The sequence below is a fragment of the Homarus americanus genome, unplaced genomic scaffold, assembly GCF_018991925.1.
Source record: "Homarus americanus isolate GMGI-L3 unplaced genomic scaffold, GMGI_Hamer_2.0 scaffold11150, whole genome shotgun sequence".
Lineage (NCBI taxonomy): Eukaryota > Metazoa > Arthropoda > Malacostraca > Decapoda > Nephropidae > Homarus > Homarus americanus.
This window is the reverse complement of record NW_024720555.1, coordinates 1,378,908-1,491,490: the sequence shown is the minus strand read 5'-3', so window position 1 is coordinate 1,491,490 and position 112,583 is coordinate 1,378,908. Positions and strand designations below refer to the sequence as shown.

The 112,583-nt window shown below is 38.1% G+C and overlaps 4 protein-coding genes across 20 annotated transcripts; 2 read left to right on the top strand and 2 right to left on the bottom strand.

Annotated features, from left to right (window-relative positions):
* Positions 1-2,824: 2,824 nt before the first annotated feature.
* Positions 2,825-17,097, bottom strand: LOC121860593. Of its 5 annotated transcripts, none has more exons than XM_042357779.1 (6): positions 16,459-17,097; positions 14,420-14,538; positions 13,362-13,632; positions 7,588-7,694; positions 5,115-5,765; positions 2,825-4,145 (listed from the first exon to the last, which is right to left on the bottom strand). In XM_042357779.1, the coding sequence occupies exons 2-6, from the start codon at positions 14,501-14,503 to the stop codon at positions 3,972-3,974; spliced, it is 1,287 nt and encodes a 428-aa protein (XP_042213713.1). In that variant the 5' UTR covers positions 14,504-14,538; positions 16,459-17,097; the 3' UTR covers positions 2,825-3,971. The 5 variants fall into 5 exon arrangements, with proteins under 5 accessions (XP_042213713.1, XP_042213712.1, XP_042213714.1 ...); XM_042357778.1 differs by having other exon boundaries at positions 16,464-17,096; XM_042357780.1 differs by adding an exon at positions 12,977-13,214 and having other exon boundaries at positions 13,362-13,475; positions 14,420-17,092.
* Positions 17,098-17,779: 682 nt separating this feature from the next.
* Positions 17,780-61,379, top strand: LOC121860590 (serine/threonine-protein kinase TNNI3K-like). Of its 8 annotated transcripts, XM_042357765.1 has the most exons (19): positions 17,781-17,927; positions 18,171-18,347; positions 18,800-18,964; positions 22,088-22,490; positions 24,791-25,000; positions 25,412-25,544; positions 27,177-27,321; positions 27,644-27,824; positions 28,495-28,626; positions 28,805-28,988; positions 29,940-30,055; positions 31,623-31,784; positions 32,125-32,322; positions 32,512-32,628; positions 33,546-33,670; positions 35,614-35,716; positions 36,526-36,751; positions 49,324-49,494; positions 61,115-61,379. In XM_042357765.1, exons 3-19 carry the CDS (start codon positions 18,813-18,815, stop codon positions 61,204-61,206), a joined length of 2,850 nt encoding a protein of 949 aa, XP_042213699.1. In that variant the 5' UTR covers positions 17,781-17,927; positions 18,171-18,347; positions 18,800-18,812; the 3' UTR covers positions 61,207-61,379. The 8 variants fall into 8 exon arrangements, 7 of the variants coding, with proteins under 7 accessions (XP_042213702.1, XP_042213699.1, XP_042213696.1 ...); XM_042357762.1 differs by lacking the exon at positions 18,171-18,347; XM_042357764.1 differs by lacking the exons at positions 18,171-18,347; positions 61,115-61,379 and adding an exon at positions 50,609-54,516.
* On the bottom strand, positions 53,031-86,869 carry LOC121860591 (protein lin-54 homolog). Of its 6 annotated transcripts, none has more exons than XM_042357770.1 (17): positions 86,802-86,862; positions 81,147-81,191; positions 80,625-80,785; positions 78,970-79,153; positions 78,415-78,617; positions 77,976-78,212; positions 75,667-75,861; positions 70,605-70,736; positions 69,169-69,267; positions 68,386-68,505; positions 67,110-67,286; positions 66,705-66,887; positions 65,972-66,141; positions 65,548-65,785; positions 65,034-65,233; positions 63,872-64,050; positions 53,031-56,635 (listed from the first exon to the last, which is right to left on the bottom strand). In XM_042357770.1, exons 1-17 carry the CDS (start codon positions 86,818-86,820, stop codon positions 56,619-56,621), a joined length of 2,559 nt encoding a protein of 852 aa, XP_042213704.1. In that variant the 5' UTR covers positions 86,821-86,862; the 3' UTR covers positions 53,031-56,618. The 6 variants fall into 6 exon arrangements, with proteins under 6 accessions (XP_042213704.1, XP_042213706.1, XP_042213705.1 ...); XM_042357772.1 differs by having other exon boundaries at positions 67,125-67,286; XM_042357771.1 differs by having other exon boundaries at positions 70,605-70,733.
* Positions 86,870-88,097: 1,228 nt separating this feature from the next.
* Positions 88,098-99,041, top strand: LOC121860589 (COP9 signalosome complex subunit 4-like). Its single transcript, XM_042357761.1, has 9 exons — positions 88,098-88,262; positions 90,512-90,594; positions 91,198-91,316; positions 91,613-91,749; positions 92,653-92,767; positions 93,846-94,035; positions 95,119-95,289; positions 95,564-95,739; positions 98,522-99,041. The coding sequence occupies exons 1-9, from the start codon at positions 88,186-88,188 to the stop codon at positions 98,678-98,680; spliced, it is 1,227 nt and encodes a 408-aa protein (XP_042213695.1). The 5' UTR covers positions 88,098-88,185; the 3' UTR covers positions 98,681-99,041.
* The last annotated feature ends 13,542 nt before the right edge of the window (positions 99,042-112,583 follow it).

Below are 112,583 nucleotides of genomic sequence, written 5' to 3'. Positions count from 1 at the left end.
AAAAGTACTGTATTACAGTACTGTATCTGAATACACAGAGTTCGTCAGAAACCATATTCTGTACTGTGAAGTTTGTCTGTACATATTCCATACATTGCTGACCATCTCCAAATACAGTACAGCACAGTGTTTTTAACCAACTGCAAAAACAATACAAACAAAAAGTTTATAACAATCTCTATGCAGAAAAGTTAGAAAATAAAAGGTACAAATTCTATATACTATAGAAGTTTGTGTGTACAGTATCTGCACACCGTCAAATATCAAAGTGACAGTCACTACACTCACAATGTTTGATAGAGAATTGTGCATACTAGTCAGTAGAACTACCATATGAGTGAGGTGGTTGTCACTTACACAGTATAATGCCTATCAAATTGTACATAAAGGGAGAAAATAGGTTGACTCCCTTCATGTAGGTCTTCCATGAACAACGGGTTCAACAAAGAGAGTTCAATCCCTGTATAAACACCCAAATTTATAAACAATACTGTAGTTATTTACCTCTTGTGTACCTCATTCTAAAGTAGATTCAGATAAATAGTTCTTGGTCATTGAACAATCAATCTTAGTTGCTCATAGAAGCCCAACTGTGGGAAAAATAAACAAATACAGTAATTGAAAGAAGGAAGAGATGGTTCCTCCAAATAGCCTCTGTTCTGCCTCACCTCCCATTACCAATATTTCTTTTTTAATTAATATTACACCTGCACTTCAGTGATATGCCACAAATTTCTCAAACCTCTCACTATCCCACACACATTTTTCCTCTCATTTCTTCCTTTCCTACTCTTGATGTACGAGTTACCTATCTGATAAAAACAACCATTATTTTAGTCCTCAGAGAAAGGTAGGAATTTATCAATTTTGTGTACAGTTTATATTTCTTCTCAGTAAGTTATAGTTAGATGTAGGTACTGTACAGCAAATGTCAAAAAGAGGGTCAAGATTTGTTGCATTCAATGGTGTGAAAAATAAAGCTGGCATTAATGGGTGTTTGTCAAAAGATCGACTAGTTAGGAAAGTAGTAAACATACTTGTAGGCCAGACATGGACATAGTAGACCATTCACAAAACATGCAGAAAGTTCAACAATTACAATATGAATTGTACTGAACATAAAACGTCTTGTATTCTGGTGCACATTATTACTAAAATCAGTCAAGAAATTGCAGATGCTTTCATCTTTGTAGTGACATGAAAATAACTTTCCATATACCTTTCAATATGATTCGATAGCTTTCTAAAAATACATCTTATAACGCATGGCTCTTATAAACAGGAAACTACCTTCAACTACATAATTGAGGAAAATGAGCATCACATTCTTGTCAGGTTAAAACTGTTGGGTATCTATACAAGTTCTAACACCACTTGGAAAGGATTCAATTCACATAGGTTCTCGTTTCCTTTCATATATCTATTCCTCAAATGTTGTATAGTACCAGACAGCATTCAAGTCCCGTTCAAATGTTTTTAGCACTTCTCTTGGGCATTCACTTCTTGAGTACGGGGGAATATGAGGCGACCACAGCTTTTAAGAAGAATGGTTTGCCTGGGTGATGGGAACAGATGCGTGGATAAGAGATCTGGCATAGTATTAATAAAGACATTTATACAATTGATGGAAGAATTGTTAGGACCAGAAGAGTTGGCACATACAGGGCACAATAAAAAATATCAATATACATGAAATTAACTCTGAATGATACACAAACTAACATAATTAACTAAATCAAGCTTGTATATTATTAATGATTGAGGTTTTTCATTTTACGTATGCATCGTTATTGTCCTGAATAATTGGATGATAATTATCTCTAACTTCTTTACACAGGCACCACCTGATCCAAGTGGTAAGTAGGCTGGCTTAAAAAGTACAGCACAACAACTGCTTATTATAAAAACCAATTAACAAAGTTCAAATAACATAATAAATTTGCCTTAGAGTATTTTGTATATATATATATATATATAATATGCCTTATACATAAAATTTTCAGACTTGAGAAATAGCGAGCAAGGTCCACGTCCCATGTTCCCTGTTGAAGAGTGAGATCAGTGACAAGAACAAAGTGTCTGCCTCCCAATAAGTCATCTTTTTTTCCTCTTACAAGGTATATTGTAAGGTTGGTCTGTAGACTTGTTTTGACAATGCAATAATCAAGTTCACCGGGAATAATTTGTAAAACCTAGTCATAGAAACTAAAAGTCTTGAGCAAAAAAAATTATATTGTGGACAGAAACTTCGTTAACAGATAAAAAAAAAAAAAGTAACCGGTACTCAAACCTATTCTGATGATATGTAGAAAATAATCACATCAACAGAGGATATGAGATGTTGAGCATACATGGAAAAGGGGCAGCTATCAAACAGGGAGGTACTACCGCCTGGGAAGATATTGGAAGCATAATTTGTCCTCCAATTGTAGACCCTGCTGCTACATGGCATCAAAATTTTTTTGACCAAGTCCCAGGTTGCTGACCTGACTTTAATTGCAGTTTCTCAATTGTTTCTCTTACTATTGACAACACAACATAAATATATCATTTTCCTCTTGATATATTTTGTATTTTTGTATTTATTTATGGCTCATTATTATTATTATTTATAATTTGTTTAAAATTTTTATTATTATTTTCTTTTATTATACCGTAATTGTTATTTATTTTATATACAAAATTTTTATTAATTTTATTACAGTACTACCCTGTATTATCATTACTATGATCATCATCATCATAGTAATTGTTATTATTTTATTATATTTTCGCCTCCCAGGCCTTAATGACCTGTGCCCAGGTGGGCTAATGCCCGTGGGGGAAAAAAAAAAAAAAAAACTAAAGTAGGTACTTTGTACTGGGGTATGTATACATATATAAAAACATCTCGACTACCTGCTGTGGGTGGAACAGAAAAAGAGTTTGGCTCGATATCGTTGACTATGAAGTATGAATGTGTAAGACAAAAATTAAATTATGATTGGTACTGATTTAGCCTCTTCATTATGACTACTGCCTGCCTTACCTGAGCTCAACACCAAAAAATCAATGTGACCGTAATAATGTCATATTGTACTGACACTTACATCATAATTATGATTTTCTCACCACTCTTCAACTCTGTGTTAATCTTGATAAAAGAACTACAGGCATGTGTCCGTTGCTCCAACCATTTCACGAGCAAGACTAATTAAGTAAATCATAAAGTTCTGGCTAAATATGCTAACCTAAGCACAGACTTTATCTCTCTGGCTAAACAACCCTAGAGGTCTTTCTACATGTCATGATGAAGCTACAGTAATTTTTTTTTTTTTTTTGTGGGGGGGGAGGGAGGGAGGGAGATGGGGTAAGTCCATGTGTTATATCCCTGTATGGCTGATCAATCTGGCCAACACATAAATACAGTAGAATACCATGTCTTTGTCCTCACACTATGAACAACTAACATTAACTAACACACTAGTAAACAGAGTCCTTGTTCTCATTTTCTTATAGTGACCAGACATGCAAGGCTGGCATGGTCACCACACTAGTAGTCAGGGTCAGGGGTCTAGGAGCGTGTCGCATCCTCCTATTACCACGCCGTGTTCTCATCCTCATGCCTTGTGGAGAACTGACATTGTAGACCCAAACAAACACATTAATACACACTGTCCTTGTTCTCTCCTGTGCTTTCATATCCTCTCGTTACTCGAGAATTCTTGTTCTCACGTGTTCTTTCGTATCTTCTTGTTATACGTGTCCTTGTTCTCGTGTTCTTTCACATCCTGTTGTTATTAGCGTCCTTGTTCTCTCATGTCCTTTCATATCCTCTTGTTATTAGTGTCCTTGTTCTCATGTTGTCATAACCTCATTGTTAATAGACAGTGTCCTTGTTCTAATGTTATGTCATACCTTCATTATTAGCAGACAGTGTCCTTGTTCTTCATGTTGTCATAACATCTTTGTTAGTAGACAGTGTCCTTGTTCTAATGTTGTGTCATATTCCCCTGTACCTGTGGCTGACCGTACATGTAAGCATTCATATGATGTTCTTCGTTCATTCTCTCCTGTTGAGGATAATGTATTTCTTCCATCTCTTGCTTTACAACTATTTCTTGACCCTGAACACCATGAAGTGCATCTGCATGTTGTTGTGCTTGCTGAAAATAAACACAGCGGTCATAATACATAACATGATATGTATTGAATGAGAACAAAGATATACTGTACTATCATATCTAGACAACAACTACAATGAAGTGTTTGTACAATATCACATATTAGAAACACATCAGATGGAAATAAAATTCTGACACATATGAACAGTAAACACAAGCTTCCTCAAATACATGAATTCATACAGTAGGTCAGAACAGCGACAGCAATGAAGACAAAAGATGCCATCATGTTCAGGAACAATGCATAAACCATTAAAATGTCAAGACAGTCCAGTACTAAATTCAGATTTGTTGTACTACTGGAACAGGGCGTACAAACTGCTTTAAAGTAGAGATATTTGAGAAAAATTAAAAAATATGCAACTGATTGTAATGAGTTTTCTTATTCTGTTTAAATCGGGTCTCTGAAAATAAAATTCCCCCAGGACTAATGGTAAGTGGAACTGAACATGAAAGTCGGTGAGCTGAATGACAATTATCTAATGAGGTGTGATGGTGGAGAAATAGGTGGCAGGAGACAGATGATATGAACAGCAAAGGATGTACTGTAGTGTAGTATGAGGTGGCATTAACTTTAGGAGGAATGGATATGGAGGTTTTATTGATGAAAACCAGAAATAAAGTGAAAGATCAAGATAAAGGAGAGTCTACAGTACAGTACTTGGTAGAGATGCACCAGAGAGTTAGTTTGTAGAATCCTGTTTCATGTCATGTTGAAAATGTGTATAAACAACAGTACTGCACAGTGGGTTGTTTTTGTTGTAGTTAGCATTGCCTTGGTTCATTATCTCATTGTGGCATAAGGCTTCATGCCTTCTTATCATATTCACATTTTCCTGCTCCCTAAACCACGTACAGTACTGTACAGTACTACTACATTATAAACTATGTACTACACTTTATACTTGATCCCTATGTACTGTACTACACCTCCATATCTTCACTACCTACCATCAGTAGCTGCACCATCAGATTTTCAGGAGTGGTGTCATCCCCCTGCATGTCAGAATGTTGTTGAGCATTCATGTCATATTCTTCCCTATATTGGTCCAATTCCCTTTGTGCTGAAGCTGCTGCTGCAACATATTGTTCAATATCTTCTTCTTCGTCCAACCCTTCCTCCAACTGACACAGCTGAATTTCTCTTCTTGCTTTAGCTGCCGCTCTACGATGTGAGTTCGTTTCTTTTCTTGAACTTGACTTTCGACGGTAGCGACGTAAAGCTGCTTCAACAGCACGGTGCATCTGTAATTCTTCATCGGTCATTTTCTGTCTCTGGACTTGGCGTTTTCTTCTTTGCGTTGCGGCCGCTTCTGCACGGTAAGCCTTCAGTTCTTCTTCACTCATGCTCTCCATGCGAAGACGACGACGCATACGTTGTGATTCGGCCACAGCGGCCCGATATGCTCTTCTCTGCTCATCGGTCATACTGTCTAGCTTACGTTGACGGTATTTCTTTTGTGCTACGGCTTCTTCTCTATGTTTTGCTCTTTTCTCCTCTTCGGTCATGCTTTCTAGCTGCCGACGTCGACATTCCCTTCGAGATGCAGCTGCTTTGGCGCGTCTCACTTGTTCCATTTCTGCAGCCATTGACTCGTAAATCTGAAGAAATAAAAGAAAAATTAAAGGTTTGAGATTACAAGTATTTGTTCAATTGCACAGTATTCTCAAGATACTAAAAAAGAGATCAAGTTTTCACAGACTGTGCAGATTAGTAGTGCCCAGTAGCCTGGGCATGACGGCACTAGAGGCTGGAAAAGTAATTTTTCATGATTTATTTGCCTGTTGGGTACAGGCAATTTACCTCTGCATTAAGCCTTAGTCAGTTGGTCAACTTGTCAACATTTCAAAGAAATTATCAAGCTGCTTGCTGTAGACATGATATGACAAGTTATGACCTCATGAAGACAAGTGTTACTGCCACTGACACCAAATTATAGGGGAAGATGGTGGAGAGTGGTAGTTAGGGTAGGTAATCACAGGTGCTGCCTCCACCTCCCTACACACCTTGCAGGTGTGAGGTAAGGTAACAGGAGTTATGACATTACATGACAAGGATTATTTACACGACAGTATTTGGACGGACATAATAAATTTGAACGTTTTAAGATGTGTCTTTAACTTCCCCATAAAAAAAAATCTGGGAACACAAATATTATCCAAAAATTAGTCAGGATATATATATATATATATATATATATATATATATATATATATATATATATATATATATATATATATATATATATATATATATATATATATATATATATATATATATATATATATATATACACACACACATGTATATAATTAAAAAATCCAGGCAGGTAAATTTCAAGTCACTTGCCCAAGACAAGGTATTGTTCCACATAATCTGCAAAGCCTTGGTTTTCAGCAGAAGAGATACAATCCTCGTCCTTTCTCACATATGCACCATTTATCACAGACAACCTTTCCCTTGGAAGGAAAGGTGGGTGGGCAATAATCTAAAAATGAAGGACTGATCCTGAAGCCCAATTTTATCGATAAGTTCAAAACTAAGATGGTTAATCAATTCTGTAAACCCAAGAAGGACTTACAGATCAACCTATATTGACTTGGGGGGTTACTGTCCAAGACCCGAACCCCTTCACCACAGGATGCCACTCTTAATATTTAATTTGGAAAACAACAGATTTTATTCAGCATAGAGAAACCCCTTGTCCCCAAAATGGTTTAGGCTCTCCTGGGAAGTTGCTCTGTAGTAAGAGAAATGCTTGGTGTGATGTTGATGATCAATAAGAGCGTACAGTACAGTTCAGAAGTGGATGGTGGGAGGGAAGGAGGAACACTATGTGGGAGACAGGAGCAAGTAAAATGGTGACGAGTAACTTTTGGAGAAGGAAGTACTGTACTGCTGATGGGTGATGCTAGCATGTTTAAAGTGACAGGCATTAACAAGGTTTGGGGTCTTAATGTGTATGCAGAATGTAATTTTTACAACAGTAAGAATGAAGGATTGACTACAAATGATAAGAAAATGTGTTAAATATTAACCTATTTTTAGCTACCCTACATTAACCCGTCTAGGAATAATGTCGCACTTAGCCACAGTATTTATTCTCCCTGAAATCAAATAATTTTTTCAGCCGAGAGAAACCCCGACCATTCAATGGGTTAAGAAGGAAAGACTGCACGACACAAAACTATGTAACTCACCCATTAAGGAGTGATGATGAGAAACACCTGGAGTGTACCACTTCATAACAAGTACTGTACGTAGACAATGACCAAATCACAAAACATTACACACAAGAACAGTCCAGGAAAAATGTATATGTACAACAAAACATTGAAAAACTAAATATTTAAGAATGTCTTCCCAAGTTTGAGAAGTTGAACATCATCATTTTGCTGAAGAGAATAAATAATGTTAACTTACATGACACATGCAAGATGCAAAGTCGTTATTTTCACTGGAAGAGAGGTGCTCCTCGATGGGTGGTGGCACTTCCCCATTAACACCTGGGATAGTTACGTCGTGTGGTTCTGGAAGAGGTTGTAAATATATAATTATCACCACCTGCTCAGTCTGGGATGTAGCTGGTAATGTAATCCCAGCTTCTTGTATTTCAGTTACTGTACTAATAAGAAAAAAAGCAAAGAAGATGGGTATTTGAATATACATAGGTGCAGTCAGGATCATAAATGAAGATAACAGAAATCCCATTTCATGACCGAGGGGTAAAATGACTGACCTACAAAACCCATACCACCAAAACACTTCTGGCAGAGCCTCACTATACCACACACCTTGATATTATTAAGGACAGGACAAACTATCCAGGCAGATGATGCATTATACTGCAAGCTTGAATCAGAGGTAAAGTTTCTATCCCATTTAACTCGGAGATTGTCTCAGGACCAGCAAGGCTTCAGATGAACGGTCAAAACATTCATTTTGACCCAGGTCATTTGACTGACCTTTGGCTTTGATAAGAAATTCAAACTCCTGACCTCTGTTTCTGTAGACTTAAAATCCCATCCAAGGGAGGAGGGAGGGAGGGCACTTACTTCCTTCATAGATATATTTCACTTTGAATCACTTTATACAACAAGTGATCTTCATAATACTACAGTACAGTTAGGAACAGGAGGGAGAAGATTATGTATCAACAAAGTCTACTAAAACATGCAGTGCTGTACTGTACCGCCAAGAAGGAAGTACAGTACTCACCTCTATACCTCCTAAAGCCACTCAGCCAGGTTTATATATTTATTCAGTTATTTAAATTTGTATTTTTTTATACCAGTTATGATTTATATAGCTAATTATTGACGAATAACCCTGATCTATGGCCGGGCACATCCACATCCTTCACATAAGCTAAACACCCTTATAAAAATACATTCAGAAACACAACCTAAAAGATTTCACATAATAAAGCAAATGGTCTTCCTTCTGGGACAATGGAGGGAAGACGGAGTCCTGAACAAGCAAGAGACATCATAATTATCAACTAGCATGCACCTGTCATTCTGTGTAAGTCAGCCATAATAATTTTAGTAAGTGTTAATTCCCTTTTATTTACAGCAAACTTAATTTTGGGCTCATGGGAGAAGAGAATTTCCAAGCCCCCTTAATTCTAAGTACATGGGAGGAGGGAATTTCCAAGCCCTATAATTCTGAGCTCAGTCATAGAATGGGATTTCAGGATCAGTGTTTCATCGACGGTCACAGCTGCCCTTCACCAGGCAGCTTAAGTACGGTACATGAAGCCAGCTAAAAATGGGACGAGGCATGAAATGAGGAGCAAAGAACCAAAGTAGGAACAAGCGCCGGTAAGCCTGAAAACAACATGTATGACGTCTTTCACTACTATTAATTAAACCTGCACAAACAATGCTACAACCTGCTACTACAATCACTTCAATATCTTCACTGGTTATGATAATTTGAAGGTTTGTAACCGTTAACTGCATTTTCCTCTGTTTTTTATTTACGGTGTTTGTCCTACTTCGGTTCTGTGTGCTTCAAAAGTTACCTCTCTTACTGTGCCTTTGTTCACCCTATTTTTACACAATTTACAGCTGGGTATAAACTTCCCAATGCCATACAGTCCATCAGTGTCCTCGTCTAACAGCTTATATTACAAAGCACTTCTCTGTAGTATAGGAAGACTTGATATTACCCCTCCCACTCATCCCAATTAAATTCATACAATAAATTCTATTTCATGTTACTTGTATCCTTAGCAGACCAACACAGACCAGTGGATGATCAAGAAAAAATTTATGGTACAGTGGAAGTTTTGTTCACCAGTATGAGCACAATATACTCAAATGAAAGGTTTCTCTTATTTACTTTCAAGAAATGCCTTTTATACAAACATAAAATATAAAGCTTTGTGAAATACATCAGGTACTGTACAGTCACCCACAAAAGTCCTGTCGCCTCTCCTCCTGAACCACGAATCCCGAAAATCAAATTCATGAATCCAAAGCCTCTATGAAGAGAATAATGCATCAGTGTCTACTGCTTTGGGTTCATGAGTCCTAATCTTTGGGTTTGTGGTTCAGGAGGAGAAGTGATAGGACGTATGTGAGTGAAAGTAACTGAGATATTGTATAAAGAACATTTTCTCTAAATTTGCATAACACTGTACAGTAAAACATACATTATACAGATTTTCATCACCACCCAAGTCAATAGTAAAAGTGGGTCCCATAGGCTTGACGGCCCGTTAGGGACAGTGCGGATGCAGCATGCTGTATAATAAGCCCTGGGTACACAAGGAGGCAGCATGGCCGGTGCTACACTCAACCGCATTCACTTCCCCAAGTTACAAACTTAGGTACCCATTTACAGCTGGATAAACTGGGAGCGCCCGGGAATCAAACTACTGACCACTGGAACAGGAGGCGAGTGCTGTATCCACTCGACCGCTGCACACCTTTCAGGCAATAGTAAGTAGCCCAAAAAAATAGTAACAATAAAATAGATTTAATATTTCCAACAGCAATACATACAGTTGAGAATAATAAAGTAATGAGTAGGAAATCCTGTTTTATGACCAATGGCACAAGCCTGAGACCTGTGAAATGTAATATAAATAAAAACTTCACAGGCAGAGTCTGTCCTTGCCTGTCAGTGCAATGCTTGATAGTGGGGTAGATTATCCTAATGGACAATGTATTCCTGCAATTAATGAATGTAGTATTGTAACTTTCCTTTTGATTTGAACGAGTAGATAAAACAAAATATTGGGGTTTGAGAGGCTTCCAACCAAAGAAAAATCATCCTCCCAAAAAAGGAGTTTGAAAACCTTGAGTGGGACAGGAAGACTGTACACAATGGTGCCATCTTCTGGAGTCTGACCAAAAAATTTCTGAATACTGTTTGATCACTTTCACTAAACCCAGAGATCACATTCCAGACTTAAACCATCCCTCAATTGTAGCAACAGTAACCGAGATGCAATATCCTGATCCAAATAAGGCTACACAATTTCATTCCATTTATGAGTACTATTCTTACAATATCTTCTCTCTCTCATGCAGAACAGATCTCAAGAAATTACGGTAATCCTTATAAATTCAATCTTAGACCATTAGCTCCACACTGTCTGAAATGAACATCAAAAGGTCAACCCTCTGAAGAGATTTGAATAGTCTTACAAAAGTCTGAACTCAAGAAAACTATCATGAGTTTATCCTGGGAAGAGAGGCAGCAGCAGATTCCTTATCCTGTCGTTCATCATGTAACAAGCTCACCACAAACCACGCACATTAAGAAAGAAATAAAGATATTCTATGGGTAAAAATCGAGGCTGGTAAAAAATCTGACCCTTTCTCAAAAATCTCATAAATTACTTGTACGAATGACAAGTTGCTGAAGTACACTTGAAATATAACACTTGTTGTAAAAAGAGATGTTAGTATCTGTACAAGTAACAACCCCAGAGTGATCAAGAAGAATGTAACAACCAACATACAGAACAGCACAACACTTCTCAGGCTATCTATCTATTCACCGTGTAGCCAAACGAGTCGTAAAACTATCGGCAATTATTGAGTGTGAAGAGCTGGCTTAATGTAGGATCATCTAATGTAAATCCTGACCATTATACTGCACTGGACTGGCTCTATTCTACCCATCAGGTGCATGATACCAACAGCTAGCTAACACCATATTTTGGACATACTGGTTTCAAGGAGTTATGACATAAATAATCAGACTTTATGAGAAGAATGCATGGTACTGTACAGCCATCTGGTCTGGCATTCTTTTGATAACACCAAATAATGACAGTGATAAAATCCTATATTTGCTATCCACAAGTTTCATTTCCCAAACCACAGGAAGCAAATAAAATCTTCCCTATAAATCAGATTTTCTATAAATGATTTTAAAATACAGTACTGTACTAATAAATTAAGGTATTGTATTCCTGTAATGACTAGTCAGATCATTAAAAGTGTAATTCTTCTCTCAGAGGGGTAACAGAGCCTACATGCCAAACTTACAATCATTTATTTCACATCAGGAGAGTCAACTACAGTACTAGATTTGAAGGAATTTCAACAAGATCCATTATGCAATGGGAATATATGTCAGTCCTATCTTCAAGTACTGTATATGCAAAGAAAATTGTGCAGTATATGAAAGCTTCACTAATATAAAACAGCATTATGAAGTTGGGGAGTCCAGGCGGTGAACGTAAACAAACTCATCTCTAGAAAATCAAACAACAAACATAAAAATAATGAAAGCCAGAACAGTGCAATAACAATCAACACACAAAAAATGTGAGAAAAACACATTTTACCATTCTCGTTTTGGCAACACAACACATCAGCTGTAACACCAAGTCAAAAAACACAGCAAACACTTCAAAACACCAGAGATAAAAAAATCTTGTGAATATCATGTCAAACACAACCCATTCACTGTGACCTTTAGTGAGCACAGGGACCCAGTTTATCATAAGAAAACCCTACAACCACCAACAAAGCTTTGCACAAGATATGACTGAGTACCAACACCGCATACCAGTAACTAAATTACAGTACTGGTTTGAAAGCATCGTAAGGGTTGGTATAGTCAGATCTAAAGGGAAAACCAAGACCAGTTCCTTGATACTACAGGGTTCAATACACCCTAGTATGTAATCACTGTGGTAAAGTCTTCACTACGAGTCCCTAAATCTAATTTCTTAAAATAAAGTATGCAAAAAATCTCGCACAGACGGCATATTTTATAAACTGTACAGGACTTTAAATCTTGCACAAAAGAAGCTCATGTATTGCCTTAACAGTTGGTGAGAGCATTAATAGTACGCACTCCACACAGGGGACGTGGCAGAGCTTCTTTTCAGTGCTGACTTCCTCCATTAACACAAACCACCAGGCTGTGTGGAAATCACCAAGAACTTTACCACCAGGAATGTTTTGTTATTCCACATTACTGTACTTGGCTAAAATCAGCAAACCTCTAAAGTTATATGTAAAGGAAAGCATAATTTATACTTTCACAATGCTGGAAGACAGTATGAACCAATGGGTCACATAACTGATGTAAATAACCTTCATGTTGGTTAGTCAAACACTAAGTGTAAGCAAAAGGTGCATGGCAAAAGCCAGAACTGATACAATAAAGTATCAGAAAATAAAAATGTCTCAAAATGCATTAAATCTTCTATGCCTGTCTGTTGGACCAGCTGTAAGGTCTTCACAGTCTGGCTAGTGGTAGAGAATGGAAAGGTGAGGTACAAACTCCCAGGGGGTGACTGGGTGATACAGTATGTGTTCTCAACAGTCTTGACTCCAACCTGGATTCCCCATGGCTCTATGAGACATATACTGGATTCCTGTGGACCCACTCGAAGTTTGTAAGGGTTCACCGGGTGGGTAAGCTGGGTAAGCTGAAGTGTATTCTTCAGTTGCAGTAATAAAGTGTCCATCTGGGTAATGTTCCCCTGCCATCAAGCTTTGCATGCCTCCAGGGCAATGGCAGGCTCTGTCTAGGGGTGATAGGTCGACCATCTTGTGCAGGTCGCTCATGAGGCTCTGCAAGCCACAAAAAATTTTAATTAGTTGCATTATTAATTTTCAACTGCACAATGCTCATACAAATAATGATTCCAACACAACTTTCTATTCAAGTGCATTTCTGAGCTATTTACAACGTAAATGAAAGGTAGACGAAATACTTACCCTCTTTTATTTCTACAAAAGATAAAAAGCTCGTTACAGGAGGGTCTTCATCTGTCAGTGGATCTTCATCAGCCAGTTGGTCTACTTCTCCAGAATTTGTATATCCATCTTCTACTGCAATGCAAGGTGTTTCAGATTCATCTTCTGTTTTTATTCTAATCTTATGCTTTTCATCTTGTACATGCATGAGGCGTTTTTGATCATTTTTCTGAGATTTATCCTCCTTATTGTTAAAACACAAGTTGTGATATGGACACATGGCATAAAATGCCTGAAAGTAAGAAAAAATATTTAAATCCTACATGTAGCCTCTTTGAACATTATTGGACGATGGGTTAAGGGATTTTGTCAGGAGTCTAAAGCTGGCATGATACTGGTACTGTATTGTAATGTGTGTGTGCATGTGTGTGTGTGTATAGGAATTAAGGATGTATCAATGGGCTTAAAAATCAGTTTCATGCCAACTTTGAACCTCTGAACTTAAAAGTGAACAAGTGGACACAGCACAAAGTAATCTAAACTTTCTTTTTTATAAAAGGAGGCATTGTGGCCAGCAGTGCACTTAATCATGTCTATTTCCCCAAACTCTAAAATTATGTACCCATTCATAGTTGGGTGAACTGTGAGTACTCCAGGAGACAACCAGAGATGAGCACTGTCTCCTCTCAGCTGCTGCACATGTCCCCTGAACTGGTACAAAAATTCAGTTGTGTTAAGGAGATACATTACTGTACTGTATAGTATACTGCACTATATGTCCCATGCACATCTGATTTTTTTATTATACACATCTAAGAAGGCATTATACTGATTTAGGGCCCAAGAACACACTATGCAGTAGATGTCTTCTTTACACACATTCACAGCCAACAACATCAACCCATGACTCTGAACTCCTGATTCCACCCCTTAAGACAACAGACCATTAACAAGACAATATATACAATATGTGTATGTGTTTTTAATATTAAATGACAGCAACTGATTCACAGATATCTATATGTTTCAAATAAATACCTTTTATGTAAAAAATTGTACACGTGTAATACTGTACCTACCTGTTTTGCCATTCTCTTCAGTCGTCGCTGTTTCTTGGTATAGCGGGGAGTGTGTCTCTGATACTTCCACCTCAGTCTCGGCATGTTTGAGGTGATCTGTACTCTAAGATTTTGAAGATCTGAATAGGAAAAACTTGATGAAGGAAATGTGAAAATTTTAATAATGACAATAATACACTGCACTTACTATGAGGTAAATATTAATACACCGCATGTCTTAATTTATGGCCTACACTTCACAAGGCAACTCATGAATTTTAGCCACACCAACTCCCAGGTTTGACTTACTTACTGTTCACTGCATCATATACTGGGACCAATTCATGAATTTGTTGCACTTCCCCTTCACAATAAAGTCCCAAAAGGGACGTTTAGATACAACAGTCTACCATTCACAGTAGGAAGCAACAGGTTGTGAATGCCATGTCAGCAGAAATGCAAATTGGCCTCTGTCGAGCTCAGGCACGGTGAGGTTATCTGCCATGAAACAGTGTAGCACCAGCCTAGACTTGACCCTGTCCAGATGTCTCCCACTTAACTGACTCTCACCCCACAATTAGGACATAGGCAGAAGAGCTATGCCACACTCACAACAACTGCCTCCCAATTTCAAACTGGCTTCAGAATTCATGAGTCACCTGGTCAAAGGCACTGGCCATAAAGAGAAAACTGATCCTGAAATCCCTTTTCTGGCAAAGTCAAAAGCCAGTGAGCTTTAAGTAGTGCACAGACTCATGACTAGGAAATTCAAATCGGTCCTTAGACAATCCCCCAATCAAATGTCAGGGATAGTCACTGCCTGCCTCCCTGTCACCTTCAACCCAAAATTTTAAGGGAAAATAAAGACTGAGCATTAATAACAATATACCATAAAGCTTGGTGGCAGTTAAGACTTTTTTTTTCACAGTCAAAACAAGGTACTACTTTACGCATGATATGTTGGCTTAACCCTAACCTTCCCAACAGAACTCACATGCTGGTACAGTAGTTAGGGTAGGTTAGAGTAGTGGTATTTACCTTGTCTTGGAGATTGAGAAAACTAAAATACATAAGATGATCAATTAAGCAATACAAAACCTTATAGCCGTTGTGCGAAACAGCTTCACCGTGCATGAAAATTATGCTAAAATGGTTCCACAGCCATCTTGACAAATGACAGTTTTGGTCTAAATAATACATTACACATTAAATATATGAGCTACATTTCATAGTTATTACAATAAAAGCAAAAGTTTGTAATTTTTGCAGAAACATAAGTTGTATTTTATGGTTCAACTGGAATATTATCCCAACTTAGCGACACACACACACACACACCAAGGTTCCCTCTAATTTCTTACATCACAATGCAGAACGAATTTTATTATTTGCACCAATATCAAGACAATACTGTACTGTATGTGGACATGCATCACCACAAGATACAAAATACCTTTATAATATACTGTACAGTCTATGATAATATTACTTGTTTTAAAGTTACTAAAGGAATACAAGAAGTAGAGAGAATAATAATACAGGACAAATAGCAAGATGCATTACTTAAGACTTTATCTGTCACTGATGATATGTGTTGCCAGAATAATTAAATGCATGAAACTTGATTGACTCTTGTGCAGCCCCAGATTAAATATATAATGGAAATACAAAAAATATGGATTTTTTTCTACCTGAAAATGATCCACACAGAAGATGGGTCTTGGGTTTTTAATATGCATAAGTAAGAGTTAAAATTTATGAAACTTATGGTACCAAGTAGGTTTCATTGTTCAGTAAAGCACTTCCAAAAATGACTTATTTAAATAAAGGTTTTAAGTAACTGAGGTTCTATGATAATGATACTCATGTCTAACCAACCATACATCAATATGACCAACACCTAAGATAAATTAACACAGTTGTGGTCAATAAGGCCCAAAAAACACCACAGACTCCCTCCACCCGCCTTATTAACATAGTGTAAAGCTGTCTTATGGAGACCGATGAAGACAAATAAATCTAAAATATAAAGAACAAGAAGAAAAAACATCTATATTTACACTACCCTGTTATACACAAGTCTTTCAGTTGTCTAGTGAAGATGATAATAAACACTGTATAATAAAATCCACGGGTTATATCTGGTTTTAAATGGTGTGGCGAGAGGGAGGCAGAGGTCGGCGTCCAGCCCCAGCAGATATGTAAACAAACAGCAGCACAGCAGTAGTGAAGCTGTACACTCCAGCTGTCTCACACCACTCCTGTTAACAGCTGCCATCTATAACTAGGGCAGCTTTTCTTTATTTTTATTTATTAATTTATCTTATTTTATATGGTTTGTTAGGGGAAGGTTGCCAGAGTTTGTTTAATTCCTCCCATTTTCCCTGATGGGTTTGTCCTTGGTGGGTCCTGAGGTGAGTGTATGACCCACCTGGACGCCTATTTTACCTGTTTATTGCTACGGCTCTTCTATCTTAATACAGTACCTACATTATTTTTTTATTTGATCCACCTGATCTTTATTCATTAACTAGAAATACCAAGAACTGGGGAAACGGTGATGGAGTGTTTAAGTGCCCGTAAATAACTTGACGTTTTCTCATAAAGGTTTTCTAGTTCTCTTTCACTAACTGGCTGCCGGACTGTAAATTGATTGAGGACGGCCAAAGGAGGGCCCCCTAACAGGTGCCTCCATTCACACACCTCCCTCATCTTTTGTGTTTCTGTTAACCTACCACTACCAGTAAAGATGTAAACAAGAAATATTGATATTTTTTATTTTTGTACACCTAACTATACAGATATAACATTGTTGTAGGGCTATGGTGGTGAGTCCTTCAGGTGGGGAGGCCTGGGGTGGAGACTTTTTCCAAGTGATTCAAGAAAGTTATATTTTTAAGAATGGTAATTATATTTTTCCTGTACTTCACGATTATTATGTTAACGCTTGTGCAGTGTAAATAAGGTAAATCATAACTAATGAAATATAAAAAAGCGATTAAAACCGTATTTTATGATGTATAAAATATTAATTTGTGAGTTCCGATTCTGTAAGCGATTCCCATTTTTCTGAATTGTCATATATCCGTATTATACAAAGTCAATAATGAAGTAAAGCAAAAATTTTTGCTTAACTAGAATTACAAAAATATAATCAATGTTTACTGGTTTTAAATATCATGGTGAAAGTTATTTAGGTTTGCATATAAGAAAATAAATTCAGTAGATAAAAATGCATTTATACAACACTAAAATTATACAAACAGTTGCAAGTGCACACCTGTACGCAACATTCTGTCTGTGTTTAATTATGGAAGAAACTTTTTGTAACCTCTAATATTTATTAATTTACTTAGATTATTTACAGTGTAGGGATCATTTAAAAGTTCGTAGAGATTTTCACATTCTTAAGTTTATTTTGGGATGAGGGAGTGAGGGAGGGAGTGCCAACCCAGTGCCAGGTTGGTTGCTGGCACTGGGTGTGTTGTGCTCGATACATGATTATTCATTTGTGAATCTTAAATTAATTGTAAGTTCAAGTACTTTACAATACGTACATGCATTCTGGTGTGCAAGACAGAATATAAATATTATTGATCACTCGTTTACAGCCAAATCAAGTGAGAATAATGTAAAAATTAATGTAAAATTTTGGAGTTTAGTTCAGAATTTACCAAGGTGAAGGTTAATGATTGGGTCACTACTAGTTTTTGGTTATATTTTGATGAAAGCTTTATTGATATATACGTGTGTTAATGCTCTGTGTGTACAGGTGTTGAGGGAGTGAAGAAAATGAGGGTAAAGTTGAGAAAACCTTTGAAATCTTTATGTGAAGTGATAACATTGTTTACAAAATCACTGGAGGAAGATGTGATGCTAAACCATTAATTACGAGTCGGATTATGACTAATGTTATTATGTGAACCTTCAAGTAAGCCAATACTTTTAGGTTAGTATCAGTTAATTAGGCTTTTTGATTCATGTCTTAATTCATAACGGTAGAGAACTGTGGTGATTTAAGCTATTTGCATGAATAAATATCTATCTTATTTATCATATCCTGAAAGGGGTTTTGGCATAAAATAAAATTGGTCTGCTTACAATGGACAGATGAACATAACCAAAAAAAAAAAGTTAAAGCATTAGATTTGGTTGGTTTGTATTATAGGCCATGATGAATAATTTACATCAGAATCTCTTGAACTCTAAACCACGTAACTCATGACCAACAAACACCCACTACTATTATTTTTGTCTTCTAATGATTCACGGTAGAATCAACAAAGATTCCCCCCCAAAAAATTCTATACTGTACCAAAATGGCATCAGGAGTTTTATAATTATACAGTATAGTATTTATATTCAGAACATTATAAAATATTTGGATATTTTCATTTACAGTATCTTCATAACAATGGGGAATTACAAGTCTAGACCCAAATCTTGCTGTTCTCAAGAACTTCTGAAGAAGATCTTAGAAAATTATGCTATTTTAGAAGAGAAGCTGCATGAAGACCTGCACGTGGGACATGTTTATGACTTCACAGACTTAGAGAAAATCATATGGTAAGTATGAGTCCGTATTTTATAGTGATTTTAGACCACGAGGATAATTTTGTTTTTAATTTCTCATTACCTGAACAACCTTGTTTTACTGTACCAACCCAAAGAATGTTATGGCTGTTAGGAAATTTGACGGTTTTTGACCCCTCAAGATCACATTATAGCAGAGCTCATTTATATAACGCCTTCACTATGGGGATGTCACTTTTATATTTTATTTGGATAATGACAGACAATTTTATTCAGCTCAGAGGGGACCCCACACACAAGGGGTTAATAGACTATCTCCACTAACCCTTTCACTCCTAGGATACCACTTTTGATATTTTATTTGGCAAACGACAACAGAGGGGAACAAACACAAGAGGTTAAATGCTATATTCATTCTTGAGGCAGGGTCATTGTGTATGGACCATTGTAAATGCTGAATAATCGGCTACTTTTCTAACTGAACCATGGTAGTAAAGGAAACTCCAAATCACCTTCCCCGGCTGTTTCAAAAGTCCAGTAAACCAATCAATAGGTAATGTGGGATTGATCCTGAACTAATTCCCGTGACACAAGCACTTCAGTCATGCATTTGGAAAGCAGATAATATACTGTACCGCACATTTTACTTGTCTCTGGCTTACTGACAATACTTGTTGCCTACACTGTCAGGCAAACATTGTGTATATTCCAAGGACAAGTAAAATTTTCTCCATTGTGTTTCATGTACAGGCAGTGTGGGGTTTTATAAAACCTTACTTTGCTTACAAACAAGGAAACCAGCACTAATTCAGACTATACTGTATAGGCATAAGTATGTCTTGAATTATCAAATTACTCAAATTCAAAGAATAGAATTTACACCTGGCTTTCAGAGAATCAACATATAAAAGTTGGTGTTAACAAAACTGGCTAAGCATGGTGGGCAGCCAGGGCAGGGATGGGTAGTGAGGAGTAATGGGTAAGGCAGGGAGGAGTGGTGGTGGGCAGAACAGGAGGTGGGCTGGGTTGAGGATGGACTAGGTTGGAGGTGAGGGATAAGGACTAGTGACCAATGCAGGAGATTAGTACTGTATTAAGGGTTAGGATAGGAATGGCAGGAACTGGGGAATGAGGAGAGGTCAGCAATACCTATATGGGGTATTTCAGACCGAAAGGTGAATGGTGTACACTGTATCCTCCTCTGGATTTAACTATGCAGTTTATACTGTTTGAACATTATTAAATATGTTCAAATGTGGTAATTAACCGGTGGTCTAAACACAAAGTGCACATGTCAACCATGAGGCATGAACAGGCCCTGAACCAATCACAATCAGGTAGGTTCCAGATTATCAAAAACTTGTATGATGACTATTCCTTATACTATAACTGAGGGTGTGTATGACTGCCCCTAACTGATTAACTTTACTCCCTGTGTTCCTATCCTGTAGGTTTTGACTGATATATTACATGAGTTGCTCTTTTCTCGGCTCAAGCATAAAATGGGATTTCAGTATCAATCCTCCATAAAAGTTGCCATGGCATTGACTATCATGTAGTTCAGATACATTCAGGAGCCAGTGCATACCCAGTACGTACAGTACTTGCCAACAGTATGTAACAAAGATGTGACCAACCGCCCAAGCGGCTAATGAGCCAATTAGTGGCGAAGAGGATAAAAGTAAAAGTAACACTAGCCCTTATCATAGCCTCACTTTTCCTAATCATACGAATCAAGTACTTGTTAACCCCCCCATGGCACCATGTGCTAATCTATAGAGCTCTTCAACTTTCTTTTCTATAGTCATTACGTTCCTCGTCCTGTTCACTTTCTTCCCACCTTTATCACTAACATTCAATACATGCTTATGGGCCATAGTTAAAGGCAAAATCAATGTTATTACTGTAGAAAATATGTAATAAAGATCTAGTATACGGAACAGTAAAATATATTGTTCTTCTACTTACTCTATTCAGCCGGGGTTTGGCACTGGAGTTAATTAAAGATGGGTCACTTGACTCTATATGCTCAGGTAACCATCCATCTGATGCTGGGGGACCCCTTTGTTTAGGTTAATGTATTAGTTATGAAGGGAAATGGAAAGAGATATCTTTCAAGTTAAATTTATTCAGCAGAGATGTGGTATGAAGTCATATGTGTTCATCCTATTTCTAACTGGAGATACTGTGTGGGGGGGGGGGGACTCACCACACACCCATACGACTACAGAAAAAAGCATTAAATACACATTACCACGCCTCAGTACATCGCAGGCCCGTCCAGAAACCTCCACACTACTGTATATCACACCCAATGCTAAACTGCTTGTATTTCCAACACTGCTCACCAGCTGCCGAGAACACATTCTGAGTGTCCAATCAGAGCCCGTTTTTTTCCAGATTCTTCTGGTCTTTTTCTCTTATTGGATAGTTCACAATATGGGCATAGTCACGTTAGTTGCTGGGCGGAGCTATCCTCATGAAACCTGAAACAGGCCTACATCTGTTTTTCCTTGAGAGGTTGACAAATTGGGTCATCTGGTCTGAAGGATGCTATAAACCTTCTGGTCAGTTTTTCCTAATGGTTGCCTACGTAGGCGTATGGGTGTAGGCATGTGTGGGTGTGGGTGTGGGTGTGTGTGGACGTTCCTGTTTATTACAACGGAGCAACAAAATATGTCTGCACAGTACGAGATCACAACGTTGAGAGAGCGTGGCGGGAGGCTGGACGTTGTGCGGATGAACACATTTGAACACGAAGGGAAAATGACGCTGCGCTAAACTGTAGATACTTGAAATTCAATGTCATGGTTTGTGAAATGGTGTACAGTACTGTACCGAGTAAAAACAATGGATGCCTGAAATCCGTGGTTGGTGAGGGACTATTGTACTATTGTACTGTACTATAAGGGTGTTCCTTACTGTACAGTACACACCTTCCAAAAACAATATCTTACAACCTTGAACACCTGACTCCTTATGTATTAATAACTATCTGTTATGAAAAACAAAATGTATGATCTTGTTTATAATTTATATTTTTTATAGAGTTTTAGTCAGGATTTTTTTGTAGTAATTATTGTTTGTCAAGGTCCTAGTTGTTGTTGTGTCATGACATAAACATGTAAATTGAATATACTGTATTTATTTTGTCAGCAATGGAACATCAGACCAGTTGGTAAATCGTCTGGGTTCTGAAACTCTTAGTGAAAAATCAGACAATGGTGTGACTCTAATGCAGCTCTGCTGCTTATCCTCTGTAAGTTGGAAAAACGATGAAATTAAAGAGAAGAAGGAAGATAATGGAGCAGATGTTGGGTCCCAGGCACCTTGTTTCCTTCAACTCGTGAAACCTTCTCGTGAGAAAGCTAATCGGAAAGATGGAAGTCAAGAGACCAGTCAGGACAATAAAGGTGAACCAGATGTTGGTAAACACTTGGCAAAAATTCAGACAAACAAAGAGATAAAAGATCAGATCCGCCTCTTGTTACAGAAGGGAGCAGATCCTGCTATTATCAGTAAAAATGGGTTCTCAGCTCTCCACCTGGCATCTTATAAGGTTAACAAATTCGTGTGGTTACCTTATCTACCTGCTTGGAGTGACCTCACTATAATATACTTAATCTACTCAGGGATGTGTGAGTGGTGTGTATAATATAACTGTAGCATTTAGAGTATCTGATTTTGTTTTATTTACATGGACACTAATTTAAGAGATTTTTGTGATATAATTAACTAGACAACAATAGTATTACATGTACTTCATTCTTATAAATAAGACTTGTGAGTGATGAGAGTTAAACAGTCTTTCTGTTATTTTCATGAACAGTAGCAGTATTCACATACTGTACTGTAATTATGTATATCACAAAATTCTACATCTTTTGTAGATTAAGTTTTTTGATGTTTTCAGAACCTTAAAATATATACAGTACTGTACTGTACTAATTGTGAATGTGATAGACACAGTTTGAGACAATGGTTGAGACCATCCCTACTGTACACTATTTAGCACAGTGAAAGCAGAAGGGGGTCTTATAGGCCTGAGAGTCTGATAGGGACAAAGTGTATACAATACACTGTATTAAGCCTTTGGTGCACAACAAGTGTGGTTGGCACAGCCTTCACTTTCCCTTTTCTAAAATTAGATACCATCTACAGTTAGGTGGACCAGGAGAGCCCTGGACACAAACCTACAATCCTCATGTGCTCGGAGGAGGCCGCTGTATCACTCAGCTGCTGCACTTATTGTGACAGCACCGAGTGTGAGCTGTTTCAAGACCAGACTTGACCAACACTAGAGCAGGTTCAGATACATTCAGGAGCCAGTACTTGCCAACAATGCATAAACAGAGATGTGACCGGCCACCCAAGTGGCTAATGAACTGATCAATGGCGAAGATGATAAAAGTAAAAAGTAAACGTAATTATCCATTAAATGGAAGAAATGTATAAGGTATAATCTCAAAGCTGTGAAGAAAATGCAAATGTTGTTATTCATTAACAAATACAATAGCTGTGTCAAGATATACCGTGTGAAGTATTTGTTGTGAAGAACATTACCGTACTAAACTGATTTAAATGGCTGACACAACATACCAGTTGGTTGGTATCAGTCTGTAATCGTCCACCATGTACAGTAACTGGGAAAGAAATTAAACTTTCTACTGTAATTGTGTCTATATTTTTCCAATTACACCTGTAATATACTGTATCCAGGTCTTGACACCTCTTTTTGTTTCTTGGAGGTCTTGGTGTCTTTAGCTCATATGTCTTGGTCTCGGTCATCTTTGGTTTTGATTTCTACTCAAGACCTTTTGAGACTACAAATTTATTGAATAATTTTCAGGTGTGTTGGGAGGGAGTAAGTGAGATTAGATGAACAGGTTCAAATTGTATTATTGGAGAGAGTATCAATTACTAAAGTGGTGAAAGACATGAAAGAAGTGTAGTTACTGTACAGTACTGTACTGTACAGGCACACCTCTTACAGTGCTCTAGATGTGATCCTGGAAAACGGATTGCTATAGGAAACAGGTGTGTAAGAGGTCATTAGAACTAGGTCATTAATGTCATCATCATCATATCAATGTCTCATCATCATCATCAATACCAATGTCATTATCATCAACAATATCAATGTCATCATCATTTTACAGCCAATTTCCACACTTGTCTTCAAACTTATAAATAAAATGAACGATTTTTAATGGTTGTGGATATTAAAAAATACCAAATATTTTATACATATGCTCATCAGTTCATTCAGTTGGAGCTTGTGTGAGACTGTCCATTGTCCACTTTGCCATCACTCCTAACACGATCATATTTTCCACTGTGAAATACAACCAGCTCTCCATCTACCATGACATAATCCTTGAACAAGTTGATTTAGTTGCTGGGAATGAAGTGGTGGGCTGGACAAATTTTGGGACCTAGAATATAACTTGTGCTGTATTTCTTTCCCGTCAGCACCTTCAATATCAGTCCTTAATATTTACTGTAACCAGTATATATATATAGTATGGATTTAGAGTATAAAATTAGTTATCTCATATACAGTATACTGTACAGTATACACCTGTACTGTACTATACAATATATAAGTGTGTGACATGACTGACTGTGCATGTGTTTGTGGGGTTTTTTATAATGTATAATCCAGTTTTTATTGTTTGTGTTATGGACTAAACTGTTGATTATATTAGATATTTTTCAATACATAAGTTATTCAGTTGATTATATTAGATATTTTTCAACACGTGCATTTTACAATTAAAGTTTCATTGGTACAGCTCTGTATATAATAAATAGCATTAATATTTTCCTGCCCCTGAATATTTTATATAACACTTACAGGGTGACATTGACTTAGTGCGACTCTTCCTGGAGAAATGCAACCATCTGGACCACACAGGTGCAGGGAGTGTCACTGCTCTTCATATATCCTGTCTTGCCGGTCATCTACAAGTTACTCAAGCATTGGCTCAACGTGGTGCTAATATTGAAGCCCGGGATGCCGTGTCTTTCTCCCCGTTGCATATAGCCTGCTTGTTTGGAAATGAATCTGTGAGGCATCTTCCATTTTTTCTTTGAATTGTAGTAGCATATTCTTTACCCAGTGAAAAGAAATCAAAGTATGTACAGTAACTCTAAAGTAGTGCACAGTACAGTAATAATAATAATTTATATTCAGTAAATTTGACCAAGGACAGCTGACAAAGCCACGAGAGGCTTGTTTCCGGTAGAGTCCTTATGCCAGCAGCATCTGGTCACCCATCTAAGTATTGCTAACCAGACCCAACGATGCTTAACTTCGCTGATCGGACAAGAAGCGGTCTTTCCAACGTGGTACTACTGACGTGCTACCATTAACAAGACTCAGCCCAGCACAGTAAGAGAGGAGTCAGGATGCTGTGGTAGAGAGATAGGTTATTACTTACCTTGGCATCTTATGTGAGGTATTTTTTCCTTTCACAGGTCGTTGAATATTTGCTGTCTCGTGGGGTAGATGTTAATATTGCGGGATCTGTTGGTGACCGACCGCTACATCTGGCTGCTACGAGGGGGTATTATAAGATTGTACAAATGCTTCTAAGAAAAGGAGCAAGAGGTTAGTATGAATAAAGCATTATGATGTAGGAATTAGTCTACTGTACAGTATTACAAACATAACTACAGTACAGGGAGTATCTGTATTTGTCACAGGGGAATATTCAATTATACTACATACTATACTGCACATATTTTTTAACTTAACATACTGTAGCTATTTACAAATACAGGTATATATTAATCATCTATGAACAAAAGTCCACCAAATCTCATCTCTATACAAACTATGATGAAAATACTGTACTGTACAGTAATATCTCCGTTAGCCTGAATCCCTCAAACCCGGAACTCTCTGATAGCCGGAATTGAAATTTCCTCGGAAAATCATTTCCAAAGCCGGAATTTTCCGGAAAATTCCGGCTTTGGGAAAGAGTTTCCAAGAAGCACATTTTCCTGAAAATTCTGAAAAAATTTTCACGATACCCGGAAAATTCCAGAAAATTCCGGGGATGAGAGATATTTTTCCGGGTTCGAGAGATGATGTAATGGGCAATTTCTGGAACTTCTGACAAATTTTTCCATTAACTGGAAAATTCCAGAAAATTCCGGGTATGGGTGATTTTTTCCGGCTTTAAGAGAGTCGTCTCGTTACCCGGAAATCTCTCATTCCCGGAAGTGCTCTGCACCAGTTGTTCCGGCTAACGGGGATATCGCTATACAGTCATTTCTGTATCTTACATGAAGTTGTGTCATGTAATTTTACCTAGTGAAAATGAGTGGTAGTATATAGGTATGGCTGTTGGTACAAATGTTTGGTGGTACAGATACTTGACAGTCAGTATAGCTGGGGCACTACACTGTCAGCAGATTCTGTTAGCATGTGATAGACATCCTAAATCCAATTCCTAGCTGGTTTAGAGTTTAGACTCTTGTAGATCATTCTTTGATGACCTGTTGACTTTAAATGAAGGATTGATGTGTGAAACCACATTTTATGACCAATGGGGAAGGAAAGGGTGACATGGTTTTCCTTTCTGTTCCCATAACTGTTAAGAACTGAGAGACCTGGAGTATGATCTTCCTTTTGTCATTAAAGTTGGTTCAAACCTTATGGATCTATATTACAGGAGCTACAGTATTAGTTTAAACCCCTGACCTGAAACTTATTTGGTCCTAAGACAACCAACAAACCAAATGGGATTGAATATTTAACCCTGAATTGACTGGATGAGAAGGCTCCTTGTAGAAACAAATATTTTGTGTTGTGATAGTGTATGCTCCCATTAGCCCCTTTGCTATGGGGATGCCACTTTTAATATTTTATTTTGCCAGTGCCAAAAGATATAATTCAGCTCAAGATGGTACCCCATACACAAGAGGTTAAAGGTAACATAGCACTCTTTTACAGGTACATTCTTCGTAGTGTTTTGGTGGTACAGCGGTGCCAATATGTCAAGGGTTATTCTAGTGTGACCATACCAAGCATCACAAGTTTCTCGGTCCCCATTTCCTCTTATACTAACACTGGATAAACAAACCGCCTGAATGGCTAGTAAACTGATGAATGGCAAAAACTAAAAAAAAAAAAAAATCACTTGTTTCAGTAGCTTACTGTTTCACCTCCAACATGATGCGACTTTCACAGAACTAATTTTATTGAGACGGGATATGGTTTGATTCCTCCCTACAGTAAGACTCCAGGATGAGGAAGGGAACACAGCTCTCCATTGTTGTGTACAAAATGGACATTTCAGCATTCTGAATTTACTACTTCAACCTCAGTACCGCACTGATGCTCACATCTCCAATGTTTATCTTGATACTCCTCTACATGTGTACGTATAACTTATTTTATCATCATCATATTTCTAGCTACAGACAACTAATGTCATCTTGAAAATACTTATTGGTAGTACTGTACTATATTTACATTATACTTATCATAGTTAGGAATCCCTTGATCCAGTGTTGATGAATATTGTTAAAATTAAAAAGGTGAACTGCAAGATATTATAAGAGAAGGGATTTAATTCAGATTTCATTATAATAAAATGCAATAAAATCAGTACAAGTATTGAAACTTCATAAAAAATAATATGTTGTATAGAATTGGTTCTTATTGTTTGTTTTAAGTAAGCTATTTATATTTATTCATAGTGCATGTTACTATGGCTGGATTGAGTGTGCCAAGGCTCTGCTAACATATGGTGGGTCAAGTCTGCTCCTGAGAGAGAATATGTGGGGAGAAACTGCTCTACATGCAGCATGTACTGGAGGACAGTGTATAGACCTGGTGGACTATCTGTTGAGCCAAGATGCTACCTCAGTGAACTACCAGGTATGTTGTGGCAACTGCTCAGATCCAATGAGCTGTATGGTTCTCTACAACAGGCTGAGTTCTGGTCAGAAGCAAAGAATGACATGAACCTGGGAGACTTAATAGTGTTCAGTGGCATTGTTGTGAATAGGAGCTACAGATGATACAGTACATACTGTATATGAATAAGATAATAAAGTTATAAACCATCATAAAAGTTGTTGAAAGATAAAGTGGGTCCCTGAGGTTTGACAACCTGTGTGGTGCAGCATGAATACATTGTTGTATTGTAGACTAAGAGCATTTAATTTTTTGGTAAACAGGGAGGCAGTGTGGCTGGCACAGCACTCAAATAGTTTCACATCCCCAACTGTAAAGTTAGGTACCCATTCACAGCTGGGTGTATTAAGGATATTTCAAGTGTGAACTCATAATCCTGAGGATAGGAGGTGAGTTTATATCCTCTTGGCTGGAGAGAGAGAGCACAGAGAATAGTCTTGTACCAGAGAACTGTATGTAGGTACAGTACTTGACTGTTTATGGGGGAACATACATTTAGGAAAAAGGATTAAATTATACAACTTTAAATACCTGATAACAGGATAATTCCTCTGTGGATAGAAAGAAGTCAGTTACTTCACATTCATAGATAATTTAAAAATAAAAATAAGTATAATTTCATGACTTTCAGAGCCCAGATGGTCACACCCCCCTGCACTCTGCATGTTATCACGGACACACAAGAATAGTTCAGCTGCTTCTGAGTCACGGAGCGGACATCAACCTCACGGCTCATGATCGTTTTAATAATTCTGAAAAAAAGGTAATGACAGAATTAATGTATTGTGTTGTTTTCTGTTAGATGTTGGAGAATTAGATGATGATTATTCTGATATCAAGTACAGCACATTTGTACACCTTGAACAATAATTCTGAATGATATTTTGTAAAGTACTGTATTTGGCATAGTTTTATTTATACTGTACAGCATTATTCATTAGGAGGAGCAGACTCCCCTGATGTGGGCATATGACAGAGGTCATGATGATATTGCCAACTTCCTTAAACACTTCCGTCGTCCAGGGCTCTATGAGGATTATGCCAGAGGAGATTATTTATCTGGGTTGGACACTTCTTATTTTCCCATTCCATCTCCTATTGGGAAGCTGAGGACGATGGTTCAAGGTATAGTACTGTATAGAATAGTTCACCTCTTGGTTACTAGTCATTAGGCAGTTGGTCTGTTCTTGTTTCTTTGTTATGATTTTTATTGTCCGCTGTTAGTACAGGAGGAAGCCAAAGTACTCGGAGAAGACCTGCCATGTTTGGTAGTGTCTGGATAACACCCTTCTCACATCTGTCTCAGGCATAAGCATTAAAAAATTAATAGATAAGAAGCTGAACAGATGGATCTAGTAAAAAATTTGTAATAAAATAAATCTGATTTTATCTTCAACTCAGTTATTTACAAGAGAAGTGAATCACTTAAGTTCAGTATCACATGAATGTTTTATATCTCATGTTCTTGGTAAGTTGTTTTCTTAAATTATCATTGACCCCAAAATTTACTCTCTTCTATATTTAACAAATAATTTATTTTGGTTTATTTGTTTTCAACTCTTTGAGGAAAGTAATGGCAACTCATGGTCATTACCCACTGGACGGGGCAATATCGAAGAGAAAACAGACATAAAATCACTTAAATCCTACCATAAACTCCTGATTTACACCGATATAGCTCAGGGGTCGAGGAAATAAACAAAGAATCACTCCAATCCTATGTGGGAGCCTCTTGTGGAAGCTACTCCATCACTACCACCATATTCCTCATCCTTGTCACTCAAATTCTCCTAAGATTCACTACTGCTGGTAGAATCACTGGTCAAAGCTTGAGGAAAGTTGTGGGTTATGTCTGGTGGGGGATAGTGTGGCTATTGACAACCTTGTGCTTGTTGTTAAGCACATTTCATGTATATATTCTCATCATTGTCATTAGAAGCTTCATGTGTACATCTTGTTCTACTATCACTTATCTCTTCATCCATTAAACTAAGTTTTTTCTTTGTATCTAATCATTACATTATATTTCAATCTCCATAATGGGAGTCATAACACTGGTTCTCTTATACTGTACAGAGAAGATAGATGTGCTTCACCTGCGGTCAGTGTTACCACCGCATCTTCACCTTAGTCTCTCTGAGATAGAGAGCCTAGAAAACATAAGCTCTGGCTCATTTGGTAAAGTCTACAAAGTGAGTACAGTACAGTACAGTATTCACTCAGGAGAATAATTTGGTGTCATTGGTCATAATACTTTTATTTATAACTTCAAGTGTTTCTTTGTGTAATAATATCCCAGACAATTATTTTCTGCTAGTAGTGTTTATACACTTCCGCCCATACTCAAGGATGCCATTATTTGTGGATCAGAGAAACTTCACATACCCAAGTCTCAGTTTGTGACCCTGAAATTCATGTAAATCTGTTTGGAAGGGGATGGAGGGGGATAGTCCCAGCAACCATCCAAAATTGGTTAATTCGGTAAGTTTATTTATTCAGAATTATTGTTTACATACATTTCTGGAGTCACTATCATCATAATTCATTATAAGTTTCATTTGCATAAGAGCATACTGTATTTTTACTTTTATTCTCTTCGCCGCTGATTGTCTCATTAGCTGCTTGGGCAGTCAGTCACATCTCTCTTATGCACTGTTGGTAAATACTGGGCATGTACTGGCTCCAGAATGTATCTGTACCTGCTCCAGTGTTGGTCAAGTCTGGTCTTAAATGAGCTCACACTCAGTGCCATCACAATGCTCTCTGGCAGATTGTTCCAAGAGTTTAAAATTCTTACTCCAAAAAAGTTTGCTCTGACAATTTTCTAAACTTGTGGCTTCTTCAACTTTAAGCTGTGATCCCTAATGGGGTGGGCATCTGCCAGCTCCAGGTATGAACAATCGACTAAATAATGATCTCTGAGGTGTTTATAGTACGGTGCTTCCTATTACATCTTTAGATTAGTTCAAATATGAACACATGTTGGTTTTACCCCATATTAACCCTTATCAATGGTTTAGTTTCACTCAGACGGCCGGCTGTGGCACGATACCACAAGTGATGGAAATTGAAAGAAAACTTTCATATACAGTACTGTATATACAGTATATTATAATACCCTGTACAACCTACTGGTAGTCTACACTAAATCATGCAGTATAATATATTATTTTAACACTCACTTGTATATTATATCAATTTAATGGGAAGGGGCCTCTTGTGGCTCCAGTGTTGTCATCATCACTGAGGGTGGGGTGGGTACTAAGGTAGTGTATGGCTGAGTTGAGGATGATGGAGCATCTTCTAAGGAGCCTGAGGTGAAACATGGTTCAATGGTGTGGCTGCTTAGTAGGGATGGTAGGAAGGATGATGACTTTATACATTGGAAATTGTTGGTGATGAACAGCTGCTGCTGCTGCTGCTGCTGCTGCTGCTGCTTCTTCCTGTTTTCTGCAGCAGGTCTGTATAGACCTGCAGTGGACAGGTAAATTTTGTGAATACAGTACTGAGTACTTTACTGTATATAGGTCAGGGTCCTCTTCCTTTGGAGTTAGATGAATTGCTACAGACAGCTGCATCAGTTCCTATGCAGCCAGTTCTTTCACATAAATCTCCTTGTCACTGATTCAGCTATGAAATGAGATTTTGAAGATCAGTTCATCCTTTTTGTTTTCTCTGATCCCTGTACAGTATCTCCTTCCTCATTCTTTTCCTCCTGTACTGTCTCACCATTCTTATCTAATTCTTTCTAATTTCAAGGGAAAATACAATGACAAGATTGTGGCCGTCAAAAGGTACAGAGCCCACCTGTCGTACGGAAAAAGTGACGTTGAGATGTTTTGCCGTGAAGTCTCTGTTCTTGGGTCTTTGGATTCTCCGTATATTGTCAAATTTGTTGGGGCTTGTCTACATGACCCCAGTGTAAGTCATGTTTGTCCTCACAGACACTCATGTGTACCTAGTTAATAATATGCACATAAAACTGTACACACATGTCTGCTGACACCCACACCTGCACATAAATCTACACACACACACACCCACACCTGTACCCATGCCTACAGACACACCTGCACACCCACACCTACCTGTACAAATATTCAGTCTAATTGAAGAGATATAAATACTGTATATACTGTACTATACAGAGGAATTCTTTAATGTTTTAAGGGAGAAATGTATACTGTATACTGTATATATAAAATGATAAAAAATAGATATATTGAATTGTGGGACTAATATTACATTTTTATTTTTACAGCAATTTGCCATAGTTACTGAATATGTACCTGGAGGCTCTCTCTTCAGCACACTACATGAACAGAAAAGGTCGATAGATACCATAACAAGGTTTAATATTGCCATAGATGTAGCAAATGGCATGTACTACCTTCACACTCTCCCACAACCAATTATACATAGAGATTTAAACTCTCATAATATTCTTCTCAACAATGAGGTTGGTGGCCTAATCTATTAACAATTTTACTTTAATATTGTGAAGATATAGTATATAACTGATGGTCCAATAGAACTGTTATATTGTATAGGAAGGTGATCAAAGGGCCTAAAATGTGTGTTGAGGTAGGTGTTTTGGGATTTTGTTCTGGACTTTTTCTTGATGATGATTTACTACCATTATTAACAGTGTCGTGCCAGAGTTGCTGATTTTGGGGAGTCTCGATTTGTACGCAACATCTTCGAGGAGAATATGACGAAGCAGCCGGGTAACCTTCGCTGGATGGCCCCTGAAGTGTTTACTCAGGTGACTATAAACTCATCCTTTACTGTACTTGCCCCTATAGGCTCATCACCTGCCCCTATAGGCTAATCACCTTCTCCTTATAGGCTCATCGCTTGCCCCTTTAGGCTCATGACTTGCCCTTATAGACTCATGACTTGCCCCTATAGGCTCATCGCTTGCCTCTTTAGGCTCATCACTTGCCCTTATAGACTCATCACTTGCCCCTATAGGCTCATCACCTGCCCCTATAGGCTAATCACCTTCTCCTTATAGGCTCATCGCTTGCCTCTTTAGGTTCATCGCGGCATCTCTGATAATACTCTCAAGTGTTTTACGTATTATGCTGGTCAGGCTCACCGGTCATGTAGTTGTTCGTGGAGTGACGACCACCCTTCTTGAAGATTGGACTCACATAAGCCACTTTCCATTATTATTATTATTGTATGGCTTGAGTTCTGGATATGGAATTTCCTAGATGAGGAGGTTGATATTGTCTTACCAACTGACATTTATGTTTGACTATTTCTGTACCTTGATAGGTCTTCCTTCCTTTATTCTGGAGGTGCCTTGTGAAATGAAAACTGCTTGATAAGATACGGATTAAGTTCACAAAATCATCACCAGGACATTTTATCACATAAGAATTATGGATAATACTGAACAATGGAACAGTACAGAATAGGGATATTATTGTTTAAGTGAACTGAGTCTGAATGAGGAGTTTCTTGTTATTCCTGGAACTAGAGAACAGAAAAAAATAACAGAGGGAACACTATAAATTATCTTCCCACAGGAAACAGGATTAATTATGATATATCACTACAAGATAAAAGATGCCATGTTATTCTTGATATATGTACAACATTTTCTGTTATCTATATATTTATCCTACTGTACTTCTCTCAGAGGATTGTGTATTAATGTCATCATCTCTGCAGTGTACCAGATACTCCATCAAAGCAGACGTTTTCTCTTTTGGGCTGTGTTTGTGGGAACTTCTGGCTTCTGAACTTCCTTTTGCTCATCTGAAACCTGCTGCTGCTGCTGCTGACATGGCATACAGGTGAGAGTAGAACTTTCTTTTTTCTTTTGGGTGTCCTCTTATGGTAAGTGTTAAATAGTTGTTTTGTGAACCCTCGTGGACAATGTGCAACTGTTAGGTATCTGGGAGATTCTGCCATTGTCAAAGAAGCATCTAACACTTTGTGGCAAGATGACACTAACCACATAAGAGTCTTTTTCTGTAAGTTGGATTTCTAGGAGCCGTCCCACCTTGGCATTTGTCTCACAAGGCCGACCAGTGAGCTTCAGGTCAAGGGTTTTTTCTCTCAAGGTTTATCCATTTCAAAATACTGTTCAACTAAACCAGTTAGAAAATCTTACCCCAGGGGCTCTCAGTTGGGATGTGTGAGGCCTTGTGGAAGCAGGTAGAGAGTAGCCACACAAAGCAGCTTGTGCACACCCTTATTCTGTGTTGCGTTGTCCACTGTTATGTATACTGTAGACCTACACTATTATCTCACCTTATAGTACAGTATGTGGATTTGTCATTAAAGGGTGTTGGTGGTACAGCAGTAACATGCATATCTCTCACCAACATGTCAAGGGTTTGAGTCTTGTTTGGCCCTGGCACACGTGAGAAGGGTGTTATCCAGTGTGACCCTCACTACCAAACATCACAGGTTTCCTTGACTCTTTTTTCCTCCTGTACAAACACTGGCTAGATCTACCACCTGAATGGCTAGTAACCTGATAAGTGGTTAAATGATAAATTATTAAGGCAATGTCATCAGTGCAATCTTTTAGCATGTCTTAATCCTCCAACACTGTAGTTTCCACTGTTTTTTATTACTAATGTGGTGGATCAGGCGACTCATGCTGTGTTCATCAAGCTTATGGGCTGATGCTACAGGGTTCCCAGGAGTCCTTCACTTATGTGACTGTTGAGTCAGTTGGCAGAGGGCAAGAGCTAAGAGTCTGCCACCACTACACTTCCACAAATGTACAACAGTCTGCAACCAAAGGAGGCCATTAAACAGGGCCAGACTCAATCTGCCCTCAGTTCCCATGCCCACATCTTGCTGAAATCAACCCTCCATTAGAGAGGTTGTTCATCTTGGGATATCTTGATGATCCTATCTCATGTTAAACTATGACACCAGGAACCTGTATTTACCCACCTTATTTACCTAATGGTCACACACTGGAGGTGGCCATGCCGAGGGAAGGAGGCCAGTGACCTGTGTAAGAACCCTCCGTTGTTCTTGATAATTTTGTCAAGGGCTGTTTTGAAGTCCAGTGCTGTTCTTGATTTCACAGCTTGGGCTGATAGACCATTCCATAGATCTACCACCCTCTGTGTGAAAAGTATTTACTTATACAGAGGGTATTCGTTGTGTATAATAACTTGGCGAGCTTGAAGGTATGTCCTCTTGTGCTGGTGGTGCATAACATCACAAAGAAATGTCCCTCATTCAAGTTTTCCATCTCTTTCATGATTTTGAATGTGGTATACAGTACTTTACTTAGGTTCTTTATAACTACGTGTATATCAGGCAACTCAAATCCTTCTTTCTTTCCTGGGGGGTGGGGGGGGGCTGAGGTAAGCTGGAAGCTGAAGGTCACTGGAGACTGGGTTTTGTTTTATGGTCTGCTTGGATTACAAAGCATGTGTACAGACATGCAGTGGTGGTAGACTCTTAAGTCTTGTATTTTGCCAACTGCACCTTTCTTTAGGGGCAGCAGGTGAGTGGGGGAGAGATCCTTTCTTAATTTTTGTGATCCTTTGCTGTATTTCTGGTGAATCATACAGTCGCACCAGTAGAGGGTCCTGAGAACCCTGTGACATCAGCCCACAAACTTGGTGATGAAGTATACGAGTCATCTGGTTCCTGGAAGGTTATAAATTGATTGGGGTTTCAGGCTCAGTCCACCATTTCTGCCTTACTGTGTCGGTCATCGTGTTTAGAGAATCAAGATATTAACCGGCTAAATTTTCTCTCTCAGACACAGTCGACCACCGTTAGAATTGGCTTTCCCAGTGGAGGTATCAGTTCTTCTAGAAAAAGCTTGGCACAAGGTGCCTGAGGAACGGCCAAATTTTTCTCAGGTTTGTGGGTCAAGTTTTCCCGTCGCCCAGTTTTATAAATCTAATAATGTTGGTTCAGTGTTAGATTAATTTCTTAGATTTGAAATTTGTTTAATGGTTCATTTAGAGCAGGGGTTCTTAACCTGGGGTCCATGGATGGGCTTCAGGGAGTCCGTGAAGGTCAGATAAAAATTTAACATTTATATTCAAGCCAAACAACAACAACCTTCGCATTGAAATGAACTATTGAGCAGAATTAAAGTTTTGTTTTGTTTAATTTGCACAAGATGCTTGTATATTTCATCTTTGTATGGAGTGGCCATTAATTTTTGCATAAAAAAGTGTGAAACATAATTTTTTGTTAAGATTGTTTACTTTATTCATACTTTGTGTATGTCACACACTGTATGAGGCAATGAATTTTTAATAAAATAAAGTATATACATTGCATGCAAAGTTGTGTTTATGTGCATTTTTCTAGGGAGGGGGTCCATAGCTTTCACCAGATTCCCAAAGGGGTCCGTGACTCAAAAAAGGTTAAGAACCACTGATTTAGAGGGATTTTTTTTTACCCATCTGGATCCCTTTCCCCTGTTTTTCAAATTTTCTGTTACTTTATATAATCAGTGGATGGTAAATGAACAGTTGGGTTAATCACCACAAAGAACTTGCATAGCTTTACCTTGGAATGAATATGTAAATCTTATTGTTTAATTTGTTTTGTGTTTTCTTTATTATAAGTTAATGTCTTAATTTTTTCTTCTACTTTCAGACAGTTCAAATATTTTATATCAGTTACTCCTACATTTCCTTATATTTTTCTCGTGCAGATAATAGAAGAATTAGAAATTTTGTGCAAGTCTCAAAAATCGGCTCTGCAGGATGGAGGAGACCTCGTCCACCCACACCATCACCTACATGCCTGCTGTGCCACTTGTTCAGTTGGCTCACCAACAGGCAGTACCACGCCCCCTGATGCTTCTCAACACACCAATTCAGAGCTTTCTGGTAGGACCCCAGCTTCCTCCCCCCCACTGCACTCGTTCTATTGGAATGGTATGTGGTCAGTTGCACTCATCCTAGATCCTGCCTTCTGCTTACCTCTAAACTGCTTTTACAGTAGAACTGATGCCAGTTAATTGCAGGTTTATGCTTTTTTGCTAGATTATTGAATATAGGTAACTGACTAATACATATTTGCAAGAATGTGTAGCATTTTGAGCTGAAGGTATGCCTCCGGGCTATAGTGCTATGTAGTGCTGATAGTGTGTAAACGTTTTTATTACATAATGCAACCCTATAGAACACTCGTCCAGTGGGTAAAGTTCTAGTGGTAGTATATTTTCACATGTCCCAATAAGTATTGACTCGTTCTATGTTCATTAAATATGATTATTGAAACAGTGTGAATGAACAAGAACTGTTAGGCAAATTTTTTACTGAATTATGAAAGTTATATTGAACAAAGTTCTGTTGGTTATCGAACTCTAATGACAGACTGAACCATTATTACAATATGATACAGGAAACAGTTGACTGTCAAAATACTACAAAATGAAATGTTTGTTAAGCTTCTTTTATGGCCTAGGGAGCTTTGTAAGTTATCTATGAAATATGTTACTGCCAAAGACCTCCTGGGCAGAACCTTAAAGTGACCTGGTGTGCAATGCTTGACAGCAAGCAGCATCGTCCTGAAGGATGGCGTATCATATGTCCCAACGGGATGAAGAAACTGCACTATTTGAGACTGAATGTGAGAAGGACCTAGGTATGTATGTTGACAATGAGCTGAAGTTCTCGGGCCATTGTGAGAAGAAGGTAAATCAGGCAAATAAATTATTGGGTCTTATAAGAAGGTCGTTCAGATATCTAGACGGTCCGTCCCTCATAACGATCTTCAAAAGTGAAGTGCTTCCCCATCAGGAGTACTGTCACCCCGCCTGGTCCCCGAGATATGCTAGGGACTGTCAGTTGGTTGAAAATGTTCAAAGGAGGGCCACCAGACTGGTGCCTGCACTTTGGCACCTCAGCTACCCTGAGAGATTGGAGCGCCTGAACTTGCCTAGCTTATACTACAGACGGGCAAGGGGAGACCAAGTTGAGGTGTATAAGCACCTCAAGGGGCACTACTCAGTCGAGTGTCCTTACTTGGAGCTGGCGGACGCTCGCCCCACAAGGATTCACAGCTCAAGATTGAAGAAGCCTCAAGTCCAGAAATTTGTGAGGGCAAACTTTTTCGGAGTGAAGGTTGTAAACTCTTGGAACAATCTACCAGAAAGTGTTGTGACGGCACCGAGTGTGAGCTCTTTCAAGACAAGACTTGACCAACACTGGAGCGGGTTCAGGTACATTGAGGAGCCGGTGCATGCCCAGTACTTGCCAACAGTGCGTAACAGAGACGTGACCGATCGCCCAACTGGCTAACGAGCCGATCAGTGGTGAAGAGGATAAAAGTAAAAGTAAAAGTATGTCTGGCTGCAGATGATGAACACATTGCATCCTGTCCACCAAGCATATCTGTATGAATCTGGTAGTTGTCTTGGGAATCAGAGGAGAGACCAGGCAAATTTTCATCTCATCAGAGCACTTAGTAAAAACTCACTAGACCCTGTGAGAGATTCTGCCTCACTGCCACAGTCCCCTACTGTCAGGTGAACTGTCTGAGAAGGGATAAGTGTTTTACATACTTTTCTCGATCTTTCATATCTACATATTATTTTATTGTTTGGGCTTCTGACACTCAGGTTTGGTTAAGATTGATGTTTGGTAATCTGAGTTGAGTGTTTTCACATTTTACTAATTAAATTTGCTGGTTCATACAGTCTCCTATCATCATACAAGGTAAATTGTACTTTTCTTTATACAGGGTGTTAGAAAATTCCCTGTGCACCTGCAATAATTAATACAGTATAGTTGTTCCTTCTTATACCTATATTGCTGTACTGTATACAGTACTTTGTTCTACTTGCAGTAAGCATTGGGAATGGTATCCACTTCCAATATTTACTGTATGTAGAACAAGGTAATGTATACAGTATAGCACTGTAGGTACTGTATAACAAGGAACAACTACAATATAGTGTTAATTATTGCAGGTACACAGGGACTCTTCTAACACCTGGTATATAACCCAAATAAAGTAGGAATGTGAAAACATTCCTCATGTTTTATCCTCTGCAACTGATCGAGCCAATCGGTTAGCTGCTTGGGCTGTCGGTCACATCTCTGTTATGCACTATTGGCAAGTACTGGGCATGAACTGGCTCCTGAATATATTATATCGCTGTAGGACTTCTGCATATCCTTGTAAATTGAGGGAGTTAAGAATGGTACTTAGTCTCTGGCACTCCTCCTAAGTGAAGAATATATTATTAACAATCCAGAGAGTCATAATAATTATGGGAGATTTAAAACCTTCATTTAAAACTTGCCAACTAAAGTAGACTTTTAAACTTTCATTGTTTGGGAAAAAAAATTGTGATTCTTATAGAGGGATTTTGCCAAAGTAATTATCAGGGATTATTTGTTGTGCACCAAACCTGGCAGTTACAAGCCTTTTCTTTTTTCTTAATATCAGATAACCGCGGCTAACCCACTAAAGTATGGAAAGTGGCCGTAAAATGATGATGATGGTGACCACTATCCCTTATAATGTTTTGGTCAAGTGATGGCCAGAGTTGATGCAGTGTAAGGTTGTCTTACAGTAACCTAACTCTTTATTTACTTATTTGCTTGCATAATAAATGAGTTTTCTCCATTACATGGCAGTTGGATAAATATACTAATACATATTTTATTAATTCTGTTTATATAACCTTACACCTGGCTAAGTTAGTCCACTGTTTCCAGCCAAATTCTGTGGGTAGGAAATTCTAGACCCTTGAGTAAAATGCAGAGGAACTTCCCTAACTCATGCACCCTTGGCACCAGTGGGGTGGTAAACTTAATCATTTTGTGAGCTAACGAGTGACTCATATCATAGGTACAGTGGACCTTGAGACCACGAACCCCCCAAAATCAGGTGCAGTACAGTTAACCCTTGACTTACGTGTTTTCAACTTGTGTGAATTTGTCTTACCCGGTACCGTGATTTAGTTTTGAACGGCACACAAGAAAAATAGCCTAAAATTTCACATGCTTCCCCAGTTCCTGCAACCACTAACACAATGTACTGAGTACTGTAGTGAGTCTCGTGTAGCGTTGGAATGAGGGCGATGTGGGGCTCGGGAACCTTTTAGGCGGTAACCCACTCAGTTAGTCTTTGTTTCACTATTGTAAGGTATGGTACTGTGTTACATATACCCGTTGGAATGTTTTTACATCACTTTCACACTTGTTATAAAAAATGAAAAGGAAACGTTCAAGCAGTGATAAAAGTAGTTCAAGTAGCAAGAGGCAGAGAAACATTATCACTTTAGAAATCAAGTTATTAGATGTTTTGAAACATTATGAGTGTACATCTGGCATTAAATGTTGCCATCGTTGCCTTTGCTGTCTCAGACATCACGATCACCTGATATAGATGATTCCCTTCCCCAATAACTCCTCCTCTCCTCTCTCACCACCAGCCAGACACCTCAAGATTTATTTAATTTTCTGTCTTAATACTGTACATATAAAACTATTTACTTGCCAGAGAGTGTTGTGACGGCACCGAGTGTGAGCTCATTCAAGACCAGACTTGATTGACACTGACGCAGGTACAGATGCATTCTGATGCCAGTACATGTCCAGTACTGTACTGTACTTGTCAACAGTGTGTGTGTGTGGCAGACGTGACCAACCGCCCAAGCAGCTAACAAGCTGATTAGTGACAAAGAGGAAAAAGTAAAGTAAATAGAAATAAGAATTAAATTCATAAAAACATGCAAGGTTTGGTGAATATTCGGAAATGCAACTTCTAGTATTATTATAATGTACTGTATTTATATGGGACAAATCATTTCAAGTATGGATACATCCCCAAGAAAGCATTTATCATATAAGTTGATGGATATATTTTGTAGTCCTTGACACCTAATTAAGGATCTGTGGTCAAAAAGTTTAAATTTTGGTTTAGTTTTAAAATACTAATTACTCAGGACCATTGATTTTTTATGGCAATTTTTGTACCATTTTGGATTTAGTAAAGTAGATACATACACATTAGTTTCCATTTCCAATAGAATAAGAGTTTTTCAGCTAAAAGAACAACATTTTGGGCCATAAAACTTAATAACTGGTGCCGTATGCTGAAAATTCTTGCGTCCTCCTTCTTCTCTTAGGGCGGATGAAGTGAATTGGTACTAAAAGGGGTAGACTGTGTCATCTGTTTTGTTACCAAGGCAAGTGAGGGTCATGGAGCACATACGTGTTGGAGCAGCGGCAAAGACCATAATCTTTCATCCTTAGCACCAACTAATTCCACTTAATAGGTCAAAGTTGTGTTGAGAATGATCAAGTTTTTCTGATTAATTTCCGGAATTTGGAGCACTGAGTTGTCAACCCATGAGCCTGAGCCTCTCAATCAATACTCAATTTTAAAATGGGGTTTTAAAATCATTCCTAGGTACACATATGAAACCATTCATAGTACTGATTATATAAATGTTGAATTATTGAAACAATAATGTCAGTTGTACAGTTGCCTGTACTTGTGCATGGTGCATTTTGTGATATGTGGCACCTCTGTGCAATGCTTATCTAGTATCCTTAGTCTGGATACTATTGTTACTTTCCTTAGGGCCATTCCAGGAGTTTTAATATGATGTAAACAAACACAGAGGCGCCACATCTCATAAAACACACCAGCCACTGTACTAGGTATAAGTGCAGGTGACTGTACTTTGGGCATTTTGTTATATTTTTATACACAGAATATATTATATACAGGTGGAGGAAGGAGCTTCTTGGTTTTTATAGGCACTGCAGCAGGTCAGGGAAAGGATAAGTCATTCCACAGATGACTCACATAAGTTCCTACATTAAATATTCCTTATAACTGAAACTATAAGAATCCACCCGACTGGTTACTTGAGCTTTAACATAACAATAACATCCAGAAATAACATGAAAATTATACTGAGAGTCTGCTTAACTAGATAAGTTTATTTAACACCAGCTAAGAGACAAAATTAAAATGTTTACCTCATAGATGAACTCAAATTTCCATACAGGTGAAAGTTTTAAGTTCTATCAGGGGAGACAGCTCAAGGTTGAAGAAGCCACAAGTCCAGAAAACTGTGAGGGGTAACTTTTTCTGAGTGAGAGTTGTGAACTCTTGGAACAATCTGCCAGAGTGTGTTGTGACGTCACCGAGTGTGAGCTCTTTCAATACCAGACTTGACAAGCATTGGAGCAGGTTCAGATACATTCAGGAGCCAGTGCATTTCAAGTACAGTACTTGCCAACAGTGCGTAACAGAGACGTGACCGATCGCCCAAGTGGCTAATGAGCCGATCAGTGGTGAAGAGGATAAAGGTAAAAGTAAAAATTAAAAAAAGTATCAGTGTCAGAGATTTCCCTGTTTCAGATTATAACCCTGTATATGTTCCCAAAGATAATGGGCTATGAGTAATGTGGCAACAACTTGGATGCACTAATGTGATATTGTACGGATTCACTGCACAGTTTTAACGAGTTAAGTTTTTCTGGATTTCTCCCCTCACCGGGCAGTTTCTTATAATATACCTGTACTGCTGCTTATTAGGGAGGTTTTGTATCCTCAGACAGCCACTATTATGATACCAGGGATGATTTATTTGCTTATTTATGTAAACCGATCAAGTTTCCCTTCCCATCACACCCATTGCCCCCTCAAAATATGGGAAATCAGGTGTACCAGCTCTCATGTAGAGGCAGGAGGGCTTTGAATGGCATATTTACCCCATCATTACAATTTATACCAAAGCTATGGACCTGCCTTCTTTTGTTCCAGGTCTTTCCCTCAATTTGAATTAAGTTCCCAGCTGATCGCTATCGAGAGCAAACATTGTAGACCGGCTCTCCCCTGGCCTGTTTATTTACAACCAAAAGCTAAGTGCCCATCCATCCATCCCCTACATAACACATCAAGGTTTATTGACAGGATCTTCCATTGTTCTTTGAGTTAACATTGAAGTAGGATTGATACTACATCTTATATATACGTACTGTATATATGTACAAGTACTGTATATCATTTTGTGAGGTTTGTTTACATTAGTATTTAGCAATCTATCCATGTCTGAGTTTATGAATCTGTTAGGTGGTTAGTCTTTCAGCCCCTTGCCTTGTGTCATAGAATCTCACTGGCACATTATTGCTGTCCCCAGTTAGTGAGTTTTTGCAGCGCTACAGGATGGACTGAGTATTCTAAGTACCTGTACTCTACTGTAGATCTTTTTTGGGTAAATAGATAGCTTTTGCCTAGTCACCTTTTTAATATACAGTAATTACATTTTATAATGAAGCACTAAGAAAAAGTTGGTAGGCCTTTCTTATAAGAAAGTGGGTGCTTTGCATGGCAAACTCCGCTCCTTCCTTTCCAGGAGGTGTTTCCTGTAGGTACAGTGAGAGGAGATGGGGTGCAGCAGCTGAGTGGGTACAGCGCTCGCCCAATATTTCTCACTTGTCTTGGGGACTGACCACTAAAGGTATGAGGTGACATGAATGGTAAACAATGGCTGTGTTTATACTACTTGTGAAGGGTATATTCATCAGCCATAAATTGATGTAGGTTCAGGAACTACTATATGTTGTGCACCCCTGACCTTTATAGGCAGTAATTAAATTGGTCAGGTCTCCTAAGAGTAATATCTGTCTGATCACCACTTCCTCCTCGGCTGGCTGTCTTTGTTTTATATGAAGCTGCCTGGGGAAGGGTATGAGCTAGAAATGGAGGTCTAATCCTGAAATTATTTTTCTGGCTGAGACCAGAGCCCCTTTCTGGGGTTTATGGCTTAGTTAGCCATAACTGAAATTAAAATGGGGGGTTGACTTGGAACAAAAGAAAGTGGAGCCACATCTTTGGCAGACATGAATTTCAGGGACCTCCTGTTTCTAGAGGAAGACTGTTAGCTGATCTTCCCCATATAGCAGTGATGGGTGTGATTTAGAGGGAAGGGCAATTGGTTTACTCTTATGGCTGACGTACTGGGGTTTGTTAGACTTAAAACTCTCCAATTAAGTCAGGATTATGTAAAGCTAAAACTATGGTTTCCACCAAAAATTTATTTCAAGATCAATTCTACTATTTTTATGTTTAATAAGCATTGTAGTGGACATGTGATGTTATAAGAGGAGTACAGTAAGGTGTTTGGAGGGTAAAAGTTACAGTACGTATTGATACCCAAAGCCTCACTCTATTTTCCCATTATAATTATGTATTCATATTTTCTCTAACAGCAAGTTCCTCACTCTTAATACTGTACTGGGAGTCCCCGGGTTATGAGCGAGTTATGTTCTTGAACCCTGTTCATAAGTCAGAACAGTGTTAATTCCATAAGTTACCATAGGTTAGGTTAAAACACAACCCTGCCCATACAAAACAACATAAAGTAAAGTAAAAAGAAAAAATTATCATTACCTTGACCCCTTGGGATCGTGTTTGTACGTACGGGTCTTTGTAGGTCGGGCATTTGTATATTTGGGACTCCCTGTATTATCTCTGCAGCTCCTGGGGTTGTCTAGGCCACTGCACATTTAATGTTGTCACCATTTCTTTTTATTGTACTTGTGCAGACTCCCCCACCCCCACCTCATCAAATTATTTAAAATATGATTTCCAGTTTAAGTATCTTGAGTTTCTTACTTGGGGTGCACTTCTGAGGAATATTGGAAGGTCATTTGGGTGGTCCCATTATGTGTGTACAGCAATTAATGTACATGAAACACTACATGAACAAAACAAATGCATAACTGAGTAAGAAACTATTTGATGCTGTAAACACCACATGGGTATTGGGATGGCGCAGGGAACAGGAATGCATCATATATCTGGTAACTGTGCTCCTAATGATGCAGTGCACTTCCCACAATGATTTGGCTAGGCATGTGTTTTGATTTCCAGAGTGGCTAAAGGCTTGACCCTTAGTTGTTCAGTGCTTATATTTATGAAATGCCCCTTGTACAGTAAATTTTGGTTTTAAAAAGGCTAAATCATGCAAGATTCCACCTGTACAAAATGAGGGTTGTACATTTTTGGGGATTATGAACTGCTGTTGTGTATTGCTGGTCCTTGAAATTTAAGTTTGCCTTAACAAAATGTATTTACAGTGTGCATGCAAAGCAACAGTAAAAACACAATATCATCGCTTCCGCGTGTCTCACCCCAAGAGAACACCCAGGGCAATGCATGACTTAGATTCCATCACTGACTGGCTCCTGCTTTCAATAACTCCAACTCGATGGACATCACTCTTTTCTACATATTTCCTCGTCACTGAATTCCCTTTACAAATTCATAATTGCTCTCATCAGTGATATTCACCTCACATAGCCTCTTAATCTTGGACAGGGTAATCGAGGGGGGGATCCCTTACACTCGATGCTGGCATGAGACACAGAGGGTGTGCATCTGTCTAAAAACTTGGAACCTAGGCTGAGAGGGGTCCAAGTTGTCAACCAACATACAGGGGGTATTGTTCAAGATGGGATTCAAAAGCTTAGACAATCAATTGATGATATGGGCAGCTTACTGTAAACTGTTAGTTGATGAATTTAACACAGTTAGGGTTAATATCTTAATATCTTTTGTGATGGGTTTTTATTGAATATAAATATTAAATTATATGTGGAGATGTTTGCATATTTGATTATAGGACTGTATGTTAATTAAGGTAGTCAGGCAATGAGTTTATCACAACAATATTAATGCCACAGATGAGGTGTTATTAGAGATAAACTACAGCCATGTTAATAATATACTGTACAGTGGTGTGCCAAGTAATAGTGCCACAGGTTCTTAGATTCACTGGCTCTCTTCAGTATAACACCTCATTGAAAAAGATGGTGGTGAGGCTGCCCCATGCCCCTAATAATTAGAGTGTCATTATGCTTCCCTTCCCTCTTTGGTGGGGGTCATACCTGCCATCAAACACCCCTACCAAAGTTATAATAATACAGTACCCCATCGACTTCTTCCTGGTAAGTACAGTTCAGTTTTTCATGGTTTTCATTTACTTTTAGATATAGTTTGCCTCCCTACTAATGAATACATAAAATAAAGCCTTAATATGTACACTCACTAACTGAGTTCTGTCACCTCTTCTGCTGCTCCATAAATGCTTCAGATTCACGAGTCTGAATATTGGGGTTCGTGGAGCAGCAGACGAGGCGACAGGACTTACGTCAGTAACTGTACATGTACAGTAGGTTCTCACATGTCTTTTGTTTTAGTCAGTGAAGCTGGAAAAATCCAACATATACTGTAGTATGATTGTTGGTGTATTGAGTCTCTGCCAAATCTACAGAACATATGTAAAGGTAAGCAAAATATGAAAATCAAATGTGATTAGAAATAAAGGCAACAAAAGTGGTGTGAGAACTGAAAAAAATATACCTAAAATTATTTTCACTTAATTAGATGATATTCATATCAATAGTCAGGTGCTTATACTCACACCATCACTGCTGTGTATGCGAGAGAAATGTGTGTAAGGGTTAATGTACTGGTAAATATTGTGTTTCTTCTCCTTATCAATTATAAAGTACAGTATATTCTTTAATACAGTATAAAATAACACTTATAGTAATAGTTCCTAGTATAATATAGAAGGTATCAATTTTAGGATATAATTTATGAAAAAAAGTAAAGTGCAATGAAAATTCATGGAAGATTCTGTATAATGGTGTTCACTTGTGAGTACTGGACTGTATAAATACTACTCTGTGGTTACCAGACACTACTAATATGCTTTACCTTCACGAGTGAAATACCAATAATTGAATGTGGTAGGAAAGGAACATCATGGTCAATTGTAATCAGTTACGTGTGGCAGCTGTGGATCAGAAGAAATTGGGAGTTGATTCTGAAATTTCTTTTTATGATCCATGGTGAGTGGCTAACCCATCAGACACATTGTTGTGATGTGGCACAGTTGTCTGGTCATGCTTCAGGGGTAGTTAACCCTCGACTTACATGATAGCTTTGTTCTTGAAGACGTACCGGTACACACAACTCAAAATCGCGTGACTCAAAACGTTTTTCCCATATAGATAGAGCACATATTATAAGTGAAGGTCGAATTCCCAAACATTAAGGCCTTTGAGTCATCATAAGATTTCCTGGGCATTGTCCAAAGTTTCAATTACCCAGTGAAAAAATTATAATAATATTTTTATATTTGTAGTATAATTCAATAATATTAGCTAGTTTTTATTCATAGAGTATGGGAGATTGAATATATAGTGGAGGAAAACTTTTTGACGGCCTAGGCATTACTGTGACCATCACATCCAAAGGGTTAATGATTATTTCGATTTATTTTTATATGTATTAAAACAGCAAAACTTTTTAAGAGTAAACATTGCATGGTGGTGGATCTTGCTTGAGGTGCCAAGCTGGTGTGGGGAGAGGAGGAGCTACTGGCAAGAGGAATCATCAACCTATGTCAGGTGACCAAGACCGTGGTGGGAATGTAGTGCCTTACATTGGTGAAACAGAGACGTGACAGAGTGGGCTACTGTGAATCCTTCCTCAAGCTGCACATGCTCATCAATCCCTTCCCCACATTGCATGAGACGCATTACGAACGAATTTGCATTAACTGAGAAAGCGGTTGTAAGATGAGGCGGTTTTCTGGTTTAATGTTGAATACTATTGACTGTTTGTGTACTGGCTCCCCTCTGTGCTGAATAAGGGGCTAAGTTGCAGTAAGTCGAGGGTTAACCGTAGACTGGTTATGCTACATTGTATTTATCTTTCCAACCCTTTGCCAGTCCCTCAATTTCCAGAGGGTAAAAGGTCCCCGAAATTTTACAATTGTTACCATTCAAAATCAGAAAGAATCAGAGGCTCTCATATTTGGACACCGATTTAGACTGTAAAAATCTCGGTAAATTCAAATTGTCCAAATTTAAATACAAATTCCTATGGAGAAAATTAATTTGAGTCTGGTACTTTCGATGTTTGGCTAAATTTTGTCTTATTTACCCTACTTTTTTGGCAAATTACTACCTGTAATAAAGCAACATCCTAATAAACCAACAAAAATAACACATAAAGTTAAATAAAAACTAAAAACATCACAGAAAAAGATTTTATGTTCTACAGCTTCAGGTAGAGTTGAACCTGATGACTTGGCAACTTCGTCATCAGAGTAAAAACACACACAACAACATTGGCTGTCCTTATGTTTTCAACTTTACCACCACTGGTGGGTAGAATTTTTGTTTTAAATTCAGAAACATTAATCAAAATATATATGAACAGTAAATAAGTGTTGCTTTCATATTCTTATGTAGAGTAATGACGATATGTTCACACATGTGCGCACTTACATACGCGATATCACTATTTTCTTTACCATTAATGGTTAGCTACTTCTATTGTTCCATTTATTAGCATTAAATAACATAACTTAAAACAACCATATTATTTTTTTTTACATTTATTTTACTCTAGCTACAACCAGGATCTTATTTTCTTCAGTTTTATAAGTAGAATCAATCAGTCACTGGTTTTGTAAGCATTAACGAAAACAATGCCGTTTCATTTCCTCGTGTGTTTTAATATTTTACGTGTTAATGAATTGTATTGTTCATTTTGCACACAAACATTAATTCAATCAAAAAGACATTCAGTAATAAACAATAATGAATCTTTTGTACATAAAAGAAATGACGCTGTTACACGATTGTGCACGTCTGAATGTTGGCGGGCTGCTCAAACCCGCCGAAATTCGAGTTTCCGCCGTCGAAATTTGAAATTGTGAAGTGTTTTTTTTTTTGTCCAAATAAAAAATGTTGAATAAAAAACTTGTGAAATTTGAAAACCTACTGTACACTATTTGTATCGTATTTTGTTACCAAGGTGAGGTTCACTATAGACCCCATCCTCAGTCATAAAGTACAGATATTACCTTGGCCATTTTCTGTGGTTGAATAGACAGAAAATGTTGAGCTATGTGTTGAATAGATACATCCATATTATTTGGGGACCATTTTTCCCTTTAGGGACTATTGGACCGGGGTATGTTTAGAGAGAAAGCTATATTGTACCATTATGCTAAATAAGTATAAGGTGACTCATATTGAGATACCAGGTAGTGTGTCTGTCCTGGACAATACATAAAGCCTGAAGATCAAAAGTAAGCAGATGGAGTGCTTAGTCTACTTGTAGATAATGAAGATGGTAGACAAAGAGTGAAGGTTTTGAATAAGAAGGTAAACAAGCTGATAAAGAGTAGAAGAAGAGTGGATGAAAATTGTAGAAGTCTTGAAGTGTTGCAGTCAATATGGAAGTTAAAGGTTCACATTGTATAGTTTTTATACAAACTGAGGATATGAACACTTATGTTAATACTTATTTCAGCCATTTCCTCTCAATTTCTACACTTTTAATTTAGCACTGCCCCCCCCCGCCCCCCCCAACAGTGGGTGAATGTTAGAGATAACAGCTAGATAGTTGCCTGATTTTGTAAATGCCAATGTCTTTTATGTTCCCACAGGTCATGTGACAGCACTACGAACTAGGTGGGAGCAGGAAGCGAGTCGAGGTCAAACAGCATTCAAATCATCTCATCCCACAATTGAAGAACTTAGAAGTCGCATGAATAACAATGGTTATGTAGAAGGCAATACTTACCAGTACCGCATTGCCCCTGTTTTTAGCAAGCATCGTAAGTCCATGCTACAGAATTACTGACACTAGTGAGGAAAGTATGGGTGAAATATGTTTACCGAGTATAGATTGGCCAAGAGAAAGTACAGTACAGTACAGGCAGTCCCCGAGTTATGAACACCCGCACTTGCATATGGGATTCAAATATATTCATCACAAACATCTGCAACTAAAATCCCATTTTTTACAATACTGTTCTTTTATTACTCTGTATTGTTTAAGATCACATAGCCGAAAAAAATCCCTCATCCGCGGAATTTTCCGGGTAACGGAAAAATATTCTCAGAAGTTCCAGAAATTGTGCATTACATTATCTCTTGAAGCCAGAAAAATATCCCTCATCACCGGAATTTTCTGGGTACCAGAAGAATTTTCTCTGAATTTCCGGAAAATGCGCGATTTTCATCTCTCAACCCCAGATTAAAAATCCCCCATCCCCGGAATTTTCCGAAAAATTCTGGCTTTGGGAATGATTTTGAGAAAATTTCAATTCTGGCTATTGGAGAGTTCCGGGTTTGAGGGATTCCGGTTAGTGGAGATATTACTAAATTGTGGGTAATGTATGGGATATAACTTGTTTTCCATGAGCAGAATTGTGCTTTAACCTAGGTAACCTAAATTATGGAATTAACACTGTTCTGATTTATGAATGGATCGACTTCGTACAGGGTCCAGGAACGTAACCTGTTTGTAACATGGGGACTGCCTATACAGTACACTGTTTAGGTGAAATATACTTAATGAGTTGAGTGCAGGTTTGCTTTATGTACAAGAGTAGATGCAAAATTTTGGCTATTGTTATGAAAATAGAGATTTGAATAGTGTGTGAATGAAGAAATCTGCTACACATACATTGAAAATTAAGACATTTAATTTATCGTGTGTAAAATGTTTAACAAGCGTAAATTTCTCAGCTTAAATAGATCAGCCTAGAGTTTACTGTATACAGTAGACCCTTGTCATGGCACTAATTGGCAAAACCGCAAATACTGTACCAACTTATACTACCTCACTGCACTACTGTATACTGTACCTATACCAAACAACTGACCGGCCGTGGCAGCACTCATCTGCTCTTTTAACTTATCTAATAATAAAACTTTCTTTGACAGGGTCATCACTGACTTCTGCCTTTCACTCCACTGGCATCACTAGTACTGACACTAGGCAGTCTTTTAGGGGCCATTTCACACAGAAACACTAATGTTTTGAGAGTACAACACGAGATGCTGCCTGGGGTGACTCGTTGTGCTGCGGGAAAAGGCTTGCAAGCTAGCCACCATAGCCACCATCTGCTTACCGCGAATCGTCGAAATCGCGAATGGCAAGGGTGTACTGTATTTGTCAAAAAAACTAAATAAAAATTCATTTCTTATGACAGCCAAATGCTTGTGGTCTTATCTATAAAAAAGTGCACTTGCTCAATCATACAATAGTGGAGAGAACATTTAAATCTTATGTTTTGTAGGATTTTTCTTAATAACAGGGTATGTATGGAGTTAGTACCATTAACAGTGATGCATGAAGGCTTTGTGGTACATAATATTACTGTACGTAATGATAATTCTGCTTTCCTCATTAATGTATATTTCTATTTATTTGTTATTCAATTTTATATTTCACTTTATTATATTTATATTTTTAATACATTATCTGTATCCATTTACATTTTTCTTGTATTTAAAACAAAACTTAAGTAGGTTTCCTAGATTCTTTTTCACACTTAAGGGCATTAAACCCTTTGAGTATGATGACATTGTATTCAAAGGCTTAAGTCATTGTTGTCAAGGGGTAAACTACACACACACTCACAGAAACCTTCGAGATGACGAGAAAAAAAAAATTCTACACAGGGTGCTGGATTTAGGCCTGTGGGTGTCCTATGCAGTTCAGACAAGTGGGAACTCTGAGCCTCACACGACTTTATTTTTGTAACACATCCATAAGTAAATTTCTAATGTGCGGACCAATACTATGATTACCCTAAAACATAAACAAAATGCCTGCAAAAAAAAATTTTTTTTTGATAACCCTGGACCTAGAATATGGGAAATTTATATTTACCTTAAACCTCTGAGTAAGCAAGGGCATATCGTAGCTTATGTCCCCCCCTCCCCAACCCAAGTTTGCCAAATATGTACAGTACTGTATTTACAACAACGGAAAACAAACTACCGCACCCAATGATATAAAAATAAACCTAAGAAGCTATTTTTTTTAATTTCTTTTCTATATTTAAATTTAGGTACAATGGAAGTTGGTATTTTATTTTCCTTAGTAGACTCAGAAGCCTCACAGTAAATGCACATTGTTACTACTACAGCATTACCATAACACTGCTCAGTATTAATGTAACTCATATCTTAATTTTCATCAACTTCAACCATCCTGGAAGCTGTATATATTCAGCTTAAGGATAAGATCTCTTAATCTCTCCTCTTTGCTTCTCTATTTAAAATGTTAATATTTTATCATGACAGATTTAATAATAAACAACTATGAATGAAAATGACAAGGGGAAAGTTGGCCCAGCAAATTCTGTGTCGTGGAATAGTGACTATGGTTCATTTCCTTCACAAGTACTAACAGATTAACCCTGTAAGAAATATTCATACGTAACCAATCATAAAAGTACATAAAAAAAGATGATCACAGACACAATATCTTTTCTCCCCACGACACACAAACACAATACCGTGGAGTCATGATAATTTGCGGGTTAGGTACCAGAAGACACCGTGAATTGTCAAATTGCGAATTATAATTTAATTGATTTAAATGGAAATAAGTACCGGTAATTAAGTTCTGGAGGCCAAAAAAATATGTATAAACGTTCCCAAAGCCGCTTTAATAAACAGTAAATATCATACATAATACTATATAAAAAATACAGTAACAGATATTGTACAAAAAGTAGTTCTGTATTACATGAACAACTCCTTCCAATACACCAATATCGAGACAAACAGGCACCGGGCTGGTTGGATGGCTAACTGTTTGAAGTGTAAAAAAAGCATCAAGAATTTAATGAGACAATAACTCATCTGGGGTTCAGTGTGGGATTTTTTTGTTATTTTTTTCCCCTGGGAAAATTGACTATTTATTGATAATGTTTTTAGCAAGGCACCAAATGAACCTAAATAAAACAGGAATTGTAGCGAAATTGCATACTGATGGGATCGTGGGGTGACGGAGCCTCTGGTAGCAGAGGGAGGGAATTTTCCAGTGCAGCCAGCCCAACCTCCCATCTCTCCCACACAGAATTCACTTTCCAGGCTTAATTTTTCTTATTTTTTTAGTTTGTTATATTTTATTTATTTCAAAGTCACATTAGAGCATTGAAATAACATTTCCACAACCTTTATGGTTTCTTATGTAAATAAACACTGCAGCAGCCCCACTCGGCTGCAAATTAATTATGAATGTTTGACCCCAAAATTAAAAAAATTAAAAACTAGTATTACAGGTACGGTATTTTTCAAATTATTGCAACTCCACTGTATCTTTTCTCCATGATGACAAAGAAACACAACATCTTTTCTTCACATTTAATCTACTGTCAGGCACATAGAATCAAAATGAAACCGGCCAAAGCTCGAGTTAAACTTCTAACCTACTTCTCATCTTCCATAAATAAATAATAAAAATAATCTAAAACATTGCATAATAGTGCATAACTCTTGGCCAAGCTTCACAAAATAATGATAATAATAATAATAATAAAATGTTGTACTGTAATTCATAATATCTTTTAAGAAATATACAATTTTACCATTTGTTTTAAAATACATATTAATGAAGAGTTTACCATAATATACAGTTTAGGTCATAGTAAAGTTCCACATATGCAGTCGGTCTGAAAAAAAAAAAAAAAACAATTGCATGAAAAATCTTGGATTATAAAGTTCTTTTCATTCGCTCTGTAAGCAGCCACATGTTATTGTAAAACTAGTGACAGTATAAACACAATGATTTTATTCACATATGTATAAAAAAAAAAAAAAAATCTAAGCGAGTGATGTGTCATACCACACTTTAACATACAGAGACAAAGGCCATCGTCATAAAGGATTCCAAAGATATCTATGTAGCTTATTGCACTTTTGAATGGAGCAGCAAAACAAAATAACAAGGGGGGGGGGGGGATGCAGACCTTTAAAAGCAACACGGTACGGTATATATATGTGTGAAATGACTAGAAAATCATATCTTGCATTGTGGGCCAAATGTAATCAAATGTGCTTCAAATGACAGTGAATACCGGAGTGAAAAAATGCGTGCAAGATATTTTCGCTAATCGTGTCACAAGTACATTTGTAAGGAATGGAAATGAAATATGAGAAATAATAATAAATCTCTGAAAGAAATATAAAAACAAAAAACTCTCTCATTAGGCGTCAAAATGTAAACTATATCAATCTAGTCTGAATAAAATGTTTGAATACATAAAAACGTTTTCTAGGTTTGCTACCACTGACTCTTGGAGCTTTTATGCCATTTAGTGCTATGGTACAGTTTCTGTGTTACTGCAACTCTTGGTAACATTCTCTCTGGATAATGGCAATAAAGACTTTTGGTTCTAATTTTTGTATAAAGGGATTAAAATTATTTGCCTTTAATGTTTTTGTAAACTGAACAAATCTTGAACTGGAAGATCAACACAAAAAAAATGCCTAATAAGTTCATTTTCAATCTAGCATTAAATAACAAGAGTAAAATGCAGTCATTAACATCTGCTCCATGAGAGGAACATTTTTTTTAATACACTGCTATACTATATCACCAAATATTCTTTACTCAATGACAGCAAAAACAAATAAATATGTTCAAAGCATTAACCGAAGCTCGAACACTGCCAATCACTTTATATACAGTATTAGAATAACAAGTGGCTCCTGCATCAACTATAGGGAGTGAGGCCAACTGTATACAGCAGTAGTGCCTCTTGGACAAGCGTGATTACTGATATACCGGGTAATTGTAGAAATATTAGTAACCAATTCTATTTTTTTTTTTTCAATATAGACAGAAAATAATCTTTAGAAATCTGAAGATAAAATTCAAATTAATCACTATATCTTACATTTCTTTGATATCTCATCGGTAAAGGGACTGGATGTATGACCTTAATATAAGAACATATCACAACACTATTTCGTGCATGGGTATTTCATGAGCTCGTGTCAACCCGATTTAAATACAAATTTCAACCCCAAAGTAACAGTATTGTAAATTCTTGTGTAACTACAGATGATGTTCACATTACTCAACACAGGCAGTATGAGCATATGACAATACAATATGCATACAATGAATAATTAATAGAGAGAGATCCCTTCCAAGTTACCATCATGCCCCTATTATTACATCTGTGGCAATGGATACAGTATCTCAACCTTCTATGTAGGAAGACTGAATAAGATGCAATTGAACAAATAACTTATCAAAGAGGATAAACCTTTTCACACAAGTGTTTCATCCTTAATTAAGTAATGACATTTGTGTAAAAACCCCATGTACCGGTATGTACAACATTTTCATCAATAAAATGAATACAGATCAGGGAATTACCGTACTAAAATACCGAACTGAGCTACCATACTCAAATACAGTACATACCAAACTAAACTACCGTACTCATATACCAAACTGAATCACCATACTCAAAAGATCATACCTAATTTTTTAGATTTTTAAAAGAGAAAAATTGGTAAACTGACCTGGAAGAGTATGCAGTGTTACAGAAACTGAGCAATTAAGAAGGCAAATGTCTTAAGTTCCTTTACTTTAACTTTTATTTTAATCTCAAAATTTAAATGATTTCTTTACCTGTGTGTGTCTAGGGGCTTTTTGATTGAAATTATTTTGTTATAATACCTTGTAATACTCTTGCCCAATTACGTAACAAATGACAATCTGTTTGTATTGTGAACTTTTAGAGTTGTTATGTTTTACTGTAGGTTTAGTTATTATAGCATCACTTGGCTTAATTGAATTTTTGACACCACACTCATGGTTGACATGACAGCACCCAACACAGTATAAATTGTAGGACATGAAATATATGCAAGTGATTTTTATATAATATTCTTAAAACAAAATCAACACAAAACACATATGGTCCCTATGTAAAGGGTGTTGCTCATCGTATGACCACCTACAGACATGGCTTATACTAGGAAATAAAAAGCGCACCATCGCTGCCAAATCTTCTCAATCTCACGCTGTCTTCATCATCAAACTCACTCAGTTGAGGGTGAGCACTTGGAGAGTAGCAAGGTGAACATTATAAATCTGGTGGACCTGGCAGGGAGTGGGTATGTGGCAGCTGCACAGCCACAGGAAGGAGTTTGTATAAACAAATCACTTTCACGCCTTGGGAAGGTAATCACATACCTTGCAAAGAGTGCAGGACAACAAAGGCCACTCTTTCTTTACAGGAAATCAGCACTGACATATTTATCAAAAGAGTCTCTGGGAGGTAACTCTCGGACTGCAATGATCGCCACAGTCTCCCCTTGTAATGATTATTTGGAGGAAACTCTGTCAACCCTTCGCTATGCACAGCAAGCTCGTATGATAGTTAACCACAACTACATCAACGAAGATCCCCCAGCCATGACTATCAGGTCTTTGAAAGAAGAGGTAAAATGCCTTTGCCTCTAGCATATAAGGCTGCTGCTTGAAGGAGAACCTATGGAGGATTAAGAGGAGGAAGAAAAGTTCACAATACAAACAGATTGTAATTTGTTACATAATTGGGCATGAGTATTACAAGGTATTATAACTAAATAATTTTAATCCAAAAGCCCCTAGACACACGCAGGTAAAGAAATCATTAAAATTTTGAGATTAAAATAAAAGTTAAAGTAAAGGAACTTAAGACACTTGCCTTCTTAATTGCTCAGTTTCCGTAACAATAGTTTTACACAACATGTAAAGTTCACTTCATTGTCAAATACATCATCTGAATGATGGCTACGTCCTCATGACACACACGCACGCCAAGCATATCCCCCAGCTAGATGCAGAAACTTGAAAATATATATTTCTTTAATTTTAATCTATGTACATGACTTGTTAAAATCTATTATACATCACTACTACACCTCCCTTCTCATGCTACGTGTCTCCCAGTCCTGAAAAAAAAAATATATATATGTCAGGTGAAAATTAATTTATAATTTCCTTAATGAATTACAGTACATGGAGAGTTTAAACCTTAAGGGCTAGTACTATTACCATAAGTTCCTAATGTCTTATCTTTACAATGTTTAGAAAAAATAAAAATAAAACCACCGAGTATCCAAAATACTGTTCATGTGAATTTTGTTGTCTCTGTGCAGGTCGAGATGTTTAACACTGAACTATACGTACTTGTGTATTACTTATAATCAATTAATATTCTTACTAGATCCCCCCCCCCCCATATTTAGGTTACAGTTTTGATGTATATTTTCAACACCTAATTACACAAATTTGTAAAAATGCTGTATTTCTATTAACCCCTTTACCTGGAGTCATACTTCACACACTGTATCACAGTTCATTAATCTAGTTATACTCACTGTAGTTTCAAAACTCTTCTCCTTAATACAATGAATTTAGTTGTAAAAAAACTAAATATTATACTACATACTGAGCATCACTGTATCCATCAAACTATCTTATAAAGTACAGTAGTAAAATCAATGCATAACTAAAGTACAGGAGAAGCTCTTTCATTGACACTTGTCAACCTTCTGTTTGGTACACATGTGAATTTTATGAACTAAAGAGTGACTTATTATATGGATACACTGGGCCTTGGGACCAGGACCTCAAAATACCACCTGTGTACGATACTTAAGTTTAGACCATAAGACCATACAGTAAATACAAATTATCATGTAAAGAAAAACTAACACTGACCATGTGAGCCCAAATTTACAGTACAAGGATACAAAAGAAATACATTATTTTAAATACAGGTAACTCGCATTTTACGCACGTTTGATTTAAGCGTTTTTGGAATGACACGATTGTTCAATTAATACCAAAAGCTAATTTACGCGCACCTATTTTTAAAAAAAAAAAAAGCGGTCAAGAAAGTTTAAATTTGCCGCGTGCATTCGCCTGGTCGCCTGGCAGTGGAGTCGCATGTGATGCCTGGTGAGGTGCTTATAAGTTATTACTATAAAGTTGCTGTCATAACATCAGCGATTTTAATATTATTATTAATAATAATAATTATAATAATGTAATAAAGATTATTACTACTAATGATGAAGATAATGATGATAATGAAGTACAGTATTCTGTACAACAACTGCGACCACGTCCAGCAAGCTTCCTGCGTATCACTTTCTCAGTTCACACCAGCACTACTTTTTCTCTCTGCTTTCATTTGCATTGTGTGTTTATCACGTACCTTTTTAGTGTTAAACACTATTTCCCACAATGAGCATGTTTGGAAAACGTCCATCTGCCTACTCTGGGGTGCCTAAAGCTAAAAAGGCACGAAAAACAATCGCAATGGACGTGAAATTAAATGTGATCACCCGCCTTCAGAGAGGAGAGCGTGTGTCGGAGGTTGGCCGTGTGCTTGGTTTAAGTGAGAGCACTGTTCATACACTGTGTGGTATATGATGGTTCCCCTAACCTGTATTCTTATGGGAAAATTATGTTTAACCTACGCATTTTTTAATTAAGCGGTGTTTTTCAAGAACATAACCCCTGCGTAAAACGAGAGGTGGGTATACTGTGTAAAAAATAATTTTTGTACAGTAATCACAAATTAGAGGACTAGGATATATATATAGAGAGAGAGGGTCCACTGATTGACTCGTCTGCCAAAAATCGGTACTCTGCTTAGCTTTGTTTCAAGTGGAGTAAACGTCGATAAAGTTGTGCTCTTGAATATATTTGCATTTTTACATTAAAATTATTGGTCATTCTGTAATTTAGTTAACATATTGATAATATACAGTGCTGTGTTGGTTTAAATAAAAAACAATCTGGAATTATATAAATAAATTGTTGTGAACTTAAAATTTTATTGGTGAAATTATCAAGCATGGGTCAGAAGAAACCTTGGAAGGCAATTTCAATTCAAGTGAAACAAGAAATTATAAAGAAATCCGAAGAAGGCATTAGAACCAATGAACTCTATAAAGAATATGGCAAGTCGTCATCGACTGTGTCTTTTTTTTCGGGAATTAGCCAACCTGGGCACAGGTCACTGACCCACATCAGGGCCTGGGGGGCAAAAATATAATAATAATAATAATAAATATCATTATTATTATAATAATTAATAAAAATTAATAAAAAACATAACAAAAATAATAATAATAACCATAAATCAATACAAAAACAATAAAATAAATCAAGAATGAGAAACGATATACCTGTACGTACATTATGTATGTTGTCTCGTCAAAGTAAGAGAAACAATTGAAACCCTACAATTGTGTGTAAATGTGGCAGAAAGTCAGATCAGCAACCTAGGACTTGGTCACAATTTTTGTGATACCATATGGCAGCAGGGTCTACCATTAAACAACACATTATGCACAATTAATGCACAGAAAGACAGATTTAAATCAGTGAACGTGAGAGATAAATTTACCAGAATGTTTAAAGGTAGATCTCTGATTGCAGAAACGGAGAGGTTACTTCTTATTTGGGTTAAAGAAAAACAAATGAAAGGTGATTCCATTCCAACAGTACTGTATTTTGTTTATATAAATTCTATTACCGGTATACAGTACTTGTGAGTTGGAACCAATATCCCATTGAAATAATATTCAGTTAACGAGTGACTCTGTGGAACCAATTGTGCTCGTTAATGGAGGGACCACTGTACATAAAGGGTTGCAGGAGTCATGGTGAACTTGTGTGTTGGGGAGGGAGGGGTGTGGCTACTAGATGGTGTGGATAACTTGTGTGGAGTATGGCTGTTTAGTCTTGCACGAGAGAGCCAAAATAGATGCAATACACATCTGAGTTCCATTATAAGTTGTGTATGTACCTGTACTGTATATGTGTGAGAAATAACTAAACAGCCAGGATTCTAACTTTTTACATCAGGCTGGTTACAAGGATAACATATTACGGAACAGAATATTCTTTTATCAACTGTTCCATCGCCAAGTGTCACTGTAGGACCCCACGCTCTGAGCATCAGGAAATTGAATATAATAGTAAAAATAATTAAAAATAAAAATTCCCCCCAAAATCAAGATTTAAGTTTCTACAAGTATAATTTATTGATCACTCTAGTAGCAGCTGGCATCTACACAACAGTAATCCTTGAACAGTGATTCACATGTCCCTAACAGGTAACAACATTAATCAACAAATAAAAGAAAAAAAAATACAGTACCAGTAAATTGAAAAAAATAAATAAATTGTTTGAAAGTAATCGATGTCGGGTTTGCCTTGAGTATCATAATATATTGTATTATATCACTTGTCTGGGGATGAAGTTTTGGGAGGGGAAATTACACACAAACTTTATCGTCTTAAACCAAGATAATCGATGTTACTACATTCTTTCCTGCATTAAACGTTCTTAACACAACAATATTCCTAACCATTTTTTTTGTCAGATTAAATTTTGCTGGAAAGTAAGGATTGGTAATTTTTTTGGTAACACTTATGAGAGAAGGACACATTATATATGTATTGGGTGTACCAGACCCTTTGATCGTGAACCCAGAATGCCAGGTACAGTCATGGTCAAAAGTTCGCTCCCTCCCCAAATGAAGCAGTATCGACCCCAAATGAAAAATAATTGCACAACTGCACCAGATGACAGTCAGGGTAAGTTCAGAGACTCATTCCTATGATTCAGTTTCACCACAAGGAGTGAACTTTTATCCATAAATGTACATATGTTTGGACCCAAAGATCAAAAACAAAAGTTATCTCGCACATAAAAGGCACTACTGGCCCGAAGAACCCTCATTCAATATAATTAGAAGGTTACAGATGAAAAAGACAAACATTGTTCACATCATCAACAGAGATGGTGCATATACAGTACATAAAGGTGCTGCAAGTACAGTAGTCATGTTGGATGTGTGTGTTGGGGAGAGGGAGGCTCATGGGTGTCAGAGAGTGAGGTGAAATTGTGTGGTGCTTTGGCTGCTACTTGGTTTGGTAGAAGATTGTAAAAAAATAAGCAGAGACACAAATTCCAGGACTTGTTATGTATTGAAAATAACAATGAAAATAAAACAGAAATTAATTTTAGTGCCAATTTTTATATCATGACCGGCTGAATCGAGGCCCCTGGAGGTCAAAATCAATCAATCAATCAATCACAACACAGCCAGGTGTATCGTAAGCGACAGTCGAAGCCCCAAACTCTGAGTATCAGTAAACCATTCAGACATCTATTTAATTAGTTCTTTTATTAAGTAGTCAGTTCAACCATAAACAGAACTTTAAATTCTTTTCAATTTCTGGCTCATCATTTCCCAAGACAAGATATGGCTGGCTTACAATGGTGCTGAGGCAAATCTGGATAACACTTCTATAACTTTTAATCTAAACTTATCTCTACAGTCTGCATGCATTTAAATCACATATAAAATTATAATCCATTAATAGGTAAAAATACTACATTTCAGAATGGTGTGAGGATATTCAGATACTCAAAATAAATTGCAAATCTCAAGTTTTGAAATACCCAACCGACATATTAGCGAGTTCCGGCACATAAGTCAACAAGAGCGGTCTGAGGTCTGGTGCAAAACCCACTCCAGGTTGCACTGCAAAAATCCGAACATCAGTTATCCGAAAACTTCGAAAATCCGGAAAAAAATTGAGTTGCCTACACCGTCCTACACTACCAAATCTTTAATTGTAGGTACATATATAAATAACTGTACTTGTTTTGTATTATTATTATTAACCTTATTTATTATGTTACTTAAGTCTAATTTCAGTTATACGTATTATATATTTGTTAATACTGTAATTATTATACAGTGTATTATTTAAGAGCTTGGTGAAATATTATTTTTTTTTATAATGACCTTCACTTCACCAAAAAGTCAGGTATCCGAAATGACTCTGGTTCCAAGCATTTTGGATTTTTTTAAGTGCAACCTGTACTGACCAAACCAAACTCCTGAACCCCTAGCTGTGATAACAGAGCCACAGTTCTCTGTACAGCAAAGAGACAATGGAGTAAAACTGAGCCATGAGATTCATAGTACACAATGCATACTGAAAGTGAGTCGTCAGATTCATTCATGTTGAAATTACCACGACAAGAAATTACTCAACTTTTACAAGATGCACAAACATTCTTCAGCTAATGTCTCTCAACCTCACTAGCTCACAATCGCACTAGCTTACAACCTCACAATCGCACTAGCTCACAACTTCACAATCGCACTAGCTCACAAAAACACCCCAAATCAATACATTCCTTTTGGATTACCCAAAGATTTGGCATCCAAGCTTTTTTCACCTGACGATAAAACACCCCAATATTTACCTAACTCAATGGTAACGCCTCCAAGTCGCCTTTAGCATTCCTAATCTTCATGGGAACCAAAATATTATGTTTTGAAAATGGTATTCATTGAGAGCTGCCACACAGTTACTAGCTTATTGTACAGTTATGGAAGTAAAGAACTGGGTAGGGAGGGAGTGTACTGTAAGCTGGCATCTGCCTAAAAAAAAAAAAATCACATTGTGGTGTGGATAGAAAATTACTCGTTTCATCTCCACCTCTATGTAACATTGCCAAGTCTCCACCTACTCCTACCTTCCCATACACCACCTAGTCAAATCTAAAGCATCACTTATCTCTCTGAATCTCATTTAAACATTCTTGAACTAAAAACAAGAGTAAAAAATGGTTTCATATAGAGTAGTACTCCTGATAACTAACTACAGCGACTCTGAAGAGGTGATATACTGTATGTGATTATTTGATAAGGTCTCACGAATATAATGCAATCACTTTGCCAATATACTGCGCTGAACACCTGGGTTTTGGAGCTGGTTCTCTCACAGTTTGTATGTCTTTAACCACACTGGCACACCCACCATTTAATTTTACTGAGCCACTAATAATGAACCCTTAACTGTTAACTGTCAATTAGTCAGTTCACAATAAACAACTTGCATATAAACTTGGGCCTGTGATACAGTGGTCCCTCGGTTAACGAGCACAATCCGTTCTAGATGGTTGCTTGTTAACCGAAAAACTCGTTAACCGAAACCATTGTTTCAATGGGTTTTTGGGTAATTGGTTCCAGCTCACCGAATATTGCCTAAATTCAACAAAAAAGGTAGAAAAGTACACTTACTTTGAGGTGTGTATGTAGAAGGCTCCTGGATGATGATGATGATGGGAATTAGAATGGGGGTGGAGGAGAAGGGAGAAGAGAAGTCACCCCATGGCGCCATTTCACCCATAAAATTTTAGTTCTCTTGGTGTAATTCAAGATTATTTTCTTTAAATCAACACTGCACTGCATTATATATTGTCAATATGTAAAATAAAATTCAAAATGACCAATAATTTGCTTGCAAACACAGAAAAAAAGTGTTTAGTTGAAGAGAGTCTCAAGCAAGATGTTACCTCCACTGAAAAGACAGAGACTGGAGCCTGTTTGGTGCATTGACAGGCTGGATGGCGCGCATAAAACTAGTTTCCTTACCTTCAATTATGTTCAATAATTGTTAAAATGACTAAAAAATTGAATATTAAACTTTTAAAATTGTTGAATAGTATAAACTTCTTGATATTTACTAAAATGATAAGGAATATAAGCCCTAGAACAGATTACTGTATTGGCGGACTAATACTGCAGCTGGTGGACCGCCAAATACAAGTAAAAACATGTTGAGGTCGGCTCGTAAGAAACTCGTTAATCGAGGGATTGCTCGTTAACCGAAGTTAAGAATCTTGTGGAAGGTAACTCGTTAACCGAAATCTCGTTAACCGAGGCGCTTGTTAACTGAGGGACCACTGTATTCTTAATGGTTTTCACTGATGCAAACATGTTGATAAAATTTGATGTCTGGTTCTCATTTCAATGCTTTTCACTTTTTTCTTGTGAGAGGTAATTGAAACATTATGACCAATTGGCCTCATAAATTTCTTCTGAAGATATTTAAAAACATGTAGTCTAGTCATACACAAGTAAATGAAGGAAATTCATGTTTACGTAACATTGTGTGCATCAATTACATCTTGCTTTCTAATACACTTTTATTTGAAATAATGTAAGGTATTAAGGAAATGACATACCACAAGGCAGACATTGGTCTTCCCTAATTAGGCATATCCACACTGTCTGTGGACTATCCTTCAAATAAGAAGCAATTAAAAAGAGAATAAATTTTAAACTAAACAAATAATTTACCTCTAGACCGTGACGTATAGCTGCCAATGATTTGCATGAGGCATCGGGAAAATTCTGCAATGACTGTCTGTTCTAACTGTGCCTCAGACACTAGGGCGCTCTCTGCTTCATCTGCCTGGGCTAATAGACACTGACATGTTGCCTCAACCACTTCTTGGTTCATGCGACAGTAGCCAGATCTAACAAGAAGAATTACATGTAATATTATGAAAAATTCATATTAAATTTTATGATTTAATTTAATAAATATTACTGAAATATTGGTACAGTATAGGAAAATAATAAAACTTAAAATGAGAAACTGATCACGAATTTCCACTGAATAAGTAATATTAATAGAGCACCTCATGTTTAGTAGCTGGTGTGTTTTGTGAGATGTGGCAAGTCTGTGGAATGCTTATCTAGCATCCTTAGTCTGGTTACTATTGTGAGGTTCCCTAGGACCATTCTGGGAGTTTTAATATGATGTAAACAAACACAGAGGTGCCACATTTCACAAAACATGCCAGTCACTGCATCAGGTCTAAGGACAGGCAACTGTACATGTGAGTTAAACTTCAGGGCTCTCAGGGACCAAACAGACAGAATCTCTCCAGAGTCTCTGCAGGAACTAAGCTGAGGCCAATAGGAAGTCTTGGTAAATCCTTCCCTGCCTTTACCTTGAAGTCATAAATATGCCTCCCCCAAAACCCACTAACTTGTCAATGCAAGTATGAGTCACTAGATCTATTGGAGCAGTTATAAAGACACATAACTAGATAGTATTAAGGGAGAAGAGGACAGACACTTTCAAGCAAGAATTCAAAAGATATCCAGATTATCATTAGGAACCTTGTTGTGGAGAGGAATGGCACAAAAAACACATTTGTTTATAAAGTAAGAGCACATCTAATACAGTATACTAAGTGAGAGACTGTGATGCTCTTGATTCTGACTACCCTGTTTTATAGTGGAAAAAAAAGACTTAAGCTTTCCGACATGATTCCCGCACTTTAGCATTTTATTCTGGCTACTGACAGATGAATTTATTCACCTTAGGGATACCTTCCACATCTGAAGGGTGAACGACTAAAAATTTAAATAACATTCCCAATAAACTATGAAGACAACATTCAAAACAAAGAAACAATGGATCAACACACAGAGAAACACACAGACTTACTTTGTTGATGTAGGTAAAAGCATTTTTGTAGGAGAGTGATGAGAAAAGGAGGGAAGTTTTGACCTGACAGCCTTCTGTTGATTTACTCTGGCTTCTGCACACTCCGCCAGCTGCATCAACCCTTTCCGCTCTACTGCAGGATTCATGTCAACGTTTTTGCAGCCGACACATTTACACATATTAGAACATGGTATCTTGGCCTAGAAAAAAAATTTAACTCTTAGTATCTAAAGCATTATTTATATACTATATCATTATATGGAAGAGGCTTACTAATATACCAATAGGATATACACATTTAAGTTATTGATGACCAAACCATTTCCAAGTGAATGAAATGGCAACCCTATAGGTAGAAAGATCTCAAAGTCACAGTTCTGACAGAAAAGTGAAAAAAACAAACAAACATAGAACAATACTACTGGTTCCAGACTCACAGGTACCTATCTCCTTGACAAACTAATAGTGTAAAGGAAATTACTCAAACTTAATCAAGGGACAAAGGGAAACTTACCTCATAGCATTCACAGTAATTTTTAAGGCATCCCGATCGTTTACAGTTGCAACCTTTGTTATGTCTCCTCTCGTTGTCGTTGCCTCCCTTGCCGATCTTAGGGCGGAAAGCCTGAGGGTTTCTGTCTAGACACGCCTTAATGGCCTTCTGTCTGTCTTCCTCGTGGTTTAGATTGTTGAAGCAGTTTGCACAGTTACAGTTATTGCAAAACTCTCCATTTGCAAAACAATCACAGTATCTGGGGACAAGAAAACACTTACATTACTTCTAGTGGTGCACGTGTGTGTGTGTGTGTGTGTGTGTGTGTGTGTGTGTGTGTGTGTGTGTGCGTGTGCGTGTGTGTGTGTGTGTATTTCCTTACATTAATGATTACACTACACTACATATTTAGACATATATTCACAAAACATTCAACCAAACTTACAATTTAAGACACTGGCTTTTTGTACAGTTGCAGGGCTTTCTGGGTCTGATTCCATTGGCGTCTATTACAGTGCGGGTTGGTTGTGGTTTGGGTGGCTGTGGGATTATGGTACCAGGGGGAGGTTGGTTCGACAGCTGGACTGTTGTGTTATTTGATGTGCTGGACTGGAGCTGTAGAAGAGTGAGCAAATAGTTATCTAAAATCTTGAATATAGTGCATTTTTCTATTTAGTTAAAACCTTTGACAAAGTGGCTAAACTGTGGTATACTTAGAGCCACAATTCAGGATTTAATTTGACACATAACTTAAAATTGTTTAAAAATTATTCTTGGTATATAATAAGAATAAGAAAAACTTTTGAACACTTATCAGACTTTCCAGAACAAGGAATTAAGATAACTATCTTACCATATACATCAAACTTAAAAAATTAATAGCCATTTATATATTAAATATATTTAAACAGATATCACCATTTAGCCAAACAGTTTATATATGATCTCCAAAGCCATGAATCCTTCACTTCACATCCACTGCTTTAAAGATGAACTTCTGTAATGAATAAGATATCTGACCTTCAATGAGAAATGAAATACAAAAGGTTTACATAGTACCTACAGTAAATAAACTAAACTAAAAAAAAAAATGCATTTTTATCACCAACATATCCTTAATGATAATCACACACACACCACAACCGCCCTTATATTAAGTAAACAGTTATGAGCAATACCTGAGACATATAATGAGCGGGAATCATGACAACGGAGCCGGGTTGAGTATTGGAGAGAACCCCGGGGGGAAGAGCAGAAGCCGGTAAGGTGAGGTTGGTTTGGGGGCGGATGGGAACTCCACCTCCCATACTAGCCGTTGACACTGAGCCCGACACTGGGATGATGACCCTCTGTTTATTTGTCTGCAAGAGAATTATTCCACATTTACATCACGACTGTTGTATAAGCTAAACTATGGAAGACTTCACTGTTCATATTAAAAAAAAATGGTAACATAACTCCATTTCTGGCACTAATGGATCTATTCTTGTAACATATTCACACAATTACTTTTAAAGGGTTGTAACATTTTTTCAGTCGCTGTTGTCAAATAAAAATAAAAAATAAAAGAGAGAGAGACGTACACACATAAAACTTGCCTGCTGGTTGGGAGCGATAGGCATTGCTTTTATCTTGATGGGTTGTGAAGCAGCCGGAGCGATGGGTTTGTTGGCCGGGGGTGTCGGTCGTATGAGTGTGGTCCCTCCCCCACCACCCCCGCTGCCTCCCACACCGGAATTTACGAGTCGTACATAATTCATCTGTAAATGTAAATAAGTGAGCAAAAAAATAAATAAAAAATACCATGTCATAATACAATATCACTTTATACACTCATGCAAATTTCTTTTACACTATGGCTCTTGCTAGTGGGAATTATGATAAAATAAGACTATGTTTTCTCAGTCTCACTCAATTTCCCTCACTACTTAACCCTGTGTGACTTGCTGTGGTATTCACTTTCCATAACACAGCTTCTAGATACCCATTTAGTTTATCTCTATCACTTTGTACAATACATTACAGTACCACACATCAGCACCGTATACATCCCCCCACCCCATGGTGCTGGTCATAAAACAGTACAGTATTGTGTCCTGGTTGTTCAGTGTTCAGTCTTTTATTAAGTATTTCCCTCACCTCATCTTTCCACATCATGCTCTATTCTCCCCCTCCTTTCTCTCTCTTGCTCTCTCCTAACAGCTATTTCTGATTTTCCTTCTTTTTTACTAATCTCTTGCTTCTCATTCTCTCAGTATGCCCACACAACCTAAGCAAACTCTGGTTATGTTCTCTGTCCAAAACTCCCCTTTTACTCTCACAACCAATCATTGTGAATAGGTGTTTCTCATCCCTGCCCTCTTATTCACCCCATACATTGCTGTCATTCACATCATTTCCACTGCTTCCAACATGCTTCCTCCTCTTGCATCCAGGATCAATGCTTCTTACCTTTACAACCTTTACATCAGTCTCAATAATTCAGCTTTCAGTATAAAAAAAATAATAATGGTACAAGTACAAAGTAGAAATTAAATCATATATCAAGGTCTTTGTGGAAAAATAAATATCTATGCAATAAAATGCTGTACTGTACCTGTATCTGAGCAAATCTGTATTATTGTACTCTCTTCCCCCAGCAGCACTGTATGATTTATCAAATGTTTCATTTATTTTGATAAACCAATATAAAGGCCAAGCCCCCCCCCCCCCACACACACACACACAAATGCAACATATACCAGAGAAAATTAGACAAAACTGAAAAAATACAGGGTAGTGGATTAACACATTTGGTTGTAATACATGACATAAAAGAATAATGAGGAACAAAGACAACAATAGCTTCATATAACTGACCTTATTAGAGAGAACTTGGGGTTGACCTGTAAGCTGCTGGACTTGACTTGCTGGGATCTTAATAACCTGTTGTCCTCCAGATGTTACAAGCTGACCAGTTCTGACCGTACTCACTGTCCCCTGGAAGTAAGTGAAACATTCAATTAAATTCAAAGACATTATAATTTATTCATTCATTTATTTATTTCATAGAGCATTTCCACCATTATAATGCCAATTGTTTCTGGGTTACCTAACTGAATCCTCAATTAATGCACAGGTACTTTACTTTGTCATTTATTTTCTGTTTTTATATGAAGGACTCGAGTATAAAACCCCATATTATGACCATTGGGCAGCAACGTGTGACCTGTGAGATATCGTGACCACCAAAGATGCTTTTATGTCATCGGTGGGAGTATTATCTTAGCAGATTTGGCGACCACTTCACATTTCACTATGAGTAGCCTTTCACACCCAGTTGATTCAAAGTTGTACAAATACTATTCACCAGACAACATTTGATTTGTGGTCGCCAGTTCCCATTAAAACTTGTACACTCTTCAAAAATTTCACCGAGGGAAGGAAGGAAGGAAGGAAGGAAGGATGTCAGATCGGATGGCTAATGGAAAGATTTAACACAGTTAAAGATACAAGGATGAAAGAGACATTATGAATACAGTACATACACATAAACAGTACCAATCATATACTGTACAGGTAAGATGGAGATAATTACCTACAGTACATACATATAAACAGTACTAATCATATACAGATAACATGAAGGTATATATTTCTCACCTGGCCTGGCTGAGGTACGTTGCTTTTGATGACTATTTTTTGTGGGCTATTTAATATATTTCGAACTGCACCCCCACTACTTATCTGGTGTGTTATAATCTGTAAAAATAAAGATCATTTGTTAACTTACGAACCAACAATGTGCTGAAAATATTATATACTGTATACATTTTCCACTCTGTTGATACAAGTTGTTATTTACTATAACTTTACAGCCCTGGATAAGGTAAAACACTAAAGAAATATACAGTACAGTATGTACAAAATGAACACTACAGGGTCATTATTTTATCCGAGAACCCTAAATAATTACTGTATTTTAGTACTATGTGCAATAAACAGGAGCCTAAAAAATCCAGTTGGGATGAAGTCTGATCATTGCCAAGAATATTAATTTTATTTGCAATTATATGATCACAAGTTATTGGTTCCCTGCTTATTGCACGTCCTAAAATACAGTTATCATTTAGACCCCCCCCCCCTCCAAGAGACCATGTATAATGAAAATACATCTAAAACAGAGAAATTTGTTACCATTATTTACTCTACACTATCACAGAAAAGATCATACTGTACTGAATATTGAACACAGATGACAATTAAACTGATTGGCTGAAATGCAGAAACAGTAACACAATACTGTACAGCCAAACCTCTATTTAATGGACTATATGGAGAGGAAAGTCCATTATATTGAGGGTCCATTAGTTGTGAAACCTCCATCTAACGAACTATACAGATATGAAAGTCCATAATATCGAGGGTCCCTTAGATGTGAAACCCCCATCAAATGGATTATATATGGAGATAGACATCCGTTACATGGAGGTTTTACTATATTGGTCGAGTATAAGGACGAAACACAAAAAAATACTCACTACCCAGTACAAGGTTAAAAAAATCCCCTTCACAAACAATGAGGGAAAAAATAAATTAGACGTAGGAGAATAAAAAAGAGAGGTGGGGGAAGAGAAGGAGGAGGGGGTACAGCATGGAGGAATGAGGGAGTGAGAGATGAAGTGGTGAGGAACTATGAGGGAGATACAGAAGACAAAGAGAAGAAAATAAAAAGAGAAAAAAGACCCAAATAGAGAAGAAACTAAGGAAGAAAACATTACAAGAAGACAAGACAGTGAGAGCAACAAGACAAGGTACAGCACTGAGAAGAAAAAAAGCATTAGTGATTAGAAAAGAACAAGTAATTCACGTGTAATTTAGTTTGAAGAGGCCCGTAAGTGGTGGATTAATTAAATGAAGCCTTTAGGGTTTATATTGAACATGTCTGGGAGCCACAATTTCTCAAACATAATTTCGCCCAACAACATGAAAAACTCAAGCATGGAGAAGACAATCCACTATCCATCCTGTTTTCAAGTTACCCCCATTCCAAGAAGTGGTATAAGCGCCCCCTTTCCCCTTCTTCAGTAACGACCCACCTGCTGCTGTCCGATGGGTGGGGCCGGGGCAATTTTGGTGGGTGACTTGGAAGCCATAGATACAGGGATCAACTTACTGGGGCTCTTCAGGGGGGAAACACCGCCCATACTGACCCGCTGGACAACAATCTGCTGAATGTAAGCTGACTTTAGACAACATTCCCTTAACTCCTAGCAACAAACTCACAGTACTAAAAAAAAACACTATTGAAGAAATACTTGTTTTTATCCATGATCTCTTTAAGAACTCTGCATAAATAAATCTTATCTTAAAGTACATGACTGTTTAATCGCCCGATACACTTTCGGTTACTATTTTTTTTCAGAAACTATATTGCTTTTCCATTTCTCCATCATTATCGGTTTGTTTCCCTTTGTAATCATTCCTCTCTATATATGTTTCCCCATCTAATTCCCTACCGAATACTTGTCGAGGAGAGGCAGTTGTGTTAAAAAAGTGGGAACACTGCTTAGAACTTGTGTATAACCAATGCAGCAAATACCACAGTTCTGGCTCCATGAACTTTGGTGAAACAGTTGTTATGTCATCCACTGAGTCCCCTCATTAGTTTTGACGCAGGCTGGATGCAGATATATATTGTGATTGTCCTTTTTCTTTCAGAGGAAATTTAAGAATAAATTTATTAATGGCTGTTGTCTAGTGTACAGTATAGATCATAATTACACAACATTCTGTAAACTGGTCAATGTAAACAGGAGAATTTTTTCTATATTGAGTTACCTGTGCACATCACAGATTCTCATATAGACACTGATTACAGTACTTGAACTACCAATTTTGCACCGAAACATGTGAACAATAAAACAAAAATTAGAATAAGCTGTTGTGACAGGTGTAAGTCTTCCCTCCAGGATGCTCACCTAGGGCAAGGCATTAAGGTTAGCCCTTACTGCTAAGAGCCATATGGTTATGCTGTAGGTTCAGGGATGGTTACACCAACCCCATGGTTAACTTAGCTAAGCAGAGTCAGATCCGAATAAGTCTAATCCATAAACTCATCAATTATCTTAACATTTTCATTAAACAATACAATACTGTGCTATACAACCCTACTCAACAGTGTTGAAGCTCCTAAATGGTTTTCCTACATTCCACAACAAAACACACAAAAACAACCAATAAATGCTGTGAACTCATCTGAGATTATGCTGGATTACAGTACTGTACTGTACTGTACAATTTATCCAAAAGTCGACCACTCTCAAAGTCTCTTTGTTTGAGTTATCATGTTCACAAATTTGAAGACACAGACAAAGGGATGCAGAAACTGTACCTCTACAACCTAGAGAAGGAATATTCTGGTGATAATCACATCCCAATTGTTATACATTTTTATGGCCAAGTCGTACGTGAAGTTATAATTACGTATTACAGTGAAGTGAGGTTTTTGAAATCATAAGAGAAGAGAGATTTAAACAAATTAAAATGTACTAAATAAGAGAGAGAGAGAGAGAGAAAGAGAGAGAGAGAGAGAGAGAGAAGGGGGGGGAGGAATTACAGTACTATAATTATAATGTAAGAGAAAAACAACCTTAATACTCAACATCAAATTAATATTTAGTCTCTAACATCAGTAAATACTTCTACTTTTGACCATTACTTGTGTCACATTCCCTACCTTCTCACTACTGTATCTCCTCCATTTTAACTCTTCAATTACTGGTTATGACTGGGCCTGAGGGTTTGTGGGTACTTGATCCTGAGGCAGTTTAAGTAAGACTATAGAAATACTAAGTAAAGCCATTCACCAAGAAAAGGTACAATAAGCCTGACCCACTCTCTCATGTGTGGGGTTAAAGCTGGTTATTATGATAGTGACCACAACACAGTAAACAGTTATCCATGAGACCTTGTATATCTCAAACATTTTTATAGGTGTTAAAATACATTGTAACATGATAAACAGAAACTTATCCCAACATAAGCTGAAGTATTGTGGGCTTAAGATTTCTGAATACTGTACAATAATCTCCCTATTAGCTGGAATAGTTGGTGCAAAGCAGTTCTGGGCTTGAGACAAATCTTCTTATCACGGAAAAAATCGTACATTCCAGGAATTTTTGTGGGTACTGGTGAATCTTTCCGCATCAGACTGCAGTTGGGCAAACTCAGAGCTATATTTTATTTATGCCAACACTACTGTACACATACAATACAGTATATTGTAAATAACCAAATATACTAGTGTAAACTCTATAGTATACTCACCAGCAGATGCTGTCATCTTGAGCTTGTGATGCAGGCAGGCCAAATGGTGATATGATGATACAGGATGGCCTGCCTTTGTCCTGTGCCATCTACTATAGCAGGTATTACTAACTGTCACTCTTTTTTCCATCCACGATACGGGGATTGTACATGCAATGTATACTGTACATACACTGCCCACTGTGCTGTGACTGATTATATCCTGGTACAGTTCAGTACTGCATAATGCAGATTGTATGTGAAAACAGCAGTGAGCAAGCATGATGCTAGAGTTTGAGCAGATAGGCTGTGAAATACATCAGCCAATCATAGGCATCCCATGCAGCCATATGACAGTACAAGTGCAGAAGTAGCCAATCATAGCTCACGAGTACTGAGCCTACCCACCTACGTGCCTAACACATGTAAGAGCATGATGCATTCTTTCAGAAATTCGTTTGAATGTCGGGAACGGAAAGCTTTTCCCTGAAATTTCTAGGTGTGCACTGATGCAATCTCTTTAAAATTCATTTGAATACCAGGATTGGAGAGATTTTTTCCAGGAATTTCTTGGAACGTTAAATTTTTTTCAGGTTATGGAGAGTTCTGGGGATTGAAAATGCAGACTAATAGAGAGATTACTGTACAGTATACAGTACTCTGTACTCATATACAGTATACCACAAAAAGTGAAGGAGAATTTGCAAATAAGTGTTTGAACAAAGAGTCACAAGTCAACAATGCTGGGTGAGACTGTAATTTATGTAGGTACGAGGTGTCATAAATACACGCACACATGCACGCACACACACATAATATTGGTTGCCCCTCGAGTAACGAGGATGGCCGACCCAAGGGCCACCTAGGCGCGAATTTGTTTTAAGGTGTAGAAGCTGTCACCAACACAACAACCACACACTCAGTTAACGAGCTGCATGACCCAGTGTCAAGGAATAGTCCGAGAAGACCGGACAGCTCGCCAACTGCACTGGCTAACCATTACCCCAGTGCACGATCCGCAAATAGATTAAAATCCAGGTCCCCAATTACTACTGGCGTAGACAGAGGCAAATGGCGTAAAGAAACTAGACGCGCTCACTTACACACACACATACTGTACAAGTATTTATCTTCAAACATGAGTGTATATTCTTGAACCTAAATGCAAGAATTACAAAATACCCAAACAGCACATGTTGCTCAATGATGTATTTCAATCGCCACTAACAATCAATAGAATAAAAATAACTGATGATAATGATTATGATCTGTTAAACAAACAGTGAGAATGGTTAGAAATTGAACGGATTAGCTGGGTAATTTTTTTAATACAGTATTTCTTCTAATTTAGAATATTGTAGTATTACCAAACAATAGAGACTTCAATACTGTATTAGAATTCAAAACCACCAAAATGTTCCAAAGTCGAGGGATTCCAAATTTGGGAATGTAGAGTAAATATGCACTGAAGAGGGATTACTGCATGACAATTTTCTGTAAAATCCTGACATATGGTGACAATACTCTTATAGGATGCTATTAATTCATAAAGTTCTGTAGCATCCCAGTGTTTCTTATAGTAACTACAGGGCTCGTAAAAGGATGCCAAACTTATTTTGAGGTCGACGGGCAGAAGTGAGTTACCAGATGCTGTGAGACTGTAAAACATTCAATACGAGCCAAACTTTTTATACACAGCACAGTTAAAGCTTTATTATCTGGCACATAAGTTTGGCAAGCTTTATCTTCATGTACCTATAAAAATGCCCAGTCTATTTTTTCACAATACTGTACTGTACAGTTTTGCTTCAAGTGCATTTCAAGCTGTATTTTTAAGTGATGTACAATGACTACCCATATTAAATATAACTATACAATTATATTATATAAAAACCCCAAGAAAAGAGAGTACTACACAGCTTCTACTACTTCTTGATGGGGTAGTACTATGCCTGTATTATATTCCTTTGGTTAATTGGATTTTTTTGTTATTAACTGGTTCCTCCCATCCCCATCCATGCTGGATCACTAAGCTTTTACTGTACAACATATTAATACTTATACTGTTATATCCAAACACACGAATATGTCAGTATTCAACTTAAAACAACTGTAAAATCAGCAACAGGTTCCACCACCATCGACTACAGTACCATCACTCGCCAAGTGAACAGTTCTACTATTACTTTTTAAACTTGTCAATTGTTTCCTGCTTTACTTGATAGGTACCATTTTCCAAACACAATCCCAATAGGCAAGTTGGCCAACCACACTTTATACATCTATTTATGATTGGATTTTATGAGAAAGGAAAACTGCCAATACTTGACAGAGAGAGAGGTTACCTGCCCCTCCTGTCATCTGCTTGACTGACATTTTATGGACATATGTATTTGAAACCATGAGGGGAGGAGACTCAGGGGGAAGGCCAAGAATGACATTGAGAAAGGTTGTAAGAAATGACATTAGAGTTAGGAACCTGATGAGAGAGGCTGCAACAGGTCATGAAGCACGGAGAGCTGCCATCAGGTAACCACAGCTAACCCAGGCAAGTGGAAAATTGCTCTAAAACGATGATGATTCTCAGCTTACTAATACCTCAAGATCTGAGCTCAGCAGTAACTCTCTACACTTACATTAGTTATATCCTTCCTGAACTTACCATTCTAGAAGCATAAATATTTTAGTTCACTTTTCCTTGCTTATGTCTCATCTTCTATGTATATCTATGAATTGGCTAAGGCTTCAAATAAAAAAATGTGTTTGACAAGGATAAGCCTCTTAGTAAGTCTGTCTCAAAGGAACTACTGTACAGTAAGTATCTACTGAAAAACTGATATTCCTGTTACCTACCTTGTTTGGAGACGGATTGATGGGTTTTGATGGGGATATGAGCCCCATCTGTTGTGCCTGTTGTAGTGTGAGCTTTGTTGGGGATGACGTCACCTGCCCTCCACCACTCTGGCTGGTAACGAGGCGCACCTGCTGGCCTCCCATAGTGCCGATGCCACCACCCGCCTGACTTGTAATGATCACCTTGGTTACAGTCTGTTAAAATTGGAACTATGGTATATAGTGATTCCATGGACAATAGATAAATATGATAATACTGATGAGATGACAAAGTCAATGGAACACTTGTATATATGAAATCATACAGGCCATAATGAGTGACCTGCAAGACCCATACCACTAAATCACTCTAGTTGAGTATCCTTCTTGTCAGAGAACCTTGACACATTTTATAACAAACTACAGTACTGTACATTATACAGGCTGACTATGTTTTTGCTGAGAGGAGTCTTCTCAGCCATCAAAACCATCTACATAACAAGATAATATATCTATAATGACTATCTTAACAGTTAGGGAAGATGGGTATTGAGGTGAAGTGAGGTAGCTTGTCACAATGACGTCAAGGTGGCTAATGCCACAAAAAGGGCGCCAAACCTATCTTAATTACAGTTTATGCTTCCATGAGTTGACTTCTTCTTTCTCTTCATTAAAAACAGAAGTACTGTCACTAATACAGGCTTTCTTCAATTTACAAAAGGATTTTGTTCTGGACGACCAATTATAAATTGATCCTTTGTAAAGTGCAAGATGGATGTCTGTATTTCATAACTTCTAATCACAATGTCTTCCCAAACTTTATATTGCAGTGTACAGGTGTCCTTTGATTACAAGGATTTGATTACAAGGATTCCACTCCAAAACTTTATAAATCAAAGATGTCTGCACAATATTTACAAAATATATCTTGTTTCAATTAATTATGTACAGTAATCATTCTTTATAACAGAATCCCTTTTCAGAAGAACGAATCTGTGCCAGAATTTGCTTCTTCACGTTGCTTCGTTTGCTTCTCCCTGTAACACCCAAGTGGGGTCGCATCATTGTTTGGGTGCGATCAGTAAGTTTCCCACATTACCTCACCACACATTGTTGTGGTCTCCCAGGTTTTTACGTTTTCTCCCAGAGAAGAGAAAGATAGGAGAGTGCGTCTCTCAATTTTACAGACGCAAGAAATTTTCATAAGTTATTTTTGTCTTGAGGGTCCATGTGAATGCTGGAACTCAAAGTACAGTAGGGTCGGGATATATAGTAGTTTTTTATAACGGGTTTTTTATATTGGGACTACCAAAATTAGACATTTTCCAATATATAGCGATAAATTTATTTATTATGCGAGGGAAATCGGGCAGGAAATATTTAAAATTTACCGCTATGGCAAACAAATGCGTTATTTGCTCACCAGAGGTGCCATTGTGGCTGCTCACTCATGCATTCACGCTCGCCCACACTAATATTTTTGGTTTGTTCATTTATGTAGGCGTGGGATTGTCAAGTGAGGGTGGCAGTGTGGCGTCTGCTGCCGAGTCTGGTGTTCCCGGGATAGCGGGTCAGCTGCCGAGTCTGGTGTTCCTAAGTCTGTTGTTCCCGAGTTTAGTGTTCATTGGTGCTTTAGTTAGTAAGAAAATAAACTCATTAAGTCAAGTTTAGTCACTTTTAATGGCCTCCAGAACCTAATCCTATTTCCCCATTGATTACATGTAATTACATATCGCGATTTAGTATGTGGCGAACATCCTTGGACCCTATCTCGCGATATATCTCGACCCTACCACATGTCTACTATGTCATTTGTTCCTACATTTGTTGGTTCATGTTTTATAACTGTCAATTCAGATTGCAAAATCAAATTTATTGGCCTTTGCTACGTTGCCATCAACTGAAAAGCTGTCCAATCGGGCTGAAAATACTGACCAGTATACAGTACAGTACATGAGTGACTGGAATCTAGTCCTTTATAAATCTAACTCTGACAACGAAATTTCCAAGAATGAAGTGGACTTCACGAACATATCCACTTGATTGTCAGAGGTATAACTCGATTCAATAAAGCAGAATTGGCCTGTACGCTTTATTCCATTAAACAGAATGATTACTGTAGAATGCTTAAACAGTCTTTGGAGTTATTTTAGTTTGTCCTTGGGGAAAATTTTTTCTCTACAAACGCATCTTAAGTACACAACGGAAACCAATGGGAAACTATATATCAAGTGATGGACAATTTTTCACGTAAATGCAACCTTTCCATAACTCTAGAGATGCTTGTGTGTGTGTGTATATATTGCATATATAATGAAAATACTACTTACTCCAATGTTGTGTGACAGTGTTTGTGGTGCCTGCCTAAACTGCACAGTTCGAACCTGCTGTGTTTGTTGGGTGGGTTGGGTCACAACCATCTGCTGCCTCAGTGTTCCACCAAGCTGGGACGTATTTACTACTACCGGCTTGCTGTTGATGCTGTTACTGAGTCCTGCCACTGTTGATACAACTTGTCCACCAGAAGTTATTATGCGATTACCCACGGATCCCAGTGATATTGAATTCTGTTGAAACAATAGGGAATGTCACCAAAACGTGTATTTCATATAAGTTATTACCAAATATTCAGTGACTTATATTATAGTATTTTGTACATTTAGAGAGCGTAGTCAAACCAGCCCCAACAAATTCAATTCTTTTCATATCAAAATAAAAATATAGCACTGTAATACAAAACTGGTCTACCTCCACGGCTTCATCACCCACCTGGTTCTGTTGGAGTACGACAAACTGCGCAAGGTTGCTCTTAATAACCTGTGGTGTGTCTGTGACGATCTGGTGTGAAGTGGTATCTCCTTCAGAAGAAACAGCAGCCAGAAGAGCAGCCGTGCCAGCCTCTCCACCAGCTGACAGGTCTTCCCCGGTCATGGTGATGAGTTCACTCCCTTGTTGTAACATTTCCATGTCACCTTGTACAAAATGCAGATGTTGTGAGTGTCAATGTTACTTTTTGTTTTAATAGAAGGCATAATAAATCTGAGAGGTGTGATTGGAAATGGCTGAGATATCAAAAAGGAAACTCTACAACCACTTCCTTACATCCTCAGCTTGTCAATATCCACATCCTCTCACCTTTAACTAACTCCTACCAACTCCTTTATATTCACATTGAAATGCTTATACAGTAAAGTACATTTCATTATCTTCACATTGAAAACTTTATACTACAGTACTACACATCAGGTTCTTCTTTTTCTACACATCTAATCCCAACTTGGCAACCTCCAAATGACAAACAAAACACATACACCTAACAATTACCAATAACTTGTGCATGTTCTGTGAGGGCATCCACTTCCATTGGTTGGTGGTGAGTTGTTTGGTGGTGGGACTGTGTGTCAATCTGTTGAGACTCGCCCACGACCCCTCCATCACCACCTGCCACCTCAACAATGTTCCCCACTGCCACTCCATCTGATATCAGTACCCCACTGGCATCTACCACCTGTGGAAGATGAATCAGTATGTTAAGAGTTGTATTTCACTGCTTCATATAATACGAGGCATAAAATATTTTGATATTGTGACTAGAACAGTGTACTAAATTTAACTTTTTGGATGATTCTGAAATTAAGCTCCAAGATTTTTTTAAATCCAACAGATTTGTTGTATTGTGCACAGTATATGATGAAAAATTCTACCAACCCATATTTCAATATAAGCAATTCCTGAGATATGACTTCATAAAGGTGTAAGATTCAAGCATGACTTGAGAACTTTTAAGAGATCTTAAATTAATTCAAAGTGACCTAAGATCAATCTAAATTATAAAAATAAAATAAAATAAGTAAAAAATTAAGTTTTAATCCTGACCAAACAAAAGAACTGAGTAATACTGTATAAGATAATACAATATTCAAAACTCTTATCAAAGACAAAAGGCAGAAAAATTATCGGTTGATCCTAAAATCCTGCCTTCTTATGGGTTGAAAACCCGGGGAAACAAATTGGTACCTGGAACCTGAAAAGCAAATAAATTTTAAAATTGGAATATAGTATCCCTAACCTCCACAATTAATTCCAACAGAGGAGACACTTGATATGAAAAAGCCCTGAAAAGGAAAGCAAGCTCAACAGTCTCTGCTGTTAAGTAAATAATGAATGTTCTCATCAACCCTTTATTGTTTGGTTCAGTCAGAAAACAAGGGAGCCGGACCAACCTTAATTAACCCATTGGGAGGGAGGGAGGGAGGGACGGACAAGCTTTCTAGGGCAAACAGGATGAACTTAACCTAAACTGTAATTTGGTTAAGAGAGTAATGATAAAACCAATAGAAAGTCCAGCCAGTGTAACATGATTATACAGGTATTCTTCGCTACATGAATGTTCACTCTACGAATATTCGCTTATATTGTACAAATATTCTTGTCTTACACCTCTTTGGCCCTATACAAAGGCTATGTTGCCTTTAGTTAATGAACCAAATTTATATTTCATTAATTTCTTAATGTACTAGGTAATAAATTACAGTAATTAGGTACCAAATAATAGTACAGTACTTAGGTATTAATTTACAGTATTTAGGTATGTATTTTGTTGTTAATAAACTTATTTAATTTTTTAGGTATACAGGTATATTGTTTTCTTTTTTGTAGTTTGTTCGAAAACTACTGTAGCTAAGTACAGTACTGTAATGTACTAATTTACAGGAGGAAGATTTTTTTTCCTTGTGAATCTATTTAATTTTACCTAGGTATAATATTGAGGTTTTCTTGTCAGTGGGAAGCAAATCCTATTTTATCCCTATATGTTATATTATTTTGTATACGAATATTGTATTAAGAATGGTTTTCAAGAAAACTAAGCCATTCGTATAGTGAGGGATATCTGTACAGTACAGTACGGTATTAGAAAAACCTTATAAGATACACCTGTACATACTGTACTGTATACAACAGCCGGGGCATTTACTTACGTGAGCTTCAGTTGCTTCCTGGAGCGAAGCCTCAAAGTCTGCAGCTTGAATGTTGAACCCTACAAGGGTCTCCAGGTCTTGTGGGGTGAACTGACTCGATAACTCCCCCAGGGCGGACGCATCAATAAACACCGTGTTTCCCCCTTCACCGACATCTTTGTCTGAAAAAATTTAAATCCGAGATCAAATAAATACTGTACAGTATAAAATATATTGATAAGTCAACTGAAGTTACTAGTATTTACTTCTTCTGAGACAAGTATAGAACTGTACGTGCTTCCTACACATTTGAATTTCATAAGTAACACCCAAAGGTATCGAGTCTATTTATCAAATAACATCTTTATGGAAAAAAAAAAATGAATACCCTGCATAGTGTACAGTATAACAATTGCTATGTAGAATTATATTCACCACTACTCGTATACACAACAGGGCTTGATTATAAGCATTGTGCTATACAGTAATTAGACTCAACTGTGGAGGCTAAGGGCCAATTGCAAGAAGCTCCGTGGTGTATACCATGCTGCAGTAGCCCCATGGTTGGTGTGCAAGAAGCGTACTGGGCTAAAAAAAAAAAAAATATCTACGATTCGTTATTGGAACGTGGGAGATTTCCGTGGTACTCGTACCCTCGCCCGATGACCACTACGATGGAACTATATTTTGAAACCAAAAGAAAATAAATAGAATTGGATGCACATGAATTGTATAAATCTGCAAAGGAATAATATTTTTTATAAGATATCCTCCATATAGAACAGCACATGAAGAATTTTAGTGTTCTCTTTAAAGAATTCCTTGTTTGTTTAGGAACATCCGCCAGCCTCTACTTGCCTCATCGCCGCTTATATCTTCCAAATTCTCCTAACCACCATAAAAGGTAAGCTTTTAAGATAACTAATCCAAATAATTTATGTGTAGAAATGTATGGAAATCAAATTAAGCTAAAAAAAATTGTAAGTGGTCTACTGTATTTGAAGAGTGGTGAGACTGCTCCATCTGGGATGGTGAATGACGTCCCTTATCAGAAATAATATCGACCCAATTTTCGTTATGAGCTCAATTAATAACCGTCCAGCACTACCAAAATAATTATTTCATGAGTATAAATACTTAGTAGCCTAAATTTCATATTTTAATAAGTCCAAATATGCCAGGTAACCAGTGCCAGGTAGTTCCCAGGCATGTTTCATTTGTGTATCAGTGTAACCACAATTTGTTACTACGATAAATTCAGTGACATAAATTTATGTTCTTTTTTTTAATTCCCTCAGTGACTCAATGTATTGCAAGAAAGAACTACCTTACCACTTTTGGTGCAACATTTGGAGTGGTGGTAATAATTCACTTTGCCATTGACAGTGGTAGAATCAAGCGCAGATATATTGGCTTGGAAGGCCATGATTCCAACAAAAATGAATAATGTCTTCCAAAATAAATGAAATTTAAGGTCTTATTATCTTTTCTGTCATCCAGGGAATTTTAGAATTTTAATTTCACCAATGTTTTCCAGTTAGGTTAAGTTAGGTAGGTTAGGTTAACATTTTGATGTAGAACATTAAAATTTTAAAGGGCTTATAATTTTTTTCAATGAATTTCTCCAAAAAAGGGATGAAAGTTTTGGAATCACCATAAAAATCTACATTAAAAAAAAAACAGTATCATTGACAAATTTTCCATGAAAAAAAGTAGGAAGAAGTTATTTTGAAATTCACACAGTTTGCTGTACTTCGTGTGCTTGCAAAATTGATTATGCTTCAAGTTAATTGTATTTCTTTCATTATTCCCATATATAAGATGTACATGATATAGAACTAATTTGATTAAAAGTAATGATGTGTCACATTGTGTTGAAATTCTTATTTCTTACATTATAATATTATGATATTATGTAATATTTAATGACATTTAGCCATTGCAAAATAAATACAGTAAAAAAAATAAAATAAATAAATATATATATATATAATATATATATATATATATATATATATATATATATATATATATATATATATATATATATATATATATATATATATATATATATATATATATATATATATATATATATTGAAACATGCAAACATTTCTATAAATTTGGGGCCCACTGATGAGTTTGGCCTGGTGTAGATTAATACAGTATGTATAACCTTTTTTCTATATTTACAATTTCCGTTCTTTTTTTTTTGCCCCCAGGTTGTGGGTGGTTTTGACCTGTGCCCGGTGGGCTAATTCCGTAGTAAAAAAAAAGTAGGTAAATCCGGCCCTGCATACATGGATATTACGTATTAATATATTTGTGAAATTGTGGATGATTTTTCTTTTAAAATACTTTACTCTTGATCACCCATATATTATAACATATCCTGCTTTTAATAAAGGCTATATTCTGACATAAGCATTATCATTGTATTCTTATCCTTATTATTATTACAGTTCACGAGATGAACCTAATCTAACCTAACCTAACATTCTTCTTCCTTTCCATAATAGTTGAGTACTGTATATGCCTTGTAAACAAATGTCTGCACACTAACTATATGAAGGCTCTCTGGTGAGGATCCATATACAGTATTTACATGGAATATTTTTCCAAATAAAAGACCATTTAAACAGCAGAGACTTTTCTCCGACTTCTGGTTTAGTCCATGTCTTAACATATTGTATACATTTTTACTCCTGACATTGGGAAAGTGTTCATGTCTTGTTTTTTTGAAAGGGTATTTATTGTATTACTATAATCAGGTGGAGAAAAGGAGGAAACATTATCTCAAGTTTTCATATCTTGTAGCTAACTGGCCTTGTATAATATGAAAGGAAAAATTTTGGTATAAAGATAATTTCCTGTTTGAAAGAAAGCTAACAGTTATGGTGATATTGTTTCAAGATTTTATCCCAATTCATCTGTACAGTGAGTTCATCACTGTCATAACAAAATTATAATACCTAATATTGTACTTTGGTGTATTTTACTGACTTCATCCACAGAACAGGCCATAGTTCTCTTTATTACACTCACCCAACCCCAAGTTCACGAAAAACTTATAACTTTATTGTTAGATTTAATAAGGATAAAGAAGAAAGGAACAGATATTACACTCAATTCCTACGTTTTTATGGTTGTCACAGGCTTTTATTTACCTATATTCACTGTAAATGATCGCATTTTATTCCCAGAATTGGCTTATAATCCAAGAAAATAGGAAAATGAGGTGCACCTTAGCTTGGGATTCAAGTTTTTCATGCTCGTAAATCGTGTAGCAAGAGTAAACGTTTCGTGCCACTGACAACGTTTTGAGGGTGCAAGCATGGTACCAACCCCCAAGTCTTCCGCCAGTTGGTACACCTGACTACACTACGATGACGTAGTTACAACAAAACGGTCGGGTACCACCATTGCCCATCTTGAAAAATCACAAAATTTTTATTCCATTGTATTACGACCGCCGGGATACCACAGTGTATTGTACACCACGGCTGATCATGCAATTGGCCCTAGAACCTACACGAGAAAATTTTTTAAAAGTACAGGTACAGTAATGCCCAAAATATTTTCCTTAGAGCATACAGTACTTGCTCAAGTGCCTCAGTTAGTGGCTCATATCTAGGTACAGTACAGAGTGGAATGTTACTTTATCATTCTCCTACTAAATGAATTACAATTATTGGCATTACAAATGATTCATAATAGAATTTTAGTAAAGGTTAAGAAGATGGTCAGCAACACATGTCCTGATATCATTTTACGGGATCTTCCTGAATATGTTTTAATCAACTGAAAGTAAATCTGGCAGAGAAGAAAATAAAAAATAAGCATAAATATGCAAGAATAATGACAAGTGTCTCTACAAAATGGAACAGCCTTGCCAACACATCTCTCGGGAAGACTGTCTGGTTTAACCTTTTATAAGGATACTCTACTGTTGGCATCATGGGAAGTGAGAAAATTTATGACTGAAGGAGACAGCTGGCAGTAGGTAGTATTTTTCACGAATGAGTCACTCCAGTTCGGTGGGTCTGAGTGATTCATTCTTGAAAAAATACTCCCTGCTACCTCGAGGAGATGCCACACGTCTCCGGGCCACAAATTTTCTCACTTCCTATGAAGCCATCTGGACCACCAACCATAAAACCTGACCCAATCTAAAAAATGAAAAAAACAATAACAGCAAAAATAAAACAAAATAAATAATAAAATAAATACTATATGATACAGACAATTAAAGTCTCGACATTTTGAAAAGAGTATAATAGTATCCTAATCACATCTCATCCCACTCGTCTTATTCTTGCCCTCAGTGCCTCAATTCTTAGTCAGGTCAAGTCCGGTTGGATTATGACACACACCATTACTAAAGCCTTTTGTCTTCCCGCCTCTGAAGATTCACAGGAACGATTTCATCATTACAACCTGAAGTTTTTCTTTTTGCTCTAACCAGATTTGTTTTCTCTAAGTTAAAACAGAAATATACGTAAAAATTCCACCCAGAAATATGAGGGAATAAGATGACGACTTTCTTCTCAACCTTTACAAAAATTTCCATGAAAAAGAAAAACCAAAGGTGTTCTTAAATTTCTGCTACTCAATAAAATAAACTGTACGACCACACAATATCATCCCCACATCTCCGATCACATGACTTTCTGTCCAGTTTATACCCATTATGAAGAAGATATCACTCAATTAAACCCAAAAAACTTCACATAGTTACCATTACAGCACTGCCTAACATACAACTCATTCACATATTTCTGACATACAACTTACAGATAATCTTTCAACATGGGTTATATTACCATTACAACAACAACACTAATAATAATGAGAATAATTTTAGTTGATCCGACGATAATGAGACTAAACCACTGAATTGTATATAAACCGGTACTGTATGTAAAAGCAGTTACCAGGAACCCACCATGCTTAACTCAACCTCATAAAGGATAAACTAAGATCATTTTGTTATGGTTGGATGGTTTGTGTTGTCTACTTATCATGTAGTTTCACTGATCTCAACCAATCACTCAGTGCTGTTTTTCCTGTATCAGTTTAATGCACGATTCTGAGTACTGTACATTGAATTCTGTTCTTTTTAATGTTCCACAATTTTCCTACATTAGAAATAATAAATCACTTGAAAATTTCCACCCCAGCTTATTTCACCTAAAGATTAACCACCCTAATGTTAACCTAACCTAACTTCATCGCCCCAAATAGCATTGAACTGGTTAATCTTTAGGTGAAATTAGCTGTGTGGAGATATTTCAAGTGAACCCAAATAAATACTTATCAAAACTGCACACTTTCTACCCCAAGTATTAAAAAAAAATATTTGTGGAAGAAGAAAGTTTTATAAATTCAAAATCTGACAAAACTACCAGCACAATATTTATGTTCCAGTGGCCACAAGAACAAGTTAATGTTTTTAGCAAAGACAAGACAATGGAAATAAAACTATATAACAAGTTTGGCATGAATGACAAACAATTAATATTTAAAAAACTAAAAAAAAAACCAAACTAACATTACCTGGACACCAAAACTCTATCAATTACAACTTAACTATCATCATCCACACATTACCTACAATATCACAGGTCAAAACAGATCATAACAACCATTACATATAAAGACCCCAAAATTACAATACCTATAACCACAACCTTAATTAAATTCATTCCAGACACCCCCCCCCCCTTGACCTACACCATGTACACCCAGCCATGAGGAAGGAGCAGCAGGACACACACACAGGACACACACACAGGACACACACACACAGGACACAAGGTACTAACAGCAGTCCATGGTCCAGGTTATAACACAAGCCTCTACATCACACCACCATATCCATATCATCCTTATTTTCTCTTTTATTCATCATTTTATCCCATTTTTTTTATTACTTAGAGATAGATATTGTTGAATAGTATCTTTCTGTGTATAGATGTGTATAATAAATAAATCCAGAGGCTAAAAATACGTATATATTCAGGTTTGTTTTCATTGATTAGGTGATGTTTACATGGTAGGGGGGATCTATACCTATCAACCATTAACCCATTTTAAAACTAACACTCTCCTATTATCTATTTCTAACTTCTCCTATCCCTTAACTTTCCACCATTTATGCATCTGAAGGCGTTAATTGCTCCCATTAGGTCACTTACCAGGGTTATTATGTGGCATTGTGAGGGTGTTCAAACTCACGCGCCCACCATTACCATCCCATAGTCCTCTGATGGGTGCGCACCTCGCCATGTTGCCACCTCTACCATAACACTTCATCCTTATACACTATAACTCTACTCTAACTCTATATATTTACTATTAACAAGTATTTATTTATATATATAGATAATTATTAACTATTTTATTTTGTATGGTTTTAGTACTAGGGGTTATGGTTTGGTTGGTTATATTATATGTGGCATATTAAATTCCACTCCCGCCATGACCATTCAAGTCGTGTACTTCCCTAAAAACATTGAACAAAATAGAATCCCTTTATAAATTAATATGTTTGTATTATAGCTTTTATTATATGAGGATTTATTTGGAAATATAAAAGACTTAGATTAAATAGGATGATGCCTATAAGAGAGAAATTTGAGGGATAAGGAAATTTCATATTGAATATATTTTGTAGTCACGGGACCAAGTAGCTAGATAAGATATACCTATGATAGATTAAGACCTGTTTCACTAAAATAAATCTATAGTACAATTTATTTATAATATTAGTAAGTTAAATATCATTAAACAAAGAATATGTAGTCTTAATATACTCTTAAGAAAATATTAAATTGGTAATATAGTTTTTCGTTGCCATGTTTATGTTTTGATATGAGTTAAATTAATGTAACTAATTTTGAGAATCTAAATATATATATAATTACAGATTTTCTTACAATATAAATATATGAATGAAAAGAAATACAAGATTTAATGCGGAAATACAATATAAATAAATACTTTATATTCTTGGCTCAACAATTAGGTTTAGGATATTTTCACTAGTTGAGGAGTTAAGACTTTTTCCTTAACATCAGAGTGAGAATAGATGTCAAATAATAATAATAATAATAATATTAATAATAATTACTGTCATTATTAGTCTTATTACTGGGAGTGAGGCTCATATCCCGAAATCTTTGTATTCAAGCAGGTGCGGTATGTTAGGCTGAATACCTAGGTCAATTACCTTCAGACAAAATCCCTCCATCTCACCCCCCCTCCCTCACCCCTCATCCCTCACCCCCCTCCCTCACCCCATCCCTCACCACTCCTCACTCCCTCCCTCACCCCCCTCCCTCACCCCCTGGAAAACTTTTATATTTATTGATGTATTCATATCCTTATTTATATAAAACTGTATTAAATAAACAGTTTGATCGGCTATAAATATAAAAAAGAGATAAAGAACATAATTTATTGTTAGTTAAGATAGAACCTTCATGACTATTGACTGACTCAGTGTTGTAGTCAAGAGTCAGTCAGCTGGTGGAGGCGTCACATACTCCACAGATAATATATACTTCATTAATTAGTAAAATGGCTTTCGCTGTACAAATTCGTCAGCAGCTACAGGCTCTAGTGTCTTTTGGTGGCTCCCATAAAGACCATGACAAGTAAGGAGTGTTATATTATAGGTATTTGGTGGATCATGATACAGTTTATTTGGTGCTATAGTTATTGGTCTTTTATTTTATTAGTATATTATATGTGTAATTTTTATTGATTATTTTGTAATTTGGGTAAAGATTCGGTAGAGTATATTCACTAGTTGGTACAATTGGTGTAGAGGTATATATAATGGTGTGTACTGGGGTCACCACTTGGGTTTTAGATGCTTTTAGTTTGGGATTTTTACTAAAGCCTCTGTTTTAATCTGTTTTAATGTGTAGACTGTAAAACTGACTGTAGGGCAAGGAGAAAGTAATGAATGGTAAATATTTAGTTGTCAACACCTAATTAACTTTTGAAAATGGGTTTCTATAGTGTAAATCATCGTGTTAAATATTTATTTGATCTTCATTGCCGTCGAAAATGAGCAGTAGTAAAGAAATGGTAGGTCAAACATTGTAAAAATCTAAAAAAATAAAAATAAAATCCTAACCTAACCCCTAGTATGTAAGAAACTTCCCTCACCACAGTACCATGCATAGTGATCTACACGGTACTGACACTCTGAAGTACTGTACGTCTTGGACACTTTACCGATGAAACAAGAACACCGTGAGCCTTAAGAATGACAACGGCTGCAGCTTCATTGTCAAAATTGCCAGTCACCCAATGTACAATCAAAGACAAAAGTCGTGTCGCGGTTTTGTCCGAAGATTAAATATAACTCGTGAAACATTATGAGAGCCCTACCACAAGGCAGAGCGCACCAAAAGTTTAGCCCTTCGGCATATGTTTTCACCAAATTTTCACGACACGACTTGTGTCTTTCATTGTACATCCTTCTCATACAAACGTCATCTTCCAACTGCCTGTGAGTGGAGACTTGTGCTGATTAGTGCACGAGTATTACATCACGTCAGCACTCGTGCTGATTGGCTAAATATTATAAAATAAAAGTTAAATTAACTCGAAAACTATAAATTTCCGATGGAAATGTTATAGAATAAATTATTTAAATTTTTTTTATTTATCTCGCCAAATATGACTCAATAATCAGTTAGGTGGTGGTAACTACTAAATATTAACCTAACGATTTTATCCATAAAATGGCTATTGGGTTTTTTGCCTCTCCCAGTACCCTGTACTGTACAGTACTAGCACTTCAGAGAGGTTGTTAGAAAATTTTAAATATTTATCATAAAAGGTTGAAGTCAAAGATGAAATTCACTTTCAAATGAAGTCTTTTCATTATTTCTGTGTTTTGTACCAAACATAAAGCAAACAGAAACAAATGATAACAAAAATACAGCACAGTATAGCACAATAGGTAATGAACTGCAGTTTGTATGGCTGGACATATCCCAAATAATTTATATAACTGATAAAACTTGATATAAATACGTACAGTCCGGGGGGGGGGAGGGTAAAGCGCTCAGGGGAACAGTCAGTGTTGGTCAAGTCTGGTCTTGAATGAGCTTACACTCAGTACCATCACAATGCTCTCTGGCAGAATCCCAAGAGCATACATTTCTCCCTCTGAAAAAGTTTACCCTGGCACTTTTCCGAACATGTGGCTTCTTCAACCTTGATTTGTAATCCCAAGTCGGGTGGGCATTCACAATCTCCAGATATGAACACTCTACTGAGTAATGCCCTCTTAGATGTTTATAAACATCAGTTAAGTCACCCCTTACGCTCGACAATGACTCCTTCCAAAGTGGATGGGGCTTTGAAGAATCCGACTTGAGTTTTCCTAACCTAAATTATAACCTTTTTCAAAAAAATTCTGATCTTATTTTTCTAATGGATAATCAATCACTGTTTCTGGGAACCTGGTTTTGTATGCTGTAAATTTTGTTTATGTTCAGTAGATTTGATCTGGTTATGGCCAAGACACAACAGTATTGATGGATTTTAAGTTTGCTAAACACATTTTTGTGTGATATTATTGTTTATTCAATTCAATGCTGTTTTATGTGAACTTCACATGATATGGTTTGACCAATCAGATAGTGGTGAAGAGGATAAAAGTAAAAAGGTAAAAGTAAAAGACATTTCAAATATCTGGTGAGATTTACACATGTACCAAAATTTTATCTATCTGTATTTGCTGACGTGAGTGTTGTGTACTGTACAAAGAATTTAAACTGGATTTTTCTTGGTTTCCAGTTTGTCTGAACATTTCACTTTTGTGTATATCTAGGGAGGATATTTGTGAATTTCAATGTACTATACTGTATTTTATCTTCTTCAGATATCGTGCAGTCTTAGACTCAATCCTTAAAGTTGGTAATGAAAATGACATGGCAGAAGGACTTCAGGCATTTATTGAAGCAAGTAAGTGTGTTAGTTTTAGTAAGGACTTAGCCTTGTACAGTCCCTTGAGCCCTCCTAAGAGTACGTGATTCACTTAACTGATGCTTCTCTACTTCGATGGGCTGGAGGGTCCCCAACTCTGGTTTATTGGTTCATGAGTTTATTAAACTTGAAGGAGCTCTTGGTACCTCCCATATGCAGGAGAGTCAAGAGAAGCAAGGTGTTTGGGAGAAGTGTTTCAGTTTTTTATTCACATGTACAGCACTTGGCATAGTGATCTTACAAAGTTTGTTTTTCTCATTAAGATACAACATATGGGTAATTGAGACATTTATATTGATCATGAAATTTATTACTGTATTGTAATCTTAGGTGGTGCTTGGTGTGAGTATAACCAGGCTGGGCTGGATGTTTCCTTCCACCTTATGTCACTTGGAATTTCTGTCTGTTTTGTCCCTACTGGTAGAACACTCCCTCACCACATGACCATCACAGCCCTTACTTCACTGATATATCTTAGGAGGAGTATTTACATATTTTAATAAAGAACCTTCACTTTGGGAATTAGTACAAGAGTTTGGAAACACATTTCCTAAGTTGTTCGTCAAATTGTTTTCTTTTCAGTTGTGAAGGAGACGGTGAGTCTGGTAATATCCCGACAGCTACTATCAGATGTCTCCACACAGTTGACCTCCATGGCAGATAATGTTGCAAAGACTGTTGCACATTTTACACTTGATAAAGTAAGTTCATCTTTGACAGTTGTCTCCTGGTACAGTGGCTGGTGCAATTGTGAATGCTTATCAAGTATCCTTAGTCTGTTTATTATTGTCAGTTTCCTTGGGGCCATTCCAGGAGTTTTAATATGATGTAGACAAACACAGAGGTGCCACATCTCACTGTACCAGGCATAAATGAAGGTGACTACATTATTGATACATACAGAATAAGTTCATTAGTTTGTTAAATGGTTGAGGAGTAAAATAATATTATTGCCCCATTTAGGAAAGATAATATAATGCATTTTCTCTAATGTCAGGTACAGCCTCGTGTCATCAGCTTTGAGGAGCAAGTAGCCAGTATAAGACAGCACCTTGCAGATATTTATGAGCGGGAGAGTTCATGGAGGGATGCTGCGGCTGTCCTCACTGGGATTCCTCTTGAAACCGGACAAAAGTGTGTTAGATAAAGTAGAATGTTTAACATACTGTACTGTACCTTATTAATGAAAATATTTTTGGAAGACTATGCTAGGATAACCATTTATTACATGTGGAGAACAATTGCATTAGACAAAGGGATAGATAACCTGTCTTATTTTTTGTGTTCTTGGTCAATTGTCAACTAAGGTGAGAGATAAAATGCCTCAAGAACTCCCTGACAGTACCTACCTTTTTCCAGGGGCTCTGTGGATTCTGTGATGGGGATATAATCCATTTGGAACCAGTGCAAGGGCTGGAAACAGATGCTTACCCAGTTAAACAAGGATTCCTGAAGCAGTTATAGATATTGTGTCAGTTTTATCCTGTACTGAGAATCAATTTTCCTCTAAATCAATTCTGCCATAGGAAGATTTGATGAACTGTTTAGGCAGATATAAAAGCTTTCCTGATTCATATTGTAGGGAGGCTGAGAGTGAAGGCAGAGGTTCTGTTGAGGAAAAGATGTCATATGAGTGGACGTTAGATAGTCCTTCTGTGGAGTCTTTTCCATGGGTGTTGACCTACCTGCCACTCTCTTTACTAAGGCAGATAATTATCACATACCCATTTGTCCCACACTATGTCTCAGTTGTTCTCTCACTGTACTTCAGTAAGGCTCATTTTGGGAACATGTGGTTGAAATGTTTCCCAGTGATTAAAATACAATACAGTACCCTGGTTTGACTGGATGAACAACAGTATATTTACACTGAATGAGAGTAATCCATGTTTCAACCTCAGACTGCATAAAGCTTCCTGGACAAGACCTCCACCTAGGGTTGTAACAGAGGGTGATCTTGTATGTCACATGGCTCTTTCCCCTCGGCTTTAAACTGAGGTTTCGTACGTCAGTCTTTTGTTTATTTCCATCTCACAGACAGTACAGCGTGGACTATAAACTGGAGACGTATCTCAAGATTGCTCGCCTGTACCTCGAGGATGATGACCCGGTGCAGGGAGAGGCTTACATCAACAGGGCCAGCATCTTGCAGGTTTGTCCCTTAGAGAGTGACCCTGTTTGTGGCATATATTTTCCTGAGTCACAAACACAAGGAAGTTAACATTGTTATGTTTGTTGCATTATTGACACAGTACTTGTTTTTCATTATGTATATGTTTATAGTCTAGTGTGGTAAATATAAAGAACTTTGTGCAGTAACTAATTTTAACAAAGATACTGTAGGTATGGTATATGAAGTGATTCTGGCTTCTTTACATGACTTCTCATGGTATACCGTACACCCTTTTTCTAGGTTCTAGTTGGAATATTATTAGGAGCTTATGTTTTGTAGCTGTACATTACTATAAAATCCTAAACATTCCCAGTAACTTAGCTGAGGCAACTACCTAACCCATGGGCTAGAGCTTATGTAATCTAAGTGCAGTACTGTATAATAATCAGAGAATCTCCTGTCTGGTCTTATGGTGCTCCAGATATACAGATGTCTAGTAATTTAATATACACACACTCCAAAAATTATCTTTACTGATTTTATGTGAGACAATATGACATAACAGATGAAGGATATTAACACTAACCCAACTGAGACAATAGGAGTCACACTGTTCGTTTTGAAATTCATCAGACCCATCCATAAATATACTTTTTGTAGTGTTTGTGTACAACTCTAATAAAATACTACTATCTTTAAGTTACCACATGTGTATATTTTCTATTTTAATTCTTTGTAGTACTGTACTGTATACTGGACAACCTATTCTCTCTGTTTTATTAGCTGTGAAACTCCCAGGTATACTTGAGTTTAGTTTTCATGTCCTTTCCTCTTGGTTTCCACACTAATTCTATACCACATTTAACTGTTATTACTCTCCTTGTCTCTGTTCATTGATCTACCCAACACAGTATTGAGAGAGAGATAATTGTGTTAGTAGTAAGTGAATAAACTATTACTACTATACAATATACATGCAGAGTTTGTGGATCATACAGCAACAGTGTTTACCTATGAATGTATGTATGACTTTTTGTATTGAATTAGGAACACATAATAAGGTTGTTTGTATTTTATCCTCCATTGTTATCGTAAACGAGATGTATATTTGTTACAGGCTGAGTCAAAGAACGAACAACTTCAGATCTACTACAAGGTTTGTTACGCTCGAGTTCTGGATTATCGCCGCAAGTTTATAGAGGCAGCACAGCGCTATAATGAGCTCTCTTACCGGCCAATCATTCACGAGGATGAGAGGATGGAGGCTCTGAAGAAAGCTTTGATTTGTACAGTGTTAGCATCTGCAGGTAAATAAACTAACCTACCTAATCTAAATCTTTTTTGTCTAATTGTTCCATATGTAAACACTTGATTATTCTCCTCAAACTCCAACAATTTGATTCCAATATATCATCTTCCATGTCAGTCTCTCCCTGCCCAAATTTTACTCTAACATATAAGGAAGTAGATCACCTTGTCACTTGCTTGCTTGGGGTTTGATGTGCAGTACTGTACTTCCCTCCCCAGTCTGAGAATGTGGGATAGGAACTCCATCTTCTTGTATTGTACAGCTTTACCAAATAGAAAAACACTTAAACTGGGGGTATCAGAATGTGCCTGGGTGTAATGAGAATGCTAAGAAAAGAATGCTTGAAACTGTGATATGTAAAAGGAACTTGAATGTCCTAGAATTATGTGACACAAAGTGAAGGGCACAGAAGAGATAAGGAAAGTAGTCAGGAGTGTTTTGAGGTGTAAGGGTGCAAGGAAATATGGTAATGCTGTGTAATGTGGAGTTACATTTATAAAGAGGTCAGTCCTGTAATATTTTGGGTCAGATTGAAAGTAAGATGTGAAGGATGGTATTGTAAGAAGAAGCAGGAGAGAGTAATTGTGGGAAGACCTGTGTAACTGCATCAAAAATTACTGAGTATTATGTATTAATTAGTTTTAATCATACAGTACTATACATTGACATTATTTGATATAGAAGTTGTTGGAAACTTTATTCCAACTAGCTTTGCATTGAACTTCTGTACTACTCTGTATATATATTCTGTCTCATATATACTGTACAGTCACGGTCAAAAGTCCTGATGCCTCTCCTGCTGCTGTATGATCCCCGAGATTCAGACTTGTGAACCCGAAGCAGTAGACACTGGTGCATTATTCTGTCCACAAATGCTTTGGAAATTATGAGTGTAAATATCGCGTGTTTGTGGAACAGCAGGAGAGGCGACAGATTTTTTTTCCCGTGACTACATATCAAACATGCTTTATAAAGTGTTACTGTATTAGTCTCATTAATGTGAACAAAATATAAGATGTCTTGCTTCCCATCTTTCAGTAATACAATTTAATATCAAGTAACTTTTATTCATTTATAAAAGGTCAACAAAGATCAAGAATGCTTGGCACGTTGTTCAAGGACGAGCGCTGCCAAAAGTTGCCATGTTATCACATTCTGGAGAAAATGCATCTCGACCGTATCATTCGCCACAATGAACTTACAGAGTTCCAGAATATGTTGCAGCCCCACCAACAAGCTACCACATCTGATGGTTAGTAGTAAAGGAACCTGGCTGGTCAGCCACTGGATGTACTGTAGAAACCTGAACTACAGGATATTTATCATACTTTTTTAATTACTTGTTTGTTACACTTGTTGTGAGTTATTCCGGTTGAGTAAACTTTCTTTGCTTGTGGAATAAGAGTAAATGTTCTTATGTTTTTGTATACTGTATTATAATATTAAAAGTCGCTTTTAACATCATTTATAATAATACTGTATTGTAATTTTTTCCCACATTTATTGGCAAAGTGTTCATGTTTCAGGTTCAAGCATCTTGGACAGAGCAGTAACAGAGCATAACTTACTGGCTGCCAGTAAACTATATAACAATATAACCTTCCCTGAGTTGGGAGCCCTCCTTCAGATATCTCCCGCCAAGGCTGAGAAGATAGCCAGCCAGATGATCACAGAGGGAAGAATGAACGGTTACATCGATCAGGTAACTATGCAAGTGTATCATGGTGTAGGTTAATTATTTATCATTATTAGAGCTGTAAAATTTATGAAGATTGTGAATATAAACAAGTGAAGAGAAAATTGTATGTGTTAAACCAAGATGAATTCATCATATATGACCAGGAATTAGACAGACATCAGGAAGGGGAGTGTGTGAGTCACCAAGTACAGGAATATCCCCATGTGTGGGAATCCTTGATGCCAGAACTTTCCATCCGTGTAAAGTAAAATTTTAACGTTTTGAGAAATTCCGGGAAAAATCTTTCGTTCCGTGGATATGAATGAATTTCTGAGCGATCGTATCATGCTCTGACACGTGCCGAGAGTGTGGGGTGGGCAGTCTCACAGTACTCGTGCGCTACGATTGGCTACTTCTGTCGTGACTGCATGGAATGCTTACGATTGGCTGATGTATCTCGCAGGCTGTCTCCTCAACTCTAGCATCGTGACACCCTTAGTTCATTGTCTGCTGTCAATGTACAAGCTAGTTCTCTCACTCTGCTATTTTCACATAAGATCTGTGTTGTGCAGTACTGTACATTACTGTACCAGGATACAATCACCTAAGCATGCCATTAAACTAGTGTTAAAGCAGTGTTAGGACATAAAAAGTGATTACAGTTACATACACTATACTGTACTGTACATTCTGTAAGTGTAAAAGTACCATATGTACAGTATCGTATATAGCAGAGTGGATAGTGTATGCCGACTGGAAGCTACAGTAGAGGGTGTACATACAGTGTATGTACAATCCCCCCATCATGGAGGGAGATAAGAATGACAGTTAGTAATACCTGCTACAGTAGATGGCACAGGACAAAGGCAGGCCATCCTGTATCATCATATCCCCATTTGGCCTGCCTGCATCACAAGCTCAAGATGGCAACATCTGCTGGTGAGTACCTGTACAGTACAGTTTAGTAATGTATGTAGTACAGTACCTGTAGTATATTTGTTTATTTACAGTACTGTATAGTTGCTGGACATGTACAGTAGTATTTGCATAAATATACACAGCTCTGTGTCTGTTCAACTGTAGTTAAGCCTCCGTAGCAACGGTACTCTATGCCAGATGTCTAGTTTAGATGCTGAAACATTCACTAATGCCTGGAAAAATTTCATAGATGTGCAAATTTTTCCAGGGATAAGAAAATTTTTCACAAAGTCAGAAATGCTTTATACCAATTGCTCCAGCTAATGGGGATACAGTATTACTGTACTGTACAGTATATGTACTCTCGATTTAATGGAATCCGATATATCAAACTCTTGATTTGGCGGACGGAATTTTTCCGTTATTTTTCGCTCGATTTAGTGAACTAGTTCGCTAACTCAAGATTAATTCCATTAATACACTCTTACCTATGGAGACACCTCAGACACATGATATGTATATAGAAACTTTATTCATGGTTTATCTTAAACTCAGGGGTTTTGTGCTTGTTTTCAATTTTTTTCTATTATTTCCAAACTTTTTTTCCAATTGATATCCGCGCTCTCTTGATTTTCTCCCCCCACACCACTTCCTTCTAAGACTTCTGACAGACTTTCAGCATGATGTCTAAGCACAGTAGTTAGTTGACCGAGAGGTAGCAGTGAACAACACATGTGGTAATGGCAGGACACGGACTGAGCAAATGTAAACAAACCCCATGCGCCAAGCGGCAGAATTTAACGGAACCACACGCGATTTAGTGAACTAGTTTGCTAAGTCGAGTGAAAATAACGGAAATTCAATTAAATGGAAAGGGGTGGCTCGAATTAGTTCGTTAAACTGAGAAAACACTGTACTGTATTGTGTTGTATTGTACAGGTAGTAGTAAATACATTACAGTCATCCCTTGGTTATTGCGATATTTGTTATCACGCCTCCATCAAAATCTGCACACCTGCTGTTATAGCGCATTTTTCAGGCCGAGAATTTAGTTATCACGCAGTTGCCTCCAGGTGTATTGTTACCCCCTTGCTTCACCTACATCTATTGAGGATAAAATCTTTCACCTACAAATTGACAATAACACATTTGCTGTAATCAGACATATCTAGTTGCCTCAACAATTGCAACCCCAGTTGCAATTTCAAATTCTGTGTCATTACAAAGGAATAACGAAGTCTCGGGTGCACTCTAAGATTGAGAGGAAACGGAGGACTCAGGCGTCCTGAAGTGATCAGAAAACGGACATCTCAGACGGGGGACTCAAATAAAGAAAGCATAGCTACATGTTTTGTGGACTACAGTTTTGAGCGTACCCTTTTCATCGCTTTGTAATAAACCTAGCCATGCCTATGTGTGTTTCTCATACTTACCATAACATTATCTATATCTTTAGTGGGTCTAAATGGTTGTAAAATGGGAAAATTGGGGTTGAGTCTTGGGTGCCTGGAACCAATTGGAATAAATCCCATAGGTTCTGTACTTTCGTTATCACGCACTCGGCTCGGTCCCAATTAGGCGTGATAACCAAGGGATGACTGTAGATCAATTCTAAACCCAATTCCAGTGGGGATAGTGTACAGTACTCCCTGGATGTAATGTGGTAATATTTAACATGTTTTCTAGTATAATACTGTAGTATGTCAAATTACTGGACACATTCACATATGGAACATTATGTACCTCATTTACCTATTGGCCACCCACTATAGGAAAATGGTAGTGATTTAGGTGGTAGTTAAGTAGAAAAAAAAACTAAAAAATTACCAACTAACTCGAGGCTTATGTATTACTTATCACTGTAAGACTTGTTATTTCTTTTTTACAGATTGACGGGATTCTGCACTTTGAGGCTCGTGATGTTCTTCCTCAGTGGGACAAACAGATCCAGTCCCTCTGTTTCCAAGTTAACGGAATCATCGAAAAAATAAACGTAGCTCATCCTGAATGGGTCGCAAAACTTATGGACGAGCAGATGGTGCAATGATAGTTTGAGAATTATATGAGTATAATGAGTTTGTAACAATGATATCCATACTCATTGGCATCTCGGCTATTGACCGGAAACAGGATTTAATGTGATGCTGCCTGACCAGTTTAAAAATGCCGCCGGATAAGAGTTAGACTTCAGTGTAGATGAATTTCATTGTGCTAAATAAAAATCTAGAACCAAGCTAACTATTGACAGTATTTGTTTTGTTTAGACCTGAAAAATGCGAAGAAGTTAAAAATATATCTTCCTTTATCTTTAGAAAAAACACATCCCAGTAGCTTTGTATAAACTCAAAAGAACTTTACTCTTTCTACATGTGTATCTGCCTATAAATAGAATAAAAATAATTACTGTATTTCTCTTTTTTTAAGATAATTACCCTATCTATTTAAGTAGGCTGGTTATGGGAAGTGGAAAATATGGTTTGATATATGATTGATTGATAATGCTGGAACTGATTTGGCAAATGTTTACGAATTGAATTTTGGGGACGTTAGCTGTTTCAGGATTGATTTGCTCTTCTGCTCAGGGACATGGTGGTGAAGGTAATTCTACTTTGTGTTCATATACCTAACAAAAGTACAGGTATGTGGGTGCAGCCAAGGTGATACAGTAAAGAGATTAAGTTATGATGTTTTATTACAGTAGAAAGAAAGGTGAATGAAAGATGAGATGGGGGTGACATGAGGGAAGTGAGAGTGAAAGGGTAAGAGCAATAGGGTAATGAAATATGAAGTTGTGGGACGGGATATGAGGGAATAAATTCTAGAGTATTGTAAACCGAAGCATCAGGCAGCACAGGGAAAGAGGTAAGGAGAGAGATTTGGAGAAATTAATGGCTGGCTAACTTGAATGCTGCAGTGTGAGAGATAGATTAATTTTATTATCGCTATTTAATATAGCTTCAATACTTTACTTCAAATAACCGAGGGAATTGATTCAGTGTTTGAGACCTGATTCAGGATTTTGTTCATGGTATGTTTCGAATCCCGGGGGGGGGGTTTGTGGACCTGGTATGACATCATCAGTGGGCGGGGTTTATAATCGAGGTGTTTGGACTATCAAATGGTTTTTGGGTTGGTGTGTCTGTTTGTTGTTTACATGACAATACAGTATTATTTATGATCTTATTCTTGTTAAGTATAAAGTTGTAGAAACACAACATGCACACAACACACACACTACATGATATACTGTATACAACAAACACAGTACACACAACACAGACATACGCACACACACACACAGTACAAATTGCACAAAAACACAGTACACACAGCAAAAACACAGTCCACACTGCACAAACACACAGTCCACACTGCACAAACACACAGTCCACACTGCACAAACACACAGTACACACTGCACAAACACACAGTCCACACTGCACAAACACACAGTACACACAGTTCACACTGCACAAACACAGCACATACACACTGCACAAACACACAGTGTACACTGCAAAACACACAGTCCACACTGCACAAACACATCCAACTGCCACAACAAACACACAGTCCACACTGCACAAACACAGTTCACACTGCACAAACACACAGTACACACCACACTGCAAACACAGTACACACTGCAGGTACACTGCACAAACACACACACACTGCACAAACACACAGCACTGCACAAACACACACAGTACACACAGTTCACACTGCACAAACACAGTCCACACTGCACAAACACACTGTACACACACTGCAAAACACACAGTTCACAAACACATGCACAACACTGCCACAGTACCACACAGCACACTGCACAAACACAGTCCACACTGCACAACACACAGTCCACACTGCACAAACACACAGTACACACTGCACAAACACACAGTTGCACTTCACACTGCACAAACACACAGTACACACACAGTTTACACACAGTCCACAAACACAAACACACAGTCCACCTGCACAAACTACAGCACACTGCTGGCACACAGTACACACTGCACAAACACACAGTTCACTGTACAAACAAACACACACACACTTACTGCACAAACACACTTCACTGACAACACACTGCACAAACACACAGCACAAACACAGTACACACTGCACAGTTCACACTGCACAAAACACAGTACACACTGCACACAACACTGGTACACACTGCCTGTTCACACTGCACAGTTCACACACACAGTCCACACTGCACAAAAACAGTCCACACTGCACAAAACACACACTGCACACAGTCACACACACTGCACAACACACAGTTCACACTGCACAAACACAACACTGCACAAAAACATTACACACAGTTCACACTGCACAAACACAGTTCACACTGCACAAAAACACAGTACACACAGTCCACACTGCTCAAAAACACAGTACACACTGCACAAACACACAGTACACATTGCACAAGCACACAGTACACACTGTACAACACACAGTACACACTGCACAAACACAGTACACACTGCACAAACACACAGTACACAGCAAAAACAGTACAAACTGCACAAACACACAGTACACACAGTTCACACTACACACACACACACACACACAGTCACACACACACACACACGCACATCTTATACAACACGCTTACACACCACACACATACCCAACAGACATACCAAGGGCGGATCCAGGCGGTGTCCTGGGGGTCCGGATCACCCTTTTCACCAGAAAATTCCAATAGTTTTTCTTTAATGCAGTATTGTGCTCAGGCATTTTTGTATAGTAAAAATATTTACTATTGACTTCAGAATATCTCCTAATATCAAGTGCGCAAGGCTTCAAAATGTCTATAATATTGGTCAGATTAAAAAAAAAATCGTGGTGGGGGGGGGCTTACAGCAACTTCTTGGACCCCCCGTTTGAAATTCCTGGATCCGCCCCTGCATACAACAGTACACACACACACACACAACTCATACACAAGAAATATACAGTACACACAACACATACACAGTATACACAACGCACATACACATACAGTAATCACAGGCTAAACACCATGCGATACTTTAGCCCCTGTGTAAGACCTTCAACACAGCCCTTGGCCATCACTGTATAACAAGACACAACGCTTCACTGACCCGGCGAGATAGTTTTTGTGGCCACAGGCGGTGCTTGTCCTACCTCAGCTTTGTACAGGGCGGAAATTGTGAGTTAGTAAGAGAGTGAGAGACATGTACAATAAGAGATAGTTAGTGAGAGAGACACAATAAGAGATATAGCCCAAGCTGTAGAATGAAGAACAGTACTCGGCATGGTCACCTCTAATGGGTGGTCGTGAGGTAAATAAGATAGACAGTGAAAAAGATCTAGAAATTGATGATAGATGAAAATGCAACAAGAGTCAGGTAGCTAGATAGATACAAACAGACATACTGTACAGTAATAGATAGATAAAAAACATACTCATGCACCTTTATTATTTCTATGATTGTTTTCGCGACAGGTAACGACGACCAAGCACGGTGTGTGTGTGTAAGGGCCAGCCGACCATCAATTACGAGGCCTTCTGTCAACATGGGTGCGTCAGGGGCAGGTAAGGTGATACTCTCATTCCGTTGTTATATATCGCTGTACTGTGAGAGGTGGGTTACAGTGGTACTAGATGAGTTACAGTGGTGCTAGATGAGTTATGAAAGTGGTACTAGATGAGTTACAGTGGTACTAGATGAGTTACAGTGGTACTAGATGAGTTACAGGTACTAGATGAGTTACAGTGTACTAGATGAGACACAGTGGTACTAGATGAGTCCAGTGGTACTAGATGAGTCACAGTGGTATGAGAGTTACAGTGTACTAGATGAGTTACAGTGGTTAGATGAACACTGGTACTAGATGAGTTACAGTGGTACTAGATGAGTTACAGTGGTACTAGATGAGTTACAGTGGTACTAGATGACACTGGTACTAGATGAGTTACAGTGGTACTAGATGAGTTACAGTGGTACTAGATGAGTCACAGTGGTACTAGATGAGTTACAGTGGTACTAGATGAGTCACAGTGGTACTAGATGAGTTACAGTGGTACTAGATGAGTTACAGTGGTACTAGATGAGTTACAGTGGTACTAGATGAGTTACAGTGGTACTAGATGAGTCACAGTGGTACTAGATGAGTTACAGTGGTACTAGATGAGACACTGGTACTAGATGAGTTACAGGTACTAGAGAGTTACAGTGGTACTAGATGAGTTACAGGTACTAGATGAGTTACATGGTCTAGATGAGACACTGGTACAGATGAGTTACAGTGGCCAGATGAGTTACAGTGGTACTAGATGAGTACAGTGACTAGATGAGACACTGGTACAGATGAGTTACAGTGGTACTAGATGAGTTACAGTGGTACTAGATGAGTTACAGTGGTACTAGATGAGTTACAGTGGTACTAGATGAGACACTGGTACTAGATACAGTGGTACTAGATGAGTTAGTGGTACTAGATGAGTTACAGTGGTACTAGATGAGTTACAGGTACTAGATGAGACACTGGTACTAGATGAGTTACAGTGGTACCAGATGAGTTACAGTGGTACTAGATGAGTTACATAATCATTCCGATTCTTCATTCCGTTTGCAGGTGAGGCGAAATTACACACACACACACAGACACATGTACACACAGCTAAACACCCACACCCTCAACACACCCACACCCTCAACACACCCACACCCTCAACACACACACACCCACACCCTCAACACACCCACACCTCAACACACACACACCCACACCCTCAACACACCCACACCAACACACCCACACCCTCAACACACACACACAGCTAAACACCCACACCCTCAACACACCCACACCCTCAACACACCCACACCCTCAACACACACACACCCACACCCTCAACACACCCACACCCTCAACACACCCACACCCTCAACACACCCACACCCTCAACACACCCATACCCTCAACACACACACACCCCCACACACACCCACACCCTCAACACACCCACACCTCAACACACCCACACCCTCAACACACACCCACACCCTCAACACACACACACACACCCTCAACACACCCACACCCCTCAACACACCCACACCCTCAACACACCCACACCCCTCAACACACCCACACCCTCAACACACCCACACCTCAACACACCCACACCCTCACACCCACACCTCAACACACCCACACCTCAACACACCCACACCCTCAACACACCCACACCTCAACACACACACAACACTCAACACACCCACACCCTCAACACACCCACACTCAACACACCCACCCTCAACACACCCACACCCCAACACACCCACACCCTCAACACACCCACACCCTCAACACACCCACACCCCTCAACACACCCACACCCTCAACACACCCACACCCTCAACACACACAACACCAACACACCCACACCCTCAATACACCCACACCTTCAACACACCCACACCCTCAACACACCCACACCCTCAACACACCCACACCCTCAACACACCCACACCCTCAACACACCCACACCCTCAACACACCCACACCCTCAACACACCCACACCCTCAACACCCACACCCTCAACACCACTCAATATATCAAACTGTACAAAATATTATCCTGGGTAAAAAATATTTATAATCAAACCTATTCACATAACTAATATATGACACGACTTTGTTTTGTTTAATTACATAAATTTAAAGCATATTGCGAATAAAATAATGCTAATATGTCGGTCGAGGGATAATTTAAATCGTAATTAAGCAGGTGGTCCCGTGTTCGTGAATGAGTAAGTATAGCTGATATATTATAGCCTGTGATTTATTATTCTATATGATATAACACCTCCAGAAATTAACTTGTATAGGTTATATGAGGACCACTACGATTATATTTGTGTTGTACTATATGCGAGGCTATATTGGGAGGGGGAACGCGCTATATTATCTTTATATACATTATGATATATTTGTATTGTGTACTGAGGCTATTTTTATTTATGTATGTAAGGCTATATTCATTTTATACAAGAGGCTATATTTCTTTTAAGTACATGAGGTTGTACAGTATTTATTTTAGGTACGTGAGGCTATACAGTATTTGTTTTAGGTACGTGAGGCTATACAGTATTTGTTTTAGGTACGTGAGGCTATACAGTATTTGTTTTAGGTACGTGAGGTATACAGTATGTGTTTTAGGTACGTGAGGCTATACAGTATTTGTTTTAGGTACGTGAGGCTATACAGTATTTGTTTTAGGTACATGAGGCTATACAGTATTTGTTTTAGGTACATGAGGCTATACAGTATTTGTTTTAGGTACATGAGGCTATTTGTGTTATACGGGAGGTTATGTTTGTCTACGCACCAGAGGTTATATATAGACACGCCTCGGGGAACAGATTATGTTAATACAAAGGCAGAAGGGGCTGAAGAAGGGAGAGTTACTGTATATTAATAAAGGAAAGTTACTCAAGGTATTTAATTAATTCCGGTGAGGTGTGGTGTAGGTACTGGCTGATGGACACAATTACAGGTTAAATACGTGTTATCTTCCATTAAAGTATTGAAGATCTCCCTAATGTAACCTAATCTAACTTAACTTAATTTAACTTAATCTAATCCAGCCTAACCTGATCTAACCTAATCTTCAGGTGATCTATAATTCATGCGTTAGTGAGCTCTATGAATGAATTACCTGCCACGCACCTCCAGCCCGCTCACATGACCAACTCCACACTGCACCCCCAGTTTGTACCCTCTGGCCCGCTCACAACACGTTAGAACAAGAGTGTGTTGTGCAGCAGGAATAAGAGTGTGTTGTGCAGCAGGAATAAGAGTGTGTCGTGCAGCAGTAATAAGAATGTGTTGTGCAGCAGGAATAAGAGTGTGTTGTGCAGATAAGAGTGTGCAGCAGAATAAGAGTGCAGCAGTTGGGGATAAGAGAGTGTTGTGCCGCAGAATATATGTGTGCAAGCAGGAATAAGAGTGTGTCGCAGCACACTCTACACACTACTCTACACACACTCTACACTACTCCCCACACACCTACACTACTCCCACACTCTACACTACTCCCCACACACTCTACACACACTCCCCCACACACTCTACACCTCCCCCACACACTCTACACTACTCCCCACACACTCTACACTACCCCCACACACCTCCCACACTACTCCCCACACACTTACACCACTCCCCACACACACCTCTACACTACCCCCACACACACTCTACACTTCTCCCCACACACTCTACACTACTCCCCCACACACCTCTACACTACTCCCAAACACTCTACACTACTCCCCACACCTCTACACTACTCCCCACACACTCTACCCCCACACACCTCTACACACACTCCCCACACACTCTCCACTACTCCCACACACTCCCACACTACTCCCCACTCACTCTACACTACTCCCCACATACTCTACACTACTCCCACACACTCTACACTACTCCCACACACTCTACGCTACTCCCCACATACTCTAACACTACTCCCCATACTCCCCACACACTCTACACTACCCCACACACTCTACCCCCACACACTCTACACTACCCCACTCACTCTACACTACTCCCCACATACTCTACACTACTCCCCACACCCCCCACACTACTCCCCACACACCTCTACACTACTCCCCACAACTCTAACACTACTCCCCACATACTCCCCACACACTCTACACTACTCCCCACACACTCTCCACTACTCCCCACACTCTACACTACTCCCCACACCACCCCTACACCTACTCCCCACCACACTCTACACTACTCCCCACACACTCTACACTACTCCCCACACACTCTACACTACTCCCCACACACTCTACACTACTCCCACACACTCTACACTACCCCCACACACTCTCACACTACTCCCCACACACTCTACACTACTCCCCACACACTCTCTAACTACCCCCACACACTACACTACCCCCACACACTCTACACTACTCCCACACACTCTACACTACTCCCCCACACTCTACACACTACTCCCCACACACTCTACACCACTCCCCCACACACTCTACACATCCCACACACTCTACACTACTCCCCCACACTCCCACACTACTCCCCACACCTACACCACTCCCACACACTCTCCTACTCCCCACACCCCCCACACTACTCCCCCACACACTCTACACTACTCCCCACACACCTACACTACTCCCCCACACACCTACACTACTCCCCACACACCTCTACACTACTCCCCCACACACTCTACACTACCCCACACATTCTCACACTACTCCCCACACACTCTACACTACCCCCACACACTCTACACTACTCCCCACACACTCTACACTACTCCCACACACTCTACACTACTCCCCACACACACTCTACACTACTCCCCACACATTCTACACACTACCCCACACACTCTACACTACCCCACACACTCTACACACTACTCCCCACACACTCTACACTACTCCCCACACACTCTACACTACTCCCCCACACACCTCTACACTACTCCCCACACACTCTACACTACCCCCACACCCCACACTACTCCCCACACACTCTACACTACTCCCCCACATCTCCCACACTACTCCCCACACACCTCTACACCACTCCCCCACACACCCTACACACTACTCCCCCCACACACTCTACACTACTCCCCACACACTCTACACCACCCCCACACACTCTACACTACTCCCCACACACCTACACTACTCCCCACACACTCTACTACTCCCACATCCTACAACTCCCCACACACCTACACTACCCCCCACACACCTCTACACCACTCCCCACATTCTACACACTACTCCCACACACTCTACACTACTCCCCACACACCCCCACACTACTCCCCACACATTCTACACACCCCCCACACTCCACACTACTCCCACACACTCTACACTACTCCCCACACCCCTACACTACCCCACACACTCTACACTACTCCCCACACACTTACACTACTCCCCACACACTCTCACACTACTCCCCACACCCCCTACACTACCCCCACACACTCTACACTACTCCCCACACACTCTACACTACTCCCCACACACTCTCACACTACTCCCCACTCACTTACACTACTCCCACACCTACACTACTCCCCCACACACTCACCACTCCCCCACACACTCTACACTACTCCCTCCATACTCTACACTACTCCCCCACACTCTACACTACTCCCCCACACACTCTACACTACTCCCCACACACTCTACTACTCCCCACACACTCCACACTACTCCCCACACACTCTACACTACCTCCCCCACACCCACACTACTCCCCCCCCCACACACTCACCCCACACTTACACTACTCCCCCACACTCTACACTTGGTCGTGGGTATATAGTGTATCTATGCTGTTCATCGTGATGGTGTGTACAAACAGTGTGGCTCCTGGCTCCATGGTGTGGCTCACGACTCTCCCCGAGGCCATATAAATTTTTGGCCTCAGACTAAGCGGCCAAGTTTGTAAGGCTGGGTTGATGGCGTGATTTTAAAAGGTAATGATAGGAAGCATAAAAGGGTGGGGAGGAAGTTGGTTTTTCTTGTCTGAGTGTTATTTTGTCCAGTGTGTGTGTGTGTGTGTGTGTGTGTGTGTGTGTGTGTGTGTGTGTGTGTGTGTGTGACCCTTAAACATATATGTATATAAATTAAAGTTTAAATACACATACATACATACATACATGCATACATACATACATACATACATACATACATGCATGCATACATATTCATTCATGGACGCACGGAAACTGACTCATTGTTTACCTAGATTACAGGTGTGTACAGGGAACAGGTATGGAGAAAAAAAGGGGCTAGTGTACAGGTATGGAAAAGGTGTGTGTGTGTGTGTGTGTGTGTGTGTGTGTGTGTGTGTGTGTGTGTGTGTGTGTAGTATTAGTGATTAAGCTCATTTGCATGTTGAACATTAAAACACCGGGAACTTAACTACAAAACAATCACGTTGGGGTGTAGCCGAGTCCTCTCACTAATTATACACTCACAACACACACTCTTCTACGCACTCTTACGCCTCCCTCACAACACACTCTACGCTCTCTTACTCCTTCACAACACACTCTACGCACTCTTATACCTTTCCAACACACTACGCACTTTACCTTTCCAACACACTCTACACTCCCATATGCCCACACAACACACTCTTACTCCCTCACAATACACTACGCACCCTTAGTCCCTCAGAACACAATGTAGACTCACTCACCCACTCACAACGCACTCTTACCCCCTCACAACACACTCTACACACCTGGCTTCTCCCTCGCACACTCTCATGACACACTTATCTATGAGAAGGGCGTCACAGACAGGTTAACAGACGTGCAGAAGACACAGACAGGTTAACAGACAGAACACACAGCCCAGGGCGCCACAGACTCCAACAGACAGTAAGGAGCCTCTGAGAGTGACGGGGTATTAGACAGCAGTAGACAATAGACAGTAAGGAGCCTTTTGAGAGTGACAGGGTTTAGCTTTAGACAGTAAGACACGCCAAAACGATAGTAGAGGCCTAACACAATGAAGTTTCTATCAGTGAATGCAAATCCTCAGAGCTGTGGGCTGGTCTTGGATCAGATTTGACTCAGTTTCACATCAAAATGAGACTCCAGCCGGCGTAAGACTTTAAAACATCCATTTTCTCTATTTTCATCTCCATATCCCACCTGATTCCGAGTACTCTATCGCCCTTTACTGAGATTTATACAATATTTATATCTTGTTTACGATTACTTCCTGATACTCGGGGGCATTAGTAGTGAGGTGGAGAGCAATCGCGGTTTCTGATTGGCTGTAGGATAGGTGGATAGGTATTCCACGCACGTGATCTCGTCGCTAATTGGTCGACGCTCACAACTCTCCTCCCAGCTGATGGAATTATTGTGCATCAGCAAGTGAATACACTGTAGGGTTCAGGTTCAGTGTAGGAGTGTACGAAGTTAGGTGTACAGTTAAGGTGTACTCTAGTAAATTATTGTACTCTTGCAGGGGTGTACTGTAGTAATTGTACATTGTTGTAGGGGTCCTGTTATCTTCATGAACCGCGAACCATAGACCATGAACAGCGAACTATGAAAATGAACCATAAACAATGAAACGCTAATATGAACCGCGAACCGTGAACCATAGATCGTGAACCGCGAAACATACTGTAGACCGTGAACCATAAATCACGAACCGCGAACTATAACAAAACGGCATAAACCATGAGCCGCGAACTATAAACAGTAAACCGTGAACCATAAACCACACACCGCAAACCATAAACCACGAACCATGAACCATGCCAGGCCGCCGGTACAGTATATTTTATATTAAATTTATACTTGTTGGCTGAGTAAACTGGTTAGGTGAGAGAGAGAGAGAGAGAGAGAGAGAGAGAGGTGAGAGGTGGTGTAGAGTGAGTGGAGAGGGGTAGAGGTGAGAAAGGGCGACATCTTGGTGCTATCATGTTGCAATTATTGTGTGTGTGTGTGTGTGTGTTTAGATAAAAAGAAACAAACAAAATACATAATAATAATAATAATAATAATAAAGAGTGACGTCACACCTGTGCTTCAAAAACGTAAACAAAGAGTGACGTCACACCTGTGCTTCAAAAACGTAAACAAAGAGTGACGTCACCATACACAGCTGAACCTTACGCCATTCATATGTTAAATATCCCTCACTGGAACCAATGCCTCGTATGCTACTGTACCGGGTGATTGATTTCATTGAAGATCTGTTCGTCAGTAGGGGCGTGGAAGGTGAAGGCGTGGGAGTGAGTGAAGATATACTGTAAGAGAGGAACTAAAATCGTGGGCGTGCGTTGAAGTGCCTTTAATTATATGGGGGATACATGAAATGGCGTGGGAAGGCGTGGGGGAGGGGGCGTGTAGTTCAAAATGCGCAGGACCCGACAAGGATACGATAACCTTAATAAATACTAATGTATTTTATATATCAACATTAAACATATTTACTAACTATAAACATTACAAAAATATAAACACAACAACGCAAGAGAAGATTGTAGACACTAACGACTGTAAACACAACTTATTTATCCTTACCTAAAGTGATGACGTCATGAGAAACACGCTTGGTGATTGGTCAACTCCACATCAGGTAAGTTGGACTGTATGTTGATGCTCTTTTGTTTTTTAAGTTCGTTATTGTTTTTTTTTTATTCACTGGCGTTTATAGTTTTAGTAAGGAGTTAATAATAAAAAATAGTGAATTTAGTGGAAAAATAAGCAGGGAAAAGCGTATAAATAAGACTCATGCGTGTTGGTGAGGGTAAGATGAAGAAAGAGTTGAGAGAGTAGGCTGAGTTAGGGCGTCTGTCTCTTTCACTGACAAACCTTGCTTCTGAGATAAGGCGAAGACCCCGTGTCTAGTGAACCGCGGCAACTCCCCTCGCCCGCAACAGGTGAGTATATAAGAGAATTATTCCAGGTCGCGATCCACACTGGCAGCGCACTCCAGGTTCTGGCGGGATCTTCCTAGCCCGGGCGGACACAGGGGCCACAAGAGCATTGAGACAGACTACCCTGCTACCACTACCACCAGTACCAACACCCTCCCTCGTTCTCACTCCCCACTTCCCTCAACGCCTGTAAGTACAAATTACTCTTTCAGTGTCTATAAAATTTTACTCTTATGTTGAATCAGGGAAAATACTGTGATTATTTTCTCATAAAACCGCAGCAGAAAAAAAATCTTTTACTGTTATTATGACCAACGGAATGAGGGAGGCGAGATAATGGTGATGGTAACGGGACACACACACACACACCTCCCTCACATGTATAAACTACATCAGTTAGATCAGGAGGGGGAGGAAGGGTGTTGAGTCATCTGAAGGGTAGGAACAAAAAATCGCTACTTTCCGTGTCGTCTGTATGGTTAAGGAACAATATCGCTACTTTCTAACAGTAACACGAAGATGGTTGAGTGCTGTGTCGTTTGTTAGGTTAAGAAGAAGTTGCTAGGCTGGGTTAGGTTAAGTCAGGTTAGGTTAAGTTGCTAGGCTGTGTTAAGTGAGGTAAGGTTAGGTGAGAGTAAATTGTCAGGCCAGGTTAGGTTAAGTCAGGTCAGGTTAAGTTTGGCCAGTTAGGTTAAGTTAGGCCAGGTTATGTTAAGTCAGGTTAGTTAAGTTAGCCAGGTTAGTTGTTAGGCCAGGTTAGGTTAAGCCAGGTTGTTAAGTGCTGTTACAGCCAGGTTAGGTTGTTAGGCCAGGCTAGGTTAAGTCAGGTCAGGTTAGGTTTGAAATAATGACTAGATTTAACTCTCCCTTTAAGTAGAACATTGGTGTTAACTTCCCTTCAGTTAGTGAGAGTAGAGCATTTATCTCCCTTAACCAGCGATACATTAATCTCCCTTAAACTAGCGATACATTTATCTCCCCTTAACCAGCGATACATTAACTTCCCTTGAACTAGCGATACATTTATCTCCTTAACCAGCGATACATTAATCTCCCTTGAACTAGCGATACATTTATCTCCTTAACCAGCGATACATTAATCTCCCTTAAACTAGGATACAGTAATCTCCTTAATCTAGCGATACATTAATCTCCCTTAAACCATGATACATTAATCTCCCTTAAATCAGTCACATTAATCTCCCTTAAACTAACGATATAGGAAAATTTATTGCCTTCAACTAGCGATAAAGGATAGATAGATAGATTGAAAGAGAGAGAGAGAGAGAGAGAGAGAGAGAGAGAGAGAGAGAGACGGACAGAGGGATAAAGGATAGATAGATAGATTGAGAGAGAGACAGATAGATAGAGGTAGAGTGTGACGTCATTAGTTACAGGTAGTTCAAGGTCATTTAGTTAAGGTACAAATCCTAATTAACTTT

What these genes read in the sequence shown, in the direction of transcription:
- LOC121860593 (XM_042357776.1), bottom strand. Translation starts at nt 14,503, where the DNA reads ATGCCGAGACTGAGGTGGAAGTATCAGAGACACACTCCCCGCTATACC. An exon ending in TGAAGAGAATGGCAAAACAG is followed by an intron (nt 13,633 to 14,419) that starts GTAGGTACAGTA and finishes TCTTACTTTCAG; the next exon opens with GCATTTTATGCCATGTGTCC. An exon ending in TTTTGTAGAAATAAAAGAGG is followed by an intron (nt 7,695 to 13,361) that starts GTAAGTATTTCG and finishes AACCTCTTCCAG; the next exon opens with AACCACACGACGTAACTATC.
- LOC121860590 (XM_042357762.1), top strand. Translation starts at nt 18,813, where the DNA reads ATGGGGAATTACAAGTCTAGACCCAAATCTTGCTGTTCTCAAGAACTT. An exon ending in GCTTGTTTGGAAATGAATCT is followed by an intron (nt 25,001 to 25,411) that starts GTGAGGCATCTT and finishes TTCCTTTCACAG; the next exon opens with GTCGTTGAATATTTGCTGTC. An exon ending in CTTGATACTCCTCTACATGT is followed by an intron (nt 27,322 to 27,643) that starts GTACGTATAACT and finishes ATTTATTCATAG; the next exon opens with TGCATGTTACTATGGCTGGA.
- LOC121860591 (XM_042357770.1), bottom strand. An exon ending in AGGAAGCAACTGAAGCTCAC is followed by an intron (nt 79,154 to 80,624) that starts GTAAGTAAATGC and finishes CATCTTCCACAG; the next exon opens with GTGGTAGATGCCAGTGGGGT. An exon ending in AAAAGCCAGTGTCTTAAATT is followed by an intron (nt 65,786 to 65,971) that starts GTAAGTTTGGTT and finishes TCTTGTCCCCAG; the next exon opens with ATACTGTGATTGTTTTGCAA.
- LOC121860589 (XM_042357761.1), top strand. Translation starts at nt 88,186, where the DNA reads ATGGCTTTCGCTGTACAAATTCGTCAGCAGCTACAGGCTCTAGTGTCT. An exon ending in ACAAGCTACCACATCTGATG is followed by an intron (nt 95,290 to 95,563) that starts GTTAGTAGTAAA and finishes TTCATGTTTCAG; the next exon opens with GTTCAAGCATCTTGGACAGA. An exon ending in TGAACGGTTACATCGATCAG is followed by an intron (nt 95,740 to 98,521) that starts GTAACTATGCAA and finishes TCTTTTTTACAG; the next exon opens with ATTGACGGGATTCTGCACTT.